The sequence below is a fragment of the Malaclemys terrapin genome, chromosome 18 (genome assembly GCF_027887155.1).
Source record: "Malaclemys terrapin pileata isolate rMalTer1 chromosome 18, rMalTer1.hap1, whole genome shotgun sequence".
Lineage (NCBI taxonomy): Eukaryota > Metazoa > Chordata > Testudines > Emydidae > Malaclemys > Malaclemys terrapin.
Genome location: NC_071522.1, coordinates 8,119,004 through 8,263,182, shown reverse-complemented (window position 1 = coordinate 8,263,182; position 144,179 = coordinate 8,119,004). Strand labels below are relative to the sequence as shown.

The window sequence follows — 144,179 nt, the reverse complement described above, 5'->3', positions numbered from 1 at the left end:
CTCTGCCTGCTTCCCCTCATCTACCCTCTTTATATGGCTGATAGACCTACTAGCTTATCGATAGGTCACAACGCACCAGAGCTGGCCAAAAATTGGAATTTCCAGTTTATGGGAAATTTTATCATTTTGAAGTTTGGTTTCAGAACAAGCCCAATTTTTTTTCAAAATTTCCCAAGAACTAGAAGTTCCAAAATACATTGTTTCTGAAAGGAAGTAGGTTTCCTGGATTCCCCATCAGTCCCTCTGTGAAATTGACATTATTCATGTCAGTTTCACAGTCCCCGCCCCTTTAGCAAGTTCTGGGACAGGTTGGCCATGCCCACTCTCCCAGGACTGGGGACCCCAGAGCCTCCAACCTCCTGGGCAAGTTGGCTCCCTGGGCTGCCTGAATCCCATAGCCTGGGAAGCCAGCTGCCCTGAGAGTTGGGAATCCTGGGGAGCCCAGCTCAGTAGCAGGAATCCTGGAAGTCCTGAGAGCCCCAGCTTGCGTTTAGCCTCTCAGGCTCCTTATTGTAGTGTCAGAAGCCTAGACCCTGCAGTGCTGTCTACACAGCAGCTGGGAGGGCACTTCCAAGTGCATGTAGACATACATGCACTAGCTCTTGCAGGCTAGTGCTCAAAAAATAGCGGTGTGGCCATGGTAGCATAGGTGGCAGCTCGGACTAGCCACTCAAGTGAGTACCTAGGGGGTCAGGTGGGCTTATACTCGGGCAACTAACCAAAGCCATCATGACCATGCTGCTGTTTTTAGCATGCTAGCTCAAGTCTGTCTATCCACCCTGGGTAGCATCCTCCAGCTACCACATATACATACTCTGAGAGTCACGGCTTTTAGGAATGCCATGCTTCCAGCTCTCGCAGCAGGGAGTCTGGAAGCCATGGCCGAGTTGTGCTGTAATAGTCGTCTGCAGTGGGGTAAGGTCAGTGGTAGCAGACATCTCTGGTTTATATGCCATGGGTAGGAGAAGATGATGGACATAATTAAGGTGGTTGTTAGCACTTTCTTTGACAATTTCCTGTCTCTGCAGCATTTAGATTCTCAATTACTGCACAAGTTTCAGAGTAACAGCCGTGTTAGTCTGTATCCGCAAAAAGAAGAACAGGAGTACTTGTGGCACCTTAGAGACTAACAAATTTATTAGAGCATAAGCTAAGTGGGCTGTAGTCCACGAAAGCTTATGCTCTAATAAATTTGTTAGTCTCTAAGGTGCCACAAGTACTCCTGTTCTTCTAATTACTGCACAACATCTTAGTAATTGTTTTGTCGGGGGAATAAATTAACTATGCAAAAATGAAGATAATTTATTGCGGGTCTGTTGTATATAGCATGCTACTCTGACATTCAGTAACAGTCTTTAATTACCCATTAGTCTTCCTATTTGTTTTTCACAGCAGTCGCCCAGCTTTTCTTTTCATTTTGGGAAGTGCTTAGGATAATCTTTTCCTTTCACCCTAATATTTTAGACATTGCTCCTTTTTCCTTTCCTCTGTTCCTTGGTTTCCTACCTCCTCTTTTTTCTTTGGCCTTTATTATATGTTATGCCTTGGTCTTTAAATATTATTTCTCTCAGTGCTGGTTTCTTAAGTGGTATTTTGCATGTTTAGAGGCAGTTGGATGCCTATGTCATATGGACAATCAGTGGGACAGTCTACTCACTAGGTGCTCTGTTGACTTCAGTTGTGCTCCACACAGAATCACAGGACTGGAAGGGACCTCGAGAGGTCATCTAGTCCAGTCCCCTGCACTCATGACAGGACTAAGTTATCTAGACCATGGATCCAGGTGTTCTGCCCTTGCAAATCCATTTGCACAATTGAGACCTTAGCTGGTGGGATGGTCTCTACTCTGGAGCCACAATTTTGTATTGTCTCAGTGATAAATAATCATTAAAGCTTCTGCCTCTTTTTTTTTTTTTTCTCCAGGATGTTTGTGCTCTACTTGTTCAAGCCTGTCAACTGGTTCCTCTCAATCAGGAACATCTTGTCAACAAAGTTTGTCAGCTCATTCATCATTTACTTAACAGATTCCAGGTATGGAAAATTTGATGGTTCTGTCCCTACCCTTCCAAGCACATGGATGTGGGCCAAAAGGGCTCTCGCCTCCATGAGGCAGAACCAATAGAGAGGACCTAATATGAATGTGCTTGGATTTTCACCTTCCTATTCATCCTGCCATTCTTCTGATCTACAGTCCTAGCTTGGCTATGTCTGGCTAAAGGGTTGCTGATGTAAGAACTACATGTGCTGACCCTCTCACAGGAGACAAAAAAGCTTGTGTATCATGCCTTCAGTCTTGGGGAAAACAAGAATCCCGTGGCCGTTTCCTAAATGTAGGCTGTTTCTGTAGCAGCATGAATTTCTAACAGCCAAATCATTTGAGTCACTACCCAGCTAGAGGAATGTTACCCTGACTTGAACAATGTGCAATATAATAAGGATGCCTTTTGGAAGTTCTTTTTAAATTCTGTATTTTTATATGATGACAGGTAGTGGTTGATGAACAGAATTTGGATTTTCTTCTGTCCTATTCCATCTCTGCTCTCAAACAGTGCAGCTCTTGGACACACACTGAAATTCTGCAAGCCTTAGCAGCTCTTGTTTACAACAATGGACCTAACTGTCAGAAGGTAGGTTGAAAGCTGTGCTGAATTTATTGCTAAGAGAAAGTGAACTCCAAAGCCTCAGATTCCCTACACTTCCTTTCCTCCAAAAGAAAAGAAAAATGTCATATTCCCAGACACACATCCTCTCAACATTAACTCCTAACATAGTGTCAGTAATTGAAGGGTAAAGCACATTACAGGGATGTTACAAATCCATGTTACAAATCCATGAAATTCAAAGTTAAGGTTACACTGAAGAGAAATCCAAACATATTAAGGCAAGAAATTCACAGTGAAGGCACCAAACAACTTTAACTTTGCCCTGTTGTGAGGCTGTACAATAACCATAGCATTATGTTTTACTGTTTGTTGTTCCAGATTAGATTAAATTGTTTTAATATACGCTTCAGATTTTTTTTCATATTTTTTCCACTTTTAGCATCATTATAGGGCAAAGTAACCCCAAAGCAGCCAGAGCACACGAGCCAGTTAATCATTATCTGCTTGTACAGCTGCTTAGCGTCGCCAGATCAGCACAAAGCAGCTACAGCACACTGGTGAATGTGGACCTTAATTTGCAATTGACTTATTGGTTTAGATGGTTGTGTGAAGGCAGGCCGGCCCCTGGTGTCCCCATCTCAGCCAGATGGAGAGTTGACCCTAGACAGAATTGCCCTTCTGCAGCATGTGCACCGCCTCCCTGTGAGAGCCCATTTCCTGCTCTAAGGGCAGATTCCTGTGCAGGAGTGGGCTTTGGATTATGCACCACTCTCCAGGGTGTTCAGCACACAGGGCCGGCTCCAGCGTTTTTGCCACCCCAAGTGGCGGGGGCGGGGGAGAAAAAAAAAAGGCGCAATCGCACGATCAGCAGCAGCTCTACCGCCGACGCTTCATTCTTCGGTGGCAATTCGGCGGCAGGTCCTTCACTCCGAGAAGGACTGGGGGACCCGCGGCCCAAGAGCCGGATGTGCCGCCCCTTTCCGTTGGCCGCCCCAAGCACCTGCTTGCCGCGCTGGTGCCTGGAGCCGGCCCTGTCAGCACGCTCCCTCGGGGCTCCTGGCGCTCAACGGGAACCTGAGATTCAGGCAGCAGCAGGATCAAACCCTCATTGTACAATGGAGCCGAAATAGCAGTGCCATGAGAGCCTTTCAAGCACTGATGCCGAAGTTAGCATGAAGCTATCGGCTCTTTAAAGAGCAGTGACAGCTGCGCTAAGTGGCCTACCACTGTGAACTCCTGACACCACTGACTCATTACAACCAATATCATTTTTGCTTGCAAATTAGCTGTAGAAGAAAGGTATTCATGGGCTGAGTTACCTGTGATGTCACAATGATACCTCTTAAGAGTTCCTGAGCTGTTGACTTGAACCTGTCTGTAGGCTGTATAACAATAGCAATTAGATACAATTGTTAATAACTTAGCTTAATTACAACCTAGTATCTTCAGATATAGTCTGTGTACAAGATATTAATTAACTTTAATTATCTGCAAAATGTGAAGTGTCTATGTTGTTCCATTGTTAAGAACTTTTGGGACCGAGAAAAGACAAACGCAGACAGTAAATTTCTTAACGCATTTTTAAATTAATTTTACTTTATAAACTAGTTAACGGATTTACTTTTAAATGCTCAGAAAATTCATTCTATACCCAAAGAGCAAGTGCTGTAAATTTGGGAAGGGTGGGCCATATTTTTCATTCAAAACAAGGAGGTTGCAGCTCTGTTTAAGTACAAAATGGAACGTAGTCTGAACTATAGCGTCATGACCAATGCCTCCATAATAATGAATGACAACTTTGCAACTGAACATCATTTCTAATCAGAGGATATAGAAATCTTAGTTCTGTCTGAATATCAGTCAAACCTATTCTGTAGTTGGTATATTTATATCTAACTATAAGATTTAAGGAGTAGCTTGATTTATATCATATTGACTGTAGATCTGTTGTTCTGAAGTAAAAAGGGAATTTGCCAATTGATTTGCATTCACCAGACCTGACTGTGTATCTTGTTGGCCCATAGTGACTGTTAATGGTTTATTTTAGTATCTCCCGGATTTGCTGGGGAAGAGCGGACTCTTGGTACAGTTCAGTGATCTTGCTCAGCCTGACGTGGAACTCAGGAGGGCAGCAGTACACAGCATGGCAAATCTATGTCTCAGGTATTAAATCAAGTCTTTTAAAGTGATTTGTATGGGTGCTTTAAAAGATGGGTGTCTGGGAATGCTGACAGCCAGCCTGTTCAGTCCACCTGCTAAGCACAGTAAAGGCAAGAGCAATGCGATGGTTTCAGGGCCACGTTGATTAATGGGACTTTGCCTTTTGATTAAAGCCAAAAGAAGAAGATTTTTTTTTCCCAACAGCTTTGTTCTGTGTTACATCCTGGAAGTTATAAACATGACTTGTGTGTGAAAGTTAAAACTGCAGTGCTCCTAGCCGTTGTCATACTCATTCGGGGAAAACCAGGAATTCTCAGATTTCCAAAAATAAATTATTATTAAGGACATTTAATTTAAGAGGGGGGGAAAGGCAGGTATGTTCTGGTACCTGGTCTGTGCAGCAGTAGTCAGTCGGTTAATGTGGTTGTTAATGTTTGTGAAACAATTGATTACATCTTGCATTGGGATTATCTGTTGCACTGGAATGGTTGGTCTATGAATGATTTGTTATAAGATTCCAAGAATTAATAAGTTGATGCCAGAGCAAGATCTCATTACATCTGAAAACCTCCACTAAACTATTCAAATACAGAGGGACGTTTTTTCTTGTTTGTCTATGACAAACTTAGACTGAATAATTTATTAGTCTAAGCCAGCAGGAGTTTAGACCTGCTCTAAAGAGCTTTGCAATTATGAAGGAAGGTTTGATGTCCCACGGAATGGGACCCTTAAAAAAGAAGAGTCTTCTGAGGTCCTGGATGAGGTCACTTAGATATGAGCAAAGTGCAGCGTCTGGTGGTTTTGAATGTGATTTTCTAATTGGATTCTACTGTCAGGAAAATCACTTGCAGTATTTGAGTCGTTTGGTGAACATTATCAAACGTGCACACCGGTGACTTGAAGTAATTAAACATATGGGCACCAGCTGCTTAGGGATCCAGCACAAAGAAAGTTGTTTAATGAGTCTAGAGCCACTGCACTAATGGTCATGTTATGATAATCTGATATGCAGGTAGCACAGATTGAAGTGGTGTAGTGATTGCCTTCTTTATATTCATTAGTAAAGGAAGATGGGTGGCTATTTAAATAAAAAAATGGTAAACATGTCACTGCATTAAGGCAGTCTGTGTTTTCACAAAAATGAAGGAAAATGTAAAAGCCTTTCAGGGTCATATTAAGGGCTAAATTGTATCCCAAGATATATGCATGCAGCTTCATTAATTCACCTGGGCACCCGTGTCTGAGGACATTCCCAGCAGAATAGTGACACCGCTCCTGTTGGTGTCATTCTGCACCTACTCGCAGCCTGGAAAACCAAACTTAGGAATCCACTTTAATCAGGCAGGAGAAGCCAAAAGTTAGAGTAAATTTAAGGTGTACTGAGATTTTACTAACCAGTGTTTCCAGATAGTATTTACGGTGCTAGAGTTTCATCCTTTGTAGGTGCCAAAGTGCAGTCCCACTCCATGTCTCTGCTATGCTGGGGAGGGAGAGATCTGAGCTTTTGTAACGTTATCTGTAAGAACAGTTTGTATAGCTTTATATTGAAAGCCACATCTTGACCAGCTGCATCCACTTTCATTTTAGTGTGCCTGGACAGCCATACTTGGATGAGTCTTACAGAAGTCTGTGCTTTCAAACTTTCCTAAGTGTGTTACAGTCTTCAAAAACTTCTGATGTAGATGACATCACTTTTTGTATGGTATGTATGAGTCTAATCTGCTGAAATACACTAATTATAAAGTTATACTACGTAAAACTATGTTTTGCAGTGGAACAGCTAGACAACTTTTAAAATTTGATTTGAAATAAGTAAGTCTGTTATAATCAAAGGCTTCCTGTTTGGCAGAGGCTGTACACATCTTGTGATTTGGAATATTGCCAGCTGAGACTTCGCTAATATCTCTAACCTCATTTTACTTGAGTAATATGAAAGTAGTTGCCGGTATCTCAGTGGTGCTAAGCAGTCATGTTGTTTTGCACAATATAAGGTATGAAGTTCATAAGTTGAAAGATGCTGTATTTGTGTGTGTTGCCTAATTCAAAGTTATTTTCAGCTGTTACAGAATGCTCTGAAAGGTATCCAGTCACTCTTAAATGGTGGGAAGATGAAGCTAATGCAGACTGATCAGCTTGGGTCCCTTCTTGCTGTATTAAAGGTGAATAGTTTCTTGGTTTAAATCCACTTTTAGAGAGACAGACTGTATAGTGTGTGCTCCTGTTTCACTTTAAGTGGGAAAAGGTAGAGAAGACAGAAAAAAGAATCAGGTGGAGAGTTGATTGAAAAATGGAATGAAAGACATGGAAAAAGGGGAAAAGTTCTCTCTAGAATATGATAAAGCCTTCAGTTCTCTCACTTGTACTTCCTCTCACAAAGAAGGGGGTTGCAACGCCTTGATGGTTAAGAGGCAAGTCTCCCATTAGCTTCAGTGCTGGACCCTTGCTAAAATCCTTCTAGAAATAGTTGAATTTGGTTGCCAAAATATGTCTGATTAGAGAATCAGAATTACTATGCAGGCATTTTATTGTGCTATTTGAGTCTCCTCATGCTGACTTACCTGCCATTGGCAGCTTGGGTGTGAGCTTAGGGAGACAAGACCCAGAGAAGAAACTCGTAAGGTAAACTGAAAACAATTGGTGAGCACCTGAATGTACGACAATTCTTTGCACATCCAACTGGATTTCTTGTTACTGTTTTAGAAATGCATGTTCTATGGGCTTCCTGGACTGAACGTGGAAATGCCTGCAGTCTTGTACCCAGCTCCTCTTCCTCAGTATGATGGACGATCACCTGTCAAACAGGAGCAGTCGGAATTGAGCACCATTAAGCAAACAGGGGTAAACTTAAATTATACCACATGTTGATTTTTGTGTGTGTTTATTTGTTTTGACTGGATATTTCCTGTTCTGGTGTTAATGGCTGAAAGTTCCTTCACGTGCTCAGCGTGTGGTGTATTTCACATTGCTTGCCTTAATGGCATTGATTATAAATTTCTGCACTGATTAACAAATTGCTCGTAAAGTCAGATGACTAAAACAGAGGGTTCTGCAGCGATTGATTTGATTGACTCTAGCTGTGTGCATCAGTTATTCATTTGTAGTCAAGAACTTGTGGCCTGCAGATGTGGGACTGATGGTGGCAGACTAGCTGTGGCATTTTCCATCACAAATTACATTACTTCTCTTCTAACACACAATCACTTTTACTTTTTCCTAGGGAAGTCAGGCTCATCTAAAAATGAGTTGTCTCCCTTGTTTAGGTATCTCCGTTTCTCTCTCCCTTTGCTGTTTATTATTTAACCCTGTAAAGTGTTTTGGGTTACAGATTACATGAAAGACATTAAACAAAATAAAGCTGTAGGGTCATTTTGTTGGCTTCTAATCTTCTTTTAAAGTTAATGAATATCTCCTATAAATCCAAAAGAGCTACAGGAACATGTACATAAAACACCTGAAAAGATATCCTACTGTTAAGTGTCTCAATGTAAAAATAGTTTTTTCTAAAGAAAAATAAAGGAGAATTGTGGAAACTCTTGTAGTTACACTGATAGTTGGAGGTTAGCATTTATATATATCTAGAGGTTTGTATCCAAAATGTCCAAGCAAACCAGTCTTGTAACATGTACCTATGGGACATTAAGATGTTGTTAATAAGTTTATTTTATCGTCTTAATAAATGGAGTATGGAAGCTGAAATCAATTAAGATCTGATTGTCTTTAGCCAGCCAAAGAAAAAGTTTTGGTCACAGGTATTTAGTTACATACATTAATTATACATACACTGACAATCTGCCTCCCTACAATAAGCCATCTATCTAGGTGCTTATAAAATATGCATCTCCATGTTGGTGAACTTAAGTACTGACCGCGCTGGAGTTTATTCATTTATGCTACTTTTTGGGATTTTATAGTCTCTTTTTCTCAGAAGTGACTTTGTTATTCAAAGAGATTTTCAGAATAATAAAATCTTTTCTGGTTGCAAAATTCTTACTTTTGTCTCAGCATTTTGTGTTATTTTTTCCTCTTGACACAGACCCGAAGGAAAAAGTCCAAGGGGAAACAAAAGAAAGGACAATTGGGGGAAGAAGTGAAAGAAGAATTAGAAAGTGATGTAGGAGATGGAGCAATCCATGGAATGGATATATTTCAGTTACATTCAGGCAATGCACAAAATAGTCCTTGTCTGAATCCCTGGAATCATGCATTAGATGCTGCTTACATGCCTGCTGGAAAGGATCACTTATCATCATGCCATCCCACCTGGAAAAGAATCAGCAGCAGTGAGTCGGAGTATTCTGATGCTGAAGGTGGAATACAAAGCAAAATGAGGTTATTGTTGTTCATGTCAATGTAAAGCATGGAAGCAAATAATACTGTGATTCATAACAATCGTGCTTGTGTGGCATGTTAAATGATGCTTTTTGTCCTTTTTGTAGATCTGGCACCAGTTTTGCACATGTGCAGCGTTTTACTCACCCTTCCACTCACACAATCCCAGTACTGGATTCTTAAATGAAACTTTTAGTGAAATCATTTAATGTGATTTATATAATTTATTAACTAAGAAAGTTGAAAGGTGGTAATTAGTAGTAGTTTGAAAGTAAACTGATACTTTCTTTTCTTTTTTTACCTTTTGGCCTTCGCTATTCTACTTGAAGTTCTTGTAGCTAGTCAGGAACCTGAATAAATGAGGTCAAATCAATTATTTTTTCAGAGCTGCTATTAATTCATCTTTTTGTTTCATTAAAGATCTTATCAAGCCAAAGTTCGTCAAGGGGCTTTAGCCTGTTTCCTTTCCACTATCAAATCAATAGAAAAAAAAGTTCTTTATGGCTACTGGTCAGCATTTGTTCCTGATACACCTGGAATAGGCAGCCCACAGTCTGTGTCCTTGATGACTATTGCATTGAAGGATCCCTCTCCAAAGGTAAGGGAATTTGCTGTCCTGAAAGCCTTGTTTTTCAAGAACTAGTCTTCAGATTTGCCTTCCTTGATCTTTAGTATAATAGAGCAGTCTTGCTGGGGTCTTTGTGGCCTGTCTCACTGTATCACAGGACTAAGAGAGGCCGCATTATTAGGATAACAAAGGATCTGTTATGTATGTAGACCCTAAAATTATGAGACCGGGTTATTGGAGTTAAACTTATTTTTCTTGGAGAAAATTTTGAGGTGACCAAAGAGTTTCCAAAGGGTATGAAAGGAGTTGGTCAAATTAGAAGAGAGTGTGAAAAGTTTTCTTTTATATGTTAAGGATTTGTCTACACAGGAAAGTTCGTGTGCAGCAAGCTACAGTGTGAATTTAAACCACAGTAGCTACTCTGCACTAATTCCGCATATGGACACTCTTCTTGCGCACTAAGGGTGCCCTCTGGAGGTTTAGTGTAGCACACTTCCAAAGCGTATTAAGCTAATGTGCACAAAGGCACTCTTACTGCACACTCAGTGCGTCCGCATGGAGAATTAGTGTGGAGTAGCTAGTGCTCACCAGCTATTGTGGGTGTTTTCTCTATGTAGACAAGCCCTAAGAGGTTCAAAAAGGGGGATGGTCCCTTCAAATTGAGAAATGGTGGCGCTTCACACACACACAAGCTAAATGTATGGACTGCTGTACCAGGGAAGGCAACTGAAACAGAATATGAATGAATTTGAGAAATCTCAGTTTGTTTCTAGAGGAGGCGGCCATTAAGGTGAGTGGTGAAAAAAGCTGGAAAGTGCTGATTAAACCAACCCCCAAAAAGGACAGGTGTATTGAGCTGGATGGGCACTTTCCCTTATCATTTACAAACAGCTAGTTGATGCATAGTAAAGATCTGCAAGGTCCAGAATCGTGCATTTTAGGATGCCCTGAATTCCAGATGTGGAGGTCTCTGTGGTGATGTTGAATGGTACAGGGCAGAACATTTATAAGCTTTTGCTAGGAGAATCCAAGGAAACCTGAGGGACGAGGTGTTGAATCCCAATACCCCAATAATGAAAAGAAATGGACACCGGATAATAAGTGAATTGCAAAGCCAGGCCTGTGAATATCTGCTGTTGACCTGCAGCCATAACATTTGTGCAGTTAACGGAGTACGTACTCTGCATACTAACATGTATGCAAAGACGTTCTGTCTTAAGTGTGTTGCAAAATGCGATCATGCAGAGCTGGGTTCCATGTTAGCATATTCTGCAGTAACTTTTTTTTCCCCAGCGAGTAGAAAGGTGCTGTGTAACAGGCACACACAGAATGTGAAGAAGCAGGATAAGGAAAGTTTTTGACATTTACCCACAGTTTCTTTGATTGAAACAGAATTGAAATATTGTATCGTTTCAGACTCGGGCCTGCGCTCTTCAAGTTCTCTCCGCCACCTTGGAAGGTTCTAAGCAGTTTCTTTCTGTTGCTGAAGACGCACATGACCATAAAAGAGCTTTCACTCCTTTCTCTGTAACGATTGCTTCCAGCATCAGAGAGTTGCATCGCTGTCTGCTGCTAGCCCTGGTGGCAGAATCCTCCTCACAAACCCTTACACAAATCATCAAGGTACTTACACTTACTTTGAACGTGCTTACATTTTGTAAGTGTCTTCGATTCAGCCTCAAAGCAATTTTCTAATGACCTTCAAAGCAGACCTCATGCTTTCCAGACATGACTGAGACAGGGTGATTATGCAAAATTCCTGAGAGCTGCCAGGGTCACAACAGCAGTTTTTTCTCTTTCTTACAAGGCTTAGCAAATTGAGTCTGTCTGGAAAGTCCCATTATTTCTCTAAAATATTCCTTCTCTAGCTCGATTTTTATGGTTGGTCATGTTTGATCACAATAATTGTTCTAGAAGCAAAGCTTTTGGGACAAATTTTCAAATACTGACCAATTCTCTTCAGTTATTTGCAAATGTAATCAGTGTAGCTGCCTAAATGACCTAACTCACAGTACAAAATGAGAGAGCCACATTTTCAGTTTGGCCTCTGTCACCTCTCATCCAGTTATCTCTTGTGTGTTTTAGTGCCTTGCAAATTTGGTATCGAATGCACCGTACAGCCGTTTAAAACCTGGTCTGTTGACAAGAGTTTGGAACCAGATAAAGCCATACATTCGACATAAAGGTTTGCATTGCGCTGGGCTGGATTCTTTTCTCACTGTATATGTTGATTCTTAACTCAGCACGAATTCTTAATTGCTAGTATTTTTTTATTTTATTTATTTGTTTGGTTATTTATTTATTTAGAAAAATTTCCCATGATTGGTAACTATGTAAATAACTCGACTGTTTAGTGGTGTTTACCTTTTATTTTATTTTTCCATATTCTCTTTAACAGATGTTAATGTCCGGGTTTCTAGCCTCACGTTGTTAGGCGCTGTCGTATCCGCTCAAGCTCCTTCACCAGAAGTACAGTTACTTCTGCAACAGCCCAGTTCTTCCGGACTAAGTAACAGCGGCACCGCAACCCCTCATCGCGTCAGTTCCTCTGAGTGGTGGCGAAGAGCCCCACCTTCACAAGGGGAACCCACGGACAATTGGGAGAGTTCATCTTCAGAGCCTTGTTGGCTCATTCGTCTTTGTATCTCCACTGTTGTTCTGCCCAGAGATGATTCCTATTCTGATAGCGATACTAGCTTCATGGCTGGTACTGTCTATGAACCTTCTCCTGTTCGACTGGAATCTTTACAGGTAGGAATGGACAACTGCTAGAAGAGCCAACTAAATGTATGAAACTAAGAATAAATATCAAATCTCGCCAGTATCGGCCGGTTTTTCTGCCCTTATGATTTGGTAATCTTGTTTGATGATAGGGCGTGTATGCATCTGGTAAGAATTGGGAGTATTCTCTATGTAAGCCTCTCTTTCCAGTGTTGCATCTAAGTTAAATCTTGACTAGAAAGATCTTCTATAAGTGAAATACTAACAATAGATGACTTTTGCCTGAGTGAAGCACTGTATAGGAAGATTGAGACTCATAAACTCACCTCTGTTATTCTTTATGCAACAGCGTAGAAAAGTATAATTTTGTCACTTCCATCCCAAGGAAATTAAGCAGCCTCATTCCCTTGCCAGAGTAATGGATGCTTATCACAGCTGGCTTCATTAACCAGGACAGCCAAACTACAGGAGATTCAAGGCTTGTCACTTTTGCAGATTCTCTTGTGCTTAGGTAGTAGTTAGCTACAGGAGAGCTCATTTAAACTTGAGAAATGAATGTACTGCGAGTTCTTGCTTGATAGTGCTTTCAACATGTTCTGTTAAACAAGACAATAGAATCTACAGGGCCCAAATATCTTTTATGTTCGCTAGTTTGTGTTGTACTTTCTGGCTCTCATGTTAGAGTTTAGTGTATGGTTACTGCATTGACTAAAACGTTCTCTCTCTTTTCATTTTGGTAAATTCCATTCAGTATTTTTTTTTCCTACTCTGCAGGTCTTGGCACTTCTTGTGAAAGGCTATTTCTCTGTGGCTCAGAGCTATTTGTTAGAGCTTGGAGAGGTGGCTTGCAAATGCATGGAGGAAACAGATCCGTCCATTCAGCTCCACGGTGCCAAAGTAAGAGCTTGGAGAAATGCAGATAGTGTTTCTCTGTACATATGCTCTAAAAGTATTTGTAGTTAAGCTTGATGTGAAAATACCTTTATTATAATTCAAGACAATTGTATGGAAAGAGCTCTGAATGTGCGTCTGTGTCTATTTCATGCAGTACACTACAAACAAGACCTATCCCTTCTCCATAGTATAGCTACTTGTGCATTACTGTACTCTAGTACATCAAGAAATACAAGTTTTGGCCCCAATCTTGCATTCTTTTCACACACATAATTCCATTGAATGCTGTGGAAGCATTCCAGAATTGGACCCTTATTTATTACAGTTGATTTGGGAGTTTTCATTTTGTTCTGGATACCATAAGACATTTCTATCCATCTTGGCACAGAAGTTTGCTATGTTGCCCTACTTGGAGACGTTATTTAGGAAGGGCTTTTCCACTAACTCTGAGCTAACAGTCATAGAGTGTAATATAAAATAACGTTAAATTACAGACTTCATTCATTGTGTAAATGACTGAGGTTTGTGCTAAGTATTTCCATAGTCAAATAATACTTGAGTTTGCTTTGATAAGGAGCCAGTTCATTTTCTTTTTCTTGGCAGCTTCTGGAGGAGCTGGGCACAGGCATAGTACAACAGCATAAACCAGATTCAACCATTGCTGTCAGTGAGAAAGTACCTGTCAACTTGGTAAGTATATGGACTTTAGAGGTGGGATTCCACCTAATTAAGCCTCATGTCGTGAAATCTGCAGCAAAGTGATTGAACCTGAATGTGGATATAAAGTGGAGGGGGAGTACAAAGTATCTTTAGATGCTGGTATGGTATACACTGAGTCAGCAAACTATGATAGTGTAAAGATCTACAAATAAGCATGGATTGTAAGATTTTATTGTGATAGGCTGTTTCCTGCTATTAAAATGAACTGACAAGAACTGCCGTTGTTGATACTTATCATTTTAACACTGTGTGTGTTTGCGCATGCATGTGTGCGTTCTATCCTAATACAGATACGGCAACCTTTGTCAAAGCCAAATAAACCTCCTGGTAAATATCAAGCTAATTTCAGAAAGTGACAGTGAGTTATGATGGGCATCTCTTGTCTGACTACTTGAGACAGAAATTTTTTACATAAAGGGGTTCTGTCAAGTTTGGTTAGGCCTAAAATTAGACCTACTAGCATTGTTTAGATTTGTGGACAAGTGCTTTTTATGAGACACAAGTATTGACTGTACACTTTCCCTTTGCTCCTGCTTTCTGCAGTAACTTTGGGTTCAGGAAGAATATTGAGGAGCTCAGATACCACATATGATAGGGGTGCTCTGTAAAACCCTAGATAGATATGCACTACAGCCTCAATCACATTTCATAGTCAAGTGCTCCAAGAGCCTACGTCAATAGTCTGCCTGCTACAAGAACTGAGTAGGTGGCTGATACCCTAGTGCGTGTGATCACCGAGAAATCCATTGCTTGGGGCTGTTTTTGTCAAGCTCACTGAAGCTGAGAAATTGGGATTCTGGCACTAATGTAGGTCTGTTAAATATTCTTTCTGTGAACTGAAGGCTATTTTAAAAATAATTTTAGGGGATGTTAATAAATAAAACAGAAACGAAACAAGCAGATCGAGCCAAAACATTATTTGTACAACTAACTATTTTAAGATTTGTAATAGTCAATTTCATGCTCATTTATACCCACTGATGTGATACTAGATATGTTTTAAAGATGATCTTAGAAAAGACCATCCATTTCAGAGATCAGAGACGTGGGCAGTATTGTCAGGCTCATCTGACACCAGCATCAATTGTCTAATGGTTTCAGTTGGTAAACATAATTTCTCCACTACAGGTTGTAACCTTTTGGACTATGATGTTAAATGGCCCTTTACCTGGTGCCCTTCAGAATGCTCAACATCCTACCCTTCAGACAAGTGCCTGTGATGCTCTTTCTTCTATCTTACCGGAAGCTTTCGGCAGTCTGCGGGTAAAATACGATATCTTTTTAAGTACTAGAGTCTTCAGCTTTTATCCCTCTTAACTATATTAATATTGAACCTGTGTTAAATTCATATGAAGGATGGAGTCACTGCTTTTTTTTTTTACATCCAATCTTCATATTTTTTCATATTAAAAAACCCTGTGTAAACAATCTCCGATTAAGATTGGAAAAGGCATGCTTGGGAATATTCAAAAAGTTTGATTGTAGAGGCATTTTAGGAGATAGCTACTCAAGCAAGCAGTAGACTGTTTTGAGGCCTTGAATATTAATGGCCTGGTTGAATAGCTTGGTTGTGTTGCACGGCAAACAAAGGCCTTTAGAATCTCGTTCTGTGGGTGAGATGTGGAAGATATTGCTATTTTGCTGATAAAGTTCAGCGAAGCATGCAGACAGCTGAACTGAAGGCAGTGGACTGATGTTCACACACTTGGTTTTTTTTTCTTCATTTGGCTGGCTAGCAAAATGTAGCTGAAACTGTAATGTTTGCTCTCTCAATTGCAACTGAATCTGATGGCATTACTCTCCTTTTACACAATGAAATATGCTTCTGTACTTTAAAGCCTTGGCAGCATATAGCCACTGTATTGTGCAGCTCCATTCATGTCACTGTGCCCTGCTTGCCTCAGAGAACCCGGCCAGGTCTCATTTACAGAGGAACTGCTAATGCAGCAATATCCCTGGAATTCTGTTGGTCCGGCTTCTCCAAGCACAGTGTGTACTTCATCTCTCTGTACTTTGATCCCACTTCCCTTTCAGACTTCGGTGTCAGTCATTGCCCACTTTGACCTATGGCTCTGATGCAGCACAGTTGACTTGGCTGCAGGCTTGTGTACTCACAAACTGTACAATGTGAACTTTAACATGCTTTATGATCCCTCTTTAATGCTTTCACACTGAAGAGTGACTCTCTCTCATGGCATGTTGGCTCCCCTACAGTTACAATCGTTCCTGTTCTAGCCAGGTGGGTAGTGAACCTATTGTCTGCCCCAATCCTTTTTGTTGCTCCTTTTTCCCCAGCACACATGCCCTAGCTGGTTGCCATTGTATCACAAAGATACAGCTTGGGGAAATCAGCAATGCCCCGTTTACCAGCGTTGGGGTAATTTGTTAAAAGTGGGGCGTTCTCCTGAGTAGCATCCAAATGCCAGCCAGCTCTTCCACTTATTTGCTGTACAGGAATATGGGACGTTCTCATTGCTTCTGTAGACTCCTGGTGTTCGTTTTTTAAAACACACGTCAGTTCTTAGCTTTTTCTTTTCCCCCCCTCCCCAAAGAGGGGGCTCTGCAGTACAATATTGTCACCACTGTTCTCTTTTAAGGAATGCGTCTCTCTATTCCCATTGCTAATTGCAGGATGACCGACAGATACTGTGCATCACGCTACTGCTGGGGCTGAATCACAGTGAGAATCCCCTGGTGAAAGCTGCTGCTGCACGAGCCCTTGGAGTCTACGTCCTCTTCTCATGTCTTAGGCAGGTTAGCAATGGGCCGTTATTATCTGACTCGGAACTCTTAACAATGCATTTGTTGAGCAGCAAGTTGTAGAGCATGAGGTTTCTTTGTGGGAAGCAGGCCTCCCTCTTATGCCAATGGTAATACAACACGCTGAGATATTAGCTGGAAATATTCTGGCAATTTGCTGGTGCTTCTTCCAGCCCTGCCCGCTCTGTTCTATGGGCACTATAGGCAATGGAACCCATGCAGTTTTGCTGTGTGAAATGTGGCAGGAGGTGGAGTGTCTGTAGGTGCAGTGCAAGGTCCCCACTCTCCCCAGCCCCTTTGTCAGGTGAAAGGGCCAGCTAGGTATGAGGAAGCTCTAAAAGCCCTGGTTCTGGCTGGGAGAGGATTGCCTCGGTGCAGGAGCTGCAGAAGGCAGCTGTAGGGCTGAAAACTCCTGCACAAGCCCTCGCTTGGGGGCATGTGGAGGGTGGGGCTGGAGCAGGAGGGGCATGTCCGGAATAGGGTCACAGCACGTAATGCTGCAGAGTTTCCAGGCAGCGTTGTGGCCCATGAGCAGCTGGGGACAGGTTGCCGTAACGTAGACAGGCCTAGTACTGTCCCTTATGGCAGGGGCTATGGAGCAGCCCAGAATGGGGAGCATGCAAAGTTAGTTAAGAGCGATGATAGCCCCTGTCAGGACTGCGAGTTCTGTGCCGTCTCTCTAAGAGGTGCAGCTGAGTCTGTCTCTGTGTACTGTAAAGCTCCCTTCAGCACAGCATGCAGCGGGGCCTGGGGGAAGTGTTTGTGTATGGCCGGTGGATTTGCAACTGTGCAGGTAGACCAAACTGCCCTTTGGAGCCATGTTAACCCATCTGGTTGCAAGAGAGGATTCCATTGTTTTTGCAACATGGTTGTGAAGTCTTACATGGGTGACTATTTTGACAAACTTGAACCGTAGCTGAAGTTGAAATTTTAGTCTAAAATATTTTGGAAGAAAAGCTTTAATCATAGGCAAGGAAATGGAAACGAAATATAACATGCCACAAAAGTGAAGATTAGAGAGACAGCTCAACAGGGAGTTTGGAGAAGCAATTACTTATTCAACAATAGCATTTGATGAGTATGAGATTGTCAGTCCAGGTAATTATGCTTAAATCAAAGTAACTAAAGTACCAATGAAATTAAAATATGCAGTGAAATCATGTAGAAGCAGTCACCCAAGAGAGGAGCAAATTTGGACACTTTAGAGTTAGATTGTTAACTAGAGATGAAACAAAGCTGTACTGGGAACATTAGAGATACTTTAAAAAAGCTTTTACTTAGCACAGACGGTTGCTTTAATGGAGCTGGTGTTTGCAGATTTCACTGTGACGATAAAGACAATGAAAAAAGAACTTCCGTTCATTTTAAAAAAACAACAAAACTGTTAATTTTCTAGGATGTGATGTTTGTTGCCGACACAGCAAATGCTATCCTGAATTCCCTCCAGGACAAGTCTCCAAACGTCCGTGCCAAAGCAGCCTGGTCCTTGGGCAACCTTACAGACACGCTGATTGTCAACATGTAGGTAGCAACATTTTGGCTAATAAAACTTTATAAATGGCTTGAGCTCTTGATTATTAGTCCCCCAGTAATATATGAATTGCCATACCTGGGCAGACCAATGGTCCAAATAGATCAATATCCTGTATTTGACCGTGTTCACTACCATAAATATTGGAGAAAGGTGCAAGAACCCTTGTAGAGGACACATTATGGATTAATGTGCCTGTACCAGAAGCCTCTTCCTAGCCACTCTTAATTAGAGTTTGCCTTATGCCTCAAAGCGTGAGGATTTGTATTCCTACCTTCTGTAACTTGTGGATGTTTTCATTATCCAGATCTAATCCATTTTTGAATTCCATCAAACTCTTAGTTTCATATCTTCCACGGGTTATGTATTGCATAAGAAAGAGATTTCCTTTTATCCTTTTTATATTTGTTACATTTTGATTTCATTGAATATCCCTTTGTTCTTGTGTTACATGAAAGGGTAAATAGGATAGTGAATATATTTATTAATCAACCCCAGTCTTAGTACAGAACGATGGACAAGCCTGCTGTTAACTTTTTGCCATATTGAAAATTTACCATTGATTCCTATGTTGTTTTCTGTCTCTCAGATAGCAATTTATGAATGTCTGCATTTCATTAGTCTTATTGAGCTACCAGCAGGCTTTCCTGCAATGATGATTTACATTTTAAATTAGGTGTAATATCATATGCTTTTACTGTGTTCAGTGTTTGTCTTACATCTCAGCATTTTAGTTAAAATCAAGAGTATTGTCAACTTAGTCAATTATGTACCCTATATAGAGGGACTGTATTTTCTCTTGACAGAAGGGCTGACTCTGATCTGGTCTTTTCCATTTCTGACTGCTCTGATCCTGGATGGTGTGTGGTTTATTTTTGCTAGGGAAATGATGGGGCAGAGCTTCCAAGAGGAATTCTCAGATCTCCTACTACTGAAAATGTTACGATCAGCAACTGAAGCATCCAAGGACAAAGACAAGGTACGCTGCAGTGGGGCAGGGAAAGGAATACATCCAAGCATAAAGCCAAAAGCCAAGTTAAAATCACCCATTACTTGCTTTTGACGTTTTATTACAACGTGTTTTATTTGAGTAATCTATAAGACTGGCGTAACCGGGGAAGTTGATGGTAGTAGTTGCATATAAACACATCCTATGTGCTGTATTGCAAAATATGTTGAGACGCCACTGACTGGCATTACCATAATCCATATCCACCATTAGAGTAGTGTAGAATAAAATAATGCTGTCTCCTCTGGAGATGTGGACTGCTGGCATCTAGGTGTTTACACTGAGTGAAGTGCAAAGTGTCGCTTTTTCTTGTCAGTTGGACACAGCCTAAGTTGGTTGGAGTTCCAGGCGTTTTGTAAAGCCTGTCTTATTTTCCCAGGAACTTTTTGAAGAGGCAGTTTGAGGGGTTGTTTTTTTGACAGGGTCGGAGGAGTGTTTTTTTGGTTTTTTTTAAATAACTGAAATTATTTTGTTTCAGCACTATATGCATTTAATTACTTTTGTATATGCACCGAGAGGCCTTGCCAGATGCATGTTTATAAACTGAAAATATAATTTGTGCTTTGTGTTTCAGGTAAAGAGCAATGCAGTCCGGGCCCTAGGAAATCTGCTTCATTTCCTTCAACCATATCACATAGTAAAACCGAGATTTAGTGAAACCATTAAGGAATCCATTCAGGCCCTTATTTCTACTGTCCAGAGTGAGGCCACCATGAAAGTACGGTGGAATGCATGTTATGCGCTGGGAAACGTATTTAAAAACCCTGCCTTGCCACTTGGTAAGTAAAATCTTCCTTTTTAAAAAATTTTCACTGACCTTTTTGGGAACGCACAATGAGCTGTGCAAAAAAAGAATCTTAAGGTTGTGTTTTTACTAAGAATTGATCTGGCATATGTATGTGTTTGGAATTAAAAAAAGAATGTTTCTCTCGAAACCAAGGGCAGAATCTGGCCTAGAATGTACATTTGATATTTATTAAATAGACCTCATTCCTGCAAACACTTATGTACATGCTTAACTTGACTACATTGATTTTAATATGGCTACTCATGGTAGTAAAGTATGTGCATGTTTGAAGGATCAGGGCAATAGCAGGTACTAGATATGAGGGTTAGTGACTCAGGATAATGTAAAAATATTGGACTCGCTAATAAATTTCATCCTTCAGTGAAACCAAAACAAAATAAATTAAGGCCTCTGCCTTGTAATAAATGGCATCTACTCAATCACTGAGCTTCCAAAAAGTATCATTCTGATTATCTGGAAGAATTGTTATATAAGCTACACAAGTGGAGTCTAAATGTCATGTCACTTGAGTATATTTTTTTCAGATATAGAGGAAAAGGCTAGAATATTTTTTATTTCAATAAATCAAAACACAGTTGATAATTTTCTGTTTATGGCAGAAATCCTGAGTCTTCAAATGAAGACCAGGTTGATCAGTGTAATAAATCTTTGTGAACAGCTGCTTTTGTAACATTGATTTTGTATTTTTTATTGACTGCAAACTTGTGCGCTTCCTAGGAGAAGCTCCTTGGACTGCACAAGCCTATAATGCTCTTACATCAGTGGTGAAATCATGCAAGAATTTCAAAGTCCGAATCAAATCCGCCATGGCCCTCTCCATCCCTACCCAAAGGGAGCGCTACGGAACCACTGAACAGTTTTCCCAGATCTGGAGTGCGTTGGTTATAGCTTTGCAGAAGAGTGAAGACACCGAGGACTTTCTGGAGTTCAAATACAGTGCCAGCCTGAGAACGCAGATCTGCCAGGCTCTGATTCATTTGTTAAGCTTGGCAAACAGTACAGACCTGCCATTCATTAGGAAAACTATAGCAGAAAATGGGGATGTGATCAGATCCTATGTCTTGCAATATATGAAATCGGGGGTTGAAGAAGATGAAGCAGGAATACACACAAACTCCCATGAAAGAGACCGATTGTTGAAAAGAGCTATTGAGCACATTTGTGGTATTGAGGAACTGTCAGAAGGCAAAGCTAAAGTATTAGTAGCTGCTTATCTAGAAGATATCTTGACAAACCACATCAACTCCACTGAATTGACGGAGGCTTAGGAAGAGAAATCTATTGCAGTAAATTGTGCCTTCTGATTATATGCAGAGGGAAGTACACCGCTTCCATGTATGCAAGATGTCCAGGAGAGAGGTTTCCTATTAGCAACATTAAAACATTTATTTCAGACTTATTTGAATCAGTTGAAACTCTTGAGAAAGTTCTACAAGGCTGAGAAAAAACATTTAATCTCATTTACTTTCCTACTATTTAGTTCGTTGTAAATTGTCTCCATTTGGTTTGGCTGGTGACTGAGCTGATACCGAGTTATCATTCTGAAAACAAATGTCTTTTTATTCTTTGTATATTTTATAAGAACAGAGCCTTTTTATGAGCTCGTTTCCAAAGCCTTTTATCACGGTTGGCTGCTATCTTCAAAAGCTTGCCCACAAAGGACACGGGCAGAATTGGTATTTTCTGCCTTAGCTTTTCTGGAAATCAGATTGATCATAAATATGGAGAGTTGGTATACTCTTCTCAGCATGACACATTTGTCACATTTATTGCACTAGTACAATAAACTCAAATATCAGTTGGAATACTTGAATAACAGCTTGATGTAAATCAATTCTCACACACTTTATATCTACTCTGGCCCCTGTCCTACACAGGAGGGCTGCTTCACTGGTGCAGGGCCATTGACTTCCCCTCTTCTCAAAAATAAACTCCTACCCGAGTCTTGGACTCATAGTCCCAAGTCTGATCATACAGTACAGCAGGCAAGATGCTATCCTACCAGCCCAAGAGCTGCAGCTGGTTTCTTGAGGGTAACCATGTTCATAGCATATGGGCTGAGATTTTGGCATAGAGGATTTGGGAGTCTAACTCCCTTAGGCCATATTGAAAATCCCAGGCATAGTTTGTTCGTTTGATCTCTGCATATAGTGCTTAAGCACTACGTGGCTCTGTCTTCCAGATTTTGTTCCTATTTTGTGATTTAGCTGGACATGTCACCTCTTGAGTATAAATTATTGAGGGAGGGAGAGAGGGATAGCTCAGTGGTTTGAGCATTGGCCTGCTAAACTCAGGATTGTGAGTTCAATCCTTCAGGGGGCCATTTACGGAACTAGAGTAAAATCTGTCTCGGGATTGGTCCTGCTTTGAGCAGGAGCTTGGACTAGATGACCTCCTGAGGTCCCTTCCAATCCTGATATTCTGTGATTCTATTATTTGTTACTTTTATTATGGAGTATGTTTACAGGTACAGGGCTCCCACCTTGCAACTGATAGCATGCAGCAGGACTGCTGCACGGATTGGCTTCCCTATTGACCGATCTGTGTTTTAGATAGGCACAGCTGTGTGTGACACTTCCAAGGGCGGAGGGTACCCAGGGTTGTGTGGCACCTGGCCCCCACCTGCCCTTCGCGTGAAGAAGTCTTGTTTGTGCCTGTTGTGGATCAACTTCCTGAAACCATGAGCTTCTGGCAACACAAGCACTGTCTCACAGGCCTCGCTCCCTGTACAGGTTAGCAATAGGCATACATCAACCCATGTTCCACTGGGCACTCAGGAACTCTTAGAACCATGGTTCCCAAAGGAGTAGTATACTCTAGCTTGTAAGATTCAACTCAGGATCATCGCATTACTTAACGCACCACACATATAGTGAAAACAAGAATAAGTTTATTTTCAAAGACCAGATATTCAAGTGATAGTGAGACTATTGGAAACAAATGGCTCCATATAAAACAAAATCATAACATGATTTCTGGAGCCTAAGCTTAACTAACAAGTTTCAGAGTAGCAGCCGTGTTAGTCTGTATCTGCAAAAAGAAGAACAGGAGTACTTGTGGCACCTTAGAGACTAACAAATTTATTAGAGCATAAGCTTTCGTGCATCCGAAGAAGTGGGCTGTAGTCCACGAAAGCTTATGCTCTAATAAATTTGTTAGTCTCTAAGGTGCCACAAGTACTCCTGTTCTTCCCTTAACTAACAAGGCATTCCTCTGTCTCTCTATAAGATTGCTTACCCCATGTCCCTTTCCCCAGTGTTTTCAGCCAGTTTTGCTGAGATCCCTTCTCATAAGATCAACCTGCTGGTGGCTTGTCCTCACAGATTGAAGGCATACAAAGAAGAGTCTCTGCACCACCACATATACCAGAACAAATCTTTGATGCTCACCTGAAAATAGGGTGCGTCCCACTCGTTTACCTCTTCCTGTTAATTTCCTTCTGAAGTCTCTACCAGCTCTTCATTAACATTTAACTTAATATGCGAATAGATTCCTATTGTATAATATACAATACACAGTGGTCCACCATACAGATAAGTGTCTTCCAGTTCCTGGCTGGAGAAGTTTGTTCGACACAAGATACATTTGAATGATCTGCTTTTTAACTACAGAGTAGCGAACATAGTTTTTAGTATATATACACAACTCCTCATATTTTCTGTACATTCATCTTCACAATGAATTCAAACTGGAACAGGTGCAGAGGAGGACTACTAGGATGATCTGAGGAATGGAAAACCTACCTTTTGAGAGGAGACTCAAAGAGCTTGGCTTGTTTAGCCTAATCAAAAGAAGTCTGAGGGGAGATATTGCTCTCTATAAATATATCCGAGGGATAAATAGCAGAGAAGGAGAGGAATTATTTAAGTTAAATGCCAATCTGGACACAAGAACAAATGGATATAAACTAGCCACCAACAAGTTTAGGGTTGAAATTAGATGAAGGTTTCTAACCATCAGAGGAGTGAAGTTCTGGAACAGCCTTCCACGGGAAGCAGTGAGGGAAAAACCTAACTTGTTTCAAGATTGAGCTTGATAAGTTTATGGAGGGGATGGTATGATGAGACTGCCTATAATGGTATGTAACCAATCTGCGACTGCTAGTAGCAAATATCTCCCAACGGACAGTGATGGGACTCTGAGCTCCTGTATTACACAGGCCATAAAACTTCCCCAAAATAATTCCTCCCTTTCCCACCTCAGAGTACCAAATACCTAACTTTTTACAGGTCCCAAACAGCTTTGGGCTTACACATTTACCTATGCCATGGTACCATGGGGTAAGCAGGCATGTTAGATATTTCAAGACCTAAGACCCCTATCCTATCATGAGCTCTATGTGGCCACAGGAGTCTGTCTATGTAGTGGTCGTTGCAGGACTGGGCCTAAATTAACAAAAAGAACCGAGATGCCCTGTCTTAAGTCTGTTACAGAAGCTCATTCAGATACAGCTTTTGTACATTTATTTATACGTTCTGTCCTCATTACACCCTTGAAAACATTTTTCCCTCCTAAAGTCTACGTCTGCAGTTTTCAAAGTTGCCTTAAGCAATTTGAATGCCTAGTTTCTGTTCAAATTAACAGGACTGGATCTCCAGGTCCCCTCGGCATATTTGAAATGCTCATTTTATTTGCAATTCCTACCCATCCCTGAACTGTCTCCCTCTGACTCTGCCGCAGCAGAAACAAACACAGCAGTGGCTGGTTTACATCCGAGGCTGGCTAAAAAGCCTTGATACACTCAGCAGCTGTCTGGGGAAGGGTATGTTAAACTGCACTGCTGCAGCCCAAAAATTATTGCTGTCAAGCATAACCAACAGCCTTGTTTTTGAGAGCTGCAACCAGTATCTCTTATGGAAATCACAATCCGATGCTATACTTCCAGCCACCTTAAACCTCTTACGCTACCCGAGAGGTGTAAAGGGCTTTAGTGTTAATGCAACGGAGCTTGTTTGTCAGCCTACTTTCTAGTTTATCCCTGCTGAGAAGGGAGACGCATGAAACTTTATTAATTCTTGCTGTCTTCATAGTTTTCCTCTGAGCTTTGAGCTGCAAGCCTCGGAAACTAACCTGCAGTTTCTCAGATCGCTTGTAGAAACAAACCTGTTCTCTCTCTTTGTTTGTTTATAAAACTGTGATTGGACAGAAGGGGACAGTACTGAGGCACACCCAGGATTTGGTAAAGTTTCAAAGCTGAAAATGCAATGCATATAATGTGTGGGTTGAAATGTACAAAGTGGCCTGCTCGTGGGCAGAAGATGGAGACACAGAACATAACTTGAAATTAGTCCCTCTTTTTTTTTTTTTAACTTTACACTGGTGTTTAATCAAAGATCGTATTTCAAAGGAGCCATTGGCTTAAAAAAACCCCCAAACAGCTGCACAAACATTTCAACTATTTAATTAGTGATAGGGTTACAGGCGGACCCACAGAGGCTCAACCCCTTGTTTCTGTACAGATAACTTGAGGTGCACATCCCAAGTACTTGCATGTGGCCAAAGCCACTCAACCCCTAGTAGAGGTTTCTCATTGTTTGAGTGCTGAGTGTGCGGTAGGGCCTGTACAGAACATAGAATAAGATGTGATCCCCGCTCCAAGGATCTTTCCCTTGACTTGTCCCTGCTCCCCCATATTTTAGCAGTGATGCAGGCGGAAAAATAGGTGGAGCCATGGGTTGTTCTGATAGTTCAAGAGTGACCAGTGCTTAAACACCCAGTGATAGGTAGAACGGCCAAAATTGCATGCCAAGTTTCAGACCTGAGGGAATATCCATAGTTGACTTAAAAGCCCATGAATAGATTCCTTTAGACAAGGAGCTGTTACTTTATTGCTAAGAAGCTACATGAGTTGCAATCTAGAAAAGCGTGGCCCCTTTTGGCCTGTCTCCTGTTTGTAAAATAAGGCGACGAGCCGGGGCTTCAGTTCCCTTTAAGGTTTGTAAAAACAAATCCCAGAGGAACATTAATGGAAAGCTGCATATTTCTATTCAGCTCCCTGAAAACTGAACAAGAAGACCCCTCTGGAATGTGCCCACGGCTGTTTATTTTTCTTCCTTGCTGTATCACCCACAACCTTTGGAAGCATTATTTCTTTACCACTACACTGCACAGAATGGGTTCGCAAACCTACAATACATGACAACCCCTCCCTCATAGAGCTTCAGGCCAGATTTTCAAAGGTAGTTAGGCACCTAAAAGTGCAGTTGGGTGCCTACTGGCATTTTTAAAGCATGGGGCTAATTGCATCTTTAGGGGCCTACATAGCTATACAAATCTGGCCCTTGCACTCTAAGGCTAGGTACACACTTTGAGTGGGCAGGTTGAGTACAGATGCTGCACGCCCACCTAGCATGGCTATAAATGGCAGGGTAGATGGGGAGGTACTGGTTAGGCAAGTAGGGTAAGGACATGTGTGATCTTTAGGGTACACACCCTAAACAGCTCTCTACATGCCCAAGCTCTACTTTCCACATCTAGTGTCCTGCTGCCTCCTCATAACATAAGAACGGCCACACTGGGTCAGACCAAAGGTCCATCCAGCCCAGTATCCTGTCTACCGACAGTGACAAATGCCAGGTGCCCCAGAGGGTGTGAACCTAACAGGCAATGATCAAGTGATCTCTCTTCTGCCGTCCATTTCCACCCTCTGACAAACAGAGGCTAGGGACACCATTCCTTACCCATCCTGGCTAATAGCCATTAATGGACTTAACCTCCATGAATTTTTCTAGTTCTCCTAAACCCTGTTGTAGTCCTAGCCTTCACAATCTCCTCAGGCAAAGAGTTCCACAGATTGACTGTGCGCTGTGTGAAGAAGAACTTCCTTTTATTTGTTTTAAACCTGCTGCCCATTAATTTCATTTGGTGGCCCCTAGTTCTTATGTTATGGGAACAAGTAATAACTTTTCCTTATTCACTTTCTCCACACCACTCATGATTTTATATACCTCTTATCATATCCCCCCTTAGTCTCCTCTTTTCCAGGCTGAAAAGTCCTAGCCTCTTTAATCTTTCCTCATATGGGACCCATTCCAAACCCCTAATCATTTTAGTTGCCCTTCTCTGAACCTTTTCTAATGCCAGTATTCCCACTGCAGGGAAAGACTCTAGCAGAGGGTGGGCAACTGCCAGAGCCTTTCCCCCCTTCCTCCCCACCACCAGAGCCTTTCACTGCCATGTGTAGCTACGCACTGCCGTGTGGATGCAGCTTGCTTTTCACTGCGGCGTGTAGCTACCCCTACCCTATGCACTGCCACCAGCACCCGCAAGGCCTAAAAGTTGAGACATCACAGGTGGCTGAGCCGAGCAAGCAAGCCAGGGTGAAAGATGAGAGTAACAAACGTAAAAGAACATTTGCAATCCTTAGCTAATCATCCGTGTCAGTACAGCAGATGCCACTACGGCAGAAAACCTGGCTGCAGTGTTTTTATGTTCAGCATATCTCGCTTTATCTATTTCCACAGTACACACATCAACCTGTGGTTATGGATCTGCTAATTTTCCTCAGCAGGGACGATAAGAATATTTTTATCTTTGAAAGATTACTCAAGGTAGCTTTTCTAAAATACCACCTTCAGTAGAGCTGGTATAAGCCGTCTTTCCCCTTATCAGCCATCCTTTTAATGAGGAAGCTGACTTATTACCTATTGATTAAAGCAAATTGGTTTGTTCAACACTTTCCTCAGCAGGGATTTGCCAAATGTTATGCAAAGCCCTGAGAATGTGTACCTCCAAATCTGATGCTGGCTTATGCCTTTACTATGGGAACCAGGGCCGGCTCTGGCTTTTTTGCCGCCCCAGGCAAAAAAGCCTCCGGCCGCCTCCCCCCCCCCCCCCTCCCAGTGCGGCAGGGGAGGGCGGCCGGAGCCCCGGGGGGAGGGCGGCGAGCCCCGGCCGGGGCTCTGCTCTCCCTGGCGGCCAGAGCGCCGGGGGGAGGGCGGCAAGTCCCAGTCGGGGCTCCGCTCTCCCTGGCAGCCAGAGCGCCGGGGTGGGAGGCGGCGAGCCCGCCGCGGCTCCGCTGTCCCCGGTGGCCAGAGCGCCGGGGGGAAGGCGGGGAGCCCGCCGTGGCTCCGCTGTCCCCGGCGGCCAGAGCGCCGGGGGGAAGGCGGGGAGCCCTGGCTGTGGCCCCGCTCTCCCCGGTGGCTGGAGCCGGAGCACCGCGCTGCCCCCCTCCAGGTGCCGCCCCAAGCACAAGCTTGGTGGGCTGGTGCCTAGAGCCGGCCCTGATGGGAACAGAAGAGGGTGGGTCAGCACAGGGGGGTAGTGTTTTAAATCCAGGGTAGGGCTTTTCTGTTTTCTTTGGAAAGGAATTAAACTTGCATCTCTCTTCCTGATTGTACTAGAAAAGCGTGTGTACCACTGAATTTTCCGACACAGAATGATACATAGTGATGGGCCAGGACAGGAGAACCTACGTGCAAGGCAGAAAGAACCCCTTATTATTAAGAAGCATTGTGGGGACACATTATAAAGTAGAAGATACTCTGCCTATAGCCACATGCCAGTTCTATCTGCGGGTCATTTTACATGGACCTAATATAACATAAGAATGGCCATACTGGGTCAGACCAAAGGTCCATCCAGCCCAGTATCCTGTCTACTGACAGTGGCCAATGCCAGGTGCCCCAAAGGGAGTGAACCTAACAGGTAATGATCAAGTGATCTCTCTCCTGCTGTCCATCTCCACCCTCTGACAAACAGAGGCTAGGGACACCAAGCTATTCCCAATACATCAGAGCTTGGCTCGAGCCGAAGAGCTGGCTTGCATATCTGAATGTCCCTAACAGTAGGAGCACTTGCAGCTGAGGGCTTTAAAACAAATAATGTAGATTTGAAAAGATCTTGTATTTTGATGTAGAGCCTAAAGAAGTTTGACTGGGGTGGGCCAATCTTTCTAAACAGAAGATGTCAGCGTAGGGCCTGAATCCGAGCACCAGCAAACCACATGATAGTGTCTTTTATCCTAAACGAGCTCAAAGCCAGTTACTAGCGAGGACGCCGATGCAGCACAGGGTTCCCTTCACACACAGCTCCTTATTTATATGCATACAGCACTACTCACCTACACCCATCTAGAGCTATGTTGGTGTAGATGTGCTGGGCCTCAAGCCAAGCCTGAGACAGAAAATACTTGGTTCAAGGCATCTTCACTTTGTGCAGAGAGGCCCAAACATGTCAGAAGAGCCAGACAAATTGAGTCAATTACTGGTGTTCCAAGTTGCCTAGAGGTCTCCTGGAAGCTGTTTTCATCAGCTCTCTACTTACCGAGTTATTGTGAAGCCTCCCAAGGTTCAACTCAACCACTAACAAAGTCCTGTTGAGACATTCAGACCATATTAGCCCCTGGGTAAACCCACAAGGATGCTTTTATATCCAGCTTTTAATCTGGGGCCAATTTAAAGGCAGCTCAGAGGAGGAGCCAGACCTGTAACCGCCCTCTAGTTGGGGTTAATAATCTCCAACAGTGAATGTGTTTGCAAGGCAATCTAGAGGGCAGACTAACCCTCCCAGAGCCTCCACAGCAATCATGCACTTCCCTTCTGTAAAGAGAGAGCCTGTGACATCAACCACCTGTCCCCAGGCTGCCAGGTAAAGGAGAGGCTAATCTGTCATCCTCATCATTAGCAATCTCTGTTGTATCTCTTATCAGTGGGGTCTACGGCAAACAGGGCTATAGGATCTTTAATGGCCATACAGGTGCTCATTTTTTAAGATGGGCTGTGAAGAAATCCACCACTCCTGTAAACGATATGCCCCACAATGTTTCTATCTGGAAAAGAAGGCAAATGCTATGTTGGCAGGGGCTGGGGAGGAACCCATGGGGTTGCTCCATAAAACACTCTAGCAATCCCCCTCGGGATGATCCAGCCAAGGCTACCAGCACTGACTGGCTCTGGAAAGAGCTACAGCTCATTTCCCTCAGCCAGAAGACCAGGGAAGGGGAACAAGGAAAACCAAGAAGCTCCTTTGAGCATGGAGGCATCGGCCTGCAAGGTGCGGGCAGGCTACGGTGGTGTAACTGGGTGGCAAATGGAAGCTTTATTGGCAAGTCTGCTGAATTGTGATGGGCTGAACACGCCCATCGGCCCTGCCTGGCCTCAGAGCAAGCCCCATGCTGGGCGGCTGGCCAGGCTGTCCTGGCTGCAGACACTCCATTGTTGACGCTAGAGAAGATGTTGTGGTGTTATCCTCCGCCGTCTCTTTGTTTTATAGCGGGTACATTGTCCCTGTGCAAGGAATGTAGGAGCTCCCAGGGAGTTGATGGCAAAGGCCTCTGTAAAGCATCTCCAGGTTCCAGGGTGCGCACACACACCCCTTGCCCCATGGTCTGGAAAAACAAGAGGCATTTAATGGCCAGCAGAAATGTAGTACCCTCCCCGCCCTGAATGAGGTTTTATTGTGCTGCCTCTTTATTGTTCTCTTTACAAGCCAGGCTTTTTATAGCTTTCTCTATGAATTGTTTCAAGGAGAGGGTAATTACCTTATCACATGCAGCATGATTTATAGCCAAAGAAGTGGCCAGGGACATTCAAGCTACACATCGGCTCTTTGAAAGGCAAGCTACGTGTTTTAGCACAGAGCTTGTTTTCTTCTAAATTCACTAAGTAGATGGAATATAAAAGGGCGTCCGTGTCCATGCCTTCTTCCATCCAGCTCTGTGATTAGTTACAGGGCTGGGACTCTTCTACCAAACCTACTGTACCTGTCGGTAATTGGACCAGATACAAGGTGGGAATTGGTGGGGCGTGTCTATACTGGGAAGTGGACCTGAATATTTATTGAAAAATAGCACCCTGTGTGGATGCTCTTATAGCTTATTCCCCAGGAACTATTGTGGTCAGTTTCCCTTTTGTAGACAAGCCCTTATTGACTTTAATACCCAAACCTCGTAACTGATAATGAAATGGCGCATGTGGCTAGATAATTGGATCTTTCTACAGGTGCTGACTGAAGTCTTTTGCTTGAAGAATCATTTGAGGGTAATTCACCCCAAAATAGGATATCTAGATGTGAAAATACGAATGTAAACTAATGGATACTGCCCAGAGGCAAAATGCACTCCACTGGAATGGGCCATACACAAGACCAAGTGTATCACTTAAGGACCAAATGCTGCCCTCACGTACACTCATGCAACCCTCATTGTCATGAGTGGACAGAACTTGCAAGTGTTCCTTAAGAGGTATATAAGGCCTTGAGCAGGCACTTGAGACATACTCATCCCTCATTAATTGGCAGTGGACATCTTTATATGCACTTACCTGTGTTGTACTGAATGAGGGGTTCCCTGTGGCTGTACTGGAGATGCCAGCATAGCCAATTTTCTCCTGCTTCCGTGCAGATCCATTTCCACTGTAAATTAATCTCCTTCTACTTAATGGTGCCATTGTGTCTGCTGAATCCCTTGGCAATTTTATTATATTTTAAAAATCATGATGTGCCAACGATTTGTGACATAGGCACTGGGGTTTGTAAAGCAATAAAACTGCCCCATACAACTCCACCACTGGTGCTGGAACCAAGAACTGACCAACTAAGAGCAAGATGCAGAAGCCACCTTCAGTGGATGATGATCCGGAGATCTTAGATCAGGAGTTATTCTCTTTTCCTTCATGGCCTTCAAAATGGCTCTGCCTGCATTGTTAGCTCTGTGTTCCTAGTGGCACTAGTATGCAGAAGTGGGGCATTCACAGCGTGAATGTGAGGGTTATTTTTAGAGCTGTGCAAAAGTCATCGGAAGAAATGTATCCTCATAAAAACTCACCTGGTTTCAAGTTTTGTTCCAGTCTTGAAACTCAGCCTAGATTTGTTGAACATTAATGATCCCTCCAGGAGAATCTGGGCCCAGTTTTGAGTCAATCTGGGGAGATCCAGCTATGGTTTTGCAATGGAAACCAGGCAAAATTTGGAAAGGGGTGAACAGGAAGCCCGTTGAAACTAGGCTGTGCCACCTGGGTTTGGCTTTAAGATTGAGAGAGTGTTTGAACCCAAAATTCATACAGGCTGATTCTCTTCTTGGGGCCTAGTCCAAATCCAATGGCTCATTAAAATCAGTGGGAGTCTTTCCATTAGCTTCAACGAGTTTTGGATCAGGCCCTAGTAGAGCGCCATCGATTTCACTGGAGTTGCTCCCAATGTACACAAGCGTGAGAGGGACTCAGGCCCAGGAAGTGTAGATCTGCAGGGACTGACACCAAAGAAAAGGGCTGCGACAGCCTCTCTGAAGCAAATCAATGGGTAAATATGAGAGCTGGAAAGGCCGCATGTCTTGATTGTACCAAGATGAGCTTGAGCCAAAATCCCAGATCTGAACATTCCCAAACTCCAGGGCCAGCCTTTGCAGTGAATGGGACCCCAAAGGACTGACTGGGCCTTTTGGAAGATGTCTCCTAATCCAGTGGATTAGTTACCCAGCTGACCTTGTGTCGCCTGAATTCACATGTAGTTGTGACTCAGTAAATCTCTCCTTTATAGGACATGCACTCACCTGGCTGGGAAGGAATCCCAAGAGGTTCCAATCCTGACTTGCTACAATCTGCAGCACTGCATCTGAAGCATTTTTCCTTAGGAGGGAAGCACTTTTTTTTCCCTTTTTTTTTGTTCCAAGTCAAGCAATGGAGTGAGTTCAAAGATCAGGTTGCAGCTCAAGTTATAAAGCCTTTTTTATTGCATTATCTAGATAAGTAAATATGCGGTTTCCTGTCTGAAAGGCCAAAGGAGTGCTCTCAAGGCATCTATGCGCTTTCCTAGGCGACTGGGCCACAACACACCGCACGGATCCATAAGTCAAGCAATGGCAAAAGTAGCTAGTGAAACAATTTAGAAATGGCCCCAAGCAGTGTTGTTAACACACAAAATGACTGTGATAAACTTCAGTTCACTTTGCACAAAAATCCTCTTTGCAAGACAGTAACAATCTTTATCTCTGCACTGAGCACTCGAGAGAATGAATGATGAGGATGAGAGGGAAGGGAACAAGGAGAGAGAAAGAGAGAAAGGTCTTGCATTTATATAGCGTCTGTCATCACAAAGGTTCCCATACCATAGTATAGAGCAGGGGTCGGCAACCTTTCAGAAGTGGTGTGCTGAGTCTTCATTTATTCATTCTAATGTAAGGTTTCGTGTGCCAGTCATACATTTTAATGTTTTTAGAAGGTCTCTTTCTATAAGTCTATAATATATAACTAAACTATTGTTATATGTAAAGTAAATAAGGTTTTTAAAATGTTTAAGAAGCTTCATTTAAAATTAAATTAAAATGCAGAGCCCCCCGAACCGGTGGCCAGGACCCAGGCAGTGAGAGTGCCACTGAAAATCATGCGTGCCATAGGTTGCCTACCCCTGGTGTAGAGATCATTTTGCCTACCAGTGAAATGCAGCTGCCTCTGGGATGTAAGGTGACAGTTGTTTAACACAACAAAGTAACACTGGAGAGTGAGGGGGAAAACCCGCATGCAATTGAAACTGCAGGGGCAATTTAGGTAGGTACAGTGCAGCCACTCACAATAGAACTGGATTAGGATGTTGGGACTCGACTCATAATCATAACTATTGCAACGACTAAAAAGCTGACTGGCTTTGAGACTGTGAAATCCCTGCATGGCAAAAATAACAATAAAACGAGAGAGGAATTCTTTCTTCTCCTCCCTTCTCTCCCTGCTTCCCAATCCCGGCCAAAGAGAAAAAAATGGAAAATCCAGGAAATTCCATGGGGGCTGCTTTCCCAGATAAGCACCAAATGAAAGAAGATTCAGCTTTGCATAGCTAGAGTTCTAATTGCCGAACAAACACAGGGTTAATCTTAGGACAACCAAACCCAATTACACAGATGAATTCATTGTGCGAAATGATCACTGAGCATAGGGAATTTTAGTACCAGTCCAGAGTCCAAGCTCTGTAGGGGTCACAGCAAAATCTGCTGAGCTGAACACATGCAAACCTCTCTGTGCTTTCATCCTTGACTATACTTAAAACACGCTCACCGCGGGCAGCTTCCTGGAGTGAGACTCTTCGTTTTCAAGAAGGCTCCAGGGGCCAGAAGTGGTTTGTGGCTGTTGGGTTGGAAAGATCACGCATTTACCCATCATACCCATCCTTAGGTAGTCAGTAGAGCAGGGCTAATATCCGAAAGCGAATCAATAACAGCTAATAGACTGTCAGCACGATTGCAGAGGGTGGTAAATTAAATGTAACTAAACAAATGCACAAGTGACTTCTGCAGTCTTTATAGCTATAGGAGCCACTATTAGCATCCTGCACTGGAATCGAGATTGCAATAGTCTGGAAAGCAGCCTCTAGAAATGGAGATGGGGGTGGAATGAAAGAGATGGGACAGAGGATTGGGGGTCATAGAGCCAGGAATCCGATGGAAGGACGGAGCTAAATCGGAGGTGGAGAGAGCTGAACATTGAACTGGGGTGGTGGGAGGGAGCAGACTGAGTCCTTGGAGCTCAGTACATGGGCCCTGATTCAGAAAAGCACTAACGCATGTGCTCAAGAAGTTCCATTGACTTCAGTGGAAAGTAAAGTTAATCAAGCACTTCAGTGATTTTTCCCAATCAGGACTTGGTCAGGGCGATGAGAGGGAGCGGATATGTATTGTAAATAATGCCGTCATTGTGACAGTGACCGTTACAAACAATTCATATTCAGAGTGGATTTTGGCATCAGATTTGTAGAGGGCCAGCTATTCCTTGTGGGCAGGCTATTATGCAATTGCCTATTCCCAGGTTCCTTGCACCTTTCTCTGAAGCAGCTAGTACTGGCCCTTTTGAGGATTGGATTTCAGACTAGGGAAGGTATGGGGCAGCATATCCTATGCCTTGTACCAAATACAAATCCAGCAAACTGACTGGATTTGTACACAGCTCAATTCAGAATCTGATTGTCCCATTATAGTCCTGATTTACCTTGGCTTTCTTTCCTAATATTATCAGCTGGGACTTTGAAAGCACTTGGCTGTACATAGAGTTCTTGCAGAATAGCTTTTCTGTTTAAATACACTCTACCTTACTTCAGAATAACTTTCAGGTGTAGACGAGTTAGATGCCAGCTCCCGTTGAATTTCAGTGGGGTGTGGGCACCAAACTTCCTTTGGCTCTTTTGAGAATCCCAGCCCCAATGTATAATTCAATTGTAACAAGAGTGCTCTGTCTCTCTGTGTATGTATATGATTAGTTAATAGAAAAGGCACCAGTACATGGTATCCACGAATATGTAGCCCAGCTCTTGGGTTGTGTTGAACCGACAGAACTCGTTGTGCACTACAAATGGCTTCCTTTGTGCAGTTCTCCATATCCGCTTTTAGGCATAACTTAATAATTGCAGAAATGTCGAAAAGACCAACCTGCCTGTAACCTGATTTCCCAGGTTTGGACATTTTAATTTCCTCTCTAAATGAACAGGGAATGAAGACGATGACTTATTTTATGCAAGGTCGTTTGTTTCCCTGTTCATGATGGTTGTACGCTCTTGAGATCTTTAACGTCACTGGCTCCAAAACTCATGTAGTTGGTATTCTGCCAGCAGATTTCTAAACCAAACAGCCCTGTTAGAGTGGAGAAGATTTGTGGAGCTCTGTAATTCAGGATTTCCGGCTATCGAAGGGAACATCCACACAGCAGGTAGTTCACAGCCTGTACATGCACTAGCTCTGTTTGAGCTGTATGGCATGGGCAGCTAGGCCAAGCCGCTCCCTGTGCCATTGCAGTCCCATTGCTATTTGTAGCAGGTTAGCCCAATCAGAGCTAGAGCGGGTATGTCTGCCCACTCTGTGAGTCTCACGTCCAGCTGCTCTGTAGACATACCTAAGGCTTTTATATTGCAGCCCATCACTGTAGTATCTGAGCAAAAATCAGTAGCAACAGTGAAGTCCCACTCTGGCCCTTCTGCCTTTTCAGGGTAAAAGCTCTGCTTGGGCGTGGGGGTTTTTGCCTCTGAGTTTTTAGGTTTTATTGATTTCCACTTTTGGGGGAATGTGATGGGGTGTTCACTGAACACCACCCCAGAAGTGGTTAAAATGGCTCAGAAGGGGTGCTTGACAGGATAGGCTGCACCTGGGTGAGGTGTAGGGTAGATCTACAGCCCTAACTGAACCTGAAGCCCAGCTGGGCAGGAAGAGAGGGGACCAAGAGGAAGCACTGCAGCTTGTGGTGTGCGAGCGGGGCCACGGAGTGAGAGGCTGGGATAGGGGGTCTGGGAAATCGCAAGAGGAGGTGTCAAACCAGTGCTGAACTAATCCCCAGATGACCCACAAGGAGGTGCCATAGCAGTGAGTCGAGCAAACTCATACTAGGGAGGGCTGGTTGGAGGGGAGTTACTGAGGTGTTAGTGTTGTGAGTTTCATGCTTACAATGGAAAGGCTTTTGGAAGAGGAAGGTTTTGCAACATTTTTTTAAGAGGCTCCGACTCTGGGTACACCTGATCTCCTTTGGGAGTTTGTGCCATGGCTGGATCCCCTGGACCGAGAGTGTTTTGTCCCCAGCTCTCACACCCTTCATCCTGGGATTTGTGACCTGCCTGGTCCCAGAGCAGCCCAGCTGTCACGGGGATTCATAGATCGAAATTCAGTCTTTAATGTACCCGGGGCTTGATCCATTAACTGCTTTGGAAAATCCAGACTAAAGCCTTAAATTGGCATTCTAATCGCTCTAATGTCTGGTGTGCTCCAAGTAAAAAGAAAAGAGTGGGAAAACTTCAGAAGTGTTGGTCAGGGGAACTGCTCGGAGGCAGGCAAGGCAGATGTACTGTGCCAACAAGGGATGGCAAAGCAACAAAACAGGTAGGAGAGCCCCTCCCATCTCTCCGTCTGGCTCTTTTCTTTCATTCTTCCAGCCTTTCTCAGGCAATGAAATTGATTCCTGTAGGGCACTCACTGTGGTGCGGCTCAGGAGTGCTAAAATTGCACCCAAGCACACAATCTAGCTGTAACAGCAGCTATTGGAATCAGTGGATATTGACACTCTGCCATGTGACAGAGGTCTTGCCCTTTTGTAACCCTGACCTGTGACAGGGGCCAGGAAATAAAGTGCAGGCTCGTCACAGCATTCCTCTGGGTCACACTTTTATTACACCTGGAGCAGCTGAAGTGAGGCTGGAAATGCCTCTGAGCTTCCCCCATTATGATTCGTAATGACAGCCACTGCTACAGAGGTTTAATCTTATTTCAGCCTGATCTGAATGCCAGCAATGGGGGCTGGAGTCCTAAATGAAAGATCTGTTCTCTGGAGCCACATCTTACTCTCAGCACTGAGATGGGCTTACGGTCACACTAACTCTTAAAAGCACTGGAGCATGGCACTCCAGGTTTCAAAGCTGTCAACTTTTGCATCTCTTTACATGTCTGTTTTCTCAGAGCAGAAAGTGGGGCTCCAAGCATGGGGTTCGGACTGTCAGTGTCAGGGCTGGTCAGCCCCACACTTGGAGGTCAGCTGTAACAAGGTGTGGGCCTCCCAAGGCTAACATGAAAAGCCTGCACAGCCAAACGTTGCCTTTGCTTATATAACCTGTACAACCCCCCTTAATTCCACAGGATTGTGTGGTGTGTGAGTGAGAGCACAACTTGGGCCCAGATCTCTTGTGTTCAGTGACTCCTGGGCAGTTGCCACCTTAGCCAATGACAAGTGTGCTGGAATTGTTCCCGAGATATTGCCTGAAATGTGTCTTCCTCCAGTGTAAACCCAGCCACATCAAGGGAATCCCTCCTGAGCTTAAGCAAGCAAAGAACCAGACCTGGTACTGCTGGGTGAAGAAGGCATCCTGGGAAATTCCCAGCATCCTCAACTCCCATTTTTTAGAAGGGCTTAGCACCTCACACATTCAGACCCTTAGTTTGTCAGGAAACGAGTCAAGCCGATGGGGCTGATTATTCTTCTGGAGCCAGTTTCTGCAGCATTTGCTCCTGCTGAAGCCAATAGCATTCCACCCGAGTGGGGTCTCAGTAAGGATTTGGTCCAAGATGAGAGACCTTGGCCTGTCAGACAGGTTACCAGGGTTGGTGGTTGATTTGGTAAGGCAAATCTTTAATAGGGGCCGAACGCTGCCAGGACCCTTTCCCCTGTCCTTTTGCAATCACCCAGGGAGAGATTTTCAAAGGCACAAAGAGGAGATAGGCACCCAGTTCCCATTGACTTTCACTGCGATTCTTGCCAGGGCATTTTTGGTGCCAGGACCCTGTGATTGCAGGGCCTCACCCAATGCAATCACGTCTTGAGAGCTGATGGAGATTCAGCTGGACCCCAGTGAGTCAGTGGGTGTGAGCGTTCGGCTTCTGAAGTTGTGCCAGCTTCTCCGCAGCTTATCAGGTGGCTAGCAGCCTGGGTTAGCTGTGGCTTATGGTACCATATGAAAGTGCTCCCTTTGCTCATTAAGGAGGGATCTTAAAAATATGATCTAATCCAACGTTCCAATTTAGATAAGATAAAGATCCCTCCCTCCTGTCTAACCAATCACTGTGCTGTGATAGGCTCCTCGAGTGAAGTAGATACATTTCTCCCCCCCCCACCCCGAGCCATTCTGTCTTTTCATGGGTTTTCCCCCATAACTTGACATTCAGAAGGGATTGCTAGGTATGGAAGGGGAGATGATGGAGCTGTACTAACAGCATCGGATGGGAATGGTCCTTCTTCGCAGGTGCTGACCTAACTTGAGTACACTGGGGACCATCCCTTTTACAGCCACCGTTAAGCAAAAGACTTGAGGGCTTTGTTGAACAGGGATGGGCTCTAGCATGTGAGCCCAGTTTTCGAACAGAATTTAAGACTGCATTTTGCGGCTCAGACTGGCATTTAGGTGCTTGAAGTAGACCGCTGGGCAGTAAAATCCCTATAGGAGTGCCCGCATGCACAACTCCGTGCTCTTGGTTAAGTGCCCAAGTCTGAAAACTGGACTTTATTACCTAGGGCACTGCACCGATATATGAGAATTTTAAGCCCATCTTTACTTTCCGTATTCTACATTTTCTAGGACAGGGTAAGAATTTGATTAACTGCTCAGCACTTTTTTGTGCTGAAAGAACAGAATTATGGTGCTATGTGCCATCCCTAAGCTCTCTTGTCTGTTGGCTAGTAGTATGTTAATCATCTGACAGTCAGTGATTAACTTATTCAGGCTGCAAAAGCTGCTGACCCAATGTAGCACTGGGGTCAAGCAGTGTGTGTGTGTGCGTGGAGGGGGGTGGGGGAAAGGTTCTGAACTTTCAAGGTGTCACTTGGATCTCAGCGGGAGCAGATACCATTTGGGGAGCTGTAGACCCCACTGCCAACCGGTGTCATCACCCTGAGAGCATTAATGGGAATTACGTGGTTTAAGAATGCGTAGCATATGAAGAATCCAGGCTCCAAAGTGTTGGGATTGAGACAGTCTGACATTTTTCATTCCATTGCTTTGGTACCTCTTTAAAAGTCAAGTCACTTGAACCAGTAGTTTTTTTTTTTTTTTTTTTAAGATTTACAGAATTTGTTAATAAAGTTTTCTCAAACGTTTACAACATTTGAATGAAAACTTTTTTTTTCCCTGAGGGGATGGGGAAGGAAGAAGTGGACAGAGCTCATTTCCAGACATGCCAATGCTGAGATACTTTGGAAGAACCTGTAAATAAAGTGACACTGACTAGAGACAGAAAGCAAAACTGACCAATTTAGTTTCGCTGTCCCAGCTGACTGAAGTGCAAAAAGTAAATAAACCGCATAGCCAGGATAAGAGACATCAGCACAGCTCCAGCATATACAGGGAAAGACTCATTCTAACGGGCAGCCTGGCCCTTGTAATTGTCAGACTCCTTTTCTGGGCTAGGGGTTGCAAAATGTACTCACCCTGGATTCTGGTCTCCTGCCACAGGAAGTCAGCAGAGTTACTTCTATCCCAAAAGGGAAGACTAGGCCCCATCATACAAGACCACTTCTAACTCCCTAGAGTGTCGTTAGCCATCCATTCCTTGTCTCTGCCGTAAAAAGCCATTTCACCCAGCTGTTGCATAGTGCCAGCAGACCTCAAAGCACTTTACAAAGGCAGCAAGTATGATTATCCCCATTTTATAGAGGGAGAAACTGAGGCACACAGGGGGAATGCTGCCAGCAGCTCAGTGGTGGAGCTAGGAAGAGAATGCAAGTCTCCTGAGCTCCAGTCCAGCCCCTCTATGCTGGCCCATGCAATCTAATAGGCACTAAAACCTAGGGCGTAGGAAAATGTGTTTTGCCACTGACTTCAATGGGGCCAGGATTTCACCTTTCAGAAAGTCTCCTTCTCTCTGAGTGCTACCATGGCTCGGGGGTGAGCCCAAGCTCCACCTCCAGTGTGTGCATGAGACCCAGTAGGTAAAACTGTGGCTCTGAAAAGTTGTCTTGATCATCCCTAAGTGCTTTATCCTGTTTGCTGCACCATACGGATGCAGCCTGGGGAGGGAGTTTTATTATCATGAACTATTGCTGTATTCCCATCGACGCAAACACTCAGCTTTACAGGCCCCGTTGCTGGTTGGCTCTGCAAGGGGAGTTTAGTAGGTGAATATGCTTGGCCTGATTCTCCTATTGCTTAAACCAGTTTTACCTTGGTGTAATTTCATTAACTTCACTGGATTGAATCTCGATTCTCACCAGCGCAAGAGGAGCATCAGGCCCTCTCTCTGTGGCCCCTCAAACGTTCTTGTGTTCCCTTTTGGGACAGGTCATTCCTTCCCACCATTCAAAACCAGAAAGCCCTCTACTCCCACCAGGGAAGGAGCGGGATGGAAACACCAAAGACCTATGATCATAAGTACATATAATCCCATACAACCTCAGTCTACTACCCTAAAGAATTTCAAGGGCCCAAACATAAAACCTTTAAACTAACTTAGCTGGCCTAAACGTGATCCCAGAGAAGAAAAGCACATTCGGTTTGATAAGTAAAGTATGCAACCAATTAAATATCATTGAAAGCCAAGCTCCCTGGGAAGCTACAGCCACCACTGCTTCCATCTTCCCATGATTTACAACAGCACCTTGCTATTACAGAAAAACAAAAAGATGCTCATAAACCACAGTCCCCCGTGTGTCCAATAGACGCAGCAGAGAACTGTCCAACTTCTAAATCAAGTTATATGGCTGGCGGTGGAAGACTTCATTAGAGGGAAGTTGAGGAGCTGTGGAATGTGGCACATGCACAAAGACTCGTCTTGGGGGTTTGTCTTGACTCGGAACAATAGCTGAGTTTAGGTCAGGTTTAGCTAGTGCCTTTTCGTTAAGCCCAACCTAAACACAACATTTTCCCTAGTCAAGACAGGGACTTAAACTTTTGCCGGTCTGGAAGAAAGAAAATGCCATGACCACACCGGAATGCCTCCTTGTAATCTCTGTGTTAGATTGTGAGCTCTCTGGGCCAGGAGCTGTCTGTTAGTACAGCCCCTGACCCAGCGGCTCCCTGATGCCACTGCAGCACAAATAAGAAATAAAATGGTGGGATTTTCATCCTAATCCCCTACGAAACCAGCGCATAGTTTGACATAACTGAATAAACCTGATCCCTTGAGAGAGCCCTAAACCTGGAAGAATAGCTGGTGCAGCGGATTAAGACTGAGGTACGTTAGCAGAGTAGTGTAGGAGTCTAGCAGCAAACTACCTGGGGTGTGTGGCAGGGTCAGGACGGAGGTGCGCTTGTAGAGCTCTGTGAAGGGCCCAGGCCGTGCTACACTTCAGGCCTGAAATGCATTTGTGGAGATGAGTGGGAGAAGCTTGTGGCTCCCCTTCGCGCTTCACTAGCCTTGCTGCTTTTTTATCGCATTCACACCACCTGTCTAGGAGAGTGTGGGTCTTTGTGCCCCCTCTAGTGGCCAATCCACATAAGAGGATAAATGTCTACTATACCTGCTAGCTAATGGAGTTTCTCCCATAACTCAAATAGTAGAAGCTGTGGCTTTAGCTCAGAATGTAATGTCCCAGGTGGAGTTGGTTTTGCCTATGCTGACTTTCTCTCATTTGCATGAATGTTAAATTCACCCACAAAGTGAAGACATGCACACACTCAACGTTCCCAGATATTTTTAAGCATAACTGTAACAAATAATAATAAATAAACATACCTAATGACACAGTTAATAAAAAATTGCCCTGGGTAAAAAGGGAGACGGGCACAGTTAATTACTTCAAAGAACTTTCCAAAGCCAAGGAGAGTTAAGAAATGTATGTAACAGTCCAAATATCCTCACCCCTGAGTAACTCAGCCAAGGGAGGCAGCGGAATTTGTGTAGTTGCAGCAGGAAGTGGCCAGATGGAAGACAATGGGTTACCCCAGTTCCATTTCAGGGTCCATTTCTTTACGGAACAGTCTCTTTCATTGTTTTGACTGTTACAGGTAGCTCACTGCACTTTGCTGATACTGACTTCACTTGTTATTCTGATCATATAACCCCTGCAGACTGCAACATGCTCTGAAGGAAGCATCCACAGTGCAGGTCAGAGAGGAGCCTTTTTTTGCCCATGGTCTTTACAGATAATCTTGTGAAACAACAGTGGCAAAGTGAACAAGCCATAGAAAAATATACTGAATTCAGTTCTCCCCTCCGCCCCCACCACATATATCTACAGTACATGTATCAACTAGACTCAGTTCAGTGCATAAATCCATACAAACTAACCTTCAAACAATACATCTTTGTAGCTTCTGGTAAATCCACTGGCAACATCCAGGTTCATAACTGACACCCAGAATCTGGGACAGAAGAAAACTCTGCAGCTGAACAGAACCAGCCCATGCAGCCCTCACAATGGCATGTTATTACGTTCTGTAATTCATAAACCTTTGCACCAGAATAACTGAAAGGAGATTGAGTCATCACTTACCACTAGGTGGCACAACTTCCAAATCATCTGCCTCAAAATGTGTGTTTCTTTATTGTTCCACTAGTGGAAATGGAATATTTAGCAGCAAAAGTAAGAGTGGCAGACAAGCCGAGTCTACATCACTGTGTCTTGTCCAATCTTGTAGCGAAATAGGCCTGGAACTGGGGTAAAAATGTAACCTGCCCACCCAAGGTGTATGTTGTCAAGAACTTGATATTACTGCCTACAAACAACATGGGCTCTGATGGTGCTTGCAGGTCTAGAATGCCATAAATTAAAACAATCTCCGATAGGCATGGTCCAGATCAGCTTTAAGGCCTCTGCAGCATTTGGGAAGCCTTTCTTGTACAATAGTATAGTTGTTTAAATAAGGATCCGTATGGCAAGGCATGAATATGATGGGCATTTTGGTCAGTATAATAAACTCAACTTCTCTTTTCCCCTCAGACCGGTGGGAAGTTATGGCCACAGATTATTTCATCTAATCAGCCTCCCATGGGTCTTGAGAACCTGCTATGATCAAAATGGTAGAAACTCCAGGCCAGATTCTCAGCTGCGGTGAATCAATGCAGATCCATGGACTTCAGTGGACCTATGCCTGCTGAGAATCTGATCCTTAATTTCAAACCGTTATTGTTTGTGGGAAGCTCCCCCCCCCCCTTTTTTTTTTTAATGGTCCTACACAAAACTGCTAACAGTGAGTTGTCCCTGGGAAGTGCAGATACAGCCTTTCTTCTCTAGGCCATGAGTGTGACTCCTGCCCACCCCGGTTAGTAACTGCCCATGGAGCCTAATTCAAAGCCACTGAAGTCAATAGAAAGACTTAATCAGTTTTGGATCATGCCCTTAGGTACCAAGGTGATGCTGTCAGATACCATGAGGGAGAGGATATAGAAATGGAGGCAGCCACCAGCCGATGGCTGTTGGGTGTCCCCAGGTGAAAGGAGTTGGCGGCCTCCGTCCAGCTCCCAGTGGACATGCATTTGTAGCACAAAACAAATCAAATACAAATTGGCCCCTTGTGCCTCTATCTGGAGAGGCAGAGGATTAATGGGCTGCAAAGAATGAACTCCCCTTTCATTGCAGGCTAGAGGGGATCCCTGCAAGTGGGGATGAGGCCCATTGGCAGGGCAGTGTGTGCGCAGGGGTACCTTGCACGGTTTCCTCCCTTGCTGTTCCTGCTCTGCGGATAAAGAAGCCTCCAGGGCTTTCAGTCCAGCACTCTTTATGAGAACTACCTTCACTGAATACTGCCTGAGCCTGAGCCAACAGCTATTGGCTTTGTTCAGTATAAACTTTCTGGCGTAGGGCCCTCCTCTTTGCACTGTCTGTAAAGCACCTGGCACAATAATAATGGAACGTGGGCAGTGTCCAGAGAGATCAGTCAAAGGAGCAGCAGGTTCAGCATCCCCCTACCTAGGCACAGTGACTGGAATGTGACGTGCTCCTGGTGCTAGACAGCGCATATTGGGAGAGCAAAATCTCTTGAACTTGACTTCTAAGGAGCATGACCAAGAGGGAAAAGCACCTTCATATCTCCCCTCCTCCCCCTTTGCCCTCATCCCAGGCTCGATCAACAAGGAACCCTTGCTTCTCTTCAGGGAAGGTGAGAACAGGGCTGGCTCCAGGCACCAGCTTACCAAGCAGGTGCTTGGGGGGGCAGCCACTTTGGAGAGGGGCGGCACGTCTAGCTGTTCGGCGGCAATTCGGCAGATGGTCCCTCACTCCTGCTCGGAGTGAAGGACCTCCCACCGAATTGCCGCTGCAGATCGCGATCACGGCTTTTATTTTGTTTTGTTTGGCTGCTTGGGGTGGCCAAAACCCTGGAGCCGGTCCTGGGTGAGAATGAATAGGAACCAGCCCCCACCCATGAACAGACAGCAGAATTCTAACCCCTACACTGCAACAGAATGACGTGAAGCAAACAGTAATGACTGGTCTATCTGGGGCCTAGAGAAGGATCAAGATTGCATTGTATTGTAAAGACCTGAGAGAGAGACCAGTGCTGAGAGCTGTGATAGATTTGCTGATGCTTTCCCTGTCCGCTCCCCAGCTTTTTAGTCTAGTGACAATGTTGAGTTTCTTTTACAAAGTTTGATTAAAAAGAAATCAAAGGAAAAACAAAACACTGCGGCATCTAGGCTTGAATTCAATTTAACACAGGGGTTCTCACAACACATTTTTTGGTGGTGATCGTGCTGACAATTCTTCCTAAAATACTTAATTAACTTTAGGAAAAACAAATAAATATGCACCTAGACATGTCCAAATCATTGTAATTTATTTATGTAGGGTTTATTTCAGACTCAGTAATAAAAATAATGTACAGTGGTTTCTATTCTTTACTGGACCTAAACAGAATAGAAACACAAATAAGGTGCTTTGCATGTTCTTGTCTTTTAGTTGTTGTTTCTTTTGCTTTTTTGGCTGCTTAAAAAAAAACTTGCTAGATAGTAAGTCTGCTGCTGTGAAAAGTAATATTTGTATGTTTGTTCATATCACTTTTCACAGCAGACCTACTCAGCCCCGGCAGAAATTAAGCCCTGGATGGGAGGTGGGGGTGGGCAGGGAGGCCCTGGGACCCAGGGACAATGGCATGGATGGTGAGCCTGGGACCAGAGCCTGCTACCGTGTGGATGGAGCCTCAAGCCCCACAGATGAAGCCTGCCCCGCCCCCGGGAAAATGAGGAATTCACCAACTGCCTGCACCTCCAGTGTTTGTGTCTCTGGAGGGGGCCAGGGCCCAACCCCCGCTGGTGGCCCTGGGAGAGGGGCCACTGCTTCCCGCCCCCATCACAGCCCAGGAGGCAGCGGCTTCAAGGAAAGCCCCTGGTGGCCACAGTAGCGGCATTTGAGAAACGCTGATTTAACAGCACTGGTAACTATGTAGGCAAGTATGAGCCCATTATCTGAGCACCTCAACATTTTATATGTCATTATCATCATGACTCTCCTGTGAAGTAGGGCAACGCTATTCGCACCCTTTTACCCATGGAGAATTGAGGCACAGAGAGATGAAGGGCAATTTTTTTAAAGGCATGTATTGCCCAAGGTCATACAGGATGTTAATGGTAAAGAAAGGGATTAAATCCAGGATTTCTATGGCTAAGAGCACTCTAACCACTAGGCCATCCTTCTTTTCTAACAATGGGTAGATTACACCTCTACAAGGTAAATCATTATCGTAGTAGTGGACACTTGATTGACATTTTTAAAAAAATGGGGGTGTAGGTGTAGAAAAGAGAACCAAAGGGAATAAGTATGAAATTTTCCCATAAATTATTTGTCCTGGTGTTTCACTGTCAACTCTGCTTATTGATATTCTGGGGATTAGTCTTTCAGTATTAAATAAAAATATGTAAACCCTTCCCCAAAATATGAGCTAGATGTTTCATTCAAAGGTGACCAGCAAAACATGAAAAAATAGCCCCGTTCTGCTGATTTATAATGTATTAAGACGACCACCAATGATATTTTTAAAGGGATTCTCCCATTTCACCCCTTTGCTTATTTTTCCTGTTAGTTTTCCCTATTTTGCTGGAGGACTCCTTGAAGGAATTGGTGGCCTTCTGACATCACAAGAAGACAACGCATGAGCCATTGAGAGAAGGAAGAATTTTTAAGGCAGGCTGTTTTAATCTCTTTATTTTCCCCTTCTCCTCTTCAAACACCTATTTAACTCAAACTGCAGAGAAACACTCAGGAGAGAAGCTTTCTTTTCACAAGAGAGTCAAACAGCTTTGTTCCCATGTCTGAGCAGTTCTCTCATCCTTCAGAGAGTCCTACAGCAAATGGAATACAAATCTTGATCTCCCTGATATACTCTTTAAGTTAAACAGGGAGGGGGGGGAAATTCCTCATAAAGAAGCAAAAAAGGTGCAAACTCATCTCTTCCCTACTCTTTGCACCTTAAAGAGGTAATGTACATGCGACAATGGCTTTAGTCTGGACGCCAGCGTATGGTTAGTGAGATGTCAGCTTCTGAATTAGCGCGAAACTTGATTTTGAGTTTCTCACAAGTTCTTAACAATAAAGAAATAGGGTTGGGGAATGGAAATCACCTTGTTTCTGTCTTAGTACATGTCTTGGTGCATCATATTCATTACCATTGTAGCACCCAGGAGCTCCAGTCATGGACCAGAACCCCAGTGTGCAAGGCACTGTACAAACACAGAACAAAAAAGATGGTCCCAGCAAAGAGCTCACAATCTAAGAATAAGACCAGAGACAACAGTTGGATACAGACAGATGGGGGAGTGCCAGTAAACAATGAGCCAACGTTGGCCAGCTTGATAAACTATGGTCTTGGCATATCAGCAGCCCTGTAAATACAGCCTTGTAAAATGGCCATGAAAATTAACCACATAATGGATGATGGAGGCAGGCGGAACTACTTATATTTTATTTACCTATCAAAACAAATTAATTGCTTTGGTGAGTAGAATTTTGCAATGTTGAATTAGCAGAGGTGGAGGGAAATACCGGTTAGTAGTAACACTTCCTTTCTCAGTCTTGTCTGTTTAGATTGTAAGCTCTTTGGGGCAAGGACTGTCTCTTATCAGGTGGCTCTGGCCAGTATACTGGGCCCTGTGCTTGGTTGGATCTCTAAGTGTTGATGGAATAGTAATAATAGCCTGAGACGCAGATGTCCTAAAACGTAGTCCTCTAACTATAAGCAGAGAACTAACTTGATCAAGTGCAGTTGATGGGGAAACTCAAGCACGAGCCATTTCTATACATCTGCCAGAAAAAGTGAAGATCCAAACCGAGCTGATGATGATTGATCAGACTGATGTGGATGTCTATGCAAATTGGGTTCAGCCCTCGGGCACCTTGCGTTCTGCCAGCCTAGCTAATCGCCATCACAAAGTTTATATCCATTTGTGGTTCCTGAAAGTTGGTCGAGTGATGCCAGAGTTAAAGATCAACTGAGCCTCTCTCAGGGAAACAGCGAAGTGTCAAGGATACCCATAGCTTCTAAGGCTACAAGGGACCATTGTGATCATCTAGCCTGACCTCCGGTATAACACAGACCACAGAACTTCCCCAGAATAATTCCTAGAGCAGATCTTTTAGAAAAAATATCCAATCTTGATTTAAAATTTGCCAGTGATGGTGAATCCATCCCTTGGTTAATTGTTCCCATGGTTAATTACTCTTGCCGTTTAAAAATTTACACCTTATTTCCAGTCTGAATTTGTCTAGCTTCAACTTCCAGTCATTGGATGGTGTTAGACCTTTGTCTGCTAGACTGAAGAGCCCATTATTAAATATTTGTTCTCCATGTAGATACTTATAGCTTGTAATCAAGTCACCCCTTAACCTTCTCTTTGGTAAGCTAAAGAGCTTGAGCTCCTTGAGTCTATCACTCTAAGGCATGTTGTCTAACCCTTTAATCATTCTTGTGGCTCTTCTCTGAACCCTCTCCAATTTATCAACATCTTGAATTGTGGGCACTAGAACTGGACACAAGATCCCAGCGGTGGTCGCATCAGTGCTAAATACAGAGGTAAAATAACCTCTCTACTGTTACTCGAGATTCCCTTGTTTATGCATTCCAGGATCTCAATAGCATTTTTGGCCACAGCATCACAATGGGAGCTCATGTTCAGCTGATTATCTATTATGACCCCCAAATCTTTTTCAGAGTCACTGCTTTCCAGGAGAGAGTTCTCCATCCTGTACGTACGGCCTACATTCTTTGTTCCTATATTTACATTTAGTCATATTAAAACACATAGCATTTGCTTTTCCCCAGTTTACCGACTGACCCAGCTTGCTCTGTATCAGTGATCTGTCTTCTTCATTATTTACCACTCCACCAGTTTTTGTGTCATCTGCAAACTTTATCAGTGATGATTTTATGTTTTCCTCCAGGTCATTGATAAAAATGTTAAATAGATAGGGCCAAGAACCAATCCCTGTGGGATCCCACTAGAAACACACCTGCTCAATGACGATTCCCCATTTATAATTACATGTTGAGCTCTATCATGTAACCAGTTTTTAATCCATTTAATGTGTACCATGTTAATTTTATGTCAGTCTAGTTTTTAACAAAATGTGTAGTCTCAAGTCTAACGTCTCACAGAAGGCTATTATGTCAACGCTTTTACCTTTATTAACCAAACTTGTAATCTCATCAAAAAAAAAGAGATCATTAATTTGACAAGATCTCTTTTTAAATTTATTAATCAAGTCCCATATCGGCTGCTCCATTATCTTACCCAGGATTGACAGGCCTATAATTACCTGATCATCCCATTTACAATTTTTAAAAATTGGCACAACATTAGCTCTCTTCCAATCTTCTGGAACAGTGTTCCAAGCCTTTTATTGAAAATCAACATTAACAGTCCAACTAGAACCTGTCCAACTTTAGTAGTGTCTGTTAAACATCCTCCAGAAATACCAGAAGAATACAGGAATAAGTAATGTGGATCCCATCCAAAGCCCACTGTAGTCTCTCCACTGACTTCAATGGAATTTGAACTAGGCCATAAGCAAGGAAAATTAAAGCAAATCAGTATCAAGTGCTCCAATGGCTGGTAACAGATAAAGTACTACCCCACAACCACACACACACACACACACACAAATAGTTCTTCATCTTTAGTTTCCTTCAACGGTTGGCTAGGGTTACCATATTTAAAAAATAAAAAAAGAGGACACTCCACGGGGCACTGGCCCCGCCCCTTTCTCAACCCCGGCCCCGCCCCAACTCCGCCCCTTCCCCAAAGTCCCCAGCCTAACTCTGCCCCCTGCCCTGAGCACCCCGCATTCCCCCTCCTCCCTCCCAACCACGCGAAAAGGGCTGCCCGAGCGCTACCGGCTTCACGGTTTGCCGGGCAGCCCCCAGACCCTGCGCCCCCGGCCGGCACTTCACCAGCGCAGCTGGAGCCTGGGAAGGGAAGCACCCAGCCGGGGCGCAGGGACTGGAGGCTGCCTGGCAAACCGTGAAGCCGGTAGCGCTTGGGCTTCGGGCAGCCCCCATGCCTCCGGACCCTGCGCCCCTGGCTGGGCACTTACCCACCCGGGCTCCGGCTGCTGCTGTGCTCCCTGAACTCCTGGGCTCTGTAAGCGCTGAGCTGCCCGAGCGCTACCGGCTTTGGGCAGCCCCCATGCCTCTGGACCCTGCGCCCCCGGAGCCCGGGAGGGGACGTGCCCGGCCGGGGGCACAGGGTCCAGAGGCATGGGGGCTGCCCAAAGCCGGTAGCGCTCGGACAGCTCGGCGCTTACAGAGCCCAGGAGTCAGGGAGCACAGCAGCCCCCGGCGCCCGCTCTAAGGTAAGCCAGGGAGTATTTTTCCCCAGACATGTTCGGCTTTTTGGAAATTCCCCCCGGACAGGGGTTTGATTACCAAAAAGCCGGACATGTCCGTGAAAAACCGGACGTATGGTAACCCTATGTTTGGCTGACAGAGATGAGTAAAAGAAGCAAAGAATAATCCCTAAAGGATACCTTTTACATTGTAGCAGTCACTTGTAATGCTTCCTTCTGCAGTAGACTGATTAGGCCTGGTCCCTACGAGAGAGTTTTCATCCTGTATGCAATGAGAGAGAGTCATCATGGTTAATACACTATTGAGCAGCCAACTCACTGCAACTTGGATTCCACCTGAGCTGACTCATTAAGCTGTGTTTCTTGCCAGTGCCAGTAAGGAGGAGAGATGAGGGCCTTTAAACGCTACCGGTGGGGCTGAGTTACAATAATATCACAGTGAGATGCAGGGTAATGAGACAGCTTATTCTCCATTACTAGAAAGCGTATGGCCGTATTGTAGAGTAAAAGCTTGAAGTACTGTAGTATCACTAGTGTAAACAGCAGGGCTTGGACCTATTACTTCAGATTTCTGTAGAACTTCTTTCAGGACAGCAATGTTGCTCAGTGTACTAGACTAGGGCTCAGGAGACCCAGGTTCTGTTCCTGGACCTGCAGTTAGTCTGTTAGGTGACTTGGTCAAGTCACTTAACCTCTCTGTGCCTCACATCTCTAAAATTGCCATGATAATAGGTGAATAAGGTCTATAGCTCCCATGCCTTGCGTTAGAGTTAAACCTTGTTATAAAGGCTCAGAAGTCTTCCTGATCCTCCAGACTTGGCCCAGAAAGCACAGCTGTCTGGAATGAAAGCTGAGGGCCATATTCATCCTTCAACACTATCACTGCTGTTGGCTCCACTGAGAGGAGAAATGAGACTCTCAAAAATGAAAACTCAATGGAAACTTTCATGGAAAATGGTTCTGGTCTGAAATCTGCCAAATGAGAAGTACTTGGAAAATCTCAAAACGTTTCATGAAAACATTTTTTGACCTGCTCAGCTCCAGGGCTCCAATATCAAGTCTCTGCTGCCTTCCACTTTATGTCATCACTTACACTCTGCTAGGGGTAGCAAAGGCCACGCTACTGTCTTCTCCTTCACATCCCTCCAGCACAGATCCACTTCTGCTTTGACATCTGCAAGAAACTAGCCGGCCAGTGGATGGTTAATTTGAACAAAGGGGCCGATTAGTTGGGTTTATGGATTATGCTTAGTTACAACCCTCAAAACATTCAGATGATGATTTCAAACCATCCAGCTGTGCATTAGCTACCAATGTAGCTGCAGCTTCTGACAGTCTCACACACATATACACACATTCCCGTCTATTGTTTGTTCTATCCCTCTTCTTGAGCCTGGTCTTAAATTAGATTGTCCCTGAAGTGCAGAGATTACCATGTCTGCCTATGAATTAGTTCAGCACCTTAACTGGGGCCTGTGGGAGCTATGACACTACAAGTGTCAATAAATAATTATGTACTTAGCACGGGTGCATATGATACGCAAGGTGCAATTCCTGATACAGAGCTATACAAACACTCTGCCAAACTCTGGACTCAGTTTTTGGTCTCCCTGAAGGAAGTGGCAACATTCCCCTGGTGTGTGGTGGGGCTGGGAATGGGCCCAAGTTCACCAGTGCAATCCTGGTGTTTCACTAGGGTAAAAGAGAATGACATTTGGGCCAGAGCTGCTATTTTACAATGCCCTAATGTAGAGCCTGTGTACCAGAGGAAATCTTGTCTTATACTTATATTGGAAGCTCTTGGAGGCAGGGACTGTCTGTGTTTGCACAGTGCCTAGCACAATGGGGTCCAGGTCCAGGACTGGGGCTCCTAGGAGACAAATACTAACAATCATAAATGGACACAAGTCAGATATCAGGAATGGCAATATACAAAAACCTGTAGGAGAACACTTCAACCTCCCTGGCCACACAATAGCAGATGTAAAGGTAGCCATCTTACAGCAAAAAAACTTCAGAACCAGACTCCAAAGAGAAACTGCTGAGCTCCAGTTCATTTGCAAATTTGACACCATCAGATCAGGATTAAACAAAGACTGTGAATGGCTATCCAACTACAGAAGCAGTTTCTCCTCCCTTGGTGTTCACACCTCAACTGCTAGCAGAGCACCTCACCCTCCCTGATTGAACTAACCTCGTTATCTACATACTGATTTATACCTGCCTCTGGAGAGTTCCATTACTTGCATCTGAAGAAGTGAGGTTCTTACCCACGAAAGCTTATGCTCCCAATACTTCTGTTAGTCTTAAAGGTGCCACAGGACCTTCTGTTGCTTTTAACAATCATAGGTGATTTTCAGTGGCTGGATCGGGGGAAAGGGCTGAGGTGGGTACAGAACTAGATTCTTAAAGAGAATCAGTGAGTGAGTCTGTAGGATTGTCCCTCCCGTGGACTCACTAATCCAGTGATTCCTCCTGTCTGTTTCCCCCCACCCCACTCCAGCCCCCACAACCTCCTGTCACTCTGGCTTTCAACAGCATTCTGAGCCGGCCCATTGATTTATTGGATGCCAACAGAACCCCAGCTCGCCTGCATGGAGGAGGCAATTACAAGTGAATGTACTTCTGGGATGAGACAGACTCCCTCGTCCTGGCAGCAGTTCAAAGCTTTCTTGAGCTCTTCCAAGTATAACAGCCAAGGCAGGGCCCTGCCAGCCCGTAAGCCGCTGGTGAGCTTAGTGTCCAGTGGTGCCACCTTGCTCATGAAAAGGACAGGCAGGAGCTTTGCTGAAAAAGTTTGGTGAACTGAGATAATCCTGAATCGCGCTGGCTCTGCCTCTGCCTTGCTCTGTGGCTGTGTGCCTCAGTTTCCCCCATTGGTAAACTAGAGTTAATAGTACTCACTGTGTTATGTCCAGCTCAGGTGGCTTCACATATGCTTCTCTGGCCACTCGAGGCATCATGTTCAGCTCTCATGGAGGGAAATGTCTGGTCTGAATAATAAAAGAGCAGCGCTGGGGGAGTTCTGAAGCCTCATTGGTCAGAAGGATGGTGGCTGTGATGTGAGGCCTTGTATGGGGTGGGAAGGACAAGGCTGAGTTCTTGAGGCTCTGACAGAGCCTCCGAGGGTCCCTCCTACCACAGGCCCTTCCCCCAAAAGCCATTCTTATAATTAATAATCCAGACTATTATTCAGGGTCAAAGTGCTGTAAAAACTATTCCCTAGCTAATCCCCTCAGCATCCCCGATGCGGTAGGTCACTATCCTCTCTGTTTTACAGACAGGGAAACTGAGGCAGGGAGGAAGTCATTGGGTGAGACCACACCAGTCAGTGGCAGAGCTGGGATTAGGATTTGGGGTTTCTTGACTCCTCACCCATGAGCATTCTTCTGGGCCAACCCATCTCTATTTAAAGGGGGGCAGTGATGAAGATCTAGTAAAGGAGGGTCAGTTTAGCAACATGCAGTTATGAAGCCCCCTTTTTTCCCCCCAAAGGGTTGCCAGGGACAAGGTTCAGTGAGTGGGTCCGTACGGCTGGCCATAGCCTAAGCGCTAAGGCGCTATGAGGAACTCGAATAGGGAACTAGAAAATGAATGCCGAAGTCCTTCTGGCTAGGTGTCTAACAGGGCATTTCTAAGCACCACCTTTTTTCTCTCCTAAGAACGGCCATACCGGGTCAGACCAAAGCAAGACAGGGACCCAATTCAGGATGGTCTGTGGTCAAGGCACTGGATTGGGAGTTAGGAGATCTGCTTCAGCTCCTGGCTCTGTCCCAGACTCCCCCTGTGACTTTGAACCTCTCAGTTCCCTAGCTGTGAAATGGGATAAGACTATTTCCCTACTTCCCAAGTGGCTGGAGAGGATAAATGTATTCATGCTTGTGAGCTGCTTGGCTCCAAAGCTGAGGAGGGCCAGAAAGGTACCAAGGTAGTTTCATGGCTGGCACAAGTCTGTTGACTTCTGTGCCTGCTTGCACCCCTTCTGAATCTGGCCAACAGCCAAACCTAATACTGCTTGCCATTAGAAGGTGAAGAAAGCAATAGGCAGATGATTAGGACAACGGACTGGGGTCAGGCCCTTTTTCTTCTGGATTAAAGCACAGTAAGAAAGTCCAGTCATTTAAAAGAAAAGTGGGAAATCCCATTTTGAGGCACATTTTCTAACAATGACAGAGCCCCTTATACAAAGGCTTCTAATAAGTGAAGCCTTGTTAAACGATACCATGACTCCAGTGACATTCTACAGTAGGTTATGTTAACCTCACCATTGTATGAACCCTCTAGTCTGGGGCTTAGAAGTGAGCCATAAAAGTCTGCCTGGGGCTAAAAGCTGATGTAGAAAGTCTCAGGCGAGGAGCAGTTAAAAGTTTTATTTTTATGTTTAAGAAAGCCATTCCAGGCTGCTGTAACCCCGCTGGAATCAAGTTATGCCAGGGATGGCTTGAGCCCAACCTCAGTAATAAAAGCGTCAAGACAAAAATTAGGGCAGGGTGCTCCAATGGGATGTTAGAGACTGCAACATCGCAGCTCTAGGGTCTATTCGCAGCTGCCAGTGGCTAGCTGTGTGACTTTGGGCCACCATTTCCTCTCTTACCCTTTATCGGGTTAGACAATGAGATCATCAGGGCAGGGACTGTCTCTCACACGTGTTTGTACAGCACCTCACACCCTGGGGCTCTGAGTTGCCACTGTAATAAAGCTGGATATTTTTAAAGGTGGGTTTTTAAAACCCACTTTTAATTAATTATAAGGAAGGCTGCGATTTGGTCACGGAAGTCACGGATTCTTTGACTTCCAAAGACCTCCATGACTTCAGCCAGTGCCGGCCGGGAGCTGCAGGGTCCTCTTCCACCTGTGGAGGCAGGGAGTTGCGGGGTTCCCCCGCAGCTCTCTGCCTCCACGGGTGGCAGGGGGAACCCTCTGAGCTCCCAGCAGCCGCAGGAGGCTGGGGGCTCCCCTGCAGCTTGGAACCGCCAATGGAGGGGGACCCTGGAGCTCTGAGCCCCCACAGGTGGTGGGGGGCCCTGGAGCTCCCAGCCCGCCCGCTGCCCATGCTCCTCATTTTGTCATGGATATTTTTAGTAAAAGTCAGGGAGCGGTCACGGGCTTCCATGAATTTTTCATTATTGCCCGTGACCTGTCCATGACTTTTACTAAAAATATCCGTGACAAAATCTTTATTATAAGGGGATGACTCGGGTCCACCTGCATGGAGCTTGTGACAGGATCAGGGCCTCGGACACTGTTGGAGACTCATTTTCCTCTCCTCCCCCTGTGTAACATGCTTCCCGCCTGGGTGCCTTTCTCCATCCCATTGTGGTGGGGCTGGGTAGAGATAATTTGCGAAACTCTTTGGGACGCATCTATCTAAGCTATTGACCAATTGCTTTACCTGTTTGTACTTGTGTTTTTAAAAAAATAATAAAACCAAAGAGGGGGCTTTGGATTTAAAAAAATAAAGCTGTCCCAGCAACATGCAGGATTCAGGGCCCGATCATAGCCCCTTGCCTATAGTCGCTCAGTGGGGCTAGAAAAGAACACCTAGGCTCTGACCCTGCAAAGATAACAAAGTCCCTGGGACTACTGGTGGGCCATAAAGTTATGCACGTTCATAAATCTTTGCAGAACTGGGACCTAAATGTTTAGGGGCTACAGCAGTGGTGAGAGTTTCCATCTGGAGGGGGCTGAGGCCAACTCCCAATGGGAAGGAATGTTGCTATGTGACATGGCTTCTTTAAATGGGACTGGCTTAGAAAGAGGAAAGGAAGTCAGGGCAGGCGACCCCTGAGTTTCCTAGAAGAGCTCTGAGACACTTCTGGGGAGGGAAAAGGGGCTGGGTAGGGTTCAGCAGCAGGCTCGGGGGCACTAAGGTGCAGCTCCAGTCCTTGCTGAAGTGTTATGGTGAAATTAGTTTCATCTGGATCTCATTCTCACCTGCTGCTCTTGCTTTCTTTGAAGAGCATAGTGATGGGAGCTGGGTTTCTCCAGGCCCCACACCAACTCCTCCAGTGTGAGAGGTAGGCAGGAGGCTCCACAGGCAATCAGGACAAAATTCTTCAGCACAGGTAACTGAGAGCCATTGGGAAAGACAGTGGTCAGTGACCCCCAACTTGTTCCCCTTTGCTCCTGTGTAGTGTGGTGGCCTAGTGGCCAGACACCTGGCAGTATTCTAACCAGTGATGTGGGAAGGAATAGTGAGCTGGCTGAACCCCTCTCCCCCTTGTTTCTTTAGGTGCAAGGTATCTTCATAGAAACAAACACCCTTAAAAAGGGACAAGATAGATGGGTTTTATGTTTCTGAGTCTCCCATAAAGGAACCAATGGGGTGCCAATAAGCGCCAGTTGTATGGTGTCCCAGTTAGCCACAGGGAAGCCAAAATGCTTTGGCCCAACTGATTGCTAGTGAGTCCCAGGTGACTCAAGCCGTGCCAGCCAGGTGGATTGCCAATGGGCCACAAATGCAGCTGAAAAAAAAAAGGTGATTCTGATGGACAGAGGGCTCTCTGAGTTCACAGTGTGTTTGCCCTGACGGCTGCTTGTGCATTTATTGTTTGGGGAAGGATTTTATTTTCTGTCACCAGGGCCGGTGCAACCATTTAGGCAAACTAGGCGGCCGCCTAGGGCGCCTAGTGGTTGGGGGCACCTAAAAGCCCGCTCATGCGGGGGACGCGGGGAGGGCCACCTGCTGTAACGGGGGGGGGGGCGCACAGGGGAACTGCTCCCCGCCCCAGATCACCTCCACTCTTCCTCCTCCGCTGAGCACACAGCCGCCGCTGTAAGTCTCCTCCAATTGGCGCCACAAGCCTGTGAGGGGAGGAGAATTAGAGTGGCGCCGGTGTGCTCAGCGGAGGAGGTGGTGCCGAGGTGAGCTGGGGCGGGCTCCCCAGGCAGGGTTAGCTGCCACGGCGGGGGAGTCTCCCCCGGAGGGGTTAGCTGCCGCGGAGGAGGGGGTAGCTGCTGGGGGGGCTCCCTGGGTAGGGGGGTGGCGGGCTCCCTGGGTGGGGAGTTGGGTTAGCTGCCATGGGGGGTGGGGTTAGCTGGGTGAGGGGAGGGGCGCAAGGTGGAAGTTTCACCTAGGGCGCGAAACTTTCTTGCACCGGCCCTGTCTGTCACTGGCTATCTCTTTTCCCCTTCAGTGGAGGTGATGAAATAACATCATTTGGAGGTTTGAAGAGGTGAAGTTTAGGCCAGACTTTTGAAAGCGTTTGGGGGCAAATTTTCAAGTGTTCAGCCCCCCATGTTTGGGGCCAGCTTTTCCAAAGTGCTCCGCACTCAGCAGATCCCAGATGGCCAGATTCTGTGTTCAGTGTGCTGGTTATTGATCTCCCTTGAAGCTAGCTACTTATTTTGGTGCCTAAATGGGAACTGAGTTCTTTAGAACATTTGGCCCTGTGAGAAAAAGGAGGTGGGCAGCCTACACATGGATTGAGAGTTACACTAATGGTTGGTTCACTTTCTCTCTTGGAGTGGTGCCAGGTGGCAGTTTCTCATGTGATTGGGGATCTACAATCTCTGAACTGTCCTATGTCCGACCCCAAGTGATGTGGGTTATCTGATTTGCTGGGGGTATTTTGATGGCATGCGGCGTGCCAGATGGGTCTGGTATTCCAGTCTAGACATGGGGTTTTTTTCTTCTGGGTTTGTTTGTTTTTTAAGTAAAGGATATTTCCTTGATGGCACAAAGTTGAAACAAAGATGAGTTCTACTCATTGGCAGAAGCAAATGGCAAATGAATGACTGCCTCTGTGTTTTATGAGCAGAGAATAAGCTCAGAGGCTACATGTAAATGCTAGTCTGTTTCCCAAATCCCCCCTGCAGTTTCAAGTGGCTGTGGTAATTTTCACTTCCTCCCCTAACTATAATTTGTGTCATGCACTGTTGAACACCTACAGTGTTCCACTCCAGAAAAAGCTGCATTTCTGGGGTGAATGAAGTGCTCCCTGTATGTAGTTTGTATATCAACTTTACCCTGTAAAACACTTCGGGACCCATTGGCCTGAAACATGCTATTTATACACCAGTAAACTCATCCACCTTATTGTTCATCTTTGTTTAAAATGACAGACAGGCTATTAGTCGCCATAGATTTGCATTGCCTTGGAGGTGTGTGTGTGTCTCCATTCTCCTGTTGGGAAGATAAATCCATTCAAGGATGTGAGGTGGTCTGATACAACAATGAAGTAGGACATACAAGTATATGGGAGCAGATGCTATTGTGTTTAGTGCTGTGATTACCCCTAAGATTCAGCAATGGTGTAGCCTCTTCCCATCTGCTCCAGAGGTTACTTGTTACGTTATGAAAGGCATAAAGTGGTGGTTCTGAACCTGTACTACATAGGATGGCTTATAGCGTTGGAATAAGAAGTCGTTATTGTGACATTGATTCCAATGACCAAGGTGGTACACCAAGTACTGAGTTTCCATTATGGTATGCCAGGGCTTAAGGTCTGAGACTTGAGCTTAATTCCTCAGCATGAAATACTGATCGAACCTGACCTGCCAGGTTTGGGGATGAGTGGGGATTTTTCAAAACACACTCGATCTTCTCCCACTGTGACCACCTGCTCCCTTGAGAGTTAAACTAATAGTTGGTTCGCTTTCTCTCTTGGAGTGGTGCCAGGTGGCAGTTTCTTATGTGATTGGGGTTCTACAATCTCTGACCTGTCCTATGTCAGACCAAGCGATATGGGTTATCTGATTTGCTGGGGGTATTTTGATGGCATGCGACGCGTAACTTCTCCCACTGTGACCAGCCTCCGTATGGACTGTCCAAATCCCAGAGAGGGAAGTTAGGGCTGTTTTGGATATAGGGAAGGAATTTCCGCTTTCTACCCCAAAGCCGGGCAGCCAGGAGCTTTTGTAGCTTTTAACCTTCACTTTGGCTATGGCCACTTGCTTTTGTTCTCCCCTAGGCCAGCCTGGCCTAGTCCTGGCAGGGTGGAGGAGCTGTTGAGTTGTTGCTTGGGATCTCCTTGGCAGCTGCAGTTAGCTAGGGATGCGGCGTATCGCCCCCTTGACCACTGGCTAGTGCGCGGGCTCATTCCATAGAGCACTGGCAGGGAAGATGGACGAGGTGATCTGAAAGGTTTCTTCCCACCTGTAACTTCCATAATCTTGCAAGGCTCTCTTCTGCCCTGAGAGAGAGAGGGGGACAAAAGCTGGAAACGGAAGTCATTCGAAGCAGGGGATAAGTCTGTGTTCAACGGGGATCTTGCTCTTCCCTTCCAAACCTGCTTAGGACTGTGGAGACAACGTGCTCATTCCTGCTAGTCTCTGAGCAAAGGGCTGGCTTAGGCTTTATCTACACTAGCATTTTTGTTGGCAAAACTTTTGCCGGTCAGGGGTGTATAAAAACAAACAAACAGAAAAACCCCCACACCGTGGACAGACACAAGTTTCACCGACAAAAGTGCCGCTGTGAACAGTGCCGTGGGAGACACACACCCCCTGACATAGCTACCACTGCTCATTGGGGTGGTTTAATAATAATTAATGGAGATATCCCATCTCCTAGAACTGGAAGGGACTTTGAAAGGTCATTGAGTCCAGCCCCCTGCCTTCACTAGCAGGACCAAGTACTGATTTTGCCCCAGATCCCTAAGTGGCCCCCTCAAGGAATGAACTCCCAACCCTGGGTTTAGCAGGCCAATGCTCAAACCACTGAGCTATCCCTCCCCCCGGTTTAATTATGCCAGCAGGAGAGCTCTCTTTTGCCGGCATAGGGTGGCTACACGGGAGACCTTCCAGCGGCTGCAGCAGTACAGCTGTGCCACTGTAAGGTCCGTAGTGTCGACATGGCCTTAATTTTGAAGAGCTTCGTGTTCATCACTGAGCTCGCACAGGGAGAGTAAAGGCCACGGGAGGATCAAAATCTGAGCTCTTGCCTGAAGTGTAGGCCCAGAATGAAATTGCTCAGCAGTTGCTTCCTGATGTAACTCCTAAATCTGTCAGAGCAATGGATAACTCTGTTTCCAACCACCACCCCATGCTCCTGTCCCACAGGGGCTGAGTGTGCTGGCTCTGAACGGCTCCCATCTCCAAGGAACCTAATGAATCGGTAAATGATCACCACAAAAACTGACCCTCTCCAGTAAACCCTGGGGTCCCCCTGCCTCGGCGCTTCTGACTTGACTTGAGTGGGGGGAGAGGAGCGGCTCCTTCTCCCATTGGCAAGCTGCGACTCGTGGAAGGAGGCGTAAGAAACAAAGGCGGCTTTCAGGGAGCGCTGCGTGGCCCGGGGTGGCGTCCGGGTAGCCTGTGACTCTCCACTCAGAAATGTGTGAAACTTACCTTTCGCTGGGCTTCTTCCTCAAGCGGAACTGTTCTCAGAGAAACATTCCATTTCACAAGCTCTAATGGCTTTCCTCTGTGCGGCTGCATTAATGAGCCCCGGACCCGGCCTAATCAGAGGGAAGCCATGCAGGTAATTGCCTGAATTTTTAATTCAGGGTTATGATAGGGGAATCAAAGTCACACTGCAGTTGCTGAGGCTGACTGCTGTTCCAGGCCATTGACTTTTGCAATTTTCTTTGGTTTTGGCCTCCCCTCGTCCATCCCTCCCTCTCATTCTCCGTGTCTCTCTATAAATGGCCTGGTGGAAACCCTGTCCGTTTCAGGGCCTCGGGCCTCAGCCAAAGACCAAGGGACCTTCCTTCCCCCTTCCCCCACCTCCTCCACACCCCAGCTGGTGACACAGTGCCTGCTGCACCTGGCTGGGTTCTGGGAGAGTGCCTCCGCCAGCCCGCTCCAATGATCGCGTTCTCCCTGCAAAACGACTTGACGACAGCAGGAAATTTGTCCAAGAAAGTGGATCCTCCTTCCAATTTCTTTCTGGTTTCAGAGGCGCTCCCTGAGAGGGTGGCTGCTGCCTACATGGGAAAGGGAAGGGGCCAAATGACAGGGCTTTAGAGACCTAGCTGGATGAACACAATGACCTTTGTGGGAAAGGCAGTGACTGGCATCCCAAAGCAGGTCCATGTTCAGCAGCAGTAAAAACAGCGGCTGAGGCTTTATGGAGGCAAAGTCCAGCTTGGTTATACTGGCTGCTAAACAGAGTTCTGCTGAGCCACCTCAAGGAGTGGGTGGGCGGGCACAGGGCCGGCCTTCTCCTTCTGTCTGTCAACTAGAGCTCCAGGACTTCTCCTTCTGTGCAGCTTCATCCTGCTACTCCCTTCCAGCCTGAACAATTCCCCTCCCCCTTCTAGTTGGACCCACTGAGACCTTTGCTGATGTCAATGGAAGCCTTTCCACTGACTGCAAGGGAAGCTGGATCAGGCCCTGGGTGTTCCTATCCTTTAGCTATAGGTAGACAGACGTCCTGTGTGCTTGCTTAGGGTATGTCTCTATTGCAGCAGGGGCAAAGATGGCAGCTGTGTAGACAAACCTACGCTCTACCTAGCTCGTTTAAAAATAGAAGAGAGGATGCATCGTATGTACCCGGCAGAGGGGACTATCGGGCGGGTTCATGCAGCCCCAGCTAAAGCCCGCACCACAGTGTCCTCACCTCTGTTTTTAGTTAGCTAGCTGGAGTGCAGCTAGCATGGGTGCGTCTACATGACCTGCCGTTCGCACCCCTGGCTGCTGTGAAGATGGGGCAGGGACTGTCTTTTCATCCTGTGCGTCTACGGTGCTTGACATAATGGGGTCCTGATCCCTGGTTACCACAATGAGACTAATAATGTCCCCATCCAGTCGTCATTTGGGTAAGCAACATGTATTTGAAGCCTTTAGTCTTGGATCACTTCTCCCATCCAGTCCAGGAATCGTTTGATACCTGTTTCATGAATTCTCTCCTGCTTGCCAGCATCTTTCTGATACTCAATGTTTCTAAGGTGCTTCTCGCTATAATACGGGGTGGATCTGAAAACAGTAATTCCACTGGAGAGGGAAACAGGTTTCTCTGCCCTCCACTCTCTCGGGGGACGTCGACGCTGCAGCTGGAAGGTGTAATTCCCCGTTCAGGTGGACGTACAATTGCTAGCTCTGCCTAAAATTGGCAATGTGGCGTTGGCCACAGAGGCAGCAGCTCTGGCTAGCCACCTGAGTGCTTTCCCACCTGACCCCTGGCTATGGACGCAAGACGTTGCCATGGCCACGTTGCTACCATTAGGCCCTAGCTCGAGCCGACTTAGCACACCTACATCTAGCCAAGTTGGGAATTACGCCGCCCAGCTGCTGTGCAGATGTACCCATGTACTGAGATGCCTGGGATTGTACATGATCTTCTAGGTGTGGCTCCTGTGATGGTGTTACAAGCAACTGAGGCTTGTAGCTTACACCCCTGCTAAGAGAGATGTTGGTGGAGGTAGTTTTCGACCCCTCGAAAGAAATCCACCCATGCTCTGCTATAGGACCCAAACCACATGAGTTTGGAAGCTGTCTTTAAACTCCACCTGACGCTGTACAACAGGAGCATGTGTGCGAAGAAGCCGCTCAGAAAGTCCCTTCGTCCGTCATGCATTTTAAAAAGCTCTTCCAGTAATAACCTCATCTGCATTTAATTGCACTGCCGACAGTGTTTTTCTTTCGTTGAGAGTGAATGTTGCTAGAACGCTGTCATCTGCCCACGCCCATTAGTCACTTCCTGCCCCCAAAATAAAGACTGGCTCAGCAGGGCTAGTCCAGAACAGAGTGAGTGCCTTAGAAGGCAAGGGTGGGAGAGAAGGGTACCTGGAGGTAGAAGAGGCATTTCACAGCGTGGTAGTGGGGGTAGGTGATGTGCTCCAGGATAATGAGTTCTCCTTAACTAAAAGCAATGAGACTCCATGCTGAGCTACATACCCATCAACTTTGAGATTGGCTGCATTGCCATGGGTACCTACCAAAAGTCTTGTCTTGGCCAAGCGTCCATTAGGCTTAGTGTAAAACGTGGCATGGATTCCTGGAGGCCTAATAGGAAACTGGAAGGGGGAATCTCTTTAGGATTTCATATTTGCTAGTTCAGTCAACAGTATTATTATTATTATTTGTATTGCGGTGGTGCCTAGAAACCCCAATCATGGACCAGCGCCCCATTGTGGTAGGTGCTGTACAAACCCAGCACAAAGCCCCTGCCCCAAAGAGCCTACAGTCTGAAGGCAGCACTCACAAGCTCTCCGTTACAATGTCTGGAACCACTTAAAGGGGCAGGAGTTCTTGGAGGGAGGGAGCTTTGCGATATTGAGCACATCATAAAGCCGCCTGTGGTGGCACAATATGAAATGTTACTTTTTGTATTGTTTGCAAGAAAACAGAAACACCTGCAAATACTTGCTCCAAAGCGCTTACCTTTCCTTGCATTTCTCCTTAAAAATTAACAGAAAGTCATCAGACAAATGAGTGCTCAATAGAGCAGAATGGCCTGGACAAAGTACATGTCCTGTGCAAGTAACCGGTCACTTCAGAAAGAGGCTAGCTAGGAAAGTCTACTGAAGATGCATCCTAATCGCTCATTGTGTCCTAGTATCTCAGGGTTTTGGCAGAGTAGCTCTGTTCTTTCAGCAGCAGGGTCTTCTCTGAATGATCCTTTCAACCAAATGGAAACTAAGCCCTAAAAAATACAAAAGTAATTGGAGCCCAGCACAAACATTCTGGGTTTGGTTCCCTAAAACTTCTCCTGGCAATGTCTTCTGAATAAACGTACAGCCATTCCAGTAGTACGTGGTGAACACAAGAGAATGCTGTGAGGTTTTTGTAATCGAGCTTCGTGCCATGCAGAGGTCTCCTGGTTTCCTTTCAAACGCAAAGTTTGGACTAAGTTTGCCAATAGGATCATTAAGATTTAAGTCTCGGTCCATTCTCAAGCAATCCTGGGCTTATTTTGTGTTGGAATCATTGAAATTCATGGTTTTGTGAAAATAGGTGAGACTCTGGGATTTTAGGATCCTTCAGACCAAAAATTCAACTAGCGTTGGGAGTACAATTGCACATGGATTGAAACAACAAACCTTCAGAGTTTTATACGAGTTCTTTGCACACAAATTCCTATCCCATCGGCCACTAAAACTTCCCTCAGTACTAACAGCTTGCATGCTTAAAGGTAACATGCTCTGCCTCACAATTCCTTGTTTGGGGTGTTGGTGGGCGCTGTGTTCTTTCTTTGCTGTGATTCTTTTGGAGATAGCATTGTTGGCTGTGACACTTCAACCCAATGACCATCTGCAAGTGCAGGTTAATGTCTCAAATGTTGATTTCATTTGCATTAGTTTCAAGGAACTTCCATCACTGTTTTGATATTTACTGTGATCTAGCTGAACCTGTTTTCACCTTGTAAGTGAAGCAGGAGCATAAGAAAAACCCAGGCTGGAATTTTCAAAGGAACCATGAGTATAGTAATTTGGAATGGGATTTTCAAAGTCACCTAAGGGATTTAGGTGCCACATCCTGATTCAATGGAAGTTGGGCATCTAACTTCCTTGAGCTCATTTGACAATCCCAATCTTAATAAAAAAATGACAGCATCCTTTACAGTATATGGCCTAACATCATTACAAATATAATCTGGTAACGAAAACTCCCTCTAACCTCCTGCTATATTGACAGCTTTTCATAAAGTAGAAGCCTCCTATTACAGAGGTCAACCATCAGAGTAAGAGTATAGACTAGAAAGGTCAGCACAGGCCTTCTCCTTTCATGCCCTTCAGCTCCCATATAAAATAACTTAGATTTTTCTCCTCCTGAACTGTTGGTGTTTTCTCTGCACAAAGAATAACCGTATGGCCCGGGTGGTACTCCTGTCTGGGTGAAGAGCTTTTCTCTCTGTGCAGAGGCATTCACATACCAAAGTGAGGAACTTTGAGACTGGAGATTCTAAAGCAACCTAGCCTGATTTGACAAATTGTTGAAGAAAGGTTTGTTTGTGCCTATTCCATAGGTGGAATTGTCTGAGAACACTTTGTCTTGTCCCTTGTATTACACATTATGATGATTTTAAGATAACTCTAAGTTTTGAAGCAATGCAAGTAATGATCTCGTGATCTCGTAGCTGCTCAGAGACTGGATTAGTCTGCACAAAATAATTCTGATCAGTTTGTATGACAAAAAGTCAGTCCTGAGAATATCAACTTTCATAGAAATTAGAAATGGTGGAGACTTAAATCACCTTGTCATGGCAACGTAGGGATTTCCAGCTTGGATCAGACTCGCAATCCATCAAACACAAGATCCTAACTCGGACAATGGTTATCACCAGAGTGGTATAAGAAGATGGTATAAGACCCCTGCAGTAGCATATGTGAAATAATAATTCCCATCCTGCTCTCTAATAGAGTTTGGCTTAAGCCTAGAAACAGAAGGGTTACTATCCCTTCCAAATGTTTTTGTCATCATAATTATGATAACTCAGGATATTCTTGTTAACTAGATAAATATCCAGTCTCCTTTTTAAATCTAAATTCTTGTCTTCAACTTCCTGTGGCAATGAGTTCCACAGTTCAATCACGCATGTGAAAAAGTGTTTCCTTTTAAAATATCCATTCCGCTGGCCACCATAGTCATGTCCTCTAATGTCTAATAACTTTATTTCCTTGTACTTCCTGTAATGTTAGTTTAAACCTGCTTATCTCAATGATACATACTTGATGACTTTCCTGTAGGGACCAGTTCCAAATGCCTGACTTAGGCAGCACTCTGACTCGAGTGAGACTTTTATGTGAATGTGGAGTTTAATTTGTTGGCCCCAATCCCTGTCAACATGAAATGTAGCCAGAGTTGTCTATAAAATCACATGGTGTTCCCAAACAAAACATGTATTTAAAAAAATCTCTTTTCCCAGGAAACAATTTGCAGAAATACAAGAAAACAATTTGCAGCATGTCACCAACCAAACCCATGTCATGTTTTAAATTATACCCAGTGGACCCAATCCTCCTCTTTCCCTGGTTATATGATGGTGTAACTCCATTAAGTGTGTAAGCTATTTGTATTCTAATAGTGCTTAGAGGCCCCAACCATGGACCAGTATTCTGTGTGTGTGGTGCTTAGCACAACAAAGATGTAAATCAGGCTTTATATGATTAAAATATGCTGATAAATAATCAAATAAATTATGACAAACACCTGGTACAGGAGTATTAAAGTCTTTGCAAAGGACTAGAAGTTGAAGCTGGATTATGAAGGTGTTTCTTTGCTTTGCTTTTGAGAAAGGAAAACTTCAAAGGGGCTATTTATCACTCGACACAGAGAGTCGCTGGCTATTTGCAAAGTGTGGGAGAGAAGCATTAATTATCTGAGTGACAGTCTAATTCTGCTGCTGTATGTCCCCTTTCCACAAGTCCTCCCCACCCCCTAAAATGTGCACAGAAACAAACTTTCACTGGCAACCCTGCTCTCCATAGGATCTTTAGGGCCAAACTGTCAGACTAACTAACCTGAAGTGGCCTCCATATACAATCTCTTTGCTCCTGTAACTGACTCTCCGGCTAGGTCGACTGGTTACCTGACTGCCCAGTTCACTCATTCTCTCACATGTGCTCACAGCGGCGTGTGTGTTTCTCCATTTCACAGGCTTGCAAGTGTGAAGGGCAGTATGGAAATTTGGCCCATAAAGTCCCAGTCTTCCACCATTTCTAACGCTATTATTTACTGTCTAAGGAAAGACTGTAAAGCTTTGAGTGGGAAGAATCTCTTCCATCAAACAGCCCACTAGCTCTGTGCACCTGCCTTCCTAGCATTTGCTCCCTGGAATGCTGCTTTTCCTTCACATGCTCATTGAATGTAACCATGGGGTAGTGGGTAACGGGTGTAAATACGCGTCTGTGTTTGGAAATGTCACTGGATTTTTAGCATTCTGAGGAGGACATTAAGATGAAGGACACACTGAAAATCATAAAGGAAAGACTCAAAGGTCTTGCCCAGACAACGGCTGGATCAACCTTTACCTTTGAGTAAATCAGGGGTAGGCAACCTATGGCACGTGTGCCAAAGGCGGCACGCTAGCTGATTTTCAGTGGCACTCACACTGCCTGGGTGCTGGCCACCGGTCCGGGGGGACTCTACATTTTAATTTAATTTTCAATGAAGTTTCTTAAACATTTAAAAAACCTTCTTTACTTTACATACAACAATAGTTTAGTTATAGATTATAGACTTATAGAAAGAGACCTTCTAAAAACGTTAACATTACTGGCACGCGAAATCTTAAACCAGAGTGAATAAATGAAGACTCGGCACCCCACTTCTGAAAGGTTGCCGACCTCTGGAGTAAATCTTAGTAATCACCACTGCTAGTATCTGCCATCACAAGTATGATTCCAAATAGGCTCTTTCCAGCTCTGGTCTCTATTGAGCCCAACTTCCATGTAGAAGGAAACATACATGGGAGCAGCAACGGGCCCTTGCTCCTTAAAGTCCATAGTAGAACTTCCATTGACCTTTGTGGGAGAAGGATTGGGGGCCTGATAGATCTCCAGCTGTGCCTGATGTTGTATGTAGCCCTTCCTTCCAATGGAATACCTACCCCATGCTGTTCCTCCAGAGAATATTTGAACGCTCTACAGTATGGCGGAAATGTATTAAACCCAGTGTCCACTACAGACTGGCCATTTCTGCCACTATTCAGTATGATAGGGACTTGGCTCAGGTTTTTAAGAAGTGAGTCTCTTGGGAGGGGGTGTGTGGAAATGGGCTTGTTCACTGTCATTGTCCAGTCTGTAATGGACATTAGTGACCACCTTGGTTATGGTAGAATGTAGAATATAGAATCTCAACACTTAATTAAGACCGCAAACTAAAGCCCTTATTCAGCGAAGCACTAAATCAGATTCTTAAACATCCTGCTGAATTGGGCCTAAATGCTGGGCATGTTTGTGAAGCAGGATATAGGAGATGTGAGCACCACTCGCGTACCATTTGAAAATGAAACTACTTTAATAGTATTCTAAAGCCAGAAGGGTCTATTACAATCATCTAGTCTGACCTCCTGCATAACACAGGCCATATCCCTCATTTCTTGCATTGGGGCCATATCATGTGGTTGAGCGAGAATTTAATTGGGATGGGGGTAGGGGTAGGACTTAGTTATTTTTAGAAATTCTACTTGAGATTTGGACCTAGCAAATTTTTAACAGGACAATTTTTTTTTGTTTAAAAGTTCTCTGCCACATCTTGCTTTACTGGTGCAGAATGTGGGAGGGTAAAATAGCATCAGAATCTTTTGATCGCTGGAGGATTTGTGTTCTATACCCGTGACTTAAAAGGCACATTTTGAAAACGTTACACTGCATATTAGAAGGACTCAGCTGGAACTCCTCTCACTGTCCTCAACATGAAGCAAGTTGGTTGCCAACATTAACCAACAAAGATCCGATTCTGTGGCACAAAGTTAAAAAAACACTGTCAGGCACATTCATCCCCAAACTCAGACTTAATAAATAAATAAATAATTTTAAACCAAGTCATTAGGTATTTTTTAAACTTTTTTGTTTCTCTCTGCCATCAAAACACTGCAGAATTGTGCTGTGCAGTTTGCGACAACTCAAAGCTGAAACTGACCATTTTAGTTTCACTGTCATCAAACTGTTTACTTTTTGCAAGCCAAACAGCATCAATGGTGAAAAGTAAATTTGGGCTTGTCCATATAGGTATGTTTATACTGATATGGAAATAGCAGTAAATTGTACTGCTATAGTTATACTGATATAATTTCCCAGGGGGCCGCTCTTATTGGAAAGAACAGTGGCTTTTTTTTTTTTTTTTTTTTTTTTTTTTTTTTTTTTTGTAAGCTTGTGTCACTTGCAAAACAAAGTAAACTGCAAAAGACCACTGGTATTCCTAATAAGAGTGTCCACTCAGGGCCTTATATCAATATAACTATAATGAGGTAGTAATGGCAATAAATTTCTCTTTGTAGACAGGCCCAGACATAAACAAAAAAAAATCTAACCTGGTATTTGTAACCCTGGTAAGGGTTTTTTTAAAAATAACTTTAAGCTGGCATCTTAATCTCTTTCACTGCAGTAAATTATGTCCAAGCACACTACAGAACTTTTAGCACATGGCAGCAGATGACCGTGCACAATGGGCTAGTCGTGTACAATGGGCTAGTCGTGCACAGTAGATTCACACCCCAGCTGTCTGTGCATGATGTCACCATGTGGCCAAGCCCTCAGGAGAACATTTGACTGAAAGGGCTGTCCTTAATCAGTTTGCTGGAAGGGGAAGAACACAGCATTGGCCATAGCGTTATTTGTGGTGAGCCAGTTTTTAACTAAGTCGTGCATCATGCAAAGATTTGAATATAGTGAGTTGTATTCAGTTGTCATCTGCATCTATGGGAGTTTGTTGATGTTAATGGAATTGCACTGCTGTAACAAAGGAGAACTGTTCTGACTGGGCTACATTTCTTTTCAAAGGGGGTCTCCAGGAAGACTCCATTAGTGCTCTGATAACGTTGTGTGTGAAGTGGCATTGCACACGCTCTTCCATGCTTGTTTGCCCTTGGAAATGATCAAATGTGCAAAGCAACAAAGCCATCGGTGCTTGATCTGTGTGGGCAGATGGGTTTTTGTGTGTAAACTGTGCACAAAAATCCATGCATAAAAATTGTGTGTGTGTTATGTTGCATGCACATACAAGCTGCACTTTGAAACCTACCCTGGTGTGTGTGTATATGTAGATATACAGTGCCCTCTCCTACTGAGGATTATTATTCCTAACGCAGGATTTCCCCTTCCTCTCATTGTGTGCCAGAAAGAGCATGATGCTGAAAGGGGAGAGTGCCCTCAACCTCCAGTGATTTCAGGGATGGCTGAGGGAGTCGAAGACCTTTTCAGAATTAAAATTTTCACCCCCCAAGCAAGGGCAGTGTGTCCATTTACCTCCCAAAGCAAAATTCCAACAGCTGCTGCTGCTCCTTGATTCATAAAAGCACTATTTGTTTCATAGTCCCCCTAGGTTGTCACCACCTCTAACACCTCTACATCTGCCACACTTGTGACTGTAAATATTAGGATTAGAACTTCCCTAATGCATATGTACACCACTCCCTCCACTACCTGTTGACTGAGCGTGGAGCAAAATGGTCAGCGATCCCTTTCATGTCTGATCCTTTCTCAAACCACAGCTTCCCTTCGCCTGAGCGCTGGGGATCACGCACGGGTCATATTTAATAAAGGTGGAGATGGGAGAGGGTTTCAAAACATGACGGCACTCCGTGCAGGGGAGGTGGGGATGGAGAGACTGCAAAAATCAGTCTGTGGGGGGTAAGGGGGCGGGGAGACTCAGTGGGCTTTAATGGCCTTGTTTGTGACGAAATCTCTCGCCCACTGGCCGAATGGTCAGAGTGTGACCCGTCTGCATGCGCTGAGGCGTTAAATGAAATTGCGAAAATAGAACCTTATAAAAAATTCATAAGCGTCTCCATTGAAAACCTCCCCCCTGGTGCTGGGTGACTGGAATAAGGGTTCTAAGAGCTCTGTTGTTGAGTCCAAGGTAAGGTTTACCCTGGCAGAAATGGCATCTCCAGCCTCCGTGGGGGAGCAGCTTTGAGTCAGCTGCTGCCTGACCCTGTGTTTCAAAAGCCAGGAAGTTCATTCCCGCCTCCGAAATGACTCATCATGACCTAACCAATGCTGGCAGGAAAGGAATGAAATCCCAGTGTGCTCTGGGAGGGTAAGTACAGAGCTACACCTCAGTGGGCCCCAGCGTCCTCTAGCTCCAGAATGCCTCATGCTGTGTGCTCAGTGAGAGTGGTCCTCCTCAACTCCCCCGCCCCGAAACCGAGCTGATTTTCTATGTGCCAGACTTACTAGAGTGATACTTATCTTAAGTGCAAGGTTCCCCATACTACCCCCTTGTCAATCTGCTTTCAGTCGTGATCTGGAGGGACAACATCTAAACTGATTGCAGTAGAAGCCCTATTTTATAAATTGGGGATTTTCAGTAACAGAGCGGTCGCGGCTGGGAGGCGCTCAACATTCAACAGTAGCACCTTAAGGGAAGGACTAACATTTATAGCACTTCCTTGTTCTTGTCTAGGTCTGCTGGGGGGCTGCTTTACCCCCTGGCTTGAAGTGGTTTCCATCAAATAGAGAGTTTACAGTTTGGTTCAATGACTCTCAGCACCCCCACAATAGTGTTCTACCACCCCTGGTCTAGGGCCACACTAATGGTGATCCAGTAGATTTGTTTCACTGGTTCTGGCTTTGGTTCCCCCCCAAGGGGTAGTCACAGGGTATAAAACAAGAATGTAGCTTCATTGTACCCAATGTGCAAACACTGTGTAGTTCAGGGCTCGCTCTCTGCTTCTCGGTTGGCAAAGATTGTGTCCCAATGTGGTTAAACTTTGCCCATGCTAGACTAATAGACACACCGCTTAATCATACCATGAAAATTATCACAGGCACACTGAAGCCAACAAGACTTCTCTGGATACCAGTCCTTGCCAATATTCCTCCACCTAACATCTGGCGTCTGGATACAGCCAACAAACTGATCGTTAAGGTATAGTAAATGCCACACTTGCCAATGTTGAGGGATCTATGGGATGCACCCTGCCAATGACAGCATAGCAGAAATCTTATCTGGACAGGGCTGCACCTTCTCTGTCCAACTGATATCTGCAGCTCAGACAGAACTGGGGTGAGCCACTACCAGGAACTCCTACATCATCACCAAGATGGATGATGGGCTCTGATTCCACCTCTGGAGCCAGCTTAAGAGATTCATGTGTGGCGTTGTTTGCTGTGCCAAGACCGACCATGCCTGGGGCATCCAGGACAGCCCACTGTGCACCTGTAGTGTTGTGGAAAATGTTCCATGCATGCTGCATGGTTGCAGTTTCCATGTTGGGCACCCCAGAGGTCCTCTCAAGCTGACTCAGAAACTATTGACTGGCTCAAGACCATTTAGCTGTTTGGGGAGTTGTTTTTTTCTAACCTTGCTTTGCTTATCTAATATCGGGGATTGAGGGGTTCATAAAACTGAAAAGTTCATAAAATTGATCATCTCCAAATGGTGCAGAAGTTGCAGTATGATTGTACTGCATTGCTTTTCTCTTGTCCTTCAAACCACTGCAAACTGACTTCCGATGCATAGAAGACATTGGAATGGGAAGGGAAGTCTAGTCTTCTTGGACATCACTTCTGTTATGTGATTTTTTTTTTTCTTTCCCCGCTCACCCCCATCAGGGAAAAATGGTTTGCATAACTGGTCATTTGTAAGATTGTTCATACAGTCAAGGTTTTCCTGTATGGCCCCAAAAACTCAGAAGTTACCAAGAAGAACATGAGCACTGGGCTGCTTCTACTGGATGGGAGGGAATTGCTTCTCTGCTTGAGTAAATGCTGTGGTCAGATTCCCTAAGGCTTCTTCCACTGGTAATAGAGATTCTGCATATGCCCATCAAAGTTAACGAGCTATGAGATGGGGTGGCTGCTAGCAGTGATAAGACCATGTAGGTCAGGAGTGTTTAGAACACACCTCTTAAACGGAAATGGTATAGGCTCAGGGTGGGGAAGGAGGGGGGGGGCTTCAGGAAGGAGATAGCGAGTGTGGATTCCTTGTTTCTCTGATCTCCTCAAAATTTGCGATGCCCTGGACAGAGGTTCTGAAGGGTGCAGAATGTCCTCTGCACCTGTGGAGGATACTCAACCAAACTCTTCGTAAGGAGGGTGTCCCCTTTGAGAGACCTCCTTCTCCTGGGGGTTTCCTTGGGTTCATTTTCATCTCTTAACATGGGGCTGATGAGCCTCAGTTATTGCTCTCTTCCTCGAAGTCACTATCCTGCCTGGCTGGCAGGGCTGGGTGGGGATCTCAGTGCAGCTCTTCCATGTGAGACCTGCCCAACTGGGACCTAAGGGCTTGTCTGCATGGGGAAATTTCCCAGTATTGTTATGGTGAAATAATTTATTCCAGAATAAAATCACTTTTATTCCAGAATAGAGTGTCCCCAGGGCCTTTACATCACCAGTATCCATGTAGTGGTAGAACTATAATTATTTTACTATAGCTATACAGGGAAATTTCCCTGTGCAGACAAGTCTGTTTGTGCCTGAGCTATTGGAAATAGCCAAGCGCATTGGCACTAACTCTGATGAGCCGACCCCAATGCATCTTTGAAATTTAAATTGGGATTTAGGCATGCCAGTGAGAGACGCCAGCCCAGCAGACAGAAATCCTCTACCCATAGGACAGGCATAGCCAGGCAACCTGCCCACTGTTGTGGCGGGATGGCCTCTAGGAGGTGTCTCCCAGCCATTCATTCCAGTTTCTGTACTGAGCCTACCTACCAACTAGTGCCTACCATGTTGGGTATTGTGGGGGATGTGGGTACTTGTGAACTTGAGTTCCTAGTGGACTTAATATAGGCTGCTGAATGGCCATGGGAAGAGGACCGCTTTCAATCACGGGAGTTGGATTTGAACCAGCACCTTAGAAATGAAGACATCTGTATTTCATTTCCAGTAACAGTAGCCTCTTATTCAAAGTCCCTAGTGCAAAAGATGGCTGGTGTTCCACAAGTGCTGTCTCTAACTTCCCTTCCTGCAACACTGCGAAAATGGCATGCTCCTCTTGCCTCCTTCGGGAGAGAATTCCTGAGGCTGGCGCTTCTGGGAAACTGCATTCCTCAGCCCTCTGAAGAGCCCATCAGCTTTTCCAAAACATAATGACCATGATCTTCTGCCGAGAAGAATTAATGAGGTGTGCAGGACAACGATGGGAAAAGGCCAATCGCAATATCACTCCTGACACCACTGCTAAGCAAGGGGCGGGGGGGTGCGGGTGGGGGAGAATAGCAATAGGGTATGAGAGATGGACCAGAAAACAATATCCATTTAATTAGCTGGATGGCTCAAAATGTGTGGAAACAGGCCAAGGTCCAGGTTACTGACTGTGACAGAACATTATTGTAATGCAATGCCATGAAACCTGTCCAAAGGCCAAGGCGAAGCTCACCAGTTCTTTCTTTCAAATGGCCGCCTCTTTCAAACAATGGTCCTCTCCAGTCATTTTATAATACTTACTGATTCCAAGCAGTGTCAGACCCGCATCCTGCTCCCCAGTATAAATGGAATACGGACAAGAAAGCTCCCATTTTTGCTTTGTCCAGGTTTACAGAATCCTTCGAATGAGACACCAATAGGATAAGTCCAGCCATGCAAAAAATTTCATGGACAACTTACCGACTAAGACAGCAGATTTATTTGCCCACCTTTTACCATGATGACTATTATTTCATAGTGCCTAGAAATGTACTAAGTGCAGCACTGAAGATGTGAGATCAGGCACTGTCCCTGCCCCAAGGAACTTTACAATTTAGACCTTAAATGTGAGGGCACCTCAGTATGGAGAAGATGCGGTGAGGGCTAGAGCAGTATGCTCACATAGTTACTGAGGTTAATTGAATGGATAGGTGCATATCTTGCTGGATCTATTCAGTGTTTAAGCCTAGCTCTAACATTGTCTTTGAACAGTAGAGCTCAAAGTACTTGACCAAGGAGGCCAGTATTATTATCTCCATTTTACAGGTATAGAAGTTGAGGTAGAGAGAGGTAATGTGACTTGCCCCAGGTCACCCAGCAGGGCACTGGCAGAGCTGGGGGTGGGGGGAATAGGTCTCCTCAGTTCCAGCCCAGTGCCTTATCCACTAGGCCCAAGTAGAAACTATAAAGATCTGAGAGAGAAAATGTTACCACCTCCCCTGTGTTAGACACCCTGGCAGAAAGGAGTTTTCAGAAGGGATTTCAAGGCCCGATCCAGCAAGGTGCTGAGCACCTCTCAGGATCAGGCTCTAAGGGTCTTACCCAAAGCCCAATGAACTCAGTGGGAGTCTTTCCATCCACTGCAATGGCTTTGGTGATGGCGGTTGGTCTGAAGTAGGAATGGTATTCCATGGTCCTGGAGAAACTTAAGGCTTGGTTTACTTGCCCCCCAAAAACACATCCGTAAAGAAGGCCCCTCCCTGGGTGAGTAGTATAGTGGGCAAGGCTGGCTTAGTTCGAATGTTTTAATGTGTATATACACTGTAACATGTTTGACAGGCACAGAACAATACTCCCCATTGGCACAATCCATAGCTGTGGTCAAAGGCATGTTTGTGGATTCAGGGAGGATGAGTAACAAGAGCATGGCCAATGGGTTGTTGACTATGTGGCTCCACGGGCCAGTACTCCCATGTGATAGTAGGAGCCCTGTAAGCATAGATGATGCTATAGCCTGTGGTGCACAGAAATGGCAGGGCTGTGGTCCGTGCTAAGATGGGGTTCTGGGCTGTCCCCTGCATTAAACCAGTTTTCACTAGCTTTGCAGAGCTCATGATCCATGCCTGTGTGTCCTGCTTTTTATTTGAACTCCCCCATTGAGTGTCATGAGTTGTCCTTTCAATAATCTGGAGGCCTACCCTCACTGCCTAACCTCTTGCCTGTTCTGAATGGAAGAGCTCTTTTTTTCACAGCTGTTCTTTAGAGTGGACTGTTTGTGGGAAGATGGCAGCATGGTAGTCCAAGCTGTGGGTCAGTTGCTGAAGAAGAGTTAATTCTGGCCTGTCTGGTGGCAAACGTACATCCTTTATACTGCCGTTGCGCTTACCTAAAAGAGTCACAAGCATCAGTGAAGCATCTCACAAAGTGATGAGCAAATGGAAGAGAAATCACCCAGAATGCAAGCCTCTGAGGTGTGCATCTTTTGCACATTATTAAACACATGCCTCCCTAAAGATCATGTGTATGGTGATGTTCTAATACAGCCACTCTTAAGAATAGAAGTGAAAGGATCTCTTCCATTCACTAGATGACATGCCACCGTGAACATTCACTGGGGCATGAAAACACTTCTGCATTTTCTCATTCAATAGAATAAACATTTATTTAGATTGCAAATTTTGGGGGCCAAAGTCATGTGTTTGTACAGCACCTTGCACAATGGGGCCCTGGTCCATGAGGAAGCTTCTAGGCTCTACAGCAATATATACAATGATGATGAAAATCTAACGGGTAAAATTGTCCTCTTGCAGCTTCACTGCAGATCTCTGATCCACATGATTCCTTCTGCCGTTGTCTGCGCACATGCCCTAAAAACTTGCTTTCCGAGTTGATGCTGGTAATGTTCATGGGAAGTGAACATGAATGTGGCCAAAGCACATTGTCTCCAAGGTTCAGCTGAATATCAGTAGGAAATTTTTCTGCATTTACCCAGGTCTACTTTAATGGCTTTTTCATGCCCACTTAACAGCCACAGTGGAGCATTTAATAGCCGATGCTGCAATGTTGCTGGTGCTATTCCTGTTCTGCACAAATGAGAAACAATTGAATGCAACCCTCACCCCAAATGAAATACCCTCTTCAGAGGGTTTGGCACATTCATGTTGCTACTTCTTCTGGCTTTCCAGAGGTGTCATGCTTGGTGCAGGCCTACGATAATTGAGGGTGTTTTTGTTTTTTCTTTTAAATATTCTTATCATGTAGCCTTTCATTACAGCACAGCAGACACTTGTCAGACAATGCGCTTTCCTCTAACACTCTGATCATAAGCTTTTCTACTAATACACATTCTTAAGTCCTTTGATTCTCTCCTAAATTCTCTCCCGCCCCCCCCTCTATTGGTCTCTCTGCCTGCAAAGAGCAATGGGGATTTACAGGTGAAATGTTCATCAGCAGGTCTGTCAAATTAATAAGTGAGGGATTGACCTCTATAGAGACTGGGCCCACAAGAAGTAAACTTTAAGTTACAGGGTCCTTTCAATCCTGAAGTCCATTTCTGTATGTAGGTCATGATCCTGCAGCCCTACTCTCCTGAGCATATGGGTTAGTCTGCACATAGAAATTAAATTGACTTAATTAAATCAATTTCCAAATCAATTTAGTTAAATAGATTCATAGATAAGGCCACATTGTTGCAATGGGAGCTCACGTTCAGCTGATTGTCTGTCTGCCATGACCCCCCAGGTCTGAGTGAACTGCTCCCAGGATAGAGTCCCCTGTCCATTTGTATGTTTGCTTGCACCCAGCTTACCAAATGATCCAGATTGCTGTTTCTGTGACCTGGCCTCTTCTTTATTACTACTCCCCTAGACTTTGTGTCATCTGGAAACTTTATCACTAATGATGTTTTGTTTTCTTCCAGGTCCTTGATTTAAAAATGTTAAACAGTGTAGGGCCATTCTATATGCATCCGAAGAAGTGGGCTGTAGTCCACGAAAGCTTATGCTCTAATAAATTTGTTAGTCTCTAAGGTGCCACAAGTACTCCTGTTCTTCTTTTAGTGTAGGGCCAAGAACCAATCCTGGTGGGACCCCACTGTAAAAGCACCTGCCCAGTGATGATTCCCTAGTGACAATTACATTTTTGAGACCCATCAGTTAGCTATTTAATGTGTGCCATGCTGATTTTTGTATTGTTCTAGTTTTTTAATCAGAATATAGTATGATACCGAGTCAATACCTTACAGAAGTCTGTGTGTGTTACATCCACACGATTACCTTTATCAACCAAACTAGTCATTGGGTTTTGTTTTGTTTTTAAACAAATTGGTTTGACAAGTTAGAGAGGAATCTAGATGCTCTTGAAAGTCCCCATGAGGTTCTTATCTGCATCTGTGAGCGCCTAAATACCTTTAAAAATCTGACCTTTGGTCTTGTGTTTATTGAGAGAATTCTGGACCCCGCTCCTCTGAAAACCGGACCACTCTTTTAAGGTGTCTCAAGTTGGGGGTGGGAGGAATCAAAATGGAGGAACCTAAAAATCTTTTCATGTTCTGATTGAAAACCGTGGTCAGAGCTTCACGCAGCAACATTTCCCCTCTCTTCAGTCTGATTGGAGTGTGTGCATCCCTCTACTTTTTTTTTTTTTTTGTCTGTCTTGTTTAAAATGACCTTGATTTTTCTTTTTTGTTTGCTTTAATTTTTTTTGTTTGTTTTTTGCAAGGTGGGGGTGAGGGTTGTTTTGGGTTGTTGGTTTTTTTTGTTTTGTTTTTGTTTGTTGGGTGAAAGTGTGCCAGTATATAGCACTGGGGCCTCTCTTGAGTAATTGATCGGTTACCAGAGCTGAAGCGTTCCCTTCATCCAAGCTATTTAGGGCCAGAATTTTCAGAAGGGCATAGTACTCACACCTGGGGACAGATTTTTCCAAAGTGCTCATTGCTCAGCCCCCAGCGGCTCCCGTTGTGACATTTAACAGCCCAGTTTGTGCCTCCATTGTGCTAAGCACTACTGAAAATCTGCTCCCTTATTCTGGGATCTGAATGGGAGCTGAGTTCTTATGAAAATCTGGCCCCAGTTGTAACTAAGCCCTTCTAAACATTCTGACCTTAAAGGGCCAGTGCTTTAGTTGGGTTTAGAGTGTTTTGTAGCTATGGGAATTCCTCCCACCTCTATAGTACCCAAGGTCCCCAAGTTGGGGTATCACTTGGTATCTACATCCACTTTCTGTCCTCTAAGTGAGGTTTTGAAGCATAAAATCTGATGGTGAAGCAGGCTCTGAGACTTGGCTTGTAAAACCTGTGTCTATTCCCAAAAAAAGAACAGGAGTACTTGTGACACCTTAGAGACTAACAAATTTATTAGAGCATAAGCTTTTGTGGACTACAGCCCACTTCTTCGGATGCAAACCTGTCTATTCCCAATGTCCTAGTGCTACTTGGTTAGGGAATAGCCTGGATTTTGTATTTTCTAACCCTGCTCCTGGTTTCTACAAGGAGAGGGGAAGGGAAATAGATCTCACCACCTCCCCATGGATAGAGATGATTTAATTAGAAACTGAAATATCTCTACCTCAATCCTCAAAGTACTTCGGAAACAGGTTCATAGGGTTAGGATAGTGTGGTGTGGAAATTCCTGAGGAGCACAAACCCCAGAGAACAGCCCAGCAGAAGGGAGGGATGGAATTCTGGATGGATTTTTTTTTTTTTAAGTCTAATAAAATCCCACCAAGGAGTTCAGATTTTCTTGGACTTCTCTGGCCTTGGTGCAGCAGCAGGAAGAGAACGTTCGCATTAAGAAATGGGGGAGGGATTGCCAGTGAAAGGAAACCAATCCCCATTTGGAAAAAGCACTGGGAAAGCCAGGCTAAAAGGCACTGGATGCCAAGAGCCATCTCTGTTGCATCACAAATTGGTTTTACTGGGGCGCAGATGCTCAGGTAATGCCAGAGGAGCTGCAGCCACTGAGTAAGGGATGTAGTTTTAAGGCTAGTTTGGGGTTTTGTTTTGTTTTGTGTGTGTGTTTTGTTTTTTCCTCCCCAGTGAAGTGGTTTGCCCCTGCTGGGATCCCTCAGTCCAAAGCACACCCTGCTTCCTGGTTTTGAGTAGCTACCCACTGGAAAACAAGGAAGAATAAGGAGTCAAACAATTGGCGATCCGTTTCAAAACTTGTTTATTGAGATCTCATTTCTCCAGGGCAAATAACGCGGGGTTGTTTATCATTTTAAGACTCCTTTGGCGTAAGCTATAAGGCATGCGGCCCATTGGCTCGCTCCGGTATTTTATACGTAGATCATGCCACAAAAATTTAAAATAATACAGGGCAACCAACCATTTGAAAACCAGCGCTGAGTCTCCTCGATAGTTAGGGGAAAGGGAACCTGTGTGTGTAATTATGCAGCTTAAAACCAGAGACTTTGAATTCATCAGCAAATTAGGTAGGGAGCAGACCAGGCTGCAGGAGAGCAGAAATATGGTGAAATAGAGACGGGAACACGTTGCTATGTTAGGTGGAAACGGGTCTTGGGCAGGTGGGAAAAGGGCAGGCGTGTTTTATTCATGAAATGTCGCAGGATCGCCTCTGCCCAGCTGCGTATTTCATAACCGTGTAATCCCAAAAGAAATCCAGGGAACATGTAACTTGGGCCACGAGGCCCTACTGGGGGAGACTAGATCTCCTGGACGGGGGATTGTTTTAACAAACCTTTTGAACTTGCTTGTTGCCGGGCTTCAGGCGATCACAGCCCAGTGATCTGTGTGAACGCTGCTGTTTCCGCTCAGAACACGCGGCTAGGACCAGGTGGATTCGTTGGGTTCCTATTTTAATACCTTAAGCCCAGTGTTTTCTCCCAAACCCTCTGCCACTGGAAAGAAAAGTTTTAACGTTCCCCCCTTTCTTTTCCCTTCTGTTAAGATGAGCTGCGCCCCGTGAAGTTGTATTTGTGCCGAAGGCGGACAGGTAAACAGGACTGCAGGCAGGCAACACAAACCAAATGGTCTTTGCGGATTTCAAACTTCAGTGGAGTCTCTAACTTTTTTTTTTTCCCCCTCCCAGACTCGAGCATTTTTTGTAAGAGCTCGTTTGCTTCCGGGAGTCCAGAATAACCCGAATTCCCAGTTTGTTACTTTTCCATTCCCTCCTTCGATTGTTTCGTATTTCGTATAATTTAATCCTTTCCCGAGACCGCTTTAAAAAATAACCCGAACCGAGTACATTTTACAAACCCCTGGAGGGATGGAGGTAAAAAAGGGAAACGAAAATCTCTTTACCTTGGACGGGAGACGAAACTAAACTGAGTTTTCCACACACCCACGAACTGTCGTGAAACAAGAAATCTTAACTCGTTTCAAGCGTAATACATTAAAAATCATAGCATGAGGCGTTGATTGTTTTTAAAATAGCATTTGGTTAATGCTGGGGGGAAATGCATTTTCTTTACCAGCATTTCTGAGTAAAAAATATTTCCTGCATTGAAATGCAAGAAAACACGGATTAAAATAAACACAGGGTTTTTTAAAATTTAAGTTAATTAGAGCTTTAAAAAAAAAAACAATTTAAACACTAGTTTGCGTTCATTGTTTTATTTTCATACAATCAACCATGCTTTTTAAAATCTGTCTTTTCTCTATTTCAAAATTCTTTTGCAGCTGCAGAAACACAAAGAAAAGCTCCCCAGATATTTTAGCAAATGCGACTTTTTTTTTACAAACCGATTTCTTTGTTTTAGAAACACAACCCCCAACAAACATCTGATCGTTACACAGACAGCTACCGCTGGACTAATCCTATCTTTTTCTCCCCTCTCGGCTACACCACACTACTCATCATATTCCCAGAGACTAAAATCTGCGCAGGTGAAGATCCTATACAAGAATATAAACGAGTCCCTTTGGTTTTTCCCCCTCTTCCTCTGGTTTTTAAAATTCTTGTTTCTAACCACTACATTTGATTCCTCTTCCACTATCCCCACAAAGGACGTTAGAAGGGAAAGTCCTGCTTTGCCGAACAAGACATTTGGTTGGGTCTGCTTGCACTTTTTCTTTTTAATGCAAACGCTTCGATGTTGTTTCTGTTAACAAGCTCCCTCAGATTCCAAATCCACATGAAAATACCAATGAAAACGAAAAGCAAAATGCAATCTCCCCCTTAATTTTAATTGGTATATTTTGCAGACTCCCTTTCCTTTGGGTTTCTTCCCCAGTCTGCCCTGCCAGCCAGTTCCACGACACCACCCTCCCAGCTCACCTTTCCTGGTAAATAGCTCGGCTGAGAGGCTAAGGCTTTGGGTTGTTTTAAAGGGCTTTGATTTGTTTTGCTCGAATTTACCTAATTCCTCCTCCTGGCCTCCCAAGCCCCAGTGCTGCTGGAGAAGCCTGGAGCTGGTGCACTTGGGGCTGGCTGCCTCCTTGCCCAACAAGTCCAAAGTTCAGCTAAAGTTTGGCTGATAAAAACAGAACCAATCGAAAGGTTTCAGCCACCCGTATAAACACAACGAACTCCGTCAAATCCAGGCCCAGAGCAGCTGCTCCTCTTCTGTGCCCCCCCCCCCAAAACCCTTTACCCACTACCCCCCTTTCCATTTGCATCCTGCAGGAATGACTCTCCCTTCCCACTGATTTGCATATCTTATATTGCCTAATGGAGGAGATCATGGCAAGGTAGAGGTCTGCCGAGCCCTCTCAAAGGAGATTCACCAGGGCACGGAGGAGGAGCAGGTGCCTGGGGCTCACGGGGGGAATCCAAGACTTTGGGGTGTTTTTTAACCTACCTTCCCTCCCCCCCACCCCACCCCTACCCCCCTCCCCTTCTCTCTCTCTCTCCCCTCCTGGTAAAATGGTGTCCAAGCTCAGCTCTCTGCAGCAGGAACTTCTGAGCGCTCTCCTCAGCTCCGGTGTCACCAAGGAGGTGTTGATCCAAGCCCTGGAGGACATGGTGCCCACCACCAGCTTCGGGGTGAAGCTGGAGAACCTGCCCCTGTCCCCAGGCAGCGGGACGGAGGCGGACAGCAAGCCCGTCTTCCACACCCTCACCAACGGCCACAGCAAGGGCAAACTGTCCGGGGACGAGGGCTCCGAGGACGGGGACGACTTCGACACCCCGCAGATCCTCCGGGAGCTGCAGGCGCTCAACACGGAGGAGGCCGTGGAGCAAAGGGCGGAGGTGGATCGGATGATCAGGTACAAACGGGGCTCCCTCTTCTCCCCCCAGCCCGGCAGCCAGAGGCCCAGGTGGGATGAAGGCTCGCTTCTCGCTCACTAGGCAGCGTAGTCCCCGGACTCTGAAACCCAGGTCACCCCAGCCCCTGGGAACTTGCCCCTCATCTTCCCCCCGCAAGCAGGTGACCAGGGAATCGATTTCTGACCGCGTCTAAACGCAGCAGGAGCCCCAGCGTCTGCCGGGTCACTTTCTGCCCTCACCTCCTGGCGCGCCGAGCTCAGGTTCGGGCCCAGAGAGGCACGTGTGAATAAGTAAATCGGAGTGGGGTTTTTTTTTTATGCTGAATTCCATGAAGTTTTGCTCCTTTGAACCCCACTTTGTCAGAGCGGCTGTCTGTGCCCACCCGCGGGTGCTGGGCGCCTCAAACTAGACTTTAAAAAGGAAGGAAAATAGACCCGAGGCAGCGGCGATGGGCTTTGTTCTATTTTAAAACTCGATTTGAAAGAGTCCCTTAAAAAACCCCTTCCCGACTCTCTTTGCCCCGCATACACCTCGCTTTTAAACCACACCCGGGCAGCCCCATAACCCGTAGCCAACCAGTCAGGTGCCGATTGTGGGGTTCTCTCCTGCCGAGTGGATTCGCGGTGGGGTGGGGAGATCTGAGGATGGACGTAACAAGAAAATAGAAAGCGAACTCTGAGCAGATCCAGGCACTGCCGAGCGAGCCCAGCCAAGGAATCAAACTTCGGAGTAACTTTGCGCGTTGAGAGCCGGTTTCTTGCCTGCTAGCCAGGGGATGTTGATCAAACGCTGAAACGCTTCCCCGAGCTCTGTTGCCCCGTCGAGGTAGTTAGTTAGTTAGTTACTAATTATCCACGTCGTTCATTGTTTCTTTTTCGTTAGCAAAATATCAACTAACCCCAGCCCGGCCCTTTATTAACCCCAGGGACTTGAACAGACCAGGAAAGTCTCTAGCCCAAGGCTGCAGTTTCTTAGCGTAGAAGCGAGCTGAGAAAATGCTTTCCAGGCCGAGGGTCACTTTTTTTTACTCTTTTAATTCGGATGCCGAACGAAGGCAGGATCTTCGCGTAACTGAGCCCTGGCTAAATACCCGTGCAAACAGCCAGCCCCACCCGTGTGATGACCAAATCCCCGGGCACGGGTGGGAGGCTCGGGGTGGGTATTTCAGGGGCTGGTTTGGTTTCGAAGCGTTGCAAATCGGCCCAAGCCGGGGCCAGTGCTTAGCGAGCGCCCGAAGAGGCGGAGCAGCGGCTGGAGCCGGGGATTTCTGTGCTCCCCGGGACTGCTTTCGGACTTCTCTCCGCCCGGTGCGGGAGGAGTTGGACCCCGCGGGGGCTCCCCGCTTCTGGGCCGCGCTGGCGCTTGTTGCCCGGGGGGCGGCGGAACGGAGGCAGAGGGGGCCCGTCCCGGGCGTTACCTGCACCCTAGTGCCCGGGCTCTGGGCAGCGCCCGCTGTGCCCGGAGCAACCCGAGGGCCGCCCGCGGGCTGCGCTCTTCCCTCCGCCTGCTCCGGGGCAACCCCAGCCGGCCGCACGTGGAGCGGGGGGTGTTATTAATTTATTTCTATAAATCATCAACCGAAAGATACACACGGGGCTGCGGGGAGAGGCGGGTTATTAATTGGCGAAGCTGTAAAGCAGACCGCGGGGGGAGAGGAAAACCCCAGGCGCGGGTGTTGGGGGGTTGGGTTTTTTTTTTTTTTTTTTGGCCTTCTCTTAAATAAATAAACACGCGCAGCGCCGGGCTCGCCTCAAAGGGTGTCCAGGAAAGGAGGGAGCCCGGTCCCGGGACCCCAGCTCCGGCCGCTGCCAGGCGAAGGAAGGAGGGAGAGGGGCAGGGCCAGGTCGGGACTCGCTGGGGGGGATGGAGTTGATTTCTTCCCCCCCTCCCCCGCGGGCCGTGCCCAGGTACCGCTGCCCCAACCTGGCCGCGTGTCCCTGGCGAGCCTGGGGCCAGCGGGGCGGGGAATGGGGCGCTGTCCTCTTGGGGGGCGGGGAGGACATCACGACCGGGGTGGGGACCTGGGACAGGGGGAGAACCCCCCCCTCACAGCCAGGTATCTTCAGCAGAAGCCAGCTGGGGCTGTCGGGGACGGGGGAGCGCTGCGGTACCAGAGCGGGGCCTGCACTCCCGCAAGGCAGCGAAATCCCGGCCCCGGGGCTTCCAGCGGGGAGACACAGGGGGGAAATGCACGGGAGGCTCCCTCTAGTTTGTGTACAAAGCGGGTGTTTCTAATGCACCCAGCTGTAGTCCCCAAGACCTACAGATTGCACGTCCAGTTCCCTTGATTGAAATAATACAGGGTCTCCAGGAACCCTAACACCTAATAACCATCCAGCAAAACTCCAGCAGCGTTCAATCAATCTATCCGCCGGGGATTCACCTAGCCACCTCCACAGCTCCTTTCCACCCCTTGGGAAACACCCGCTCTCTCCAAGCCCTCGATCAAATGGGCTAGAATTCTCTGTGTAGGTGTATCTGCTGCACCAGATTGTTTGTCATGTCTGTTGTGGTGCCCCAGTCTGGGCCCTTATTGTGCTAGGCACAGGGCTTGTATGTCATCTGCAGACACTTTACAATCTGTACAGCTGAGACAGTAACCGGGGGCAAAATAAATGATGGGGGGAGAAGGCCGATTAGCTTAATACTCCCTTAAAGATGACTTAGCTCAGACACTGGTGAAGATGCATTGATCAGACTAGGAAATTTCCCTGTAGTGTTGAGGGTGTTTTCTGACAAGATTTGCACTCTCTATCTTCATTTGCCTTGGTGTGCTCTCCTGCCATTTAGGTCCCCGGAGAGTTCAGGTGTGTGACAGTCCACCCCATGCTCCTCTCATTACACCTGTCCTCTTCCAAAGTAGATGAAGGTCTGAATTCTGTCCCCCTTCCCCAGTGACACCTGTGTAACCCCACTAAAGCTGGTAGGTTTGCATGGACAATAACTCTGGGCAGAATTTTGCCCTTTCAGTTCAAAGCTTGCCTTTGGTGCAGACAGGATCCACTCAATGTGCAGCGGCAGTGAACAGAATGTTGGGAATCCTTAAGAAAGGGATAGATAATAAGACAGAAAATATCACATTGCCTCCATATAAATCCATGGCACGCCCACATCTTGAATGCTGAGTGCAGATGTGGTCGCCCCATCTCAAAAAAGATATATTGGTCTTGGAAAAGGTTTCAGAAAAGGGCAACAAAAATTATTAGGGGTATGGAATGGCTGCTGTATGAGGAGAGATTAATAAGACTGGGACTTTTCAGCTTGGAAAAGAGACAACTAAGGGGGGATATGATTTGAGGTCTATAAAATCATGACTGGTGTGGAGAAAGTAAATAAGGAAGTGTTATTTACTCCTTCTCATAACACAAGAACTAGGGGCCACCAAATGAAATGAATAGGCAGCAGATTTAAAACAAACAAAAGGAAGTATTTTTTTTTCACACAACACACAGTCAACCTGTGGAACTCCTTGCCAGAGGATGCTGTGAAGGCCAAGTCTATAACAGGGTTCAAAAAGGAACTAGATAAATTCATGGAGGATAAGTCCATCAATGGCTATTAGCCAGGACGGGCAGGGATGGTATCCCTAGCCTCTGTTTGCCAGAAGCTGGGAATGGGTGACAGGGGATGGATCACTTGGTGATTACCTGTTCTGTTCATTCCCTCTGGGGCACTTGGCATTGGTCACTGTCGGAAGACAGGATACTGGGCTAGATGGACCTTTGGTCTGACACTGTATGGCTGTTCTTATGTTCTTAAGATCAGGCACACCTCCCTGAGGGGGCTTTTGCAAAGAACTCCCAGTTTGCTCTAAGCGAAACCTTTGTGGTCATGGTCATGTAGGTACCAGTGACATAGGGAAAGGTAGACCAAATTTATGATGCTAGGTAAGAGATTAAAATCCAGGATCACCATGGTAGCATTCTCTGAAATGCTTCCAGTTCCGCATGCAGGGTTAGTTAGACAGGCAGAATTGCAGGGTCTTGATGTGCGGATGAGATGATGGCACTGGGAGGAGGGATTTAAGTTTATTAGGAACTGGGGAACCTGTTGGGAAAGGAGGCGCCTATACAGGAACTAGGTTGCTAGCATGTAAAATTCAAAAGGTTGTAGAGGAGTTTCTAAACTAAGGGCTGGGGGAAGCTAACAGGTGTGGAGGAGAACACGGTTAGGACAGACGGATCCCTTAGCTGGGGACTTATTAAAGGAGAGATTTTATATTCCAGTAAAGAGGAGAGGATAGAAGTTGATAAAGTACAGGCTGGAACTGAAGGGAAACAGTCAAACAAAAAAGAGCCCCATTCAATTACATCACATGAAGGCAGATACAAAATGTGTCAATATTTAATTAAGTGTTTGTATGTAAATACACAAGGTCTAAATTCTAAGATGGATGAACTTGAGTGCCTGGTATTAAATGAGGATATTGATATAATCGGCATCACAGAAACTTGGTAGAATGATGATAACCAATGGGACATGGTAATACCAGGGTACAAAATATATTGGAATGACCGAGTAGGTTGCATTGGTGTGGGAGTGGCACTATATGTGAAAGAATGCCTAGAATTAAATATAGTAAAAATCTTCAAATGAATCAAATGGTACCACAGTCTGTCTGGCTAGAAATGCTTGAATAATAAGAGGAAAGCAGTAGGCGTGCACTGCCAATCACCTGACCATCATGGTGATTGTGAAATGCTCAAGGAGATTAGAGAGGCTATAAAAACAAAAACCCCAATATTAATGGGGGATTTCAACTCTCCCAATAGTGACTAGGAACATGTCACCTCAGGATGGGATGCAGAGATTAAGTTTCTAGACACCATAAATGACTGCTTCTTGAAGCAGTTAGTCCTGGAACCCCCAAGGGAAGAGGCAATTTTTGATTTAGTTCTAAGTGGCGCACAGGTTCTGGTCCAAGAAGTGAATATAGCTGAACTGCTCTGTAACAAGGACCATAATGTAATTGAATTTAACATCCTGGGGGGGAAGCAACCCATCCCAATGGCATTTAACTTCAGAAAGGGGAACTACACAAAAATGAGGAGGCTAGTTAAATGGAAATTAACAGGAACAGTCACAAGAGTAAAATGCCGGAAAGCAGCATGGAAACTTTTTAAAAACACCATAATGGAGGCTGAAACTACATACATACCCCTAATAATAATGAATAATAAATATATAAATACCTCAGAAGCAGGAAGCCTGCCTGCCAAACAATCAGTGGGGCCACTGGATGGTCAAGGTGCAACAGGAACACGCAAAGGAAGGAATTGGGTGTTGAAGAGTAGCTAAATGAATTCTTTGATTTGTTCTTCACTGCAGAGAATGTGAGGGAGACTCCGATACCTGAGCCATTATGACAAATCTGAGGAACTGTCCAAATTTTGAGGTGTCAATAGAGGAGATTTTGGAACAAATTGATAAAATTAAACAGTAATAAGTCACGGGGACCTAGTGGTATTGACCCAAGAGTGCTGAAGGAAATCTGATATGAAATTGCAGACCTACTAACAGTGTTCTGTAACCTATCACTTAAATCGGCCTCTGTATCAGATGGCTGGTGGATAACTAATGTCATGCCAATTTTTAAGAAAGGTGATCCTGGCAATTACAGGCTGGCAAGCCTAACTTCAGTACTAGGCATATTGGTTCAACCATAGTAAAAAACAGAATTATCAGACATTTAGATGAACAGGACATGTCCGGGAAGAGTCACGTGGCTTTTGTAAAGGGAAATCATGCCTTCCCAATCTATTAGAATTCTTTGAGGATGTCAGCAAATATGTGGACAAGGGCATTCCAGTGGATACTTCCAGAAATCCTTTGACAAAGTTCCTCACCAAGTGCTTTTTGAAGCTAAGTAGGCAGTCATGGGATCAGAGGGAAGATCCTCTCATGGATCAGTAACTGGTTAAAAGACAGGAAACAAAGGGTAGGAATAAATGGATCATTTTCACAGTGGAGAGAGGTAAATAGCAGGGATCTGTACTGGGACCAGTGCTGTTCAACATATTCATCAATGATTTGGAGAAAGAGTTAAACAGTGTGGTGGCAAAGTTTTTGAAGATATGAAATTACTGAAGATAGTCCAAAGCAAACTGCGAAGAATTATAAAGGGATCTCACAAAACTGGGTGATTGAATTTCATCTGCCAGTTTGTTGCCCAGTGTTGATAAATGCCAAGTAATGCACATTGGAAAACCATAATCCTAACTATACATACAAAAGGATGAGGTCTAAATTAGCTGTTACCACTCAAGAAAGAGATCTTGGAGTCATTGTGGATAATTCTCTGAAAACATCCGCTCAATGTGCAGTGGCAGTCAAAAAACTAACAAAATGTTAGGAACCATTAGGAAAGAGATAGATAAGACAGTAAATATAATGCCACTATATAAATCCATGGTACCTCACACCTTGAATACTGAGTGCAGTTCTGGTTGCTGCAACTCAAAAAAGATATATTCGAAATTGGAAAAAGTACAGAGAAGGGCAACAGAAATGATTAAGGGGATGGAACAGCTTCCATGTGAGGAGACATTAAAAAGACTGGGACTGTTCAGCTTGGAAAAGAGATAACTAAGGTGGGGGGACATGATAGAGGTCTATAAAATCATGAGCAGTGTGGAGAAAACAAATATAGAAGTGTTGTTATTTACCCCTTCACATAACACAGGAACCAGGAATCACCCAATGAAATTAATAGGTAGCAGGTTTAAAACAAACAAAAGGAAGTATTTCTTCACACAATGCACAACCTGTGAAACTCATTCCCAGGGGATGTTGTGAAGGCCAAAAGCATAACTGGGTTCAAAACTGAATTAGCTGAGGTCATGGAGGTTAGGTCTATCAATGACTATTCGCCAAGATGGTCATGGATGCAACCACATGCTCGGTGTGCCCTGACTGCCAGAAGGTGGGACTGGAAGACAGGAGATGGATCACTCAATAAATTGCCTTGTTCTTTTAATTCCCTCTGAAGCATCTGGCACCAACCACTGCTGGAAGACAGGACACTGGGCTACATGGACCATTGGTCTGACCCAGTATGGCTGCTCATATGTACTTGGAGAGAGAGCTGGGGTATAAGAATAAGTAACCATTGCAGTTACTCCGAACTAAACTCATCCCTGCTGTGATTCCATTGACTTCAGTGGGGTTTCGCCTCAGGTGCCTTAGTAGTCCCCCTGCCACCTCTGGTCAGAGAATAATAGTTTCTGGCGCAATCCCCGCTGTGCCTTCTTCTGTGTGCGGCCCCTTCTGGATAGCGCAGCCACATCTGCAAGGCTCCTAGTCTGTCCAAATTTAAATCCTCTTAAAGACCCACTTCTTCCATGCTGCTTACAATGACTGTGGCTTACCTATAACTTGCCTTTTGCTGTGTGACTTCCCTTGTCTTCGGCCTACTTGTCCATTTGTGATTGTGAGCTCTGTGGAGCAGTGATTGTCCTTGAGCGTTGGGATGGTGCCCAGCACATGGCAGGAGCTATCCTCAGTACATAATAATAATAATAATAATTAATAATGATGGTTGAATGACTCCTGCTAAGGGGGACATGTGACTGCTGCATGCAGACAATAGGAATTCGCTCTATGCACTCCGCTGCTGAGGTGCGCAAAAATCCACCTATAACTGGAAGGTGAGGTGAGAAATGCCTGGCTGAATATCTGTTGGTGTAGAGGCAGCCTTTCAATGTAGTATAAAGAAGTCTGTTTAAAATAAAAGGGTAAGGGGTGACTGAACACACCTAGAAGCTTTTAAGCCTTTGCGTGTGTACCGAGAGATACAGATTAGATAGATGGTCTATGCAGAGAGCCTGGTTTATAATCCAGGAGTATAAATTCTTGGCATATTTCTCTGAGGATGTTGTCGAGTTTTATTTACCTCTTTTCAAGGCTGGAGGGGCAGGGGTGAGAGAGGGAGGGAATCCTTGGAAAGAAGCTTCATGTGACATCAACAATGCAACTTAGCTATGAATAGACAACCTCCGCTCGGAAGGTTAGGCATGGTTTTAGAAAAGCCCAGGTTTGGGTCATGCATTCACAGACAAATTATTGTTAGTTATCTTTACTTAGGGATGAGCTTCTGGTGACGTCAATAGGAGGGGTTGGGTGGACAAGGAACGCAGGATCAGGCCCATTATCTGCTTTGAAAAAAACACAGAATGCTACGCACATGGAGGGAGTTACGGTCCAGATTCGTGGTGGGGGTGAAAATGTTCCGTTCACACCAGTTAATGATTGGGCTCAGAAAATCTATCTATATTAGTACCTGTACAAAGTTAACCAGTTTCTCTTAGAAATGCTGAGTTACTCTATTTTAGTAACTTCCTTGTCCAGTAATTTTATCAAATCATTCATCTGAGATAAGCCAATGACAGCCGAAGAAAATCCGTATATGGATTGGAAGCAGTGTGGTCTAGTGGGTAGAGCACTGGCTTGGGACTCGGGAGATCTGGGTTCCTATTCCTGGCTCTGGCCTTTTTTGTGACCATCAGGGCCGGCTCCAGGCACCAGCAAAGGAAGCAGCTGCTTGGGGCGGCCAATGGAAAGGGGCAGCACGTCCAGGTCTTCGGTGGCAATTCAGCAGTGGGTCCCTCAGTCCCTCTTGGAGCAAAGGACCCACCGCCAAATTGCCGCTTGGGGCAGCGCAGTAGAGCTTCCCCCCCACCCCCGCTTCGCCGCTTGGGGCGGCAAAAAAGCTGGAGCCAGCCCTGGTGACCAATGGGCAAATCACTTTCCCTCCCTGTGTCCCCTTTTTGTAAGATGGGAATAGTGATACTGCCCTCCTTTATAAAGCAGTTTGAGATGGATGGATGAAAAGTGTAATATAAGAGTGTATATATGAGTCACTTCCTGCTCTCTTCGTCATCTTCCCAGGTAACAGGAAAGCAATGAAGCTTTCTTGCCTCTTACAGTAGCCATAGCTTTATAGGTAATTCTCTGTATAATCTTGAATGCTCTTTGCCTTTGGTAAATAGAACCCAGCTCTTAAAATGATGAGCTCTTTAAGAATCTTTAAATAAATATGTGCAATAATATGATTCCTCTAGAGGAACACACAGAAGCAAGGGAGGGCAAGTCTTGTGAGAAGACATTCGATTTCCAGCAACAACCAGCCAGGTCAAGAATAGAGGCTGTGACCAGAGTAGTTAACAGTTTTTCTGGATCTCTATGTACCTGTAATCCCTCGGGCAGAGTGGGAAAGACCTGGCTAGATTAATGTGGATTTGCAACCAAGACAGACTGCTGCTGGATCACCTTGATCATACAGGGAGAGAGGTGACCCATAACAAAGGAATAAACTGGGGAGAGCCAGCACTATCTGAACTTTGCTAATAGGAACCTCTCAGGACTCCATCTTCCCATAGCTAGGGGCAGTGGTGATGACAGCACAGAGCCAGGTAGAACTGCACAATAATCTGTAGGGAATAATTGACTGAATAGATTTCTTTCTCTTCATAAGAGATTCCTCCCCCCGCCCCGATGTATTCACGATTCAAAATTCTTCACTGAACCCTTTCCACAGATGATCCTTGGTTGGTAGGGTGTTTTTTGTTGTTTGGTTTGTTTGCTTGCTCATTTGTTTGTTTTGCAAGCATTTCATTTGAGTGTTCAACATTTGAGATATTTTGGCTAGTGCTGACTGGAGGCGGGTCATGTAGCATTGTTTCTGTTCACTGGCTGGATTAGTGTAACCCTTAAAATCCAGTTGGAGGTGGTGAAGTTCCAAACTCACTTTCTGAAAAAAGTCTCTAGTAGTGACTTAAAGTTTACTGCTTAGGTAAATATTTCTGCCAGTATTCTCGCTTGCTAAACTATAAATGGAACGCGATGCAGACACAGTTGGGGCAAGCCAGTTATTATCCTCTTTAATTCAAGTGACTATTCCTGTAAGCTTTGGGGGGAATGTGTCACCGCTGTTGATGAAGTATAAGAAATGTCAGGATGTCACCCAAGATATTAGGGATGAGAAGCGCAGGACAAATGCCTCTGTAGGAAAATGATGGGAGGCAGGAGAAGTGCTGACAGTGGCCCTAGAGTCCTGATTGTCTTTCCCACTGATTTCATTGGCCCCACTTGCAGATAATACAAATCAGATTTGACTCTACCATTTTTATGTTGGGGGAATGGGGCAGCTTGGTTTTCTGCATCACGAATGAAGATTTCCCCAGATGGTCTGGACCTGGAACTCTGTCACAACCCTAATGTAATGGTGTTTGCTACAATTAAGTGTTTGCAGGATTGACCCCGTAAGCACATGAATAACTCAATGTATGGGAATAGTTCAACTGAACTATGCTTCCCTGCCCGGGTTTTTACAGGTTTGAGGACATGGCATGAAATATAGAGCAGCAGTTCTCAACCAGGGGCCTGGGGCTCCCTGAGGGGCCATGAGCAGGTTTCAGGGGGTCTGCCAAGCAGGGTCAGCATTAGACTTACTGGAACTCAGGGTGGAAAGTTCAAGACCCGCCATGTGGGGCAGAAGCCTGGGGCCCCAAGCCCCACCACCTGGCGCTGAAGCTGAAGCCTGAGCAACTTAGCTTTGTGGGGCCCCTGTGGCGTGGGGCCCCAGGCAATTGCCCTGCTTGCTACCCCCTAACGTGGCTCCGGCTTTTAATCTACTGGATATGCAGAAAAATAGTTGTTGTGGCACAGGTGGGCCATGAAGTTTTTATAGCCGGGGGGGGGGGGGGGCTCAGAAAGAAAAAGGACCCTGATATAGAGCAGAGTCAGCAAGTTCTGAAAAATCATTTAATTACGGTAATTACAGTTGCCTATCAATGAGATGCCACTTTCAAGCCACCTTATGTATGTTCTGGGTCTTTCTGTATTTCTAGACATGAGTTTTTTCTATATTTCACTGATGTGTGGATTGCCTCAGTCCAGTTCTGTTTAAATGGACTTTGAACATCATTTACAATCATACAATTTAATTTGACACTGCTTGTAACAAACCAAATCTGTTTGACTAGAAACGTTTTCCGCCATCATATGTGCGCCCACGTTTGTTATTGTGGAGGGCTGTCCTTCAGTGCTAGGCTGTGGCAGCGTATCGCTTGGGGACAGGGCCCACCTTTCCGTTCTCTGTTTGTACAGCGCCTAGACTGGGATTCCTAAGCACTGGTACAATAATAACGAGGTGCATGTATGTATAATACATATCACGATGACTGGTGTCATAGAAATGAATGAATATGTAGGGAAAATGTCACTGACGTACTCCTTTTGAAAAAGTCACCAAAATAATTGGAAGGACTTTATTAATGTCTGTAGCAAAATAAAGGGGTAAGGTGTCAAATTTTGAGTCTACTAAACTGTGTTTGGATCCTGCATTCCATAATCAATACACCCCAAACTCCTCTTATTATTATTATTTTATTTATTATTTTTTATGTTATTTTTATTATCATAGCACCTAGGAGCCCCAGTCATGAACCAAGACCCCATTGTGCTAGGTGCTGTACGAACACGGAACAATCAGTGCGAATTTTCAGTACTTTGAGAAAGCAGGATTGGGCCTGACAGCATCTCTTTAAATCAAATAGTTATTGTTTTAGAGGGGAAACGAGGGAAAAGTGCACTATTATAACAATATTTTTCCGAACTCACTTTCATGTTGGTTACCAGTAGCTTTGTTTTCAAGCTGCTTTCAGGACAAAAGGTAAGAATCTATGGGATTTTTTTTTTCCTTGACAAGTTGAAGGATCCAAAATAACAAATGAACTGAAAATGCAGTTGGATGGTTATTCCAAGTAAAATATTAGAATATCTCATTATTTTAGTGCACAACTGTGACCAAGTTCATGATCAAAAATGATTTTTCAGCATAAAGCACTTCCTTTTAATTCACCGTCTATCCTTATCTATAAAAATAAATCCAATCATCTTAAATAATTGAAATGTATTTTTGCATATTAACCTGTCTTTACAACAACTACCCTTAGCAGATTTAGCAGTATTTACCATATAATGTATTTATTATTTAGTTAGAATTATATGCACCCCAAAAAAGAATGCCTGGCCAAGGGGGTGCCCTGAAAATAATTTAAAAATACATTAAAATCAGGTCCAGATCCTGCAAATATTGATACACTTGCAAAGCCCAAGCATTACAAATCATGAACTGTGGCTCAAAAATAATCAGATTTTAAAAAATAATAAATTTGTCTTCTGGTTTTTGAATCTTAAGGGTGTATTTGGCTCCTGTTTTCGGGCTTCCCTCTGCTACCATGAGGGCTAAAAATATGATTTTTGTAAATGAAAGCTGGGATTCTCACATAATCACTTACTCCAGGAGCTCAGAATTTAAGGGAAGAAAACAATAAATGTCACAAAATTTGTGATAAAATCTGTAACAGCTGGCAACACTGCTTACGCACTGTGAGTAGTCTGGTTGACTCCAAGGGAACTACTGAGTGTGGATAAGGTTAAGCATGTGCCTAAATCCATTGAAGAATTGGGGTCTTCATATCCAACTGTAATTAAAGTGCAGCACTACAATTCAATATAACCTTCTACAGAGCGAACTCAGAAGCTCAAATCACCTTCTCCCTCCTAAAATTCTCCAGGCTTATAATTTCTCCCACCCTGATTTTAAAAGCCTAGGGGAGGGACATGAACTTTGCATCGGGCCCTGAAGGTCCTCCGAATTGGGCTTTTCAGACCCAAGTCCAAATATCCGCTCTGACTTGAAGCAAACTTTCACAAGTTCTTCCCCGTCCTGGTCTCCCAGAGTTGTGAAGCATCTATCTGCTCAGCCTATCTGTTTACTCGGGTTTTGGAGAAGGCAGCCGGATCATAGGAGGGCTTAGGAGTAAGTTGTGAGTCTCACTATTAATGAAGGGCTAAAATATTTACCATTATAAAGCGATTGTTGGATGTAATTTGTAAAGCACCTTAAAGCTGTTAAGGTCTGGGTCTCAACAAAGGCTACGTTCTTTGGTGTAACACTCCAAATGATCTTCAGTTCTTTTGGGGATAACTCATTAATGCAGCGTGAAAGAGCATAGAACAGAGGCTAGGTAAAAAGAAAAATGTCCAATTGTCACAAAATTAGAAGTCTTCACTATCTGCTGTGTTTATGTAGGGAACTCCCGTTATGGAACATGTTGTTCATACATATCAAGGGGAGTGATTATTATTACTATTACCACTACTCCTACTTAATGCTTCTATTGGACTTTTAATCCAAGCATGATGGATCTCAAAATGCTTAATTAAGCCTTGCAACATCCCTGTGAAGCAAGCAAGTTTTATTTCTATTTTACCAGTGAGTAAACTGAGCCCCAGGCCGAGATTAGGCGGCTTGACAGTGGTGAAGCTGGGAATGGAACTTAGAATTCCTGACTCTCGGCCCCTTGCTTTAACCACTGGGCAACATTATCAAATTTACTTTTCACCCAGCTGAGGTTATTCCTATGGGAAGTGGGATGTGACTGGAAGGAGTAAGTTTGTGGCTCAAATTCAGATTAAGGGACTGATCCTGTCCCCTTTGGAGTGAAGTGTCTTCCAGGGGAGCAGGGTGGGGATCTGTCTTTGTGCTGGGTTCATGGATAGAGTGATTTTTAAGGAGGCCGATCCATCATCAGTAAAACTGCCCACCTTAGGCAACTGAAAGGAAATCCTGTTGTGGGTTTTTGGGTGCCCACCTGTAATGGATTCTGGGTTCACTCGTGCATTCAAAAAGCCTAATGCTGCCATCCGATTAGTAATAGATTCTTAGCAATCAGCCTGAGGTTTTTGTCATTGGAATAAGCTTACCCTGGGCACCTCCCCCAGACCAAACTAACTGTTTGTTTCCCCCTGTAGCGAGGACCCCTGGCGGGCTGCAAAAATGATCAAAGGTTACATGCAGCAGCACAACATCCCCCAGAGGGAGGTGGTGGATGTCACAGGCCTGAATCAGTCTCACCTCTCCCAGCACCTCAACAAGGGAACACCCATGAAAACGCAGAAGCGGGCAGCGCTCTACACGTGGTACGTCCGGAAGCAGAGGGAGATTCTCAGACGTAAGTAGTCTGCTCTAGATGTCCTTGTTCCTTCCAGCCTTCTCGCCGCAGCTCGTTAATGTGCAGATCTGCTCTAAAAAGTGACTGTGTAATGGGGCTTCGTGTTTCTATTGATACCTCGGTCCAATCAAGCACACATTTGGCTTTAAACCCCTGATTTAATAGGGCCACATGATTAAAGTCAAGCATGTGCTTAGTGTTTTGCTGCATAGGCATGGATTTACATGCTTAAGGTTAACTGTGATCAAATGCTTTGCTGAATCGGGGCTTGAGTCTCTCAGTGGTTTCTGTATCAAATGTTCTCAGTCCGTCAGTGAAATGAAGCAGGTAGAAAATGAATTATCCCTTCTTTTTTTTCATGCTCAAATCAGCGTTATTGTCTTACTGAGACATTTCATGACTTGAAGCATGCATAACGTCCTGATTTAGCTGTCCATGTGACCGCCACAGTTCCTTGGTAGTGCCATTGATCAAAGCATTATAATGCATTTTTGGTGGTTTGTTTGTAACTTTACTGCATAAAATTAAAAAAAAAAAAAAGATGCGTCCAAGTACAACATTTTTTTAAAAAAGCCCATAAGAAATACAGTGAAGCCCACTGCGCAGCAGTGTTCAACTTCCATGTAGCCCCCATTAAAATCACTTCATTGCCCCATGTATGTGTGACAATTAGAACCAGACAAACAATTCATAAGGAACACCTGATTTAGATGACTTTTGCCTCTGTCTGCAGCTTCTCACACTTATTCCTTATTCACAAATATGTGGGGAATATTTTCTTCAAATAATCCTGGGTCTGTAGCTTGTTTCTGATTCCCAGTAGCTTCAGTGAGGTTAGTCATGTGCTTAGTTAGGCACATGCATAAGTATCTTTCTGAGTTAGGGCCTCAGAATATTTTTATAACACTTGCTTCAAACTTGCTGTTGCCCTGGATGTTCCAATCAGTGAATTTATTTGCGACAGTATTTGTGGGAAATGAACTCTTAAAAAAGGGGACTTCAGGAACACACCAGAAGAAAATCTGTTTTTTTCAGAAATGTGACTATTTGAGGAAATCTTTTGGGGGCAGTATTTTCCAACACTCTAGCTGTAGTGTTCTTATCATGTTTGCCGGGCTGTTCGGAATCTTCCCCTGGATTCTTAAAGGGGCAATGACAAATACCTTGGACAAAAATTTTAGTTTTAGTATATTGATAAAAATATAGTTGTCAATTTAAAAAAAAATCATTGAAATCAGCTGGGGTTTTTAGCTTGAATTTAAACATCCCTCTGCAGTGTTACAGTGGGTACAGCCTTGTGCTAATGCATGAGAATCGGAAAGTTTAATATCTTGGCTAATGGAACAAAGAGCAATAATGAGAGTGGGTTTCTATGGTGAGACTCAACCCTTGTGCAGAAGTGCAATTGAGCAAACCTTAAGCTTAAGGGTTTAAGTGGGACTTTAAATGGTGCTGAAACTGATGAATTTCACCCACAAAGAATAGGCCTTGCCAGAGAAACTGGCTACTTTGTGATAGAATTAGAGTCAGCAGGTGAAGGGAGCTCAGTGAACATGACCTATTTGGATCTTAGTAAATCATTTGATACGGCGTCTATCAGAGACCAGGAACAAAAAATAGCAGCGGGATCGACTGATGAAGTCTGATCCTGATCCCATTGGTGGGATTTGTCACTGAATTCAGCGTGAATGGGATTAGATCCTAGAAGTAAATATGCGTAACTTTAAGTGATCAGTAAGTTGGGGCATGTGAATTTGCACATGTTTGAAGGAGGGAGATGATTTTGGGGGTAGCTTGGGGTGATGGGCTGAAAGTAAGAAAGAGAACTTTGCTGCATGGACAGGGCAAGGGACTGGGTGGCTTAGTTATTGACTATTCTGATGTCACTGTCCAAACAAAATGAAGTACAAAACTAAATGAAGCAAGCAGCCAGCCCAAGTGGTGGAAAGTTAATTAGCATTTTAAAATTCTTTGCTTTAATGATCTAAGGCTAAGTTAGTAGCAATATATGGAAGGACAATAGTGGTTCCTCCAGCATTCCTTTTAAAGGACGGTGTCCCTTTTTAAAACAAAAACCCCTAAAATTCCTGGATGCTGCATTTCGATGTTTCCTTCAGTGATGCTTAGGCAATGAAGAATGCAGAAAAGTTTCAGGTTGTTCCTATGGCCTCCTTTAACAACCCAAATCTACAAGGGGAGGGCCCAATCTAGCTTGTGTTCATTGAGTTCAATGGCCCCACAGACCTTTACTTTACTCATGTAATTAGTCCTTACTTCTGCAATTCATCTCATTGAATCCAATTGGGGCTATCCATGTGAGTCAAGGGCCCTAAACTATGTCTTAAAAAGTAGTTCAGCACCTGTCCTCCCAACGGGATGGAGTATCGTTCTATTTCAGGAAGATAGGGACTCCAGAAAGTCTTTCAAACTGAGTGCTTTGAAAATCCACCTAGAGGGAAAAAACCAACCCCCTGCTCCAACCTTGGCCTCTGTTTTCTGCTTCTCTTGTTGTCCCAAGGGAAAAGCTATTATAAAAAGAGGGAGAATTTCCCTGCAAAACTGAGAATAATAAAACCCGCCATCAATCTCCCTTTACGGCTGTGCTGACAGGCCCCAGCTCTGTGGCAGGCAGGCGTGGAAGGTCACCCGTTCGCCTCATGCCTCTGCTGTGCTGCATTGCCCAAGGTGTTCAGTTTTGGAAATGGCGATCCCGCCGCATACATGAGTTGATTTAAGCTTCCTTATTGCTGGAGGAGTGTGTTTGTTTCCCGTTAATTTGAAATGGAGCTGTATCAAAGGAGGGGAGTTATTTAGGAACAAAGAGAGGCAGGATTCGGGGGGGATCTTTGAAGTCTGACTGCCTAACTCATAATGTATTAGCCTAAGTTCACAGAATCCCGCCCTGAACAAGTACACGCAGGCACAGAAAGCCAGGCCATGAATATGTATGGCCTGCATGTGCCTTCTCATTAAGGGAGCTGCCACACAGCTCAAGGAGCCTCATACATATCCATAATCATTTTAGAACATGCATCTGCGGCTGTGTCTTGGCATAGGCCTGGGAAGGCATTTCACAGATTAGCAGCAATCGCAAGAGGGAGAGGTGAAGCTCATGGAAAAGTCACATATTAGGGGAAAGTTGGACCTGTGCCCTACCGAACCTTCTCGGAGCTGCCAAAAATTCTGAACTTCCCACCTGCAGTCGTTGTTCATTGTCTTGGGACTCTGCATTTCCAGGCTTCCGCTTGGAGCAGTGGGGAGAGAACCTGGTCTCGTAAGATTTCCAGTCTGGCTTTGCAAACCTAAGAGGTTTGGACAGAGAATCTTCCAAATCCTTGGATGCTTCCTCTGAACTTCGAGTGGAACAACTGACCCTTTCAGATTAGCCCATGGCTACTTGATTAGTACTATATACTTGTAGCATCTTGAGGCCCTTGCGTGGAGCTGGTCTACACTACAACGTTAGGATGGTTTAACTACATTGCTCAGAGCTGTGAAAAATGTCTCGCCCTGTGCCATGTAAATAAACTGAGCGATGCTCCAGCGTAGACACTGCTAGGTGGACCGAAGAATTCTTTCATCCACCTAGCTACGGCTTCTCGGAGCGGTGGTTTTACTACAGCAATGGAAGAACCCCTATACCTTGTAAGAGACAGTCCCTGCCCTGGAGAGCTCGCCCTCAAGACAGACAAATGGTGGGCGCAGGGGGGAACTGAGGCACAGAGAGACTGAGGGACTTACCTGAGATTGCACTTGGCGCCTTTCTCTCGAGTTGATGTTGGCTCCATTTTTGAGAGGTTGGCTATTTATTTATGTTTGCGCAACGGAGCCCCTCTGAAACATTACTGATCTGATTCACAGCACCCTGCTGAGAGGAGAAACTGAGGCACGGATAAGAGTAGTGACTAGGACCCAAATTGCCAGCCTTCCTTTAATGTGTCCTAACCACAACCCACTCCCTATGTCCCCCCTCCCGCCAGGGTAACAATCTGTAAAGTGCACTGATGGCTTTATCTAAAACATTGAAATAGGGGGTATGTTTAGCACTCGGCTACATTCGTGTCAATCCAGAGCACCCCCGCTGAAGCCGGTAGCTATCCTGGATTGGCACTGGTGTCGTCGCTGGGTGTGGAGACTGGAACTCTGGGGAAGCCTGTCTGAAGGGTAACTTAAACGAGTCTAAAAGGTATCAAAGTTGCAAACAGCTGTGAGCTGCTCACCCAAGAGAGGGTCCATTAAAAGGTGTCCGGGAGCTGCCCTAAAGTGCCAACCTCGGTCTTCGTACACGGTTTTGTGCCAGGGCGGTTCACAAGTCTGTGTTTCATGTTTTTTAATTGCGAGGGCGTGGGTGGGTTTGGGAAAGGCAGGGAGAAGTGGGTTCCCTCTCTGATCCTGCTGGTATCCAGATTGCTGCCTGCAAATAAATTGCCTATTGTTTCAAATTGCAGTCCTGCTAAGGCTCTTTAGCAGAAGAGATCAATGGCAGGGACTGAAGTGATTAGCCAGCCCCAGTCTCTCACATCCAAGGATAAATGTATTGACCTTTCCGTTGATGGCAGTGGGGTATGTGTGGCTGGTGTGTACTGTACTAGGTCTCAAAATTGTTCACGTAACTTTGCTAACAAACAAAGCAAAGCAATTGGCGTCAATGCAGCAATCACTGGGTGATATTCTCTGGCCCGTGTTATGCAGGAGGCTGGACTAGATGATTCCTCCTGATCTTAAAATCTATTGTTATTTTTATGTATTATTTATTTGTATTGTGGTGGTGGCTAAGAGCCCCAACCACTGACCAGGACCCCCTGGTGCTAGGTGCTGTACAAACAAAAAGACAGTCCCTGCTTGAAAGAGCTTACAATTTCAGTATAAAACAGACAGCAAGTGGATACAGGGAGGCAGATGGGGGAGCACAAGGAAACAATGTGACGATATGAATATGAATGCAGGTTATTTTCTGAGTGGCAGTGGCTATAGGCCAGATCAAATCTGCTCCTTTCTCTTTCAGAATTCAACCAGACAGTCCAGGGTTCTGGAAATATGACAGACAAAAGCAGTCAGGATCAGCTGCTGTTTCTCTTTCCAGAGTTCAATCAGCAGAACCAGGGCACGGGCCAGCTCGAGGACACCTGCTCTGAAACCCCCAGCAAGAAGATGCGACGGAATCGATTCAAATGGGGGCCTGCCTCGCAACAAATCTTGTACCAAGCCTACGACCGGCAAAAGAACCCTAGCAAGGAGGAAAGGGAAGCCTTAGTGGAGGAATGTAACAGGTAAAATGGCACTGGGCTGGCTCAAGAAAATATTGTCCTCCCCCCAGCTCTATTGTCTCTCAATTAATTGGAGAGCCTTTGTTTAAAAGTACAAACAAGCTAAGGAAGCCCAAATCCCTATGGTCCTAGGCTTCTAGTAAGCACTGTTGGAGAGAGGGAATCTGCTATACTTAATAGGAGCCTGGCTCCATGGATAAATGACTTATGGGATCCTGGAAAAGACGTTCTATCCCTTCCCTTCTGCACGATTCTCTCTGAGGGCAGGTCTACACTTAAAACGCCGCCGTGGCATCAGGAGACCGTCAGCACAGTTAATTCACCTCCACGAGAGGCGGGGGCTATATCGATGGGGAAAGCCTTCCCAGCGACGTGGCGCTGTCTACACCAGGGGTGTAGGTCGGTATAACTGAGTCACTCAGGAATGTGGGTTTTTCACACCCCTGAGTGACGTCATTATACTGAGGTCCATTTCTAGTGCAGACCTGGCCTGAGCATAAATTCTTTCCTTCCCTGTAAGAAGATGCGATGGGCCTGAGCTGCAAGGTTTGGATCAGACCTTCCCCAAGGCTGGCGTGCATATTTCTGATCCAGAAGAGGAGCCAAACACAAGCAATTCCACTAAAATCAAGGGGACTATTCAAGTGTTTACCATTGAACTAGCCGTGTATGGGCTCTGCTGGTTCGGGGCCCTATACGGGCCAGAGAGTTTGGATCCGAATCCCAGCTGTCTCCAAGTTCAGTGGTATCCACACACAGGGTTTGGGTTTGTGCCCATCCCGAATGCCAAGTTTAGCCTTGTTTAAGGAGGGCTGGAAAAATCCGAACCACTGTTGGAAAATAACAAAGTTTTTACTTTTTGTTTGGGTACAGCATGTTAGATACTTAATTTTTTTTAAGCAATTGCGTAGAGGGAGAGAGCCAAACAGGTTTTTTAACAGGTAAACAATTACAGCAAGCATTTATACCTTTTGTTACAGACAATAATGAGCAACAGCTGCATTTTGTGTATACATAGGTTATTTTGATATTTTGTTTTTGCTTGTTTAGACTTTAGTTTATATGCAATATTATTTACACATTATTTACACAAGGTTGCAACAACTTTTTACACAGTTTTTTTTTACTTGCCTTACATAATTTTTGCTTTTACAGATTTTGCGTTATTAGGGTTACAGTTAGCTTGACTTTTGCTAACGAACTGTTATGCATTGCAATTCCCTTCCTGTTAGGTTTTTTTTTTTTGCTTTTACACCACTCCACCACCAGCCCAACCCTTTGCCCATTTTTACACCCAGCACAAAATCAAACCGCTCCTTGGGGTTCTCAGACACTGAGAATTTACTTTGATTTTATTAATTTTTTAATTTTTTTAAATTAATTTTATTAATTTTTATATGCTGCTTTGGCCTAATGGGTCTTGGCCAGGGTTGGAACTGCAGCTGCAAGGTGCAAGCAGGATGAAGGGCCATCCAGTGCCTTAGACTGGGATTTGGGTTACAGGTGTTCAATTCCCTGTTCTCCCCCACCCAGAATTACTGGGGGACCTCGGGCAGGTCACGTCGTCTCTCTGTGCCTCAGTTCCCCATCTGTAAAATAGAGCAGAGCCGTAATCCCCATCTCACCGGGGTGTAGTGAGGATAAATACCGAGAGGTGATGGGCCAGAGAAGTACCCTCCATGGACAGGGGATCTTATAAACACCTACATAAAATCCTTGTGAAAGAGGGGGTCTAGCTAATGTGCTGCTGATTCACTGAGTGGCCTTGGGCAAGTCACCCTTCCCCATTCTGCCTCAGTTTCCCCACCTGTAATATAGGGGTATTGCTTAACCACCTATTGCGCAGAGGGGTCCTGGGGATGCACTCGCTATTGTGCTTTGAACCAGTAAAGGGCTATGGAAACGCGATGTATCATTATGGACTTCATAGCAGCAGGCGACCCATTCCAAAGTGTTCTCTTCATTCCCCCCCGCAGGGCGGAATGTCTCCAGCGAGGCGTGTCCCCCTCCAAAGCGCATGGGCTGGGCTCCAACCTGGTGACGGAAGTGCGTGTCTACAACTGGTTCGCGAACCGACGGAAAGAGGAGGCTTTCCGCCAGAAACTGGCCATGGACGCCTACAGCACAGGCCAGCCGCACAGCATGAACCTCCTGCTGTCCCACAACTCGCCCCATCACGCCCAGCCTAGCTCATCGCCCCCCAGCAAAATGGCAGGTAAGCGAGAACCTAACCCTGTGCAAAGGGGAGTGGGAATTGGTTTTTCAAACCGCTTCTTAGCATATGTGGGGAGGGAAGTGTGATCTTGTGGGAAGCAGGAATCTGGAGATCTAGCTGTGTTGTCTCTGTGAGCTGGAGTGATTTCAGTCTGTTTCCCTTGTCTGTAAAATAGGGCTAGATTCCCTAAGCGACAGGGTGGTGGTTGTGTGGCTTGTTGCAATATTGTCTGTGAAGAGGAAGGATGGGCTTGTTGTGAAGGCACCAGACTGGGTCTCGGGAGGCCTGGCTTTAATTTGTAGTTCTGCGACAGATTCACTTTGTGACTTTGGGCAAATCCGTTTGCCCCTCTGTGCTTCAATTCCCCGTCTGTACAGTGCAGGGGTGTGGGACTGTGCTTTTCCAAACCTGGACTTGTGGTAGAGTTTAAGGCTTTAATCTGTCTGGTCTATTTAAACTCCTTGGGACAGGGACTGTCTCTCTCTTAGTATGTGTATATAAAACACCTGGTACAATGGGACTCTGATCTTAGCTGGGCCCTCTAGGTGCTACCGTAATATGAATGTGAAGGTGTTGGAGAAGAGCCGTCCATGATGATTACTGATGTTTATGTATTGATTGCAAGTTGGATTTCAGCAAGGTGGAACCTCTTGATTTTTGCTGGTTTTATGACATTGATTTGATTCCTTACGCTAGCCGGAACCAGAAAAGAAGTATATAGCTTGCACTGCTTTGTCATTCACTGGGTGTGCAAGTGAGTTTACTGGGGGAAGAAAGAATGCGGCAGGAAAAGCAACTAAGAAGGATTCGATTGGGGCAGGGCCCATCTCTTTGTTCTGTGTTTGTACAGCGCCTAGCACTATGGTGCTCCTAGGGTGCTACCACAATGCAAATAAATAGCAGTAATAATAGGAAGGGTGAAAGATAAAGCAGCCATGTGGTTCCACTTTCAAAACATAACCCCGTCCTCCACACTGGGGAATGTAAGCAAATGCAACAATTATGTTGGGGTGGAACATAGTCCCCATGCAATAGCAAATTGGTGTAAGTCACTCATTCTGCACACCCACTAAACAGAAACTGGAGCAAGTTTACATGCTTTCTACCCCTGTGGCCCAATATGTAACTTGCATCCCATTTATTTCATGCCTGAATGTGACCCTAAGGGTACGTCTTCACTACCCGCTGGATCGGCGGGTAGTGATCAATCAATTGGGGATCGATTTATCACGTCTTGTGTAGATGCGATCCCCGATCGCTCTGCCGTCGACTCGGGAACACCACCACGGCAAGAAGCGGAGTCAACGGGGGAGCGGTGGCAGTTGATCCCGCGTCATGAGGATGGGAGGTAAGTCGAACTAAGATACATCGACTTCAGCTATACTATTCTCGTAGCTGAAGTTGCGTATCTTAGGTCGATTTCCCTCCTTCCCCCCCCAGTGTAAACCAGGCCTAAGAATCATTCATCTGACCTGTGATGTGAAATCAGTGGGGTTACATCAGCGTAGCTGGGAGCAGAATTTGTCTTCCTGTTACGTGAAATGTCCCCTGTAATTCTCCTTCAAACTGCTGCTAAGTCACTCTCTCTGAAATAAGCACTGTCCAAACTTCCGCCATGTGAAACTCCCCTGCTTTGGGGTTTTACTTACGAATCCAAGTCTTGACTCACAAAACATTGCCAAGGTTCACAAACCCGCATCGAGTGGAGCCTCCAGGTCTCCACTGAGCCGAGGAGCTGGTGACAATCGTGCATTGGAACTAGGTGAAACTTGGCCAATTTGACTTGAACCTTTTGCATTTGCTTCAGGCCTAGGCAGGAGAGTTGAGCTAATCCATGAGAGTCTAAACCCCTGTGACCGCACACGTCTACAAGCCCCCATGAGCGAACACTCAAGGATGGGATCTGAGTGAGGTTTGAAAGAGTGGATTGATCAGATACTCAGAAAGCAGCAGGTTAAGCCACTCGATGTCCTTTCAGCCACCTCAGCATCACAGATCATGAGATGGGGTTACACTGCGCAGAGGCCCTGCTCTTTTCCCCCTGCACCCTGCCCTCCCCCAAACCCAGCAGTGATCGCCCAGCCCCACTCAGTGAAGAGCCCTTGACTCCTTTCCCAGGGCCAGCACAGGGGGTGGCTGTGCTTTTCGACACCCAGGCCACAGTGATTGCAGACCAAGGCTCTAGAAGCCCTCCTCTGCTTCACTAGCACATCACTCCACCTCGGGATATCGACTCTTCACCCCGAAAGGGCACCTGTCTCTGTCCTCGTCAGGAAGGAGGAGACGATGGTCTTGTGGGGAAGATCCCTGGCTGGGAGTCTGGGAAGATCCCTGGCTGGGAGTCTGGGAAACCTGGGTTCTTTCCCTTGCTCTACCTTTGTCACCTTGGGCAAGTCATTTCACTACTCTGTGCCCTGTTTTTCCTCTGCTGGGGTTAACAAACGCTTCTCCTCGCACGTGTCCTTGTGCGTTTAACTGGCTGGAAGGCACAGGGAGCACATAGGAGGAAATGCAGAATATGGTTACGTGGATACTGTGGGTACAAACGGTGTTGTGCATGTGGCTGCTGTGCTGTCAACTAGCCGCACCCCAGAGGGAGGCGCATGGGAAGAGATTTTAAGCCCAGATCTGCTCTCTTGGCAGGCTTGCCAACCTGCTGGCGCAGCTTGGCCCTTTGACAATGGGGCAGAGCACTGTGCTGGGCTGTGCTAGAATAATGCAGGGGACTGCCTGTGATGGTAGCTGGTTGGCATAGTCCCACCCCACTGCCCTTCAGAATAGCCCATCCTATGAAAGCTGCACCTGGATTATAATGCGCTTTGTTTCACTGGAGAGGGCAGGGTGTTACCAGCTGCATAGCTCTTCAGCTCTTCCCTATAGGGTAGCCTCTGCTGCGCTGGCATGATCCCCTGGCATGGGAAGGGATGGTTTGGCCTCCACTCTGGTGTCGGGTGTGACCACTTCCTTGCAACACACAGAATTGCCCTCCTTCTACCCGCCCCAGTCAGAAAAAACCAACAGTGTTTTATGGTCTTTTGGTCTGAGCAGGCTGGCTTGAGGAACTGAGAACTGATTCCACCACGAAAGATCAATGTAGATCCCTGCATGTGCCCTATTCCTCTGTCCCACACATCCCAGTTAAACTCCTTGAGGAGACAGGACTTCTCTCTTTCCAGGTGATTTGTTTGGGATAAAGGTCTCGCTCCATTCTTTTCCCTTTCACAGTTGGATTTGTTTCCATGTTCTTGTTCTGTCATTCATGTGAGATTTGCAACAAAGGGGAAGGACCGAAAGCAAATCAACAGAAAATTGTAAATAGATTTAAACCAGAGATGGCATCATTGTGGGGCAGGGGAATCGGAAAAGAACAAGGCTAGAAGAGAGTGGAGGCTAATCAGAGAAGTCCCTGACTTGAGTGAGTGGTGTGGGGCAAGAGGCATTGTTGGGAAAACAATTCCCATTGTCCTTGTGCCTGTAGTACAAAGTCAGTAAGCTCAAGAGGCAAACAAAAGAGGGCAGCTTTCTGACAAGCTGTAGGGTCGCGTGGGGGTCAGCCGCTCTCACTGTTGGGTCTTTCTGATGGTTCACTGAACAATACAGCATCCTCCTCTTTTGCTATAAAGAGACAATCAGAGCAATCCGTCCTACCTAAAATCCATGGGGCAGGGGATAGGAGCAGTCAGTGTCTTGGAAATCCCTCCTTATTTACTGGTTTCAGAGTAGCAGCCGTGTTAGTCTGTATCCACAAAAAGAACAGGAGTCCTGGTGGCACCTTAGAGACTAACAAATTTATTTGAGCATAAGCTTTCGTGGGCTACAGCCCACTTCATTGGAGGCATAGAATGAAACATATAGTAAGAAGATGTATATACATACAGAGAACATGAAACGCTGGAAGTAGCCAGACCAACTGTACGAGGCTAATTAATTAAGACGAGCTAATGTCAGCAGGAGAAAAAAAACATTTGTCGTGGTGCCTGTGTTGTTTATTGTATAGCATCTTAGCTAGACCTGTTGCTTTACAAAGACTAATAAAGATAGACCCTGCCGGGAGAGCTGCCAATCGAAGGGTAAGACAAGAGGAGGATGAGGGCAAAGAAGTACTTAATTTGTGCCAGTTCATCGCCCCGGCACCTCTGGGCTGGGCAGGCCATCGCCCCGGCACCTCTGGGCTGGGCAGGCCATCGCCCCGGCACCTCTGGGCTGGGCAGGCCATCGCCCCGGCACCTCTGGGCTTGCCGCATCAGTTATGAATGTAAAAATATCGCTTGAGCCCCAGCATTGAATTCCCTGAACCCCGGCACCTCTTTCATTACAAATTAAGCACTGGGGCAAAGATAAAAGAACCATGCTGTCTGTCCAGATTACTTGTGTTACCCTATAGTGAGACATGGTCCCTGACCTTAATGCTCTTACAGTCTAACTCCGATAACTTCACTTTTGAATAAGAACTGTCTCTCTAGATAGGGAATGAACAAATGGGGCACATTTCCCCCCCCCCTCAAGCCACTAACTAGTGGAGCCCCATTGTTGACCTGCAGACAAAGCTAATTAACTCCTGGCGACAGGGGAAGGTAAGATTTGGCACATGCTTGTAGTAGTGATAAGGGTGGCAGTCTTGGATGTTCTCACCCTTCCGTGCTACTCAGAGCAGCATCATGTGGGATTTTCTGCTTCTCCTGAGCCCAGCCACAATCCCTCCAGATGACTGGTTGCTCACCTGGAGGGACTTCCATGGGCTTGGTGGGGAAAGAGAGAAGCTGGATTCATGGGCTCACTCCATCCACTATATGGGTTTTCTTTATTTTCTTTTCAGAACACACAGCCTCATTTTCTATTCCTGTTCTCTGCATCACTGTTTGCAGGGACCCTAGGCCTTATGCTTGTATGAATTGATGCTGGTTAACAGGGCTTTGGAGAGGAGCCCGGAGCGGGAGCCTGGACCAGTAGGTTTTTGCCCAGAGCTGGAGCAGAGCAATTCAAAAATTTGATTGCTCCAAATCCCTGCTGGTTAACTATGTGAAATGTCCACTTTCTGTGCTAAGCCGCTGCGGTGTGTTCCCAGGAGTCCATGGACATGGAAGTGGGTTACCTGTGGAACTTTAACCTATGCTACAAATGAACGTGTTGTTACCAGCTCAGTGACGTCAGTCAGACAGCAGGTGATCACTTTGTGCGTCAGTATTAACACGAGCAAGCGATTGGTTTTCATGTCACATTTGTGCATCTCTGTTGGGATGCTGCAATTGATCAGCTGGACTTGAGGGTGTCAGCAAGGGAACAAAAAGTCAGAGAGGGCTGGGGGAAGGCAGAAGGCAAATATCACAGAGGGACTAAGGGGGGACATTATGAAGCTGTTTGGACTAGGAAACAGTTATTATTGTACAGACTCAGAATCACAGGACCTGTTTGGGCCCCTCTATGTTAAATGCTCAGTAAAGCAGCTCCCTGATGCATCTCTTTGGTACGTATCACTTAACGATCTGCCCTCATTCAGAGTGGGCACCTAGGGTAATGAACAGGTGGATACTTTTTTCTGTGCCGTCCATCCAAGATCTCAGGGTGGTTTTCAGACATCAGTGAATTTAGTCCCACGACCCCCCCTTGGAAACATGTCTTTTTCTTGCCTGCGTTACGGTGAGAAGTAAATAATTATTTTACGGTATATATTTCTCACTTTGCATTTACCATTGCACCCCCACCTGGAGCTCTGGCTGCATTACAAGCATCAAATAGTAGCACACACAAATTAGGGCATTAAGATCTTCCCAAAGACATTGCAACCACACAAGCCATACTGGGACCAAGGCTTACTCTTATTGACACCAGTGTAAATCCAGGGTGACTCCACTGACGCTAAAGGGAGTCCATTTGGATTTATGCTGGTTTAGCACAGAGTGGCCAGTGGGATATATTTTAGAACATAAATGGAAGGCACTTCTGAATGGGTGCTGAACGTATTATGGTAATGTGAGTATAAAAGCAGGCTTATGTGGGGGGAGTCTATTTGCCATCAGTAAGGAAAGCTTTAGGATTGCTACTCATCCAGCGGCAATGCATCCATTCCACATACAGCAAGTACATGATGACCAGAATGTGACCCTAACCCTGGAATGTCCCACACAATAGGGGTGGCAGGGAAGAAGTTTGCCCTTCTGTCATAGGCTGATTGCTTACAAGGTGCCCTACAAGCACATTGTCAGCAAAATCAGCTGTTTTCAGTGTTCTCCTCCTGGCTTTACAATAATACACCAGCATGCAGCCCTGCGTTGTCATGGCATTGTCCCCCTGATGCATGCTTAATTGACAATTAAGCTGGGGCTTTGAACAAGTCTTGTTGCCTTTGATGTGTCCTCATCCTTCCACCACGTATTGGGTCGCTCCATGACATCCTTTGTCGTCTTCTATTAGGGGGACTGCAATTGCTGTAACCATGTTCATTTATCTTGAGGCTGGAAGGCCGTTAAACCTAGGCCTTTATTTTCCTAGCCCTAGACTCAGCCAGCAGGAGCTGTCCCGGGATATAGGCCCCAGTGACAGCCTATTCTGAGGCTTCTTTTGAGCAGGCCAGGAGTGATGGCTGCCTCCCTGATCTCGTTACTCAATTGGCGAAAGGCCCCTTTGGAAAGGTCAGGAGGGGTTGGCTGTGGGAACTGATTGAATTTGCTGGAGACTGGTGCTCATATTGATTGGATTCCTCAGAGGAGGAGGAAATTGGCACAGGATATGAGTAAGGCTGGCCTTGGAGCTCGGGCGCATGTGTGGCTGGCAGCTTTCTGGCTGTGCTGAAGGGCACTGCTGTCTGCAAAGGGCAAACCGGTTTCTTCAGAGAGCCGGATTCTTGCCATATTTTCATACCTACTCCCAAGAACAGAGCAGCCTAGAAGAGCAGAGAGATGCAATATTATGATCTGGGTCTGGGGATGGTACGGTGCCTGGCATAGGGAGTAGGATTTTAACACTGGTTTTGGAGAGTGAGGAGGGGGTTGGAGTGAGGAAAGGGCTTTTGGTAATAAGAAGAATATTTTCCTCTATAGAGGGATCTTTGGGGTGTGGGAAGGGGGTCTGTCAAAGCATCCAGATCCATGCGTCTGGGGCTGCCCCTTGACTAGCGCTGGTAACTGATTGGGTGGGGGGCTTTAAAGGAGGATATAGCAACTTCCAGATGTGCTGGTGCTATAAGCAGACCTGTGTGGATCTAGATTAGGCTTAGGGTTTGAGGCTGAATTGAGGTCAGAGATCAGGCTTGGATACAACAGTATAAACCCCTTGTGAGTTGCTTTCATGTGATTTTGTTGTTGTTTTTTTGGCCCTGAATGGCAGAAATCTCTCAACTCCCTAATTTTAGGAGAGTCTGCCATCTTGGAACACATCAGAATTGGATCCAGACATGGGGTCCCTTTCCACTGTTGATCCAACATTGTTTGCATAATCCCAGGGTCAGGTTCAGATCCAGGGGCTCAAATCAAACAGTACCTTTCCCCTCCTGTCCCCTCCAGAAATGTATAGGGTGCTCCGATTCAGGGCTCCAGTTGAGATCTCATTGCTAACTCCTACCAGTGGGTTGTAAGGAGCCCTTGGATTGCTGGTTAGGGACTTCTTCCCCAAGCATTTTTAATCAGGGCAGAGTAATGCCTGCAAGAAAGCAGCAAGATGCAATTGGCTGGCAGCTCCCCATACCCGCTGTCTCCCCGACCTCAACTATGGTTGTCCATGCTGGGATTTGAACTGCCCTTGCACCATGTGTGGGGCTGTCTGGAGCACTAAATACCTTAACAGCTTAATGGCCTGCCTGACTGAAGCAGCCCCCACTTCCTAGCCCCCCTCCTCCAGCCTCCCTCTCCAAATGACTTCTATGGACAGGAAATACTGGGATTGGAATGTATGGAGCAGTGGCAAAATCGTTCCTATGTATAACATCTTGGTTAAAAAGAGATGATTTGTATTCTTCAATGAAGGGAGTGTGAGTACCATGGTTAGTGCCTAGAGGGCCCTTTTAAAAAAAACCAAAAAAAAACCCAAATCAAAATAAATACATACCTGAAATCCTCTGGGGGTATCCATCCATCTAACCCTTACCCCTAGTTTTTAATTATTCAGAGATGGATATTTTACAGCCTATTTAAATAGCACAAATACTATCATAAGGGGATTTTTCTAATTCCTGAACTTGTCCCTTCCTATAGTGCATTTATCAGTGTTCTCCATTGTCTGTTTGATTTGAAGGTCAGACTGTTTTATCTTGTTAACTCAATGCCTTCCCATAGACGCTGGGTTTATACCATTTTTATCTTCAAGAGTCCTGAAAACAATCAGGATATTGACGAGATTAACCAGCATAAAGCTCAAAGCATTCTGCTGTCAATTTTCACGTGATAACCTAGTCAGACTCTAGGGTTTGCATACAAAGAAGCCAGGCAAGAGATGGTCTTGTGGGCGTGTCTACTCCCAAATGAGGTAACGGTGTGTCACTGGGTCCCATGCAGGCTGGCACCTGGAAGCAGCCAGAATAGGCACACACAGTATGTCCCAAATACAGCCCGGGGCCTGTGCAGAGCTGGTTCATACAGTCAGGAACAGAGAATAGTCTGCGTGGGTGCAGTGCATGGAAGCCAATGTAGGGTCATGGAGCGAACACTCATAAACATTAGCCCCCCAGCATCTATGCTACAGCTTGAAATACCACCTGAAACAGGAGCAAATATTGGTTCTTGGGGAGAACAGAGCCTCTATTATCCAGCTCTGCGTTAACTCTACAGTTGATCTCTTATCCCACTTGTAGTGAGTGAGATTCATCAGCTCAGACAGAGCCAGTGTTTAAAGCAGAGTGTAACGAGATAGGCCCTGAAAATGTCGTGGTGTGCGTTGGACACACATCCTGACAAGTTCCTGTTAACAGTGGGTCTGATCCAAAGTTCCCTGACATCCATGGGAGACTTTTTCATTGACTGGCTTAGGCTCGGGCTCTGTAAGAATGACACTGCAATCTTTCTTAAACTGCCTCTCCTGGATCCAGGGTCAGGACTGAGTAACAAGTAAAGAGTGAGCAATAACCTTCAAACTCCCCTATTCACTGTCAGCAATTCCTGCTTCAGTCTCGTCCACATAACTAATGTGGGCACGGTTCGTGACTGGTGAGCCAGTCATCTAGGGTAGGGTGACCAGATAGCAAGTGTGAAAAATCGGGATGGGGATGGGGGGGGGTAATAAGTGCTTATACAAGAAAAAGCCCCCCAAAGTCGGAACTGTCCCTATAAAATCGGGACATCTGGTCACCCTAATCTAGGAAGGTATATTTGCAGTTCAAGTCAGCCAGTTTAAGCAAGCTGTAGAGAAAACCATCAGTATCCAAACAGCAGGGAGTATTGTCAAGGCCAGATAGATCATTAGGTGGTGTAACTAGACATATGCCATTAAAATCCAGTGCAGTTACACCAGCTAAGAAGCTAGCCTTGTATCCTCTAAGGCATCAAACTGAGCTGCATTGCGATTAAAAAAAATATTTGTAGCATACCCTTGAGTTCCTTTTGGTACAAGTGGGTGATCACAATATCTGGACGCAAAAAGCGGTTCGTACTTGTTCTCTAAAGGCCTATCAGTACAAAGTTGGTTCTGATCACTTCAGTTTATATATGAATCTTACAAGTTGTTCTTTATAACCTTGGGTTACTTCCATTGGTTCTGATTCTAGATTCTAATGCCAGAGGTATACAACTGGCATTGCCCAGCAATTGCAATATTTTACTGTTCTGTTCATTGTCCTGTTAGGTCCGTACAGTGCGCTGTTAGAAGCCTTTCTGGTTTTATTGGGGGTAATTAGAACTTTATGACACCAGCAGAATGGGAGGGTCTCGTCCCCATAAACAGGTTTATAATGGATATAAACTATGCACCCTATAACTTAGTGAAATTAACACTTTCAAGACAATTAGAGTGGCAGCCCAAAAAGCAAATAATGTTTCACTCAATTCACTTTTGAGCTGGCAATCTGAACGGGAGGAAGGCTTTTTCCACTTTTGCCCTCTAGCCTGAAGTGCAGCTGAAAGCAGGGCCGCTGGCTAAGACATAACCATTTGAAAAGCAAAACCAAACCTTTCCATTTAGCTGGTCCCATTTCACTGGCTGCTTCACTATTTTAAATGTTTGCAAACGGTTTTGTCCATGACGATCAAGGTAGCTCCACCACAGAAACAACGCAGATCATATTACGGTAGTTTGTCCAAAATAGGATGTTAGGTTTGGGGTCCAGAGACCGCCTGTAGTTCATGGGGTGTTTTTGTTTTGAAGCCGGCGAAGCCTTCGTGTGATGTCAGCATTTGCATTGGCAGCCTTTGTTTTCAGGGCATTATAAGCAGTCCATAAAAAATTCACCCTGAATTGAAACTGGCCATACGTTAATTCCCCAGCCCAGGAGACTAAAAGGAAATCAACTATGCAAAATTTTCAACCAAATAATATCCATCTGGTTCCTAAATTGTAAGAGAACCAGCATTCCTGCTCCCCAAAACAATTAGGGGTTGCAGTTGCTCTTTTTGTGCTCCTTCCGCCAACTCCAAAATCCTATTTTGGGGGAGACACATTTTTCTGATCCCTATTCAGTAATTTCTCTCTCGCCTCACATCAGTGGGCTGCATATTAAAATATCTTCCAAACAATCTCTGGCTATTACCAGTCACAAGTCCCACAGAAATTCATTCTGCACCACTACCAATAAATCCCCTCCCAGATACTCACACACAGCAGAAACCCGGCTCAAATAAACAAATCTAGCCCTGTGTTCCAAAAGCCATAAACCTCAGGGTCAGATGGGACCACAAGAGGGAGTGAGTGCTGGGGTTGAGGGAGCCCTTCACAGACTAACCTGCAAAAGGATTCTGGTACATTGCAACTACTGTGATGGGCCGTAGGGGGGTATTGGAAGAAGACCGATCACAGACCTTTTAAGGTGAGATGATAATGATCAAAATTAATCCAGCAGCTGGGGGGGGGGCTTTGATCAACTGGTTCTATATTACATAAGGGTTCCTGTAGTGAAACCAAGGCAGAGCAATTAACCAGTATCTGAATAACACAGCCTGATTATTAAGGAGGTACAGGTCCGTCGCATCTTATGCTGGGGTTACGTTCCGCAGTCAGCGCGTAAAGCGAAAATCACGTATAGTCAACATTACGTGGAGTGTAATGGCGGGCGAAATCGCCCGCACTACAGGTACAGTATTAAAATTGTTATTTTTCTCTTTTTTTGTTTGTTTTTGTTTTTGCCGACTGCGTAAAGCTGAAATCGCGCATGTTAAATGCGCATAAGATGCGACAGACCTGTACTCTCATAAAGCCTGGACCTATTCACTCTCTGTGCTCTTCGGACCAGAAGCCCAGCTCTCACTGCTATTTATTCAGGCTCCCTCCCCCTGTTGCTGCACTGTATCTTGCAAGATCAGTACCTTAATGCGGGATCCAACTCCCGTGGAAGCGGATGGACGTCAGTGGGGACTGAATCTTGGTGCGGATCTAACGTACGTGTCAGTGCTTGTGGCTCTGTTAGCGAAAAGGGGGGTCAGTAAGTGGGAGGGCTGGGGCCTCGTGGCTTGTGAACTGAGAGGTTACGCAGAAGGCGACTGTGTGGCATGTACTCTGAGTGGCGCACTGGAGTGCTGCCTCAGGCCTGGTGTATGTGAAATGTAACAAAAGGACTCTGGCCAGGAGAGCAGAGCTGGGCTGCACTTCTCTGCTCCTGGGTTTTCTTTAAAGAGAGTTGAGGTGACAGCACCAGGCCACAGAGTGGGATTCCTGTGATGCCTGAGGAATTGACCTCTGTGTTTGTTATCCTGCTGCTATTTCAAGGCTATGGCTCCAGAAAGGAGAGACAGACTGGGGCTTTCTTGCTTCTGAGACACGAGCAGAGTTTTACAGCTTGTAGGGCTAAATCCTGGCCCTGAGCAAGTGAGCCGTATGCAAGGGACCTTACTGCTGCCTTAAGGGTGTTGTAGGGTTCTGACTGCTGCAGGCCTCCCTATATAGAGGGGACTGGCTTGGCTGGCAAGTCCACACAGGTACTGATCCAGAAGCTCTGCCCCTCTGATTGCCAGCATGGGAGGAAAGTCCATAGAGCACAGCTCCATATTGCACATAAGATTCAGACTCCCCATTGCACATCAGAACCACCCCAGTTCTGCTGCCTACAAGGTCTCTGATGCCTGCAAGAGGTGGGGAAGGGAAGCAAGATCTGCCCCTTGTGCTGGAGGCAGATATTTTTATTTCTTCTCCACCCGGGACAGGAAAGGATCCTGATTATTACAGGATCAACCAGAGAGTAATAATCCTCTGATCATCACCGACAGTAATCTGTGTGATTATAGTTCTCGTCCCCTTATCAGTAAGAATAAGTGCCCGACTTGGTCGCTCAGAGGTGACGTCTCCTCTTGGGACCTGAAATGCACTGCTGGAGCTCTGTGGACTGTTCAAAGCCAAGTGAAACTCACCATCTTCCATTGCAAACCCAGGTTTCACCCCCAAGCTCCCCAAGGCTCATGACGCTCCAGGCTTCTGAGTGACATGAGCGCTGAGTGAAGTGAGTTATCTAAGCAAAACGGAGACAGGAAAATTCCCCACCTCCGGGTTCAACTCAGTCCTATGACCCTGGGTGTGGAGTCCACCATCCCCCAAATCCTTGCCCCCACCTATGTCTCGTAACCTGCACCTGATGGCTGCCTTTACTTAAAATCTTCAGCAGTAGAAAGCTTCTTGCCTCTGCTGGGCTCCGCCTCATAGGTCATTGAATTAGCTGCTTACCCTGAGTCAAACCTAGTGCTGAAGGAATCTGCCTCTTAAGGCCTTAGTCTAACAAAAGCCTGTGGTTAAAGGCCATCAGGAGCTGAAGTTTTCGTGGTTGGGCTGGAGCTGATGCTGGGCTAGTTGGCCTAGAAAACACGGAAAAGCCAATAAAACATTTCACAGGCTGTACAAGTTGGTGGCCACACAATAGCCAAGTCCAATAAACGGACTTTTATATTATGGGGATAGCGCTACTAAAAGCACAAGCCCATGGACAGTGATTCTTATGCAGGTTCCTATCATCGCAGGCTGCAGTGGGGTGGTGGGGAGGGAAGACGGGGGGAGAAATAAATCTCTTTACATTGGAGCTACTTCAAGCTGTGGAACTACAAGGGGGGAGAGGGAACAATTGATCCGGCTTTACAAAAGCTGTCCGACCTTTCCATAAACCATGAACTCTGACTATATTAGGAAGATCTCTGAGGGCCTTCTCAGTCACAACCCTTTGCAAGAGGAAAGCGTTCCGTTCTGGGGCAGAAAACAGCCGCTGTGTTTGCAAGATAGCTTTTGATGTTTCTAGTTGATGGCAAAGAACACAGGATGGCAAAGATCACAGAATTTCCAAACGATCACATACCAAACACAAGGACAGGTTAGAGAAATATATGCCAGGGATGGTCTAGGCCACACGTTCTCAAACTGGGGGTTTTGACCTCTCAGGGGGTCACGAGATTATTACATGGGGGTCGTGAGCTGTCAGCTGCCACCCCCAAACTCCGCTTCACCTCCATCGTTTATAATAGTGTTTTTAATTTATAAGGAGTGTCGCACTCAGAGGCTTGCTGTGTAAAAGGGGTCACTAGTTCGAAAGTTTGAGAACCACTGGAGGCATACTTAATCCTACCAGAGCATGAGGGCTAGATTAAATGAGGAGGTCCCTTCCAGCCCTAAGTTTCTAGGATTCTAATGAATCCCGTGTCCTTTGAACACCTGCAATGAGCTCAGCATAGGACAGTCCCTGGTTCAAACCGTTTACAGGCTAGAAGGAGGATTTTTCAGAAAGGGGATTAGTGATTGTGGAGGTCTCCATTTTTGGGTGCCCAGTCTGAGCCACTTAAAGGCCTTGATTTTCCGTAAGTGCTGAGCACCCACGCTCTGAAAATCCGGCCCCTTTAAGGGATCTCAAAATCCATAGCCACTCAGAGAACATTTTAGCGTGGATGTACTGGGCAGTCCCTGGGTGGGGATGAATGAGCATGGATTTCTGTTTCCTGTTTGCACTAACTATGTTACAAACTCACTTCTCGTGGGGCATTGTGAAAACCCTTCAATAAGTATGTGAGGAGAAAATAGTGAGCGGGTGAATGGGTGTGGGAGACGCCTTATGAGCATGGAGGCTGCCTGGGCAAAGCATAAAATATGGCTATCTTCTACTAGGCTTCTTCTACTAACATAGCTAAGAACGCTGTGTTCTGCTCTAAAACTACTGAGCGCTCTTGGGTGCTAAAAGCCAATCAAGATATTTAGGGGACACTGTTAATAATAATAATCCCAGTATTTTCAGTGTTTTACAGACATTACATATTTAATCCACCTAAGTAAGTGAAAGTATCTGCCTAACATTGATGCTGCATAACGGATAGTAATTATTCCCATTGAGTGGAAGGGGAAATCCAAGGCTTCCCCAAAGGTCAGTAAGACAGCCTTGTCAGAGCCAAGAGAAGAAGTGAGTTAGGCCCAGGCTTAGATAAACTGGCTGCACCTTGCACTTTATTTCAATGGTGCAGGGCCCACCTAAAAGCTAGCGGTATGATTGGCCTCATCACATACGCACTCCTGCTAGCTCTCAGCAAGCTAGCTGGAGTATAAATAGTTATATCAATGTAGCCATTCTGGGTAGTGGCAGTGGAGGCATGGATACCCACCAGTTTCAGGTGGATTTTTACGTGGTCTTGTAAGATTTGGTGTTTTTCTTAAAGCCCCAGCACCTGGAGTCATGTGATTATTGAGACCCAGGGTTGGAAATATTGTGATTTTTGTGTTTGTAACAGAATCAGTCCTTGTGGAAAAACCCTACTATATTTAATAAAGATTGAAACAACTGTCTAGGATTTAACAGAGAATAATATCCCTACTGCAGAATATTATAGTATTTCTTAAACCTCGAGAAAGACACTCATTCTCTACTCTAAAAACCTGTAGTATTTTATAATTTCTATTGAACCCTATTACATTTCTATAAAACATTATTGGTTTGCTCCCTAGCAAGTTAGATGGGGCTTTTCCATAAGGAACCAAATTGTATTTTTGCTTCCTACTAAAGAAAACAGGAGCTGTCTATCATTTATAGATTATTTTTTTTAAATATAGCTTCCCCCCTTCTTGGTTTTATCTCCCCTCCCATTGTTCAAATAATTTGTCAGATTTTCTGGAACACACTTTGCATGAGGTTAGGAATACAGGACAAGAATGCGTGTGACAGTGCTTTAGTTGAGTAATGTTTACCCGGTTCGTGGCTGGGACAGTCACTCAGACTGGCAAATGTCTACCTGCCAAAGAACATTCTTCCATTATCAGGGATGGGAGAGTTGCTGGGGAAAAACCAGGAGCCAAAGTCATCACAGGAGGATTCCTAACTGTTCAACATGTTTAACCAGCTGATGCTGAACATCTAAAGAAAAAGAGAGAGAGGCCTTTTCATGTTCATTCTGCACTCGTTTGTTGGGCAGTGTTTGATGAATCGTACAGATTTTCTCCAGAGGTGGTTGCATATAGGTGGTGGGTGGGTGCATATGTGTCATTTTGGTGCTTCCTCAGTGGGTGGTGATGAAGTAGATGACCTCTAAAGTTGACTTCCAATCCTACATTTCTATGCTAATTTTTAAAGTGCTTTGGGATCCTTCAGGAGGAAAAATGTCATGTCAGATCATTATAATCCACCATCATTCATTTTTCTTTCTTTCACCACCATTGATTCATAGATTTTTTTTTTTTTAAGGCCAGAAGGAACCATTGATGATCATTTAGTTCTTAGACTTTTACCCACTGATTTCTGCATCAAGCCCACTGAGTTGTGTTTGAACTAACCCACACTGTGACCCTTGGACCTTTTCTTCCCTTGGTTGAAATAATGACCAACGTGAAACTTTGCCCAAACTTTTTCAAATTTCTTGTGAAGTTTTTATAAGTTCCCTTGTCATCCCCAACCACCCCATTATCTTTCATTTTTGCTACATCTGTACTGCTAGGTTCTGTCCGGAAGCAGGAGTATCAGAAATCTCACAAAGAAATCTACTAGGTTTCCAGAGCTGCACTTAAGCCACCTGATGTGTCTGCAAATTGAACATTTTAGAGTTGGCAGCTGGGAAGCTGCCTTCCACGTGGACTGTAGGGAATCTTATTTTTCTAATTTACACAGGACTGCCACAAAGCTGCCCTAAATGCTTAGGACAGTGGTGATTTCCTTGGGTCCTTTTCACATGAAGAGCCTGATATTTTCACAACTCCTTGTCACTTCAGTATCTGTGAGATTCAGGATTTACGATGTTGTGTAGCCATCATACGATGCTGTGACATGTCCTGGCAAAGCTGCAATTATCTCTCCTACAGTTCGTCCATAGCTCCCAATCACAGCCCTTGCGGTGGGACAAGGTCATTTAAGAAAGGAAGGTAGATAGTAGGTAGGTTAGCGGGGGGGGGGGGGGGAGGGGGAGAGGGCAGGATGGTAATGAGACTTGGAGTAGAGCTGTACAAATAACTGATTATTATTATTTATTATTATTATTATTTTATTATTGGTTTGTGGGCCATTCTGAAAAATCGAGGGCAAAATATTTACTGTTAACCCAAAATGAATTTTTTTTGAAATTTTCAGTGAAACAAAACATTAAAAAAAAAATAAATAAAAAGTTACAGAGCAAATGATGCATTTTGTTCGACCAAAAACCAAAATGTTTTGTTTGGGTTTTGAGCTTTTTAAAGCATTTTTTAAATGAAATTGAAGTGCATTACAAAACAAAAGGTCTTTTCAAATTGCAAAATCAAAATGTTTCATCTTGAAAATGTTGAAATAAAATGTTTCAATGTCTTGGGATTTGGGGGTGTGTGTGAGTTATTATCAACTGAGACGATTTTGGTGAATTTGACATGAATTTGCAAAATATTGCATTTGACCTGAATCTGGATTTTATTTTAATTTTATTTTTTTGGTGGGGAAAAAAACGTTTGGCTAAAAAATTTCACCTAGCTCTAACTTGGAGCCTTTCAAAGATGTTTGTAAGAACCTGTCAGATTCTTGGAAATGACAGATGCTATGTTGTCAATATTTGTCACATCTCAAAGCTTTGCGGTGGCCTGTGTGAATGAGTTGGTTGTCTCACTCCAGTTTCTTACTGGACGGGACTCTGCACCTCAGCTGGTGCTAACTAACTTTCTTACTGGGGTCTCAGCATAGAGGCTAAGGACGGAAGGGGCCCTGGGACTGAACCCCTTTTGAGGTGTTGTTCCTCTCAGTCAGGGCTGAGGAACAATGGCGAGGCAATTACAGCATGGGCAGCAGAGATGCATCTGTTCTGTGGACAGACAGAGGCAATGAGGCTCCAGGGCTGTCGGTCCTGTACCTGTCACAAGCAGTCACTTCTGTCTCCCAAGAGAGTGTCTTAAACCTGCTTGTTATATGTAGTGCTTGACTGTTTATAATAAATGGCTTTTATGCCGCATTTGTCAAGGCGGCCTTGTAAAAGCGGCTTTTGTTTCCAGTGGGTTTCCTCAGTTAATTATTTGTGATCTGCTGTAGATGCCTTCCGATGACACACTGCAGGTTATCAATGCAGGGGATTTTTTTAGCCAGATTAAATATATTTATACTGAAGCATTGTGCTAACTCCAGACTGGATCGTTGGTGCATGTAGACTTTGATGGGCTGAGATGTCCTCTTCCCTCTGGAGCTGTCATTCTTTTATTTCCCTGACACGATCTGTTACTCATAAGTGTCTCAGGACTGAGTCCGGAGCGGAAACGTGATTCATAAAAGCCTGGAAAGGAAGTCAGAACCAGACTGCGCTGGGCTGCTAGGAAGACTTTTCGATAGCTGAGAGAATCAGGAGATGGGGGGCAGAAGTGGGGAATAGTCATCTCATGGGACACAGATTCACTCACCTTACAGTCCAAACCAGTACAGGACAGGAGTGTCCAGATGTATCTATAGCTATAAACTGTGGGTATGTCTATGCTGCAATCATGGGACCTGAGTGGGGCAGGAGTAAATGTACCTGAGCTAGCTTTAGTGTTGCTAGGTTGGGTCCTGGAGCGGTGAAGCTGTAACAGCACAGACTTAAACGTGGCCCGTCCAGAACCCTGGGTAATTACTCACTGGCTAGCCCATGCTAAAGCATGGATTGCTATGGCTTCGCTGGTCTGGGACCCAGGCTGGCTAGCTCAGGTATGTCAACTCAAGCTGCAGTCGTGATCGCAGCTTAGACTCTTGGTTTTTGCCCAAATTTTAGACTACGCAAGTGGATGAAAAGACTGACTATAGTAAGAAAATCCAATACGTAACATTAGGAAATGTGTTCCTAATAAGTTAGTCGAAGTGTAAATGCAAGGCCGTCTGCTAAAGTAAAGAAACGTAGTGGAAGATACATATGTATGCATGGATGTGTGTACATATGTGTACGTACTGTTAATGTATGTAAACCATACTCTTATTTTTCTCTTATTTGGTGCTTTTTTTCTGTCCTCCTGATCTCCAATATTAACCCTGATATTTACCCAGAAAACTGAAGTTAATTTTTGGCCCTGATTGTCAGCCATTTTTTAAACATTGTCATAAACCCTGACAGATTCCTGAGTATGATACCTTGTTTGCAGTTGTAGCCTAGTTGAGGGGAGGGGGTTCCTATCCTGGTTGGGAGAGTGTCCATGTCATTTAAAAACATCATCACAAGTAATTCTCTTTGGCACGTCGGTGGGTTGTCTCACCAGCGAGGCCCAGATACCAGGGTGAAGGGCACACTGCAACTGGCTCCCCAGTGGGTGAACCTTTGCACCCACACAGACCCCATTGAAACCAGTGGTGCTCTTGGACGGTGTTGGGGTACATCTGCACAGATCTCACCTCAGGATCGGGGATAGCAAGGCCAAGAACTGAATTGACATGGGATGCCCTCTTGCCTTGAGAGATCGCAGCCACAGGGAGAGGGGCGGTCATAGGTGGAACAAGGTGATGAATCTTGTTCGGCCACTCCCCATTGTGCTGATAAATAGAGGCCTTGAGTCACCAGCCTGGCAACTTGCACCAGGACTAAAATTAAAAACATTTTTAGTGACATAAGAACTGGGTGCAGGGGAATCTGGGAAGTGAGTGCTGGGGTTCTTCCTATGTCGGTCCCCAGGCCTGCCGTCAAGTCTGCAGTTAAAAAACAGCAGCTGGGACTAGATCAGAGGTGACATCGTTTTTCCATGTGCTTCTCTGCGAGTCCTTGACTAGCTTTGGCCTTCTCCGCTGAGGTTGTCTTTACAACCCATTTGGGGACAGAACTTTGACTGACAGTAAAATAAATGCAGGACCTTTGACTCCTGGGTGCATGCCAGCCTGTCAGCACGCATTGTGTACTTTCTCTCTTGTTGGCTTTCTAGCTTTTACTGTTGGGGGGGGGGGGGGGAGGGAAGGTTGTAAACATCTGTGGAAAGGTGTCCCTTGCACAAAAGCTCTCCATCAAGGGTTTTACAGCCCTGAAATGGCTCTCAGCCCAGCAACCAATACATGTTGCATAAAGTGCAATTAGACAGGCTTAAACCGTGCTGCACATATTCTGAGCACTCTCATTCTGTCTGTCACTGATCTAATGCAATAGATGGCGTGACTGCAGAGTAGTGGGTAACCTGTCTAAAAGAACAGGTGGTGTAAAAGCAAATCCAAATGCAACAACAGCAACATATATTTTAAAGCAACGTGGTTTACAGTTGCCCTCTGCGTTTTGGTTGCTGGCTTTTTTGCATGCAAAATGCTGCATTTGCACATAGAACTGGAACTTGCATGCACAAATTGTGGGGGGGAGAGGGGGGGCGAGACATCCAACTGTCTGATTTACACATGTAAATAATTATGAAAAACAAATTGCAGGTGCAATTAAGACCTGCCTGAGGGCACCTTGGAAACTTTGCGCTAACCTGAATTTAGGAAGACAGGGGAGAAACAGTCCCCAATTCTGGCTAGCAAAGCGCGTAGCACTGGATTCCGTGCATCACTGGTTTTCTCTGACTCTTTAACATGGTTCTGAAATACACCGCTACCTTGATATAACGCGACCCGATATAACGTGAATTCGGATATAACACAGTAAAGCAGTGCTCCGGCGGGGGGGGGGGGGGGGGGGGCTGCGCACTCCGGTGGATCAAAGCAAGTTCAATATAATGCGGTTTCACCTATAACGCAGTGAGATTTTTTTGGCTCCCGAGGACAGCGTTATATCAAGGTAGAGGTGTAACTGTTTGCTAGAAGGAAGAGCATTATGGATAACTGCATGTGAATGAGCAGCCCAAACAGTCCTGCCTTTACTTCAGAATTCCTACGTCTGTGCCATCAAAACGAGAGCTTTAAAAGCAAATGCTAAGCAAATTAAATTGATTCAAACCAGGGCTGAGAAAATAAGTGCGAAACAAACCAAAACCACTCTGAGATAGAAGACACAACTGAGCAGAACTAAGGCGCAAAAAATTTCAAGCCCCTTTCCCAATGTCTTGCTTTCACTGCTTTTGTTGTCCGTGATTAGAGAGATGAAGCAAACCCAAAACTTACCCCCAACTTTCCCCCTGCCTCAAACATTGTGGGTTCAGATAAAACAGGCCCAAAGCAAATTTCTAGCTCTGAAGAGCTCTTTCTCGTGAGCTTTGGAGTGTTAGGAATCTAGATCCCACTTGAGCCCATCTCATGTGGTTTTTGTAAGAAAACACCAGTAATGAAGCCTGGTGTTTTTGCAAGCGCACACGGAAGACTAGTAACAAAGACACAGAGCAACAAGATCATGAACTATCGTGACTGCCTTGGTAACGGATGTATAGATGTCTCTGACAGTGTGGTATTGGAAGAGTTTTATCCCTGGTGTCTTTTATTATTATTATTATTATTTATTATTTATTTTAAATAAAAGCTGTGAAAAATGGCATTTTTTCTCCCCAGAAACGTCACCATATCATGCTGACTGATTGTTTGCTGCTGTTTTAACCTGCCGTATATAATGAAAATGCTTTGACTAGGTTGCCAACCCTCCCGGATTGGCTGGGAGTCTCCTGGAATCGATCTCCCGGAGGCTACTGAAACCAATCTGGGGGATTTTAATAGGCTGCTAAAAGTCTGGTCAGCAGTGCAGAGGGGCTAAGGCAGGCTCCCTACGGCTCCCGGAATCAACCGTCATGTCCCTCTGGCTCCTAGATTCAGGGACGGCCATGGGGGCTCTGCACGCTGCCCCCATCCCGAGCGCCGACTCTGCAGCTCCCATTGGCCGGGAACCGTGGCCAATGAGAGCTGCGGGGGCGGTGCCTGTAGGCAGGGGCAGCGCACAGAGCCACCTGGCCGCCCCTGATCTTAGGAGCTGATATGCTGGTCGCTTCCGGGAGCTGCCCGAGGTAAGCACTGCCCGGTTGGAGCCTGCACCCCCACCCCCTCCTGTACCTCCACCCCCTCCTGCACCCCAACCCCCTGCCTCAGCCCCCTCCTGCACCCCACAGCCCTTGTGCATCCCAATCCCCTGCCCCAGGCTCAGCCTGGAGCCCCCTCCCACACTCCAAACCCCCCTCAGCTCCATCCCAGCCTGGTGAAAGTGAGTTGGGGGGGGGGAAAGAGAGCAATTGGGGAGGGATGAAGTGAGAGGGGGCAGGGCCTTGGAGAAGGGGCGGGGCCTCTGAGAAGGGCAGGGGCGGGGCAAGGGTGTTTCGGTTTGTGCAATTAAACAGTTGGCAACCCTATGACTGTATGGCAGATAGGGGTTGTTAACACACTGCACTTGGCCTTGTTTTTGCAGGAGTCCGATACAGCCAGCAGGGGAACAATGAGGTCACTTCCTCTTCGACAATCAGTCACCATGGCAACAACACCATGGTGACCACCAGCCAGTCCGTCCTACAGCAGGTTTCTCCAGCAGGGTTGGACCCAGGCCACAATTTACTCTCGCCTGATGGTAAAATGGTGAGTACACCTGGCCTATTGTAGCTCCAAAGCTGATAAGATAAGAGGGCCCAGCAGGCAAAACAAACAAGACTTTTTTTTTTTTTTTTTTTTTTTAGTTTCACACAAGGCTCACGTTAAACAATGAAGCATTGTAGGGTTGGAGGTGGGAGGGGCGGGGTAAAAAAAAATCCCAGCTGCCAGGAGTCAAAGGCAGCGCTCAGACCATAGGTAGTGGTATACGTTCTGAACCCAGCCAATAAACCTGACACAGGCCCGTTCTCATTTTATTGATTGAATGCCTTGTAAAGTAGCACAGTGGGTGGATCACTGTTTGTTTTTCGCTGCCGATGACATTCGTGTTGATAAAATGCTCATTCATTTATTTTTTTTTCTTAAGCCCTCCGAAGTTCTAAGTTTCACCAGGGAAGCAGTTTCTTTACAAGCAAGCCCCTACTACACACACACACACACACACACGTAATCTGCTGCTCAACGTGTGTTACTGGACCTCCTCTGCACCTGGGCCACAGAGGATAGGAATGTGTTACCGTTCAAGCTGAGTGGAATAGTTTGGGCCAAAGCTTTTTCTTTTTCTTTTTTTGGGGGGAGGAGGGGGGCAAAAATACAGATTTGGTGACACCAAAACATTTTGCGAATTCATGTCGATTTCACCTAATTGTCTGAAAATCTTTAAAAAATTGAAATGTTTTTCCTTTTTTCAGGTTGAAAGGGCTTTTTTATATCAAAATAATCTCTTCTTTTTTCGAAGACCTTCAAAACCAGTTCAGAACGTTGGATAGCTAAACAAAATATTTTGATTGACCCAAAATGAAAAATTTTTTCAACTTCAATTTTCCAAAAAATTTCAAAAAAACCTCAGTCTGACCCAATTTATTTTTTAACATTTTGAAAATGCCAAGCTCTAGTTACAGACCCAGTAAACAACGCTCTGTAGTTCAAGCTGTAGCAGTTTATGTATTTAACTCTGGAGGTCCCATGGTATTAGAGAGACAAGATCAGTGAGGTAATATCTCTTATTGAACTATCTTCTGTTGGTGAGAGAGACAGGCTGGTGGCCCACACACAGGCTTTTGAAATATAAATGAGTCCTGGTCATAATATAGATTAGGACAATGGGACCTGGCTTCAAGTACTTCCCTAATGAGAGCCTTGAAAAAAGATACTGTATGTGGCAATGGTAGTAAATATCAGTGGGCCCAAACTACATAATCTTAATCCAGATTCCTAACAACTTCCTACATTAAAAGCCTTTCGATCCGAACATTAGGTTTGACTCACTGCAAAGAGAGATCTGGATTTTGCACACGACCCCCTATGTTCAGATTTCACATGCCCCCAAAATTTGGGACATGCATTTCTAAGCAGATCACGAATAATCATAAAAAATAATCCAGAAGAATAGATGACACATCAGTCATTAAAAATCAAACGGACAAAATGACTGATAAGGCATTGTGAGCCTTTCCTTTTAAAAGTCAGGAGAGTATTCTGAAGTAGTAGCCCAAACATATTATTTATTTTATTGTATTGCAATAGCAGCTAGGAACCCCAGTCACAGAGAGGAACTATGTGGTGATAGGCGCTGTACAAATGGAATAAAGACCGTCCCTGACCCAAAGAGTTTACAGTCTCTGTGTAAGACGAGAGACAGCAGGTGCATAGACAGACAGACAGACACATGGAGGAAGCACAATTAGATGAGATTGGTCAGCAGGATGGTAGCCAATGGTCTCTGCACTCCAGCTGCCTAACTGTTACCAAGTTTTCTGTAGCCATCACAGCAAAGGTGAGCTTTCTGGAAGCATTTGGAGGAGGACAGTGAGGTAGTTTTGCAGATGTTCACAGGCCGCTCCTCCCAAGTGTGAGCGGCAGCATGGGGGGAAAGCACGACGGTGCTTGTTTGAAATTTAACAAGTTACAGTTGAAACGGAACCGATTTTAACCATCACAGAAACATGCACAGCAGTAAAAGTTTTTTACCCAGCTTGACGCAGTGCTCAACCAGCCCCATTGAGTGCAGGATGCATAGCACCCAACATTTATGGGCATCCATTAGTATGGAGCTGTCATCCAGTTTATTTCTGATCTCCTCCACAGAGCTAGCTAGTGCTTGCAAGTTATTTAACACAAATATGCTGTGGGCTGTGGTTTCCAGTGAGTAAACATGTTTCTCTAATATCCCATATCAAATTAACAACAGACAAGGAAATCATTGCAGCTTAAAATAATGTTGTGTTTTGGTTTTTTTGAGGCACATGCTATTGAACCTATCAGGAGTTTGGGCTTGTCATTGTTTTATGAGCCTTCATTGCCTTTTACCATCACAGCTATGGAAAACTCAGTGGAGGGTTGTTTTAATGATGTGGTTTGAATACTTTCTTCGTCATGTGATCTCTAGCTTATTTCTTTTGATTCAAGTTTTTGGTCCTAACACTTGCAAACCGGCACCAAAAATTTCACACCTGGAACCCCGAAGTGTCTCTAAATCCACACTGAGATATCTAAATAAAAGTGGACTGATCTTTCAAAGGGATGAGCACCTGAAGCTCCCATCAATGTCGGTGGAATTTGTGGATGTTCAGCACTTCTGATAATCAGACTGGTTTTATTTAGGTATCTGAATCCTTGCCTGCATCAGGGACCGCAATTTCAGACACTGGTGCAAACCCTCACCATTGTAGACAAGGAAAGCCACAATATGCACTGGGAAAGCTTATTGTGGTGTCAAGCAGTTGGCCTTGTCTGCACCAGGGGGTTGCAGGAGTGCAGTTATATTGATGGCTGTAATTGGGACATATCTCCCATCTAGACCAGGTCTAAATAACCTCATTTTAGGCACCCATGTATGAACAATTGAGTTGCTGTCCGAAACATCAAGACCTCGATTCAGCAAGACGTTCACATAAGCATGTGTTGTAACTTTGAGCACATGAGCAATCCCCTTGAACTCCATGAGACAAGTCACATGCTTAAAATTGGGCATTTACTTAAGTACCTTGCTGAATTGGAGCCTAAACCTAACCAGACTCACTTAACTAGCATTCCTCCACCATATAGCCTGTTTCAGTATTGCCAGCTGCAGCCGTTCAAAAATCAGGAGTCTGGCCCTCTAAAATGATGAAACTGGCTTAAAAATTAATGATTTTTTTTTTAATAATACATGTGGGATCTGTTCTTTGCCTTCTGTATTTTTAACCTTTATGATTCGAATTTTCCACCTTTCCTTTGTAACCATGAGGGCTAGAAAGTTATTGGGTTTTTGGTTGTGTTTTTTTTATTTTTTATTTTTTTAATGAAAGCTTAGACTCTCCCATAATCACATGACTCCAGGATCTGCGGCTTTAAGAATAAAACACTAACTACCAAGAAAATTGCAATGAACTCTCAAGAATTGGCGACATTGCTGTTTACTCAGAAAAGGCCTGAGCAAAAAAGATGAGTTTTTGCAGCGTGACTTGAGGATCCAAAATTTAGGATCTGGTAGACTGGTGGGAGCAGTGGAAGCAGGTTTCCTGAAAAGCCTCTCACTGTTGCCGCTGTGGTTTATTTAATTATTTCTACTGCAGTAGCACCTAGGAGCCCCAGTCATGGATCAGGACCTCTTCGTGCTAGGCGCTGTACAAACATAGAACAAAAAGAGAGTTCCTGCCCCAGAGAGCTCCCAACTGACATAAATCGTGGATTCCCCCCAACTGACTGGGTCACTTTCCGTGAGATGATTTTGCTTGTCTTTTTTGTGAATGGCCTACTCATGCATGAAGGGATGTATGGCTGGCCCTAGCCAAAGTCACTTTCACTTGTCTAGAAGCTGTTTTGTCACCCAGCTCCTGTCCATTGTGCCTCTGATGCCTGTTGTCCCTTTTGGTTTCTTGACAGATCTCTGTTTCGGGAGGTGGGCTGCCCCCTGTAAGTACCCTGACCAATATCCACAGCTTGCCCCATCACAACCCACAACAGTCTCAGAACCTCATCATGACACCGCTCTCTGGCGTCATGGCAATTGCGCAAAGTAAGTGCCTCACCGCGCTCTAGTTTCAGTACACTCCGGTTGATAGGGCTTTTATCCCCTCGGCTGGTATGTTTAGAAGCAGTATGCGAGTAACTCCGTTCTGCAGCTCTGAATTCCCCCTCCTCCGTAGTTCCAGCTGGGTACAGTAATGTTCTTTGCTCCCAGCACTAACGCACTTTGTGGTCTTTTGCCACGTGCTATGGTGTTTCGCCACCAAGGTCAGAGGGGAAGGGAAGCAGTGGCTATGTGCCGTGAGTGGAATCAATGGCCCTGTTGAAGTCAATGAGAGTTTTGCCATTAAATTCAACGGGTCCAGGATTTCACCCAGTGTGCTTAGGGCCTGATCTGTCCAGCTGTTCTGGGCATAAACTAGGAAGATCTCCATTGAAAGCTGTGAAAACAGGTGTATTTGAGAGGGGGATAAAACCCTTTGATTTTACTGCACACCCTGCTGAACTGCAGAGAGAACCAGACCATGTACAGCACAACCCTTGTAGGTATCTCCAATGTATGAAGATAACATTCATCTCGATTTTTATTCCACTGCAGCAACCGTCTCTGTTTCTGATTCCACCAGCACTGAAATCTTGACATGTTGTTTCGTTCTCCTCTGTTCTCATAGGTCTAAATACTTCCCAGGCACAGAGCGTCCCTGTTATCAACAGTGTTGCCGGAAGTCTGGCAGCTTTACAACCAGTCCAGTTTTCCCAGCAGCTACACAGTCCTCATCAACAGCCACTCATGCAACAGTCGCCCAGCCATATGACACAGCAGCCTTTTATGGCCACAGTGACTCAGCTGCAGAATTCACACAGTAAGGATCTTGTCAGGTATTTGTTGAGGCCTGAAGGGAAGGATTTAGCTGCATTATAATTGCCAACTGTCATAAATACATTTTGAATTAACTTTGCTTTCTCCCCTCCTTGCCCTCTCTACCCCTCCGGCTAGTTGGTTCTAACTCATGACCTGCGTCATCTTCTCCTGCAGGTGTTAGGACATTCCCTTTCCAAAGTAGATTGATTCATGGGGGAATCACAAACTCTCCAGCACTAAAGCAGTCAGATAAAAAGGGTGCACCACGGAAGAATTTTGAATCCCAGAGAGCATCAGGGGAATGAAAACACCCGAATTTCACCTTTCAGGACTATGTGAGGAAATGACTCAGCTTTCATCAGAGGGCACCAACACATGGCAATTAATGTTGCCCACTGCCCCATTGTTACCCCCCTCCCATCTCACCCTTCCATAGTACATGTATTTGCTCCTCTTTTAGAATACAGAGTGCACCTTCCCGCTGTACAAACTTATTCCTTCATACTAAGTATGCAAGTCCAGGAGTCAAATTCTGCTCTTGATCACAGGCGTAAATTCAGAATAATGTCAGTGGAGTTATTCCGGATTTACACCAGAGCAGAATTTGGTTGAGGATCTTCTGTTTGTGTCCCCAGAGTGCCTGTGCTTGCCTGCATTGTGCTATCCAAGGAGATTTTGAGTTCTTCTCTAACTGCAATTGATAGGACCACCCTTTTAAGGTGCACTCAACAAGATCATTGGAGTTAGGGGGCCAGGCAGGTGATGAAAAACAAACAGGTTTAGTTCTGTGGACATTTGGGCAGGCAGCAGATGATAACTTTTTTTCCATATGGCTGTATTTATTGGCGAGGGCTTTCAAAGGGAGTCAGTAAAAGTCCATAGGATTTAGGTGCCTAACTCCCTGAGTCTCCTTGACAATCCCAACCATTTCATTTTACTTATTATGGTCTTTGCACTTTGGGGAGGAAGTTAGAACATAGGTATGTGGGGGAGGATGAACTACCCGTATGTTCTGCAAATGATGCCTTTGTTTTTATGTCTATTGATGTTTTTTCAGTTGAGCTTTTCTCATATTACAGTTCTACGAACAACAATTTTCAGATTGTGCCTAATTGCATAATATATGTGAACTGCAGTTTTACTATTCTCCAAGACCCCAGTCTAATTGTAAACTAGTGTATGCTCCCGTTATGTTTACTAAATTTTCAGGTGTAGTTTACCTGTAGCATTTTCTCAAGCTTAACAACAAATCTTTTAAAACACCTTGCCTAGTCCTTGTGACTAACGGTCAGTTTTGCCAAATGGAATACATGGCCTTTATTCCCGGCTTTTAGTTTTACCAGGCAGGCAGGGGCCTCATGTAATTAAACAATAAGGCTTTGGCCAACTGAGGAGCAGCAGAGACTGTGAGGGGAAGACTCTTCCAGTTCTCCTTGGCCAGCAGGTTGGTGATTATAACATACACCTCTACCCTAATATAACGCTGTCCTCGGGAGCCAAAAAATCTTACCACGTTATACGTGAAACCGCATTATATCAAACTTGCTTTGATCTGCCGGAGTGCGCAGCCCCGCCCCCCTGGAGCACTGCTCTACCGCGTTATATCCAAATTCATGTTCTATCAGGTCGCGTTATATCGGGGTAGAGGTGTAGGTCCTCGAACTGAGGTTTGACAGCAGCAGCAGATGGAATATCTTGCTAAACACTAAAGCTGGTCAGAAAAGGAGGTGGGGTGTGTGTTTGTTTTGCACAGAAAATTTGGATTTTCCGCAAAATATTTTGTCCAAAAACTAAAATAGTTAAGAGTGTGAAATACCACTGTGGTGCCTCATGGGAGTTAAAGCTCAGGAATCTAGTGCATCCATTCCTCTCTCCACTAGGGTCCCTGGTTAAACTAAATCTCCCAGGATGCATCATGGTCTCTTCTTGATGAGAGGAGGTAGTACATCATGGCAGGTATATGGTAGTAGTGCATCATGGGAGATGAAGTTTGTCTGGTGAGACCAGCCATAGAGAAGAATTAAAGCATGAGGAACCTGAACTACAACTCCCATGAGGCACTGCAGCAGCACTTCATAACTGAAATATTTCAGTTTTGGGGAATTCTATTATTTGATGAAAAATCAAAAATTTCTTCAGAGAGCAGACATTTTTTGCAAAAAAAAAAATTTAGCTGAAAACCCAATTTTCTATCAAATGGTTGTTAAGGCTGGTCAAAAACTAACCAGAGTTAAGAATTTGTTTTTACCTTTTTTCTGGCTGAGGAGAACAGGATGGGAAGTTGCTTCACGCTTTTCAGCTGGACAAAGAGCTCACTTCTTAATTCAGGCATTTCCATTCCTGGTCAGCCTGGTAAACAAAACTCCCATTGACTTCATCTAGGATATTTGCCTATGCTGCCTCCAATGCTCTTGTCCAGCACTCCTGCTCATTGTCTTGTTTGTGCATTTGGTTCTCCAGCACAATGGCCTCCCAGAAAGTGGTTAGAGGGTCTTCAGCTGTTGGATCAAACCATGCCATTTTAACCCTTAATCTCTCCAAATGCTGCTGCAGAGAAACCAGGTGGATTCTCCAGACCTCTAAGGAGGATGCCGAACATTCCTCCTTATTTGTTTTTACAAAACAAACAAACAAACAAAAAACCCCCACAAATGTGTTGAAAACTTTTTGGCTTGACTGCTTTGCATTTGCATGAAGACTGTAGCTGGCATTTATATGATTGCTGTCTGTCTCCTTCATTTTCATAGTGTATGCACACAAGCAGGAGCCTCCCCAGTATTCCCACACTTCCCGGTTTCCATCAGCCATGGTGGTCACAGATACCAGCAGCATCAGTACATTAACCAATATGTCTTCCAATAAACAGGTAATGGCGCATACCGCGAAAGGATTCTCTCAGTGTGAACGGTATACTTCCCTGGTACGCTTGCTACTGCTAATGGGCGTTTAAGCCAATACATTTGTTGGTGACTAGACCCCAGTTTCTGCTTCTCAGCTCCACTGTTCTAAGCATGATATTCAGGGACCACACCAGCATCACAAAAGCTAATCCAAAGGTCTGTGTGTTGCTATTTGTGGATAGTGTTTGATATTCAGCCCTAAATACCGTCCCATTATATAAACCACAGCAGCTGAATGTTTTGTGTGGAAATTAATGGGTGGTCTCAGGATTGTTCACAGTGCACAAGTGTCCATGTTGGTAACTGGCATTCTTACTGGCAGACTCAAAGGAGAGGGCCCAGCGTGAATGGGCAGTGGAGAGGGAGCGATCCACCTACCTCTATAGGTGATCCCAGCGCAGAGTTAAGGCATGTTGGCAGATCTGTGGAGGGGAAAGCTTGTCCTTGCATGGCTTGGGCTGTGCTATTCAATGTATATATGGAGGACTTCACTCCATTCTCCAGAGCTCTCAACCCAACACCTGTCACCCATTGTGAATCCAGTTCATTTTCTTCTTAAATCCTGGCCCCCAAAATGACTAGCATGAGGATGTAACACCAAGCTGTGCTGGTTTATTATCACTTGTTTTAAAAAGCATAAGGTGGGTGAGGTAACTTCTGGTGGTGAAAGAGCTACATAGAGTTCTTCAGGTCTGGGAAAGATACTCAGTGTCCCAGCTAAATACAAGCTGGAACAGATGGTTTAGCATAAGTAGTTAACACATAGATTCCAAGACCATTTAAGATGGAGTGGCCCATTAACACCCATGTAGTCATAGGATAAAGAGGGTGATTAGTGGGTTACAGATGGTTTTAATAAGTCATAAATCCCGTGTCTTTATGAAGACCATGTTATTTAGTGTCTAGCAAAGTTATGAATTCAAGCTCCCAGGCTTGTCTTTTGAAGGTGGTGTGTAGAGCCTTTGATAAATGCAGCAAAGTGAATGGACCAAGTTCATCTCTGGCATAACTCCATCAAAGTCAATTTAACTTCCTTGAATCAAAATGACTTTTTGGTGTCATTCAAGGCTTACTGAAAATGACATTGAATGATTATATTGCGAGACCAGCTCTAAACTGCAAGCGAGACAAGCCAGAGTAACTGTCAGAGTCATTGGAGTTACACTAAATGTACATGAGTGGAAATGAGATGGGAATCGGGGGCGAGATCCTCAGCTTGTGTGTATCAGCATTGAAGTTATTGGGCCAAATCTCCAGCTGGTAAAAACTGTCACAACTCCAGTGAAGTCAATAGAGCTATGCTGATTTATACCAGCTGTGAATCTGGTCCCCAGCCCCCAAATCTGTACTGGTGTCACACCAGATTTACATCAATGAAGGTGAATCAGGCCCTACATTTTTAGTGTCCAGATCAGACAATAGCCCTTTTTCTAAAAAAAAAAAGTGCTCTGGGGACTGTGGGAAACATGTGGCCCTTATCGATTACTAGATAAATAGGAGACAACCTTGAACTTGTATCCAGATAAACTTCTTTTTGCTAAACTCTGACGGTGGGAAGAGAAAAAGCTTTGCAACAAATGCACAGCAAATAATGTTTGGAATTGCTGCCCGGGTTCATTTTCAGATGCCCTTAAAGTTTCCCTCCGAGGATGGCAAAGGGAAGGCTCTGCCACCATAAAAAAAATGAAAAGAAACAGGATTGTGTAAGACCGAGTACAGTGACCCAGACACACAGCTGGTGTAAACTGATGCAGCTCCATTGGAGTCAGTGGGCCAGATCCCCAGTGGGTGTGATTTGGCGGAGCTCCTTTGAAGTCAATGGAGATACACTTATGCCAGCTGACGATCTGGCCCCGGGTGTGGGACCCGCCACAGAACCTTTCTCTCACAAAATGGAAGGTGAAAGTGTAATTCCAAATCCCACTGCCCCTGCGACTCCTGTCAGGTTTCCCACTCTTTGTAGTGTGCAGGGAAAACATTTATCTGTGCCCACAAATCTCAATCAGTCGGGCAATCAGGCGCATCAGCACTCCTAGGGAATACCATTTCCTTTGAAAGGCTTTATCAATCCATCTGGTGTGCGCTCAGCCCTAACTTCTCTCTTGATTAATTATCCTGGCTTACCCCTAGTTGACTTTGATGCTTGCTTGTTGAAACAAGCCCTCTGAATACAGGAAATGTTCTTTTTAATCAAAATAGCGCACGATGCTACCCGCTAGGCCTGTCATGGAGCCTAATGATGCCTTATGCCCTTCGTTGGAGAGAATGATCAGCCTACCTTGAAGCATGGCTGGCCAAGATAATCAAGCCACTCGTTTCCCCCCCCGCACACACACACTATTTTACTTGAATTTTTTTAATGTACTCTTGTTTTATCCCATGCAAACAAGCGCTGAGCATAATCAGCAAATACCACGTTACCCAACCATAGCACCTGATCATGCAAATTGTACTGAGCATAGAATGAAATTTCTCTATGGGCATAGGCCCGGCACCAGGCAAGTGAACCACTTAAGTCCCATTTTAAGTCCACAAGAGTAGGGCTAGAGTGGGAGCTGAGTGACATGGGTCTGTGCACTGGAATACATTTCACCCTCAGCCGTCCCAAACAAAGCTCATTAGTAAGTGTCCAGGCCCAAGTTTGCATAGATAGGCCTGCTTTTCTATGATCCATTCTGCGAACACCGTTTGACCGTTAGCAGCAAAGGCAAGAAATAATTTTCATCTTAAACATCATTGAATATTTTTTTCATTGCCACCTACTGCTTTTAGCAAGAGGGGAGCAGAATTCTGAAGAGAAGACATTAAGGGACTGTTCCAAAACCCAGGGAAGTCAGTGGGAGCCTTTCCCTAGATGGGGGCTTTGGATCAGGCCCTAGGATACCAGGTGATCATTTGACCGATTTATGCTCTATTTTGACATGACAAAAAGAGTCAAAAGGCTTTGTTCAATAAAAAGGTTTTTGTTTCCTGATCTCATACATTAGGGTTACCATACGTCCGGTTTTTCCCGGACATGTCCGGCTTTTTGGCAATCAAACCCCCGTCCGGGGGAAAATGCCGGCCGGGCACTTCCCCTCCCGCGGCGGCTCTGCTCCTCCCCTGACTCTTCGGCTCTGTTTAAGAGCCGAGCGCTACGGGCTTTGGGCAGCCCCCATGCCTCCAGACCCTGCGCCGCCAGAGCCCGGGTCCGGAGGCATAGGGGCTGCCCGAAGCCCAAGCGCTACCGGCTTCACGGTTTGCCGGGCAGCCTCCAGACCCTGCACCCCCGGCTGGGCGCTTCCCCTCCCGGGCTCCAGCTGCGCTGGGGAAGCGCCGGCTGGGGGCGCAGGGTCTGGGGGCTGCCCGGCAAACCGTGAAGCTGGTAGCGCTTGGGCAGCCCTTTTCACGTGGCTGGGAGTGGGAGGGAGGAGGGGGTGGGGTTGGGGCGGGGAAGAGGCGGAGTTGGGGCAGGGCTGGGGGTGGGAAATGGGCGGGGCCAGGGCCCCGTGGAGGGTCCTCTTTTTTTATTTGTTAAATATGGTAACCCTATCATACATGTCATTTCACAGTGCTCCTTTTGACCCCCATTCTCACACTGGTTGCTAACTGGAGTTTTGCTCTGAGTGTTCAGCAGGATATGAGCGCCGGTGTTGAAAACACAATGCTAGTGGTTCCCATGGTAAAGTTCTGTGCCAAGCCACATGCAAGTAGACACACTCACCTTAAATGCACAAGGCCCAGGGCTAAAATAGCTTCGTATCCATCCACAGCTGAATGTGTAAGACAGCATGGCCACCTACTCATTGCACATACACAGCGATGAGAATTAGTCAGAACCTTCATCTCCAAAACTTACATCTCCTTGGGTTGAGGCCTGTTGCCAGAGCAGTCAGTAGAAGGAACCTCATGCACTTGAGCAGATTGACTATCCCAGCCAGTAGTGGAGAGTGGCGCATACAAGCAGTGGCTTAAATAGGTCGAAGTAGGAGGAGGAGCCTACCATTTTCTTGGTAGCCGCTGTTGTGGTGTGTGGTGAAGAGCATTATAATATGTTATGAGGATGGGCAAGAGGAAGAGAATGGGTGCAAAAGAAGAAATGTATCTGGAAGAGTTCAGTGTGTGTGTGTGGAGCAGGGCTAGAAGGAGGGCATGCCCCAGATGGTCTCCACTCCCATTCCTAAATAGGTAAATGCCACTGTTTAGACTTGATCAGCATGGAAAAATCTGTATTGATTGACAGACCAATAAAAATGGGAGGCCAGGGTGCTCCTTTCTCAGGAAAGTTTGAAATGCCCAATGCAAATTCCTGTATTTATAAGATTTTAAGACATTTCGAAGGAGAGATTTCATGTGAAGCCTATCCGTGATTTATCTTCCCTCTCCTAGCCTCTCACAGGATCCTTCCAGCTGAGCAAAAGTGGATGGGGCTTATCTATGTAGCTTGGTGGTAGGCTTTGCCCTTTGAGCTATACTGTGGCCCTCCCTCTCCTGCGGTATGGACCAGTTGCAGGGCTCTATCCCCATCCTGCTGGGAAACAGGAAGAGGAACACCGCCAGTGTCTCTTGCTCAACAGTGCAGAATGCTATGTTAAGCGGTTAAGCCACCCCTTTGGGCTGGGCTCACCAGCTTCAGCTCTGAGCACCACACTGCTGATCTCTTATCAGATGTTTATGTTTAGACTTGGAAGGGGTAAATAACTCCTAGTTCCTCTGACAACACTTAAGGCTGAGCCACCATTTTATTGCATTAGCAAACATCTGATAGCTCTGAGGCCCATCCCTAATGACATGTCCTAGAGGCCTCCTGGCGGCTCCTTATCTCCCTGTTATGATGTTTCACTGAATCTACAAGGTCATCCCAGGCTTCCTCATTCTCCACCCAAAATCTGAAAATTAAAGAACTGAGTAGGCAAGATGGGAGGGGGTGGAGAGTGAAGGATCATGGAACCTCCAGGTGGGAAATAATTGACCAATGCTTCCAAAACCAGAGACACCAAGGGCTCAGCTCTGTCCCTCCTGCCCTTGTTCAAGTGGTTCAGGGTATGCTCTCACCTCTCTCCCTCCTTCGGAGCTTCTCTTGAAATGCAGCATGCGCCTTGTCAGGAGTGGGGCTGGGGAGGTGAGACGGGAAGAGAGAGGATGAACCGAGCAGACGAGAAAAGAAATGACAGAGGGGCATGTTGTACACCGTGTCTTCTCTCTAGTCAGTGCTGGTGAGACAAACCAGAGACAGCAGTCCTCCGTGTAGCTGCCACACAGCAGAAGCAGCAGCAAGGCAAGCATCTCCTATGCTGCCCAGTGGTCAATATACCTCAACTCTGATCTGGAGGGACCACCTCTAGGTGCAAGAAGTGAGTCCCATTACCCATTTTCTGCTGAGAGTGCTGGTAAGACAGCACCAGTTGCGGGGATCATGTGAAGTGGACACCTGCCCAGCAAGTTAGGAGCCTAAATACTGGTGTGGATCTGGGATTGAGATCCTCAACTCATTTTACATAGGTCACAAGAAAGCCATCAGAGGGTCATAACTCCTGGCCTGTATGTAACATGAGCTGCCCCCAAGCAACTTTTAACTCGTGTGACTGCATTTACTCAGCAGATCTCCATACGCTTGGCTAATCTTGGCAGCATTGCAAAGGCAAATGAACTGGTCTTGGAACAATTTCTCCCATAGGCTGGGCACACACAGGCCCTTTTTTGCAACATCTGGCGTGAAAACTATTTTCCCACTGTGTTCCCCATTGCAACTCTTGAAACCTTGGGCATGATCCAACACCCACTGACTTCAGTGGGAGTTGGATTAGGCCCCGATGAGTGTCCTTAACTACCAAGTCAGCTGGCAGGATTGGCCCCAGTGTACCGGTTGCATAAAAATCTTCTAAGAGCTACAGGCCCAATCTGCAACCTTGGAGTATTTTCCCCTTGAATTCATTGAGGCTAATGGGAATTGGTATAAACGGGACTGACCTCTATGATCCAGATCCTTTAGGAGACTAACTCGCATTCATTTCAAGGGGAGTTAGGTCCGTGAATACTTTTGAGGAACTTAGCCTGGGTCAATAAATGGACCTACTGGGATGTGTAGAATATGAGCAGAACTCCGTGGAGCTGAGGCTGCTTGGCACGTTGGAGCCTTTGTGCAGGACAGAATGTTCTGCTCCCATAATATTATGGAAGGAAAGGCAGCGTACGAATTACTGTCTGTATCACACTGAACGTTTTATGAACACCTGAATGGTCCTGAAAGCTCAATCCCGAGTGTCATAAAATCATCCAGGTCCAGTGACTCCACCTCTGCACATTGCCACATTTTTTTGTACGGTCTCTAACTCACGCATCCTGTTTCTTTCCCTCCCAGTGTCCCCTGCAAGCCTGGTGATGTTCCACACCTCACTTATTCTGCACCTAGCAACGGGAACTTATTTTCCACAACATCACGCCGGTAACCAACGAAGTCCGAGGGGTGTTGCCATAGTGAAGCTCAGACAGCTTGTCTCGTGCCATAATGAGACGCCCATTAACCTGAAAAAGAGCTAGAGCTTCAAGACTTAATAGCCACCCTTCTGTGACGTGACAGGACCGAAGTGCCTACTCCCAGAGACTGTGCTTTTCCATTTCCTTCACGCAGTATTTCCAAGAGATGTCTTGAGGATTTTAAGTATTTGCCTTTGAGAGGGCATTGGCTCTCATGAGAAAATTAAGAACAAAATGTACTGATGGCAGAAGAGGAAGACGAAGATCAAACGTATTTAAGTTATATTCCTTCACCAAACAGACTGATGAGACTTGGAGCTGTTACGTGGAGTTTGGAAGAAGGAATCGCATGTGCTGTTGAACTGAGCCAATTAAACTGTAAATATGATAAACTTCTCTCCTCTCCGATCCTTCCATCTCCAGCTATAAATAGAGAGTTCTATTAAAGAAGTAAATTTTGTCCAATGGATGTAAACTACTGTAATTAAGTGCAATTTCCCCACCTGTATATATTGCCAACATTTTTCTTATTTCTCTTTTTGTAAAGGTCAGAACTGAAGGTTTTTCTTTATTTTTCTTTCTTTAAATGAACAAAATCATGAGGAAACACCTGGGCCTAGTCAATGATGATAGTCAACCAGTGTTTGTGAGGACCGACATAAGCTCATCCTTTGTACAGCTGCTACTAAAGGCTGACAAATTGTGGTTTGGTCAATAGTCCAGACAAATATGAACCCAAATTTAGTGAAGGACCAGGAATGAAATACATAACCCAATGGCTGGCTACCCAGTGACCATGAAATGCACCATCCATCTGGTGGCTACTGCCAATATGCAGAGCTCAAAAATTTATGATCTTCCCTGACATGTAGGCATTTTGAGTGAAAATGTTTAGGGGCAAGGGAAGAGAGAGTTAAAACATGTGGACTGCTTTGGGAGTTCTCAGCTTACAGGTGTGGGTAGTTTTCAAGGAAGCCTGTAGCATTTGCTGCTATGTACCTGAATGGGCTGGTAACCACACTTTTTAGTGGGAACTTTCTACACGTCCAAAGGGGTTTGGAGAAATCCTGATCTTTGGAGCAGGGAAAGGGGTTTGGAGAAATCCTGATCTTCTTTGGAGCAGGGGGGAAAAGTGAGAAGTGAAATCCCAATATCACCTCAGGAAGTGGGAAGGGATTTGGTGTCTAATATCACCTGGTCTCCTGCTCAGTAAAAACTGTTAATATAAGCCAGTTATCTTACATTGTACCTAACTGTAGGGCAAGCGTTGCTAACTTTCCCTTTCCAATTAACAAGCCAAGGGCATAGTTCTGATGCCACTTCCTAGCCTGTTGCTGGCTTTCCCTCCTCTGCAACTGGATAAAATATCTGTAGTGCCAGGAGTGTGAGTATTTCATGCTGACAGCCAGATACGTTGCCATTAAGGGCCTCATTGTCATACCATGACTCAGACTGAGTAGTGTCTTGCTCACCAAGAAATGCCTTTGAATTCAGTAGGACTACGCGTAGTGAGAGGTACTACTTAGTCCAATATGGATAAAGGTATCACAATCTGGCCCTAAACCAGAAATGTACATGCTGGAAAATGACCATAAAGGGGCTGTGATGGCTTTGAGGGCATATCTCCATTGCCTCCCATTGATGCACTGGCAGATGCTGTATTGGCCTGTTCTTTACTCGTTGGCTGTAGAGGTATTTGAGAAAGAAAGTTCCTGGAAAAGGATAGAATTATTAAGCAAAAGGCCCATTTGGGAGGGGTGCGTGGCTAACAATTTTTTCTCTCTTCCCATTCCAAATTCATTTCAACAGAAGACTGGGGTCTAATCCTGCTTCTTTGAAATCAATAACAAAACTTTCCTTAACATCGGAGGGACTAGAATTAAGGCCTTTGGCAAGGAGACCAGATGATCTACTAGTAGCCAGCAGGGGAGTGCACAAATAACAAATTCTTCTGGGTCCTCCTCACTCCAAGTTTGGGGATACTGGAACTTTTCTCCATCCTGCTAACCACTCTAGAACGTAAATCAGACAACTAGCATCTCCCCAGCTTGTAACTACTATAGGAAAAAAGGGAGACTGGGCCAGACCCTCAGCTGATTATAAATCGGCGTAGTTCTCTTGAAGTCAATAGAGTTACACTGATTTACACTAGCTAAGGATCTGGTGTAAAATTTTCAAAAGTGCTTAAATCCCATTTTCAAAGGGACTTAGGAACCTGCATCTTGTTTACTTGAGGTGAGCCTTAGGCTCCTAAATGCCCAAGTCACTTGAAAATGGGACAGGCGCCTGAATCACTTAGACACTTCTGAAATTTTTTTGAGCTGGTGCCTTAATTTCAGATTCCATGAGCAATTAAAAAGGGTAAACCTCATTAGAGTCTTCCTGTGAACAGAATGATCAATACTAAATATAAAAGCGGCAGATTCTCTTTTTGGGGCAGGGACCATCTTTTACTTTTGTGTTTGTACAATGCCTAGCACAATGGGGTCCCAATCCTCATTGGGATTAGTAGGAATTATTGGACGACAAGTAATAAATCATTATGAACTGGAAAGCAATCTTTGGAATGAAATTTATTTTGATGTATACTATAATTAAATACCATTTCTTCTGGCTCCCTGTTGGTGTGTGATGTATATCTGAGGCCCAGGTAATATTGCATTAATATCCTCATCCCTTCATTGACAAAAACAAGATGAATTTAAATGTTTGCAAAGTAATTCTTGGGTAGACATGTCATAAGCACAAGGTGAGTGCTTGTAACCGCCATTGTTGTACTGCAGATGTTGATTCAACAGGCTGTGTGGAAAGCAGAATGAGTCTTTTCATCAAAGAATAAAGCTAAATGTTTCCCTCGCTCTTGAAACATTAATCTCGATTTCCAATTGGCGAGATTTAATAAGTCAAATATTTCATATTAATATCACAGAATTAATCTGAAAAAGAAATGGGCTCCAGAAGTAACATTTTATTCAGGATTGCCAACAACCCAAAGTTTGGGGGTGTTTATATCTGGGATTTGGATTCACTCCGTAATAAAGACAGGGGCCAGTTCAGAATTCAAAATTGGAGCACCCTTCTTTGATGTTTTGGGGCCATATCTCTAGTGGATTGAACCAGGAGCTGGAAGTTAGAGAACTAAAGTTCTAATACTGGCTATGGCACTAACTGTGTTGACATTATTCTACCAAGGCTTGTACCTCAACCATCACCGACTGTGGTACGTAACTATCTTAATTAAGTAAGTCACTTAGGATGTAACATTCGAAAGGGTAGACAAAGAGCTCCCATCAACTGGGGGATGCTCAGCGCTTTTGAAAATCAGGAGAATCTCTCTGTGACTCATTTACCCTAGCTATAAAATGGGGGTAAAGGCCACTTACCTTTCTAAAATTCTTTGAGGCCTTTGATTGCAAATTGCTATATAGGTATAGAGTATTGTTGTCTTATTAAATCCTGCTCTTTGTCAAATGAACAATTAGAAGACTACTGAAGCATCGAAAAGAGGCGCTTCAGGCCCAGATCCTCAAAGATGCATTTAGGCTCCTAATTTCCACTGAAATCAATAGGCATTATGGGCCTAACCAACTTTGCGGATCTGGGCTTCAGTGTTTTGGGTTAATCTGCGTCAGTATCTTAGTTTGGGCACGTATCTGAAATTCATCTGTCTGAACCTGTTCAAGAAAATCAGGCTCTGTATTTTGGGGCAATGGCTTTCTTGGGAGATTTCTGGTGTCCCTTGGTTCTAGCTAGAGCAGAAACACCTATATAAGGAAAACTTCTCTTATGAAATGTCTGTATTTCGGCATCCTCTCCAGCCAGTAATTGGAAGCATAAAGCTGATCGAAATTAACAAGCATGAAAACTATGAGAGTCTGAATGAAAATGATCAAATAGTTCTTTGATTGATTGATAAAGCTTTCGGGAAAAGATTCAGCTCATTTTAAGTACATCTGTTTGCAGTTCCCTTGGTACCAATGCCTCTCTCTTTAGCTGAACTGAATTAGACAATGAATTTTTGACATAAGAACGGCTGTACTGGGTCAGACCAAAGGTCC

The 144,179-nt window shown here is 45.2% G+C and overlaps 2 protein-coding genes across 4 annotated transcripts in view; both read left to right on the top strand.

Moving 5' to 3' along the window:
- HEATR6 (HEAT repeat containing 6) overlaps positions 1-21,855 on the top strand; it is a 23,072-nt gene extending 1,217 nt beyond the window's left edge. Inside the window, exons 2-20 of the mRNA XM_054008500.1 lie at positions 1,924-2,031; positions 2,487-2,627; positions 4,651-4,766; positions 6,351-6,465; positions 6,821-6,922; positions 7,464-7,601; positions 8,797-9,092; positions 9,513-9,690; positions 11,077-11,283; positions 11,746-11,845; positions 12,059-12,411; positions 13,156-13,278; positions 13,879-13,965; positions 15,124-15,258; positions 16,627-16,749; positions 18,152-18,276; positions 19,169-19,265; positions 19,870-20,074; positions 20,821-21,855. Coding sequence (XP_053864475.1) covers positions 1,924-2,031; positions 2,487-2,627; positions 4,651-4,766; positions 6,351-6,465; positions 6,821-6,922; positions 7,464-7,601; positions 8,797-9,092; positions 9,513-9,690; positions 11,077-11,283; positions 11,746-11,845; positions 12,059-12,411; positions 13,156-13,278; positions 13,879-13,965; positions 15,124-15,258; positions 16,627-16,749; positions 18,152-18,276; positions 19,169-19,265; positions 19,870-20,074; positions 20,821-21,371 — 3,300 coding nt within the window. The 3' untranslated portion in view covers positions 21,372-21,855. The remainder of the gene's footprint in view (positions 1-1,923; positions 2,032-2,486; positions 2,628-4,650; positions 4,767-6,350; positions 6,466-6,820; positions 6,923-7,463; positions 7,602-8,796; positions 9,093-9,512; positions 9,691-11,076; positions 11,284-11,745; positions 11,846-12,058; positions 12,412-13,155; positions 13,279-13,878; positions 13,966-15,123; positions 15,259-16,626; positions 16,750-18,151; positions 18,277-19,168; positions 19,266-19,869; positions 20,075-20,820) is intronic.
- Positions 21,856-82,086: 60,231 nt separating this feature from the next.
- On the top strand, positions 82,087-142,736 carry HNF1B (HNF1 homeobox B). 3 transcript variants are annotated; one of them, XM_054008251.1, is made up of 9 exons: positions 82,087-82,484; positions 96,304-96,503; positions 101,587-101,773; positions 103,747-103,985; positions 125,777-125,940; positions 129,820-129,952; positions 130,575-130,766; positions 133,513-133,631; positions 140,006-142,736. In XM_054008251.1, the coding sequence occupies exons 1-9, from the start codon at positions 82,141-82,143 to the stop codon at positions 140,024-140,026; spliced, it is 1,599 nt and encodes a 532-aa protein (XP_053864226.1). In that variant the 5' UTR covers positions 82,087-82,140; the 3' UTR covers positions 140,027-142,736. The 3 variants fall into 3 exon arrangements, with proteins under 3 accessions (XP_053864226.1, XP_053864224.1, XP_053864225.1); XM_054008249.1 differs by having other exon boundaries at positions 101,509-101,773; XM_054008250.1 differs by having other exon boundaries at positions 101,509-101,773; positions 130,575-130,782.
- Positions 142,737-144,179: the final 1,443 nt, after the last annotated feature.

Excerpts from the sequence above, each read along its gene's own strand:
- HNF1B (XM_054008249.1), top strand. The coding sequence starts at position 82,141 with ATGGTGTCCAAGCTCAGCTCTCTGCAGCAGGAACTTCTGAGCGCTCTC. Across the intron at positions 82,485-96,303 it reads GAGGTGGATCGGATGATCAG|CGAGGACCCCTGGCGGGCTG; the intron begins GTACAAACGGGG and ends TTCCCCCTGTAG. Across the intron at positions 129,953-130,574 it reads CGTCATGGCAATTGCGCAAA|GTCTAAATACTTCCCAGGCA; the intron begins GTAAGTGCCTCA and ends CTGTTCTCATAG.